The sequence below is a fragment of the Sorex fumeus genome, unplaced genomic scaffold (assembly GCF_029834395.1).
Source record: "Sorex fumeus unplaced genomic scaffold, SorFum_2.1 ptg000051l, whole genome shotgun sequence".
Taxonomy (NCBI): Eukaryota; Metazoa; Chordata; class Mammalia; order Eulipotyphla; family Soricidae; genus Sorex; species Sorex fumeus.
Window position 1 is genome coordinate 11,766,659 of NW_026606108.1, and position 144,179 is coordinate 11,910,837.

Consider the following 144,179-nt stretch of genomic DNA (forward strand, 5'->3'; position numbering starts at 1 on the left):
TGCGTATGTGTGTGTTCATGTGTGTGTTTGGGTATGTGTACACATGTGTGCACATGTGTGTTTCTGCATGTGTATGTGTATGCAAGCAAGTGTGTGCACATGTGTGCCTGTGTGTACATGTGTATGTGTGCACATGCATATTATATGCACACACATGTACACGTGTTTGCATGTCTGAGCATGTGAGGGCACACGTTTGCATGTGAACATCTATGCACACGTGCGTATGTGCATGAAAATGTGTGTGCGCCTGTGTGTGTGCACTTGTGTGCACATGTACGTGTATGTGAGCACACATGTGGGTGTGTGTACACGCCCACATATCTACAAAGCGCCACATTACCCCAGGGGAAATGCAGGCTCCGAGTGAAGCGCTTTCCCAGGGCCAAGGAGCAGCTGATGTACCCACGGAGAGCCACGCTGATGTGGAGCTTGTCAGGTCTGCCCTCCAGCCCCGTGTCCAGTCACTCTCCCTGCTGGACCCACCCATGTCCACGGTGAACCCTGAGGGGTGAGACAGCAGCCCCACATGGGGTTAGGCACCCCAGGGCCGCTATGAGGGTCTGGGTGCTCTCGGGCACAGGCTTCAACCCTCTGAGGGGAGCAGAGCTGCTGGGAGGGATCCACGGAAATGAGATGCCACGTCCAAAGTGCAGGGCCCAGGACCAGACACTTGAGGGTGCCCAAGAAATGTGGCCTGTTCGGGGGGCCAGAGGGGACTTTACTGGAGTCAGTAAAGAGCTCCAGAGAGCCGGTCGGGAACTGGAGACTTAAGGGCTTCGGCAGTGCAGCGGGTTGGGCCATGCTGCCCTCTCTCGTGAAAGGCAATTGACATGCGACACTGTACTAGTTTCAGGGCTGTGGCACACGGACTCCACATCTGCACACGTAGAAAACATAGTAAGCCTCCTTGCTGGGTACCAAAAGGAGAGTTTGTTTTTCTTGGGAATAGGATTTCCAAAACCAACTCTCTCAGCTACATTCAAACATGCATGACATCATAACTAAAGTTCCTGGGAGGAGGAGGAGGAGGACCAAAGAGTCATGGAGAGTCAGAGAGACCAAGGAGGAGGCAGAGATGGGGAGAGAATCATGAGCCCTCTGGTTCTGGTCCTCCTCCTCCTCCTCCTCCTCCTCCTCCTCCTCCTCCTCCTCTTTCTCCTCTTCCACCTCCTCCTCCTCTCTCTCTTTTTCTCTCTCTCTCTCTGCATCTGTCTGTCTTTCTCTCCTCTGTCATTTTTCTTCTTTTTATATGCCAATTTCATTTGGGAATGGTGCCAAACAGCCCTTCAGCTAAAATACAGGACAAGCACCTAGTTAAATGTGAACAACAGAGAATCTATGAATAACTTTTTTTTAAAATGGGGCCACACCCAGTGGAGCTCTGGGCCCACTCCTGACTGGTCCCCAGCAGTGCTCAGGGGACCAAATAGTGCTGCAGGTGGACCCGGGGTTCCCACATGGCAGGCAGGAGTCCTCTGGGGCACCTCACTGACCCCATGAGTAACTTTGCAGTGTAAGCATGTCCCCTTTGGAATCTATGAACAAATATTTAAATTAAGGACTGAATCAGGTAGATACACATAGCTCTCTTGGCAGAATCTGCTTTTGAAATGGGAGGGTTCGGACAAACTTATAAGACAAGGAGGTCACACTATCCACAATGGAAATAAGGGCGATGGGCCAGTGATTGAAGGGGTGGGGAAGGGTGTCACCCCAAGGAGGAAGTGCTCACAAGAGTGGGGGGGCGAGAGACAGACCCCAGGTAAGGCCCAGGCCAGCTCACGGTAGACCCCAGCTCTGTTCTCACCACCAAAGTAGCCCTGGAGGGCTGTGAGCACCACGACAGCAGCGCTGATGGTCCCCGCATCATCAGGAGAACCTCGCACCCCAGCGCTGAACACGGCTCATCAACCTCTCAGCCCCAGACAGACCCGCCTGCCGCGAAGCCACCGGTGGGGAAAGAAGGAGGGACGCGCCAGCACGGAGGCGCTGAGTCAGGAACCACGGGGGGCCCGGGAGAGAGGCAGGCAGCACCTGGGGAGGCCAGGCCCTGCGCACGATCTTCAAGTCCTGAGGAAAGTGTTTGCACTTTGGTCCTTTTTAAGCGCGGGTTTCCTCATTCCCTTTTTTGGGGGGAGGGCGGGGCTGTCCTCTCTAGGCTGGGGGTTCTGGTGCTCTGAGCCACCATGCTCCCTGTGATGCCCAGGGAAGCATGTGGTTCGGGGGAATAGACTCAGGGCCTTGAGCTCAGCAGACGCAGCCCCCCGGGGCCCTATGCCCCCTGCAGGGGAGCAGGAGAAGCAGATGGTGAGTTTGTGGTGAAACCCACGAGCTCTGCTCAAGGTCTGGGGTCGAGCTGGAGGGAACAGGCAGATGCAGGCTCACGGTTTGGGCCAGAACAGCTGGGGGCCAGCCCAAGGCAAGGGGAACAACTCTGAGAGTAGCTGCAGAGGGAGCGGCGTGCTGGATGGGCTCGTGGGGGACAGAGGGACAAGAGCCAAGTCCCCCGGTTTCGTTTTATAATGTCATCAGAATGCTACGTGCTCACTGTACATTCAGAGAATGGTAAATTCTCTATCACAGTAAGAGTCACAGAAAATCAACCCGAGCCCAATGATCTGACCGGGGACGGCCAGTCTCTGGGTGGGGTGGGGACAATGACCCCTGGGACAGGGCTGCCACCCGCACTCTCTGGCTGGACAGTGGCCAGGAGGGTGGTGCCAGGTAACTGGACAAAGGCTAAAACTTTTCCTACTTTTGTGTATATTGTGTTTGCATTTTTATTTCCTAGTTGTCAATCTGATCTATGGCCGGGGGTGGGGAAATGGGAAAAATTTAAAACAAAAATATGAAGAAAATTGAATTTTATTAAAGCAAGTGGAAGGGCTAGAGAGTTAGTCCAGCAGGTAGGGTGCTAGCCTTGCACACGGCTGGCCCGGGGTCGAGCCCCACACCCGTGGTGTTCACCAGAGCACTACCAGGAGTGATCCCTGAGTGTAGAGCCAGGACTAGATGCTGAACATCACCAGGTGTGGCCCCAGAACAAAAATTAAAAGAAGAAAAAATAAAAGGAGCAAGTGGATACTTGGTGCCAGGGCAACACAGTGTGGGTAGGGCCTTTGCCTTGCTCATGGCTAACCTGGGTTTGATCCCTGGCACCCCATAAGGTCCCCCCAGAACCCCACCAGAAGTGGTCCCTGGGAACAGAGCCATGAGTAAGCCCTGAGCACTGATAGGGAGCCCCCACACACACACACACAAAGAGAGAGAAATAAATTAAAAATAATAAATAAATAATAAAAACTGGGAAATGGTGTCTCAGACAGAGGCGTTTCAGCGAGGCACGAGGCCGTTTCTGACCTCACAAGCCCAGGGACAGAGTCAGAGAGCCGGAGGGGTTCCAGGTGGCATCTCTGTTCACCAGAGAGCAGCTGGGGACGAAGTCACAGCTAGTTCCCAGGGGAGCAGGCAACCTTCGGCCTCTTCAGACACACGCTTACTTTCCATTTGGAAAGAGCTCGCTCAGCGCAGAGGGATTCTCCAGAGTCAGTGCTGGTGAAGGGTCAAGAGCACATGCAATAGAGGAAAGGTCGAAAGCACAGAGGTGCTGACCAGAGGCTCACTGCCAGAAACATCTGTAGAGAGCCACATAGGGGGCGCAGGGAAGGAGCTGAGGGGACGAGGGGTCAGCTCAGGAGGGTATGGCACCCAGCCGAGGGGAGGTACCACAGCCCAGCAATCCTGGAAGGACCACACACAGCAGCTGCCTTGCATGCAGCTGACCCCCGGGGTCTCCTGAGCACCACCAGAATGGGGACCCCAAACCCAAACCCACAACTCTTTTTTTTTTTGCTTTTTGGGTCATACCCGGCGATGCTCAGGGGGTTACGCCTGGCTCTGCATTCAGAAATTATTCCTGGCTGTGCTCATATGGGATGCTGGGAACCGAACCTGGGTCGGCCACATGCAAAGCAAATGCCCTACCTGCTGTGCTATTGCTCCAGCCCCTCCCCCACCACAACCCTTTGAGGTGCTGCTACTTCCTGTTCCATCCACAAAAAGTGAGGTTTCTGAGCCAGGAGGTGACCTGACCCTATGACCATGCCTTAGACCCAGAGTCAGTGCTGACCGCTTGGATATCCACCACCCCGCAGGTTAGGCCCACCTTTTCCCTCCATGGAGGGCTTCCAGAAACTCTCAATCAGTGCCCGGGGGTCCGTAAGACATCCCTGGGGTGGATGTCTGGCTCAGAGGGCTTCTGCCTTACAGGCAGAAGGCCAAGGTTCAATTGCTGGAACCATATGGTCGCCTGAGCACCACCCAGAGTGACCCCAAGCAGAGCACCACGCCAGAAGGAGTTCCCGTGGGCCACAGGTGTGGTCCCCAAACAAACGCACAAACAAACAGGAAGTCCCCAGGGCTGAAAACTGGACGCCAGTCCGACAGCTCTCAACTGTTTCCCTCTCCCTGCAGGCTGCACCCCCAAATCCTCAGGGCCTCATGCTTGAGCCACAACCCTGACTCAGGGCCCTGATGCCCACTCCTGGCATCTGCCACCATTCTCAGTCCTGCCTGGTCACCAGGAGAGAATTGTCCCCAAATGTTCCTGGGGCTGTGAGCGCCCATCTCCCCAGCTCTGGGACGCGTTCCCTGGGAAGCCCTGTCCCTCTCTGCCCACGGACCCTTCACCTGGCTCGACCCTCTTCTACCCTGGCAGTTAAACCCAGGTACCCTGCCCCAGCCTCTCCCCAGGGAATGAGTTGCCTGGCGCTCAGTCTAACTGGCTTGACCCCTGAAGGTCCTACAGGACCAGCCCTCCTGGTGGCTGCCGTTGAGACTGGTGAGGTTTAAATGTCTGTTTTGTTTGCTGTTGTTGAGTTGGTTCCTCTGAAGCTCCCAAGTGCTTTCTGGGTGTCGAGACCCATATCAGAGTGCAGAGTATGTTTGAGGCCCTGCTCAGAACTGTAGCAAGCTCAGGAAACACACCAGTCTCCCAGGACAGATGCTCAACTCTGGGACCCCCCCAATCCAGGTGAGCAGCCTCTTCCCTAGCCAGAAGCCCTGGCCCTACTTCCCATCTCCCTGACCAGGACTGAAACAGATGCTTGCGGGGACAGTCTGGGGGAACCAGGCCCAGGGCAGCCCCATGGTCACCCACTGGAGCGGGGCATGCCCCACTGGCTGCTTTCTGCGGTGTGGGCATTTCCAAGGGCTCTGTCCAGGGCAGCCAGGTGGTCCCCATCTCCCTGAGGGCTGTGCAGCCGCAGAGGCAGGTGCACCTCACAGCCTCCTGGGTACATGCCGAGGTGCTCTCAGCACCCTCTCGGCTGAGTGGTAGGTTATTCATTCAGTCTGAGAGGGGGGTTACATAAGGGATTTAACACTGGAAGGAGGTTAAACAGGCAAAAGAAAACTCAGGAAACATTTGCGGTATATAGTAGTATATTGCAGCTGGAGCAATAGCACAGCAGGTAGGGCATTTGCCTTGCACGCGGCCAACCCGGTAGGCCCAGGTTCAATTCCTCCTCCCCTCTCAAAGAGCCCAGCAAGCTACCGAGAGTATCTCGCCCACACGGCAAAGCCTGGAAAGCTACCTGTGACGTATTCGATATGCCAAACACAGTAACAACAATCTCACAATGGAGATGTTACTGGGCCTGCTCGAGCAAATCGATGAGCAATGGGAGGACAGTGTTACAGTAGTATATTATTCTTCTACTATATATATGTACTATATATATATTATTTTTCTACTATGCATATGTACTCTATAAATATACATAGTAGAAGAATAATATCCATGGCCAGGGTAAACAGGAATTAGGAGGACTGGCCAATGGTTAGAACTAATCACAAGTGTGTATGGGCCCAAGGGTAGGTAAGATAGAGAAGAGGCCGCTATGACAATAATACCTGGGAATGATTAGACTGGACAAGATCTGAGGGTTAAAAGTAGGTAAGTGATATTCTTGATAACCTTTCAGTATCAATATTGCAGACCTCAATGCCCAAAAGGAGAGGGAGATGGGGGGGGAGGGAGGAGGGAGGGAGGGACAGAGGGAGAGAGGGAGAAGAAAAGTACCTGCCAAAGGGGCAGGCAGATGGTGGGGGGTGATGGGAGGGAACCTGGAGACACTGGTGCTAGGGTATGTCCACTGGTGGAGGGATGGGTGTTGGAACACTGTATGACTGAAATCCAATCATGAACGACTTTATAATTCTCTAAAAAAAAATTAAAAAAGAAGCATCCCAAGATTAATTTCCGCAAAGACACTCAGCTCTGAGGCTGGAGGAACATGGGAAGTGTCCAGTGTCCAGTCACTGTCTGAACAGGAAGCACAGGCCTGTCGAGGGGCCATGGAACTGCCTAGAAGGGACTGTCCTGTAGGGCTCAGAACCTCGGAGATGCTGCAAGCTGAAGAAATCCCCTTCTCGGGCTAGCATCTCTCACTGACCTCACTGCCAGAGACGCTGGACCAAAGGAGCCTGGGACATGGCGTGCGGACAACCAGAGCGAGATGGAGCAGGCAGGCTGAGGTTCATGCAGTGACCAGTGTCTGAAGGTGGCTGTGGCTCCAACAGCCCCTCAGGAACCTTCGGGGGGGCTCAGTGATGCCACTAACCCACAGCTCCCAAGGGCTCACAGACCCTTAATGACAGGTAGTTAGTTCCAACACGGAACCCCACCACAGCCTGAGATGTCAGGGGTGGGGGATGCCCGAGACCCCAGGATGGGTAAACAACCGTAGCGGTGCTCCTAGGCCCAGGGGCAAGTCAGAATCTGGGCCAGAGTGACAGCACTGTTGCCAGGGTGCTCATGTTGCACACCACCAACCCAAGGTACCGGGTTTGATCCCCAGCATCCCAAATGAATGGTCCCTAGTGTTGCCAGAAGTAATTCCTGAGGGCACAGTCAGGAGTAACCCCTGAGCATTGCCCAGTGGGTCCCCAAACAAAAGCAAAGTCAAGTCAGAATCCTCTCTCTCTCTCTCTCTCCCCCCCTTCTTCCTCTCTCTGCAAGTTCCTGCCAAGCCATATCTCGGCCCAGAGTCCTTGTGATAAACCTCATGCCCTTCCTTTTACTCCCTAATCTGCTACTAGTGCATCTAGCAAGGACTCTGGGGGCCCCCAAAGGAGCCAAGTCCCTGGACTACCCTGAGAGACTGCTCTGAGTCTATGACTGGTGGTGCGTGTGTGTGTGTGTGGGGGGGGGGGGTGCTCCCCCAGCAGGGTGCCTGGGTTCCCAGTCATCACAGATGACCTGTCCCACCCACGTGACAGGTGCAGAGGACAACAGAGGCCCATCACAATAAGCATCCAGGAGCATGACCTTGTGGGGAGCCTGAACCCTTCCAGCCCAGGCTGGCAAGACAAAGGAGCCAGAGGAGTCAACATCGCAGGATGTCAGCAGTCTCTGGGGAAAGGGCCGTCCTGCAGGATGGAGCCAGGAGGCCTTGTCTGCACAGGGAGAACAGCGAGAGCCCCGCTAACCTTGTTCTAAGTGTCCTGCCATCTCTGCTAAAGTCCGCATAACACAGGGCCAGAGAGACAGCACACAGCTTTGCACCCTAACAACCCAGGTTAGATTCCGCGCACCCCATGTGGTCCCGAGTCCTGCCAGGAGTGATCCCTGAGCACAGAGCCAGGAGTAAGCCCTGAACCTCACCAGGTGTGGCCTCAGTACAAAAATGTTCAATACGTAAGTTCTCCATGGTAATGAGAATTATGTTGACAGATCACTAATGAGCCTGGCTGGGCTAAGTGATATATCTAGTTTTTATTTTTTTTAATGTCTCATCACATTTTGTTTGTTTTGTTTTGATTATATTGAGGCACTGTGATTTACAAAGTGATTCGTGACTGAGTTTCAGGCAGACGGTGTTCCAGCACCAATCCCTTCACTGGCGTCCTAGTTTCCCGCCCACTACCCTGCCCGCCTCTGTGGCAGGCATCTTTTTATTTCTCTTTTTGGGGCTAAGTAATTCTGTTCCAGGACTCAGAAGAGCTCCCTAAGGCCGTGGGGAAATAGGTGCTGAGTCAGGGGCTGGGATCCTGATGATCCACCGTGCCCAGCACCATCCTGGCAGCTGGGAGCCTGGCCAGGAAACATTCCACCTCAAAGACAAGTGGGCACGTGGCCTGGCATGCCCCAGGGCCTGACCTGGAGCCACAAGTAAGGGTCTAAGCTCTGGAAAGCCCCCTAGTCGGACTCCGCAGCCCCAAGTGATCACACCACCAGCAACAGCGAAGGGAAAGAGTGAGAAAATGGGAAAAAAACTCAGAGAAATAATTCAGTGGAGAGGGCCCTTGCCTTGCAGGCAGCCCACCCTAGTCTGCTCCGCGGCATCTCATACAGCCCCCAAGCAGAGCCAGAGTAATTCCTGAGTACCACTGGGTGTGACTCAAAAATCACACCACACACACACACACACACACACACACACACACACACACACACTTTTTTTTAAAAGAACCCTTACAGGCAGGAATGAAGACCCCACACTAATAAAAGCGTGAAGGAAACAATGGCATCAGGGGCCTGAGAGAAAGTTGTGCTGTCAGATAATAAAGAAAGGAAGCGAATGCCAGAGCGACCTCGAGGGCAGATGTTGGAGGCACTGCACAGGAAACAGAGGCTGGAACTGATTCTGCCCAGGAGATTCTCCGCTCAGCACTGCCCACCTGCAGGCAGGCAGAAGGCACCAAGGGGGTCCTGCTGTGACCTGTGCAAACTTCTCACAGAAGATTGCACATAACAAATCAATGGGACCCTGACTTCTGCCTTTTCTTGGAAACTGGAAATGCCTGGTACCATTCAGAGGCTCCATTCCTTGCTCCTTTAGACAGTGCACCTGCAGGCCCTACAGCCACCGGCACCTTCCAGCAGGACCTCTGTCCTTTGCTTACACACACTCACACACACACACACTCACACACACTCACACACTCACACACTTACACACATTCACACACACTAACACTCACACTCACACACTCACATAGTACACACACACTCACATACACGCACACTCGCACACACACACTCACATACACATTAACACACACACTCACACTCAGTACATACACAAACACACATACACACATTTGTACTCACTCACATTCACTCACATACACATTAACACATACTACACACACACACATACACACACTCACTCTCATTCACACACTCTCTCACACACACACACACACACACACACACACACACACACTCACTCACTCACACCCTCCCTCTCCCCTGGTCCCGCTCTCCTGTCTGCCCTCCCTCAGCCACTGCGGAGCCCTGGCGCCACCTGGTGGTCATGCGCACACCTCCCCACAGCACAGCTGAGGACCAACCTTGGTTGTTTCATTCACACCTCCCCCTGCATGGGGGAACAGGCATTGCACCCACTTTACAGATGAAAAAACAGAAAAGCTCAAAAATTGCCAGTAACAAAAATGAGCAAGGAATCCAGCTATTTTCCTGGGCTTTTCAGATCCCGGATAAGGTCTTGCCCCGGGAGCGGGAGCTTGGACACCCGAAGGACAGTGGGATTCATGTGGAGAGGAGTGGGCAGGCCAGGGCCCTGGAAACCATGACAAGTGCACCTGCACTAGCCCGTGGCCAAGCAAGCCTAGAGAACCACCCTTGCCCCGCCCCCAACGCCTCTTCCTCTGATTCCCCCTGACCCTGCAGTCCCACAGGGCCCCCACCTGTCTGGGAGCCCCTCCCCTCCCCAGAGCTGCCCAACAGCACATAGTGGGCCGGGCCAAAGCGCCTTCAGGTGACAGGAAACTAGCCAGCATGAGGACATCTCGTTCCCCCAGGTGGCTGAGACCAGCCCTGGAGGAGACATCCTGTCCCTGACCCCCTGGGGATGTCTGTCAATGATAGGTCCCAAGCTCCCTTACTCCTGACAGGTACCTGGAAGAGTCCCGACTTACCTAAACATGACCACGGCTGAGCCACGCCTGTTTCAAATCCTTCAGTGCCCGTGCCCAGGCCCTCAGAACAAAGCCCAACGCTCTTGGCCATGCTGACCTCTCACCCCAAGGCACAGCCTATGAACTATGTTTTAGGTGCTTGCTCTGAACTTTGCATGTGCCCTCCCCTCAACCACTACCTCCAGGAAGCTGGTCTTGACTGCCAATGCTGAGTCAGGGGCCAGCCCTTTCCTGTGTTCTACCATTACTGGTTCTTCACTCTCCTAATAGGGCCTGTGTGCACTGTGTCGCCAGCAGCTAACTCCTAGGAAAAATCAAAGTTGCAGCTGACACAGTGAACGGAGACTGAGAAGGTGCTGTTCTGGCTAGAGCAAATGTCTACTAAACAAGCACCACCCTGGGTTATCCGAGACACGGGTTAGAGTCACACAAAACCCAACACGGTTGCATCCTGCGAGTCCTTTATTCCCCACAGTGTAGCTGCAGCCTCACAAGAGCTCATCAGGTCACTCAGGATTCAGGCATCGACCCTCGGCAGGGAGGTGAGAGGCACTGGCGGCCAGCAGTGCTCCCTGAGTTCGGTGCGGTTCTCAGGCAAGCAGAGAACCAGCGCCTCAGTTCCACAGTGCAATGCAACATGGGGAAGGCACATTCCGGCATCCCTGGGAGAAAACGCGAGCCCTTCTCCACCTGCGTGACAGGCAGCTCACATTCTAGCAGCGTGCGCCTCACCCCCACTGCAGACGTTCTTGTCTTTCCTTCACGAGAGAGATCAGATTCCAAGCACATTTCCCAGTCTCCCTTTGGCCAGCACCAGCATCCAACGGTGCTCAGGTCCCGCTTAATGGCACTCACTAAAGAGATATTCTGGGACCTGACAGGGCAGGGTGCCCTCTTCAACCCTCCCTGAAAGCTGCCATTGGAAGCCTGGGATCTGATGCCGGGCTCAGACAGCACAAGCTGGGGCCCTTCCCAGGGTTCATCGTCAGCCCTGAGGGCGCAGCAGAGGTCCCCAACCCTAACCACACCAGAGGGGCCCGGGGAACTTTCTGAGTTCGGAGGCCACAGCCCCAAGGTGAACTGCACCCGAATCCGAGGTGGGACCTGGTCTCGGACATGACTGCAGCTGGGTCTGGTGTAGGGGGTAAGAACCCACAAGTGCCCCACTTTGCTTTGCTCTTGCTTTCCTCAGTTCCCACTTGTATCAGAGCTCTGAGCGGGAAAGTACATTGTGTTGAGTCGCCTGGTAGCTGGTCTCTAGGCATTGTGTGGCCTCTGGCATCTACCGCCCAGCAGGGTTAAGTCACAGACAGGACACCCATGCACATACCTCCTCGAAGCCCTCTGAACGGCAGCTGACATCTCTAAGCACTGCCTTGGAATGTTCCTGGACATGACTCTAAACCGCCAACCTGTCCCTAAATACACTCAGGCTCGGGCTGACTCCACCATCACTCGCCTGCATGGGACCTTACACTGAGCTGTTTTGCACACTGAGTCTTGGGATTTTGCTCCGCCCCAAGGACCACCTGGAGGAGCCCATCACAGGGACCTCCCTTCTTTCTGCCCCATCTGGGGGGAAGTGGGACTCCCTTGAACATGAACTACTTTGAGGGGTTTGGGCTTCCTGACACTGGAACAGGGTGGCAGGAGTTTTAACTTGAGCAGAGACTTTCTGCCAGTTGGGGCTGGGGCCAGGAAGGACCAGGCAGTGATCCGCAGTGTGTGCCGCAGTGTGTCTGTCCTCAATGTCTGTCTGTCATGTCTGCCCAGTGTCTGTCTGCCCACATTACCCAAGTGTCTGCCTGCAGTGTCTACCCAGTGTGTGCCTGCAGTGTGTCTGTCTCTGTCTAGTGTGTGCCTGCAGTGTGTCCGCCCAGTGACTGCCTGCAGTGTGTCTGCCCAATGTGTGCCTACAGTGTGTCTGCCCAGTGTGTACCTACAGTGTGTCTGCCCAGTGTGTGCCTGCAGTGTGTCTGTCCAGTGTCTGCCTGCAGTGTGTCTGTCTAGTGTGTGCCTGCAGTGTGTCCGCCCAGTGACTGCCTGAAATGTTTCTGTCCAGTGTGTGCCTACAGTGTGTCTGCCCGGTGTGTACCTACAGTGTGTCTGCCCGGCGTGTACCTACAGTGTGTCTGCCCAGTGTGTGCCTGCAGTGTGTCTGCCCAGTGTCTGCCTGCCGATCAATGAGCCTGGGCCTGGCCTAACAGTGCCAACCTACCATCTGCCAGCTGGTGCCAGGGACCACGCTGAGAGCAGTGTCCACTAACCTAAGAGCCCTCACAGTGCCAGCGTCCCATCCCTCTGCACAGCCTAGAATCAGGCCTGTCTGCATGGGCAGCCCAAGCTGCAGCCTATGCCCGAGCCCCCACAGCCCTGACACCACACCCACTGATGCCTTAAGGCCCTGGTGTCCTCCGGAAAACCTCAGAAAGTCCCGTGACTCCCCTTGGGGGAGCAGGACGCCCAGCCGTTACCTCAGCTCCCACCCACCAGGCCTCTGACATCACCTGCTTCCCAGCCCTCCCCCGTATTCCCAGGCCCGTTTGTGCCTGTTGCACAGACAGCAGCAGAAGCCGTGCCTGGAGCATGACCCCCCCCCCCCGGGTGGCACCCCTCCAAGTCCCGCTTCCCTGGAACTGCCTCCGATATGCCTCCACACATTCTAGAACTATGACTGGATCCCACCCACTCTCTGGCCGAGCCAACGGTGTCCTGGGAACTCCCTGCTGTCCCGAGGTCAGGTTTTCCCAGGGGAGGATTCCAGGGATCACTGTCTGATCAAAGAGAGATGGAGGTGACGGAGAGGACCTAGGGCCCCTATACCAACTTCAGTGGGATGGGAACTGTCGGTGGGTCCCTCCGGTGACCACACAGCACACAGTTCACAGGGAACCCCGGTGCCAGCCATGCCTGGGAGCACACAGGTCAGAACAGAATCCTCACCGGCCAGGCCCTTCCCAGGGCCACCACCACCTCACAGACTCCTGGGATACTTGGCTGTGAGGGGAGACTAATTGGGGAGACTCCAGCCCCAGGGTGCCGGGCTCAGGTCCCGGACCAGGAAGCCAGAGGGCACATAGCCCCGCCGCCCATCCACCTCCACCAGGCTCCATTCTGGGTTCCCCTTCTTGTCCTGGGCCTCCACGACGGTCACCAGCTGGCCAGCCTGCAGACTCACTTCATGGCTGCTTCTGGCCACAAAGGGGTACGCCACCACCACCTGAAACACAAAGGGTGGGGGGAACCCCACAGGTCAGGAGGCTGGCATCCTGCTCCTCAGTCACCGCTGGGCAACCTGCCCCACTTCCAGACAAGGACACTGAGGCACGGAGAAGGCAGAGAAGTGACCCCGCCACATGGCAGAGACAGGGGCCATCCTGGCCTCAAACGGGGGCGCCCAAGCTGTGTAGCTGCCGTGGGGCTGCGCAGTGATCAGTAAACCCCCACTTCCTCCCCAGACCAGAAGTGGAGCTTGGAAGAGAGAGGATGTGTGTGGGAGGAACAGGATCCCCTTTCAGAGAAAGGCACTGATTGGCCTGTAGAACATGTCGGTGGGGAGGAAGAACATTTCTTCTGCTTCAGCACCTACCAAATGGCAGGAAGAAAGCATCCCCTGGGGGGGGGAACTGAGGGGACTTGGTGAAATGGGGCCCAGTGGTGCTTTTCTCACACTTCCTGCTGCCCCTCTGGACCAAGCAGGCCAGGAGCACTAGGACGCGTCCATCTGAGCTCCTTGAACAGCCAGGAGGAAATGGGGGGTAGTCTGAGTGGGAGCTGCGGGGTGAGGTCACAAAGACCCCCTCACCTCCCCAGTCTGCCCTAGCTGGGGCCAGAGGCAAACTCACTCCTTGCTCAGGGGGCAGGGGCTGTGCCCTGCTTCTGCTGGGGTTCTTGTGGGTCTAGTCTGGATGGTGGGGCTGTCCGGAAGAGGCAGTCCTAGCACGCTGGCTGAGGGCTGTGCTGGAAGGCCACAGATGGATTCCATAGGCATCACTGTAGCCATACTTGAGGTCCTCTCCCCAGCCCAGTCATCCCTGATTCTTCCCTGGACACTGATCCCAGTGGCTCGCAGCATCCCTCGCCTTGGATCTTCTGTGGCTCCTTGGCCATTGGTGTGGTCCCTTCAAGCGGTGGATCCCAGTGGGCACAGCCTCCATGGACCATCCTGTGACTTCTCTGCCCCACAGATACCCTTGCCAGCCACACACCAGCGCCCCACCCCTGCCCTGCCAACCCTCCACTGCCCGCCCTGTCCTTGACCTTTTTAAGATTCACTTCACAAACCACTGCACACACCTATGCAAATGGCCACAGCTAGGCCACCACCATTCCTATATCTGCACGGTTGTGCCAGCCATCATCACAATCGGACCCAGAACATCTTCATGGTTTCCCATGAGCTAGTTGTCACACCTTTCCACTTCCCCTGGCACCTGCCAGCCACTGTCTCCAGATGCACTTCATTTGCCTGGACAGGAAATCTCAGGGGAGCCCTGACTGTGGCCTGTCCCTTTGTCTGGGCAGAGTCGTGTAGTTCGTGGATATGGCACTGCTTTCTGCTCCTCTGATGATAGATCTCTGCATCGCCTCTTCTGTGGGGCTCTGACGCATTAGTGCTGCTTTGACATTCATGTTTCCCCCCTCCAGGTCACCCCCGGAGCCCCTTGCTTGGCTACATGGATAGGTCCTGTTCTCATAGTCCTGTCCTATTTCCAGCTCCCAGATTCTCTGAGGATTCTGGGAGCTATCTCCTGACCCTTCACAGGTGACCGACTGAACACACATTTGGGTTCTCCCAGTCGGGGGGAGCACCTCCCTCTCCATACCCCAACACACCCCCTTTATCCAGAGAACATCTCACATTTCAGAACTGAGAATCAGCAGCCTTTTTCCAGAAAGCTCTTTCCTGAACCTCCCCACTGCCAGAGCTCAGGCACTTATCACACTTTAATGTTACAAATTCAACATGGCAATTCATTAATGACTGTTTCTCCAGCCCTGATTATAAATGAAAGGAGGGCAGGAATCAAGATTTGCTTGTGGTTTAAGAACGGACGGCTAGATGAGTAGATGGGTGAATGGGTGGGTGGATGGATGGACGGACGGACGGACAGATGGATAGATGGATAGATGGATGGATGGGTGGATGGTTGGATAGATGGATGGACAGATGGGTGGGTGGGTAGGTGGATGGTTGGATGAATAAATGGATGGGTGGGTGGGTGGGTTATGGATGGATGAATAATTGGATGCATGGGTAGATGGATGGTTGGATGGGTGGATAGATAGACGGATAGACTGTTGGATGTATGGATGGATAGACAAAAATGAATAGATAGATGGGTGGGTGAATAAGTAGATGGATGGATGGTTGCATGGGTGGAGGGATGGATAGATGGCTGGATGGGTGAAAGAATGGGGGTGGGTAGATGGGGGTAGATGGATGGAGGGGTGGGTGGATGGGTGGGTGGGTAGATGAATGGATGGATGGAATGACTCCACTTTCCCTACTCTTGGGAACAAAGTGCTCACTCTTTTGTCAATGTGGCAGTGGTGGTGGCTCCTTCCTCTGTCCCCTCCTACAACCTTGACACTGATATAGCCACAACCATGGCTCTGGCTCAGAGGGTGCAGGTCTCACCAGATGGGAGGAAAATCAAAGTCCTGTCCAGAATCCCTGGGGAGATGGGACCCACCCCTCTCCAGACTCACCTGGGTCATGGTGGGGACAGTGGGGATGGGCCCAGAGGTGACAGGGACAGCAGGTGTGGGAGCTGGAGCAGGCTCTGGTGTGAGACATCGGGTGTCATCAGGAAGCCCGCCTCTCTCCTCCTCTCTGGGAACTGCCTGGTATGGCTCCAGCTTCCTGGCAGGCACATAGCCTCGATGGCCTAGAGACAGGTGGGATGTTATCTGACACGAGCCATTTCCGTTACCTCTTTCCATGGAAAAAGAAACCCACAGAGGTGAGTGTCCCAGACGAGCATCTCCATTACCAGGGCCCAAAAGGCCATCGGGGAGCTCAGCAAGTCACCCCACTGTCCATCTTGTCTGTGTACCCCAGGACAAATGTCCACCCCACAGGGGCAGCACACCCACCCACAACTGCTCTGACACATCAAAGGTTCTTCATGAGAGTGGAATCAAAACTGCTCCCAAAGGCTGGTGGCCCTGCTCTATCCATCACCCCTCTCCCTTGGGCAGACCAGAGCATGTTGCTGCCCTTCCCAGGACAGCCTGAGTGTGGGGCGCAGGGACGGTGTGGACGCTAAGCAAAGAAGGGAAGAAAGGGCCCTTCTCCTCCTCCAGGGCCCCAGGCCCTTCTCAGGCTGTATCTGCTCTGTGCTGTCAGTCATGCCCTAGGACCAGCTGCTGCAATCCCGGAGCTGGCCAGGTATCAGGGCTCCATTTGATTTTCTAGCCTCCCTTTGATTTTCTGCTGCCTCCGTTTCAGCGCTGAACCAAACTCTGATGTTCTTCTCTGAGGACCTGCAGTTGGCAGCAGGGACTGAGCTGTAATCTGGGCCCCTGGCCCCCAGCCCCCAGCCCGGGCTTGAATCCCACTTAGCTGCTTTCAACCTGAGTCACAAAGTTCTTTTCTGATTTTATCCCCATGTGTGCTATTATCTTAATTTTTTTTAAATCAAGGCATTTTCTTTTCTGTTTCAGGGGATCCTCCCAATTAATACTCAGGAGATCCCCACCAGCAACTTCTGGCCAGTGCAAGGGCCTGAGGATGTGGTGCTGCAGTGGCTGGGATTACCCAGGGGCCCCTGGAGGTGCTTAGGGGCCTCTAGGACTGGACTCAGTGATGCTCAGGGCACCACGTGGTTCTAGGGATGGTATTTGGGTTGTGTGCATGTTAGGTAAATGCCCTACTCAGTGCACTATCCTTTCAGCACTATCAACTCACTTTTTAAAACATTCTTGTACTATTACAATAACATGAATAAAAAGAATTGTGCGGTATATATATATGTATATGTGTATATATATATATATATATATATATATATATATATATATAAAACACCGTAGCACTGTCCTTCCATTGTTCATCGATTTGCTTGAGCGGGCACCAGTAACGTCTCCATTGTGAGACTTGTTACTGTATTTGGCATATCGAATATGTCATGGGGAGCTTTTCAGGCTTTGCGGTGCGGGCAGAATACTCTCGGTAGCTTGCTGGGCTCTCCAAGAGGAGTGGAAGAATCAAACCCAGGTCGGCCATGTGCAAGGCAAATACCCTACCTGCTATGCTATTGCTCTGGCATGGCCCCCCATATATATATGGAGGGCCTCCCATACTAGGGCACTCGGGGTCAGTTCCTCACAATACTTAACCCAGCTGTGTTGAGTGCTTGGACCCAGTAACGTGTTTTTGCTCAGGTCCAGTCATGCTGATATGCTGATGGCTAACAGGGCTATGGCAGTGCTTAGGGACCCCACCTGGTGCTGGAGATTGAATTCAAGGCGTTACTCCTGCCAGGCTTGAACTCCAACCCTTTGAGCTATCATACAGGCCCAAGATAAGCAAATTCAGATACTAAGCAGGTTGGAAAGACAGTACTGAGGTTAAGACCCCATGCCTGGCACACAGCCATCCCCAGCACCATGTACAGTCCCCTGAGTACAGAGATAGGAGTAAGCCCTGAGCATCACTGGGTGTGTCCTAAAACAAACTCCCCTCAAACACACGTCAAAACAAAAACAAATGAAGATACTTAAATGACAAAACTGTCCTAATGGAGAAAACTGCCTTAGACCCCCTTCCAATAGCCTCACATAGCCCTCCTCTTGTGGATCATGTACCCTACTTTGGAAGATCCAGTGGGCCACTTCCCCGGGAGCGCTTGATGTCACTGGTCTCTGGCCAGCTTGCCTGTTCACCCTGGGCACAGTGATCGAGTACTCGCTAAGGGCCTCAACAGCTCAGGGGGACAGGGAATGCACTGCTCTGACCTGAACTCCCACACATCTGCTCTCAATCTGGACCCAGGCTTCCCAGTGTTCAGAGGAAGGCTGGGGTTCCCTCCATCCAGCTCCGCCTACCTCAGGGCTCTGCGAGGCCCCCGGCGGGGTCCCATCCTCTCCGCACGCCCCGTGTGCAGCAGCAAAGCTGAGGGAGTTCTTTGACCACGCACCACACAGGACCCTGCATTTTCACTCTGTGGTACAGCCAGCCCAGCCCGGCAATATCCCCATCCCAGCATGGGCTACTACTGGTGCTTTTCCCAGATGGAGTAGGGGAGGGGCCAAGCGCACCTACCCCCGGTGTCCACCAGCCAGCGGCTGCTGTTGCCTTTGGTATCCCTGTTTTGAAGGAGGGCCACGACTTGCCCCTGCAGTAGTGTCAGGTCCATGGGTCCCGTCCCGCTGACGTTGCCTGTCAGCTGGTACAGCTTCCCGGGGCCGTACCTGCTCAGAAGAGCCTGCATCAGGCGCTCGGTGCCTGGTGGGAGAGGCTAGGTGGGGACAGACAGACAGACAAACACAGGGTGTGAAGAGTCAGGAGTCTGCCCCAGCCCAAACACGCCCTGGCCCGCCAGAAGTGCAGGGCCCAAAGATACACACACAGGCTCTCAGCACACTAAGGCATTTCTGGAGAAACTTTCGGCGGAACCGCTGAGACCTCTCCCAGGCCTAAACTTCTCTGGAATAACTCAGAGAACTTCAGGGTCAAGCCCCACCTTGTGCCCATGACACGGAGCGAAGTGACGGCACAGGACTGTATGCCAGCCTCTTCGGTGGGCATCACACATGCTCCAGGCTGCCTGCATTGGCATCCCAGCTAGCATAGGGCTGGCACAGGGGAGCCCAATGGCAGGATAGGAGTGGCCCTGAGTTGGTGGCCCACAAGCTGCAAGGTGTATGGAAGAGGGAGCAGGCTAATCTAGGACAGCTCCTGTCCAGGAGAGGGTGTGAACGTCTGTGTGTGTGTGTGTCTGTGTCTATGTGTCTCTCTGTGTGTTACTCTGCATCTGTGTGTGTCTGTCTAGGTCTGTATGTGTGTGTGTCCCAGCATCTGAGTTTCTCCCTATATACGTATGTGTATCTGCATCTCTGTGTGTATCTCTGCATCAATGTGTGTCTCCGGCGCTGTATGAATCTCTGTATTTGTGTGTCTCGCTGCATCTGGGTGTCTCTCTGCATTTGTGTATTTCTGCGTCTGTGTTTCTGTCTGTCTCTGTGTCTGTATGTGTATCTCTGAATCTTTGTGTCTGTGTTTGTGTGTATTTCTGCAGAGTGTATGTTTGTCTACATCTGTGAGTGTGTGTGTCTCTCTGTGTGTGTATGTGTGTGTGAGTAGGTGAGGAGAGTGCAGGAAAGGGAGAATCTCTTGCAACCAATCTGAAACACATACTGAAATGAGGATGTTTCCATTTCTTTCTTTTATTTTGTTTTTTCTACACCTTCTGGTTTCTCAAAGAAGTAGGGCTTGCTTCTCCTACAAGAAAGCTGTTTATGTGTTTTGAAGAAGGAGAAAGGAGGCCCCCTTCTGAGGGCTCCTGCTCCTTATTTCAGCACCCAAGAGACAAGGTCCCCCACAGCCCCGGCCCCCAAGTGTCAGTGAGGGGTGTGTTTGGGGTGTGAGTTGGAGTCTGCCTTTCCCCACCCACAGCAGGAATGATGGGCTTGGAGGGAAGCCCACTGATTCCTTCATTCTCTCTGTCCCAGGCCCCCCACCCCCTTCTGTGGACTGTGCAGTGATCTCCTGGCCCTTCCCTGCAGTCTCACAGCAAATAACAGTTTTCAGTTTCTCAGACCTGTCTGCAGCTACATACAAATCACATTCTCTCTAGGAATAGACCCGCATGGACTAGAAGTCAGGCTGTCCTGGACAGCAGAGAAAAGTTCTTTACCAAAAAGAGCTTTTGGCCAGCAAAGCTTTGTGAACCGTAATGTTGCTGAAATACTGTTTCTTGCAATTGAAAAAAAAAATCCATTGCACAAAGAAAACCTAGATAAATTCTTATTCAGACTGTTCATCTTGCATGCAACTACTGAAAGAAGTCAGTTGAGGAAATAGGGTAAATTCTGATGGAAAAAAAAAAGGAAAAAGTTGCACATTTTCTGATGTCATTTGGCTTTCTAGTAAAGTCTAGGACCAGAGCGAATACAGAGGGTAGGGGTTTGTCTAGCACACAATTGACTCAGTTTCCATCCCAGCACCCCCTATGCGCCCCTGGCACTGCCAGGAATGATCTCTGAGCACAGAGCCAGGAGTAACTCCTGAGCATCACTGGGTGTGGCCCCAAAATCAAACAAACAAACAAACAAACACTGTCCTCCCGTTGTTCATTGATTTGCTCAAGCGGGCCCAGTAACGTCTTCATTTTGAGACTTGTTGTTACTGTGTTTGGCATATTGAATACATCACGGGTAGCTTTCCAGGCTTTGCCGTGCCGGCGAGATACTCTCGGTAGCTTGCCAGGCTCTCCGAGAAGGGCGGAGAAATTGAACCCGGCTCGGCCGGGTCGGCTGCACGCAAGGCAAACGCCCTTACCGCTGTGAAAATCAAATTGACCAAAAAACTGTTTGGGGACCAGAGAGCTAGTATAGAGATTAAAGTGTATGCTTTGTACGCAGCCAGTTCAGGTTTGATCCCCTGCACCTCATAGTTCCCCAAGTATCACCTAGTGCAGCCCCCTGGAGGGCCCTGAGCACTGCCAGTAATCCCCCACACCTCAGGGCCGAGCTTTGAGCCACACACAGGCCCAGCTGGTGAGAATCAACAAGAAAAGGCCCCTCGGCCTCCTGAAGACTATTTGGGAGGTCAGCCCCCATCCAGAAAAAAAAAAAAAGTTTAAGTTTTCTTTCTTTCTTTTTTTTTTTTTTTGCTTTTTGGGTCACACCCGGTGATGCTCAGGAGTTACTCCTGGCTTTGCACTCAGGAATCATTCCTGGCATGCTCCGGGGACCCTATGGGATGCTGGGAATCGAACTTGGGTCAGCCACGGTGCAAGGCAAACGCCCTACCCGCTGTGCTATTGCTCCAGTCCCAAGTTTTCTTATTTTAGAACCAAGATCTTTTCTCTCTTATGGCTCCTGGCCATAAGAACTTGTGAAAACACACACACACACACACACACACACACACACACACACACACACACCATACACCATCCTTGCTCCCAGAAAGAAAAGAGAGCAGAAAAAGCAATTTCATGGGTAGCAGGAAACAGGGGGGCAGGGAGAAGGGCAACGGGGGGGCAGGGGGGAGCTGAGCCCACTGGCAGGGAGCCTCAGGGACAGGAGCACTTACTTGTATGGTGGCAGGTGGCAGCACTTTCTCGAAGTTCTCTTGAAAGGAACGAAGCTGGTTTCCCGCCTGGCCTAGTGTATCCTCCAGCAGCTGCCTGAAGTCCAGGTCAGAGACAAGGTAGTGCGGCAGCTGGGAGGGCACAGACACTGCCAGTCAGGCCTTTCTCAGAAGGCAGGACACACGCTAGCCTGGGGGGTCATCTCAGCTACAGTTTCCTTCTGCCTCCTGCCTCCTTTAAGGAAGCACCTCTCCTCTCTTTTTCTCTCTCTCTGTCTCTTTTCTGTCTCTCTGTGTCTCTGTCTCTGTCTGTCTCTGTCTATCCCTCTCTCTGTCTCTGTCTCTCTTTCTGGTCCCTCTGTCTCTCTGTCTCTCTCTCTGTCTCTCTCTCTCTCTCTCTCTCTCTCTCTCTCTGTCTCTGTCTCTTTGTCACTCTGTCTCTGTCTCTCTCTCTCCCCCACCCTCATCCCTTTGGGGCATTATGGTTTGCAGTGCAGACACTGAGAGGTTATCCTGTTGTGGGAAGGTGGCGAGAGGGAAACTGGGGACATTGGTGGTAGGACCTGTACACTGGCGGAGGGACGGGTGTTGGAATACCATATGATTGAAACCCAACCATGATCAGGGCTTTATGACTCTGTATCTCACGGTGATTCAATTTCAATAAATAAATGAATTACAATAAATTTTTAAAAAGAAGACAAGCAGAGGTGGGAGGGAAGGGACACGGGTGTGGAAAGGAACAGGCAGCAGAGAGCAACTCTTCCAGGATTTTCCCTTGCAGCCACTGGGCGGGGAAAGTTGATCGGGGGGAGCACAGAGCACAGGAGCCAGCACAGAACGGACAAGACTCTCAGCCTGGCGGCGTCCTCCGAGGTCACCCACTTGCTCAGCTCCAGCACAATGCAGGACTCTTTCCTACATCAACCCCAGTCTGGAACGTTCCAAAACTCAGGACCTAAGAGCCAGGAGTAGCCTCCAATACTGTTACGTGTGGCCCCGAGCTCATTAGTAGTGACACCTCTTCGGGGCTCTTCTGAGGGTTGGCTGGCATCATGCGAGCAAGCAGCTCTTCTGGATAGGCACGTGGTAAATACTCAGACTCCAGAAAGAGGAAAAGTAACAGAAACACCCGTTGGAGGGACTTAACCCTTATTGTGTAGATGGGACTTGGGATCAGTCACCAACTTCCAATATATTCCAAGGACTGGCTGCAAGCCAGCTGTTTCCCTGAGTAGAGATGACCCAGGACTCGGGGAATGAGAACTGACGGATGGATGGATCCGGCACCCGGAATGGAGTGAGCTGCTCTTTGGGCACGGGCATTCATACCTGCTTCCACACCTGACCCTTAGGGACCCGTTTGGCAATCACACACACCACCCTCCTTAAGTTAGCATCTTGCCAGTTGGGGCATTTAGAGGAATGCTGGCCGACTTCACGGGGAAACAGGCAAACGTTATCTGACTTGGGTTCCAATTGGGACAATCTATCACAGGACGGACAGGCAGGCATCCCGTTCTTCCACATACTTTACTTCCTCCTTGAAATAATCTGATTGTTCCGCCTGCAGGAGGGAGTTCTACCTTTTGGAGCTCTATTTTTTCCCCTACATCCCAGCACCTACATCGCCTGAATCTGTAACTCCTGCATTTGAAGACCTCCAAATAAAATTTTCTTTCTTTCTTTCTTTCTTTCTTTCTTTCTTTCTTTCTTTCTTCTTTCCTTCCTTCCTTCCTTCTTTTCTTCCCTCCTTTCCTTTCCTTTCCTTTCCTTTCTTCCCTCCCTTCCTTCCTCCCGTCCTTCCTTCCTTCCTTCCGGAAGAGAGGGTAATGGGTCACATCTGTGATGTGCAGTGTTTGCTCCTAGCTCTGAGCTGGGAGGTGACTCCCAGCAGTGCTTGGGGACCTGTGCAATGTTGGAGAGCAAACCTAGGCCTGCCACATGCACTGCACACACTCACCCCGCGGATCGGTCTCTGCCTAAGCGCGATCTCCAATCCCAAAGCTTTGTTTACACTTGCAAGGCAGAACACAGCTTGCTGGGGGATAATTTTCCACAGTAACAGAGCCTTCTTTGCTCTGGGTCCTGGGGCCTGGAGGCCCAGTTCTGGCCTCGCTTTCCTGGTCTGATCCCATTCACGGCAGGAGATGGCATGCTTGGAGGCCCACCTCTCCTCTCTGCCTCCAGGCCTGTGATGCTCTGTCAGGGAGCAGAGGATCCCACTACCGGGGCGGGAGTGGGGCTTTACCTGGGCCGCGCTGCCTTCTGCCTTCTCCAGCACCTGCTTCACCAGGTCCCCCTGGAGTGCCACAAAAGTTCGTAGGATGTGGCCCAGCCACTGCAGGGCCAGCTGGTTAAACTGGGGGAGCTCAGCCACCAGCAGGGAGTTGAGCGCCTGGTACGTGTGCCGAGCTGCGTCCTCCTCATAGGTCACACTCCCCACTTCTAACAGCTTCTCTTCCACCCGCTCGAAGTCCAGCAGTTTGTCCAGGCGCTTCTTGATCAAGTTCTGAGGGCCGGTCAGGGCTTTGGCCAGGCTGCACAGAGGCTTCCACACCAGGCCTTCCAGACGCTGCTTCTGTGGGCAGAGGGCAGCCGGGGAGCAGGGATTGGAGGTGGCAGAGAGCAGGCCCTGGGCACTGCCAGCCTTTCCCCCACCCACTGCTGTCACTTCTAGTCTCTTATCTAACGTTCCTGGTCCCCAGTGTGCTCATGTTGACTCCAGAACCCATGCTTATGGCGAGCATATCAGAGTTTCAGGAGAGGCACGCAGACCTCATTTCAGTGCGAGTGTACACAGAGCGTGGGAAGTGCGGTGGGCACAGCGCTTGGGGCCCCAAACTTGGCCGTGAGCTGTAGAAATACTGGGAGGTCACGCCCTTGGGAGCCTCCAGCCTGATCTGCAGAATGGGGCTATTAATAGTAACTACCCTCACATGGTGAGGATTAAAGGAGGCGATGCGCGGTAAAGGGCTTAGCGCAGCAGTGCCTGGCTGAGAGAAGCTCCATCAACGGGAGCCGGGCTATTTTTATTAGTGCGATCCACTAATAATAATCTGCCCTGCCGATTGGCAGGGCAGCCCTGGCTCTGGAAAGGATCCATCACAGGCTTGGCCACGTGCTGACAATGAAGGCGGGAGGAGGAAGCGCCACTCACAAACTCGGGAAAGGCCTGCAGCTGGAGGTCTCTGGCCAGGCAGCAGTACTCCACCACGGGGCCGCTGGCCATGTCCAGGGCGTAGTCCTGCGGCTGAAAGCGGAGGAAAGCCTGCACCGTGCAAACGAGAGACAGCCAGTCACAGCCTTCAGTGTTGGTCCGGCACCAACTGCCCCTCGAAGAGGTTGCTCTGGCTCTGCACACCCCCGATGGATGCTCTCTGAACTTCACACATCCACGTACCATGCTGTGATCTCCACCACCCGCCCACACACACACACCAAGTCCATATTCTGTGTAGTCAACTAACCATTCCTGTTTAAGCCCGTGAGTGACCAGCTAGCCCAGTATCTCTGCTGTCTGGGATCCCCGTGCTGTCATTTCCAGCTATCCTGCAGTCAGGAGCATCACAGCTGACAGGGTGCGAACCACCAGCAAACACCACTATAGACAGAGGCACAAGCACCAGAGCCAGGAAGTGACGTGTCTGTATGACCCAGAGCACACTCTGGGAAGCAGCACCATAAGACTGTGCATGAGCACCCTGGCTGTGTGTGTGTCTGTGTGCCAGCCTCATAATTTAATATACAGCTCCTGGTGAATTCCATGACATGGTGGGCACTGCCACTCACCTGGCCATTGTGGCAAGAAAGGGAAGAAAAGAGGGTACCTTCAAATACTACCAGAAGGGAGACATGCAATGGCTGCTCTAAGTAGGCCTGTAAGAATCATTTCTATGTGGGCTGAGCAATAGTACAGTGGGCAGGGCACTTGCCTTGCAGGCAGTCAGTCAGTATTCAATCCACAACCAGGAATAATTCTTTGTCTCTGTGTGTGTGTTGTGTGTGTGTGTGTGTGTGTGTGTGTCACACCTGGTGATGCACAGGGATTACTCCTGGCTAATGCACTCAGGAACTACTCCTACCCGCTGTGCTATCACTTCAGTCCAGCCCCAGCAGTAATTCTTAAGGGCAAAGTCAGGAGTAAACCCTGAGCATGACGGGTGTGATGCAAAAACAAAAACAAACAAAAAGAATAGAATGCTATAATAACTACCAAGAGGATTGAGTTCAGTCTGAATGTCACTGCACGCTGAAGGCCCCTGGGGTCCTCTTATAGACGAGTCAGCGAGGACTGAGGAATAAGAGAGGGAGTCCCTTTCTCATTGTGGGATTCCTTGCCAAGAGTTTATCTCTAGCATAATTCTGTGTCCAGGGAAATGCAGTCCTTCATATTTTGGGTTTTTTTGTTTTGTTTTGGGGGTCACACCCAGAAACGCTCATGGGTTACTCCTGGTTCTGCTAAGGAATCACTCCTGGAGGTGCTCAGGGGACCATGTGGGATGCCAGGGATGGAACCCAGGCTGACTGTATGTGAGGCAAATGCCCTCCCCGCTGTACTACGGCTCTGGGCCCAAATAACCATCCTTCCCCCTCACCCCCCTGCAGAGGCAGCTGTGTCTCTCTCGTGCCTCTGTCTGTGCTCTCCAGGCCCCATTGTTCTTTTTCATTCCATGGCTTCGAGTACCCTCCCTTTCCTTTTGGCTGTCTGTGCTGTTCCAATCCCTCCCCGTGGAGGGCAAAGAGGGGGCAGGATGGACCAGGGCCCCTCACAGAGGAGGCGAGATCAAGACCTCCTTCCCTTTCCTGACTTCCAATAACTTCACACCAACTCCCATTCTCCAAGAGCCCGTTATAGTCTGACCCAGCTGGCTTGCACAAATAGATGTAACTGAGAAAAAAAAAAAAGGCGCCTAAAAGGGACAGAGTGGAATGTATGAGTCAGCACCCGTGACGAGAACGAAGGGGCTGCTGGCAAGAAAAGAGCCGTGCTGGCTAGGAATGGAAGCTGGTGTTCCCGTGGGCTGAATCAGTTGGTAGAAATGTATTTTCTTGGGCCTGCATAGCATTTAAATGTTGGCTTTTAATTAGCTACTCACATGGACGCATCATGAGATTTCACCTAAAAGTCTGAAATTTCAGGGCTTTTGTTTCCCTTAAATTCAGAACTGGATCTCCTGTGTGCACTTACTTCCCTACAAGGCAACGAACTCTCTGAGTTAAATAGCAGGATCCACTCGGTCGTTCATGTAGTTATTTAAATTCCAAACATTATGCCTGTGGCTTATGAAAATTGCATCGCCAGGGCATAAGGGCTTGTGGACCTGAGTGTGGCACCCAATGACCTTAGCTGCTGTCCCCTTGTAGGTACCGAGTCTCTGTGCCCTGCTGGACTGGCAGGCACCCTCTGCAGGGCTCTGACCCCAGTGAATTCCGAATCTGCCCACTAGGAAGCCTGGGCTCCCACTAGGACCAGAACAGCCACAGTCAGACATCCTGTGGGCTGAGGATGTTGATCGGGGGCCTTTGGATGACGCTGCCCTTGCCCACATGCTCCTTACCCAGCGAACCCAGGGACCGAAGGAGCCCATGTGCTTCCTACCCCGGGAACCCAACCCCACTTGCCCTCTGTTGGCGCAGGATGCTCACCTCCAGGTTATCCAGGTAAGCAGCCACGTTACTCTTCAGCTCGTTTACACACAGCGACACCCACTGGAACTTCTCTTCTAACTCATCAAATGCCTTGTCTTCCGTCTGAAAGTTTTGCATGTGAGGGCCAAGAATAGCCACACGAGGGCAGTGTCGGTCCCGCACTGGCAGCCCAAGTGCTCCCCCGGGGCCCCTGTCCACAGGCCCCCTCAGCCCCCCCCCCCCCCCACAACGCCAGTTCCCCCAGCTCAAAGCTGGAGGCAGGGAGAGCAATTTGGGTACAGACCACAGAGTCAGGTAGATGCAGGGGCACTGGAGTCTGGATCCGTGTGCTTCCTGGCTGGGGGACCTTGGGCAAGTGTCCAACCCTCCCTGAGTCTGGACTGTAAAGAGCCAAGAAGGAAGCTCAAGTGGCCCGGTACAAGCCTGTCGTGCAGCAAGGTCCTGAGTTGGGTCCTCAGAACCACATGCTTCCCTCAGCACTGCAGGGCTTGGCCTCTAGTTTTTAAAAATGTAAGTAGTGGGAGCCAGAGCAGTCGTACAGTGGGTAGAGCATTTGCCTTGCATGCCACCAACTCAGGTTCATCCCCCAGCACCCCATAGGATCCCCTGAGCTCACCAGGAGTGATCCCTGAGCACAGAGCCAGGAGTAAACTCTGAGCACTGCCAAGTGTGGCCCACTCCCTCCCCACCCCCACCCCCAAATGTGAAAAATAAATATATCTGCTTCAGAACCAGACAGGGGGCACAAGGCGAAGGCCCTCGCCTTGCAAGTGACATATATATCCCTCCCAGGTGCCAATACACAGCTCCATATACGGTCCCGGGAGCACTGTCAGGGGTCACTCAGAGCCAGGAGGAGCTCCTGAGCACAGCCAGGTGAGGCCCAAAACTGCTCCCCAGAAAAAGAATACCTACTTCATTGTGTGGATCAAATCATGTTTGGGAGGGAGGCTAGATTGACAGTTCAGTGGGCGGGGTACTTGCCTTGTATGCAGCTGCCCTGGGTTCAATCCCCGGCATCCCTCCGGGAGTGAGCCCTGAGTCCCTCCGGGAGTGAGCCCTGAGCCCAGCAGGGTGTGGACTCAAAATGCACAATTTTTAAAAATTCAATACTAAAATAAATAATGTTTGGCTTTAAGCAGTTCCACAAACATCCTGAGTTGTTGCCAGTAGCTGTTCGAGGCTGATTGCTAGGCCAGAGATGAGCTCCCTGATCCCCAGCAATGAGAAAGCCCCATCCTGGCACTTAGAAGGGGCCCAGAGAGCAGCTATGCCATGTTGGGGAGTCACAGGACCCCTCGACCTACGTACCTTCATCACCTCCTCCCCTCTGGAGGATGCCTGCTTGCCCCCTGCGCTGTCTCCCCCTGGGGGATGTGGCCAGGACAGAATGCGCACCCCTGCCCCCCTGCTGCTGAGATCCAGGTTTCCCTGGTTCCTGAGACTTGCGAGGGGCTGAAATGCTCTGGCACCCGAAGCTGGCGCTCCCAGACGCTGTCTCAACTTGATCTGAGCTCGCCAACCACAGCCATTACGGGAGGGCAGAAAGGTCTAAAGGACCGAAGCCACCCCTCAAGAGAACACATTAGCTCTGGGCTGGCCAAGGCTGAGGAAAGGAGCAAGGTAGGGGAGAGAGTGAAACAGACGGAGAGAAAGACAGAGGGGCATCTGCCTGGGTGCCGCATGCAGGAGCACTCTGACGGGGCATCTATACAGGCACCACATACAGGAGGAACGCCCCTGAAACGCTGTTTTGCTGATTCAGGACCTCTCTCCCGCACACTCACCCTCGACACCAACCCCGCCTCCTGCTTCAGCAGCTGGCTCAGCCTCGTGGTTTTCTTGGACAGGGTGTGCGTGTTGATGCGGGCCAGCCGCTCCCGCAGCGTCAGCGACTCCGTCTTGGCGTACTTGGAGGCTGCATGGACAGAGGAGTGGTAGGGCAAGGGGCCCCTGCCGACCCCAACACGCCTTCCAGGCGCCTTATACACCTTTCCCACGCAGCGGGTGGGGAAGTGTGCTGAGCCCCCGCCAGCCCTTCTCAGGCCTGTTTCCTCAGCTGAGACAATTTGCCTAAGATCCCTCAGCCAGATGTCTACAGACACGTCACCTGACCCTGTTGTGGATTTGAACAGTGGCTCTGTCCCTTTCCAGCTCTGTGCCTAGAGCAAATGACAGATCTCGTTTCTCTGCTCATGAAATGAGGGAACAGTAGCGGCCTTAGAGATCTAGGGGAGGCACCACAACGGGTGGTGAACACAGAAACAGGTTGGTGGTATTAGCTGCCAATAGCCACAGTATTCATATTATTATTGTGGTTGTTGTTGTTGTTTTGCTGTTGATGTTGCTGTTGTTGTTATTATAGAGTCGCGACTGTGTGATCAAGTTCCTCTCTACTTGGGACGCTCCTTTATCTTCCAGGCCCCTCTGTTCTACAAACCTGACAGGCAGAGTTTCCTACCCTGGGCATCTATATAACTTTTTCTCCATCTCCATTCTCTTCCAATAACAGCACCATTTGGCTTGACCTCACTAGAGGTCAAGGCATGGATGCTGACAGTAGGAGTCACTCCATAGACTGCCCCCCCACCCCCCCCCACACACATGGGCCCTGGCCACAGGGATTTATTCAGTGCAGAGTACTACACCCAAGCTTAAGCCAATTAGATGAGGTGATCCAAATGGGTGGTGTTGGGAGTGGGTGGGGGTGGGAGCTCTGATTCAGCATTACAGCTAAGGGAGATGGATCCTGTTTCATCCCAGAGGTTGTGGTGTGCAATGTGAGTCTTGGACCGGGAATGGTCACAGTGCATCCTAACGAAGTCCAGTAAAAGAGAAGCTGGCGTTGGTGCAGGGGGCACCCCACATGGTCCACCGAGCCCCACTAGAAGTGATCCCTGAGGGCAGAGTCAGGAGTTAGCCCTGAGCACAGTCAGGTGTGGCTCCCCCCCCAAAAAAAAAGAAAGAGAGAGAGAGAGAGAGAGAGAGAGAGAGAGAGAGAGAGAGAGAAACTGACCTGACACCGAGTAAAGAGAAGAGACAGAAGAATTTCAGGGAAGTGGACAGAGAGATATAGCACAGCGGGAGGTCATCTGCCTTACATGCGGCTGAACCCAGTTCAATCCTGACATCCTATATGATCCCTTGAGCACCATCAGGAGTGATCTATAAGCATAGAGCCAAGAATAGGCTCCAAGCACTGCCAGATATAGCCCCCAAACAGACAAATAATAAGAATACGAACCAAGAATGCCAGGAAAATGGAGCCAGAATCCTGAGTCAATCCTTCCTACAACCCACATTGCCGCTGAAGTTGTAGTGTGTGAGCCACTGGGGAAGCAGGTAGGGAGGAGAAGCATGGCACGCAGATGCCCAAGGCCTTACCCACTTCCTTGCGCCTCTTGTACTCATTGATGTTGGTGTTCAGGTCCTGGAGGGCAGAAGAAGCCCTCTGCAGGACAGGGTAGGCACTGGCCTCAGGGAGGGTGCTCTCCAGGATTTTCTGCAGCAGCAGTGGGTACTTGGTAATCCTCTGCAGAGGGATTACCAATAAGAAACTGAGGCCCGAGGGTCCAGCGTGTGGCCTGAGGGAAAAGACTGGCATTAGGTGGGTGGCACCCCCTCTGGCCCCAGAGCCTCTGGGCTCTCCTCCAAGACATAGCACCCTGGCAGGCAAGTCACCCTCTGCTGGTGACCTTGGGTTTCCTCAAGCAGAGACTCTGAGGTCATTAGACCAAGTCCTACTGGTCATCACCCCCCTTGCAGGTCCTAGGCACCCCATCTGTTCCAGATCCGGTGGTGAGTTCCCCGCCTGCATTGTGCTGGGTCTCCAATAACAGATGCCACTGACCACCCCCACCTTCCCCAAACACATTCTTTGGCCTCCAGAGATGCCCTTCCTTCTGCTCCATGCTCCCTGGGCCTCCCGCTGGCCTCCTTCCAGTGCCTGTCTCCTCCTCTCTGTCACTCTCTCACTGACTGATTCAAATATTCCAGAACCAAGACCTCCACTCGCAACTCCTGTCAGAGCCCCAGACTCCCACAGCAGTCTCTAACGGGCGAAGTCCCACAGAGGGACAGCAAAATAGCTCTACTGCCTCAGAGAAGGGAAACCTGAAATCACAGGAAGTTAATGTGATTCAGAATTTAATGTTTGGATACTGTGTAAGAGGGAAAAGGCATAATACCTAGAGTCTGCTGAAACAGGGTTGGAGAGAAAGCTCAGTGGTAGAGCATGTGCTTCACAGATGCAAGGCCCCAAGTTCAACCCCTGATACCACATGGACACACAGCCCCCCAGGGAACCTCTGGACATAGTCTCTCCTTCATTCCTGAGCACTACCAGCCCACATATTGCTGATTGCGCAGCCAAGCTCAGCCAGGAGTGACCCCCAGTTCCTGGGCATGGGTTTTAAAAAATGGGATGAGGAACCAGAGTGATAATACATCAGGTAGGGCCTTTGCCTTGCATGTGGACAACCCGGGTATGATTTCTGGTACCACATGTCCCCTAAGTCCCACTAGAAGTGATTCCTGAGTGCAGAGCTAGGAATAACCCCTGAGCATCACCAGGTGTGACCCTAAAATAAAAACAAACGAAATACCAAACAAACAAAACCCTACAGGGAGCAAACAACAAACATGAACATAATATTCACTACATGGTTATATTTTTTTGCAGGTTTGACAAATTCAATAAAAGACAGTGATAAGTAAAGCAAAACTCAGTAATGAATCGTGTCCAGATCCCTCCCGGATGCATTATTTTAGTCATAGATGGCCTGTTTCTAGCCCCTTCTTGCTGATGTCTGGAATTAGCCAAAACTCTCCTCGAGTCAGGACTAGAGGGAGAGAATAAGGAGAGAATAAGGGGATCTTTCAACATGGATTCCATCCCTAGTACTTAGCATACATTCCTTGAGCACTACCACATGGAGCCCTGGTGGCCCCCAATCCAATACCACTGGGTTGGTCCAAGTGATCCCTGGCACGACGGGGCCCAAGCAGCAACACACCCTTGGGCCCTAGAACTGAACTCCTGTCCCATTTGGCTGAGATTCACCAGGAATGGCACCAAGGCTGCCTGGCACTGCATGGGAGCTGCCGACCAAAACAGAACACAAGAAATGCCCCACGACTAGGAAGAGGCTCCAATAATCTTTCCTTGATCCCAACCAGAAGCCCTTAGACCTGCCCAGGGCAGTTTCAAAACTCAATATTCAAACATGCCTTGTCCCGAGGACCCTCACATTCTGCTCACTTGCCCCTTTCATGCTTCTTGCTCTTCGTCCTTGGGAAAACTGTCCAGCCCAAATGTCCATGAAGCTGAGGACAGGCAGAGCAGGTGGGAGCCTTTCATTGGCTCTGGGGCACGTGAGTCACCTGTCAACGCACACCCACATGGGCCATCTGCTCTGACCAAGGGCTTACAGGGCAGGGGAGGTGGTAGCTGTGGCAGATGTTACCAAACTGTGTCCTCTGGACTTACTTCATGTGGAGCATCACAAGTCAGAAGGAGAGGGTCTGCAAAGAAACAAGTGAAGCCCTCTCCACAGCCATCAGGAGACACCCCAGAAGCACTCGAGAGGGACAAAGGCTGCTTGGTTTCACTCGTATGTGGAAAATAAAGGAACTAAGAAGATGAATGAGCAAAACAAAAATTCTCCCTTTCTGATAGCAACAGAACAGTGATTGCCAGAGGATAAGGTGATGGGGGGGGGGGAGGTGCAGGCAAACCAGGTAAATGGGGTCTCTTGTGAGACAGTAGACAAACCTAGACTGTGGCACTATCAAATATGTTTAGATGTCAAATTCTACTCTTGTACCTCTGGGACCTAACATCTTGAGTCAAGGCGACTTCCATAATAAAACAATTCTAAAGGGTGACAGCAATCTCTTACATTTACTCTATCTGCTGTTACTCAAAGAGATAGTGAAGATCAGGACGGCAGTGGGGAAACGAGTCCTCGTCCTCTCGGTACATGTATCCATGGGGAGGAGGTCACAGTCACGGTCCTGGTCCTCCCGTTGTTCATCGATTTGCTTGAGCAGGCCCAGCAGCATTGTGAGACATGTTACTATGTTTGGCATATCGAATACATCACGGGTAGCTTGCCAGGCTTTGCCGTGAGGGCGAGATACTCTTGGTAGCTTGCCAGGCTCTCCAAGAGGGGCGGAGGAATCGAACTCAGGTCAGCCATGTTGGCTGCGTGCAAGGCAAATGCCCTACCCACTGTGCTATCATATCACTCCAGCCCATGGGGAGGAGATCCTTTTGAAAAGCAGTTTGGCAATCTGGGAAGTGTCTGAACACTTCATTCATCAGTACTACTCTATGTCAACTCCAGTGAGCAAGGCTAAATGTAGAAATTACCCAGCACTCTACTTTATACAGCATCTCCACAGGATCTCTAAATTATACAGCACCTATACAGGGGAAATATATATATATATATACATACATATACATATATATACACACACATATATATACATATATATGAACAAGGCCAATATTGCCTCAGTAGGAGAGTGATTAATGAAACAGTTTATGAGCTGTCCTGGAAAGAAGTTCTGTGCTGTCATTTTAAAATATATGGTAAAATTATCTAGACTGTCAGGAAAAGATAGTCATAACTATGGTTAAATAGAAGAGCAGGTTCTAGAGAAGCCTGTAGAATAAGAACTCCTTAACAAGTCCTCCCTCCCTCTTGCTCATAGGACTCTCCCTCCTTCCCTCCCTCCCTCCCTTCCTCTTTCCCTCCCTCCCTCCCTCCCTCCCTCCATCTCTTCCTTCCTCCCTCCTTTCTTCCTTCCTTCCTTTTTCCCTCTTTCCCATCCATCCATCCATCCATCTATCCATCCATCCATCCATCCATCCATCCACCTATTCCCATAGAAAGCCTATTTCCTATCTGTCTATAACCTGAAGAATATTTGGATGGGAATAATGAAAGGTCTGGGCCTCTGTTTTTGAAGCCACCAAGAGTTAGGAGCCAGTGGCCCCTGTAGCCCAGCCTAGCTTGAAGTAGCATGTCTGAACCAAGGGGAAAAGCCTGAGAAATCCTGACCCCCATGTCAGAGGCAGCAGGGATGGGCACGCACTGCTCATTCCACTCACACAGCAGCCTCAATGGCATCCTGGATCTCCCGATGCAGCTCTGGATCCTTCCGGTAAGACTCCACCAGCAGCAAAGCCTGGTCATAGTTGGCACAGTAAACCTTATAGACTCGCTCCAGATCCTCTTGGAATTCCAGGAATAAGTTACCTGACAGTGAAGAAGCAACAAAAGTTCTCAAAGACCAATCTGTTAAGCCCTTGTTGGGACAGGCAGGCAGGATCAGGAAGAATCACCTGGTCACTTTGGGTTTCTGGAATTTCGCATTTCAGTGGATAAAAAGCCATGAGGATTAGGAGGCAGAATGATGAAGCATACTCAGCCTACCATGCTGTGCGCACTTTATAAATGATAATAATACCGATAGCAATGATACTTCTCATATTTGTACATTGCTTTACAGTTTACAAACACAATACATCTTCTTTTAGAATTCCAGTTAATAAATATAAAGGAATACGGGAGATGGGAAGTTACCATTAGGACATGTGAATAAGAACGATAAAGTGGAGTGAAGGGGATATTGGGGGGGGGGCGGGAAGCGAGAAAGTCATTGTGGCTCAGTGGTAGAGCACATTCTTTCCATGCCTGCCTGAGGTCCTGGTTCAATCAAGAAACCAACAAACCTACAAACTCAAAGAGCCATTCTTATAAAGTAATATCATGGGAGATGAACACCCAAGAATGGTTGTGATAAGAACCAGGAGGTCTGCTCCAAGGCTTGGAAGCCGGCAGCAGACGCTGGGAGAAAGGCAACTCAGACAGAGAAGGGAACACCAAGTAAAGGGTGTTTGGAGGACTCGCTCGGAATGTGAGATGCGTGCTGAAAGTAGACTATAGACAGAACACGATGGCCCACTCACACCTCTATTACAAACCACAACACCCTAAAGGAAAGAGAGAACAAACGGAAATGCCCTGCCACAGAGGTGGGGTGGGGTGGGGGGCATGGGGTGGGGGGTGGGAGGGCTACTGGGTTCATTGGTGGTGGAGAGTGGGCACTGGTGAAGGCATGGGTATTTGATCATTGTATAACTGAAACCCAAGCACAAAAGTTTGTAAGTCTACAACTGTACCTCATGGTATTTCACTAATAAAAAAAAATTAAAAAACAACAACAACAAAAACAAAGAACCATTCTCAATGGATGCTAAAATTAGAAGGTTAAAGTTTGAGAAGAAATGGCACATATGTCCACAAGGTATTTATTAATTACACAGGGGGAAATGGCAACTTTAGAAAAGAAAATCCTTAAAGACAGTGCTGTGCCGTCTACACGTGTGTTAATCAATGTCCACTTATCCTGAGCCTGAGGGCATGAGAACACTTTTCACTGTATACAGTTTTGTTTGTTTTTGCTTTTTGGGTCATACTCTGTAATGCTCAGGGTGTCCTGGCTCTGCACTCAGGAATCACTCCTGGCAGTGTTCGAGTCACCATATGGGAAGCTGGGGATCGAACCCGGGTTGGCCACATGCAAGGCATATACCGTACCCATTGTACTAACACTCCAGCCCTGTATACATTCTATAATAGCTAAAACTTTCCTTTTGTAGCATTAAATTTATAAATGTAGGTTTTTGTATGCAAACTTTTATAAAAAGCACACAAAATAATTTTCACTTTAATCGATGAAAACTTCAGATTGAGGAACCAACCTACAAACCTAAACTCTTCAGAGATGCAGTTATCACTGAAGGCAGATACTTAGGATCCCCCGGGAGCAAGACAGTCAAGAGAAATGTGGGTCTTAGACTGGATCCAAGAGCAGAAAATGGGAAGGATCGCTCAGAGAACTCAAGTAGGGCTGTAGCCATGACCATGTTTGCTGGTGAGGTTTTCCTGATTTCAATCTTTGCACTATGCATATGTAGGGTGTTAAAATTAAGAGAGGCTCCCCCACTCCTCTGTACTTCTGGAAGCCCTGACAGTCACGTCCACACCCCAAAGCTGCCACCCAGTTAAAAAAAAAAAAAGTATTCCATCTGTATCTTTCCCATAAAAATACTGAACTTCCTGGCATCTCAAATGCTACACCACTGATAAACCAGTAGCAGCAAGCAAATTGGGAAAAGCAACCAACCTAGATGAACAAGGCACAAACACAGAAGGCTTAGCCTGTAACAACATCTTAGTCATCTCTCACACAAGAACTGAATGTCTCCATGGTGAGATATAACGATTTATTGGTCCACGATTGGCAACCTGCCTCAAGTGCTGAGGGAGAAGACAGTTGGGATAGAGAAGGGATGACAGGGACAATGATAGTTAGAAATGATCATTCTGGACGAGATCTGTGTGCCAAAAGTAGGTAAAGGAACAAAAAACCCACAATGCTCAAAAGGAGAGAGACAGAGAAAGAAGAAAAGTGCCTGCCATAGAGTCAGGCTGGGGGTGGTAGAGAGAGAGGGTGGTGGGAGGGAAACTGAGGACATTGGTGTGGGAAATGTACACTGGTGGAGGGGTAGGTGTAGGAACATTGTATGACTGAAACTCAATCATGAACAGCTTTGTAAAGGTCTATCTCACAGTGATTCAATACATTAAAAAAAATTAAGGGAGGCAGGATGAGAAGTGCTTGCTAGATCATTTCTGCAAAGTTCCTCTCAGTCTAAGGCTATTTCTAGCAGAAAGAGAATTTTGAAGGGACTGGGAAATAGTTCAAAATACTGGTGTGCATATTTGCATATGGGAGTCCTGGCTTCCATCCGTGGCACCACCTGGTCCCCCACTACTGCCAGACGGTAGCCCCTGAGAACAGCTGGGTGTGACCTCTCCCTCCAAAATAGCATAACCTAAAAAGAACCTGGAAGTCAGAAAAGGACAACTGTGTGACTATACATGCACGAGAATTCTCGGGGAGTCAAAACCAGAGATGAAAACAGCAGGGGTGTCACAGGACAGAGTCTCAATTTGGAGGAGGAAAAAGTTCTCAAAATAGAGAGAGGTTGCAATACAAACACTCCTGGTACCACTGAACTACACACTTAAAAATAGCTACAATATTGGGGCCGGCATGACAGTACAGCAGGTTGGGTGCTTGCCCTGCATGTGGCCGAACCCGGTTCGATCCCTGGTATCCCATTATGGCCCCCAAACCCATCAGGAGCAATCCCTGAGTGCAGAGGCAGGTGTAAGCTCTGAGCACTGCCAAGTGTGACCCTAAAACAAAAAACACCCCTCCAAAAAATAGTTACAATGTTAAGTTTGATCCCTTATGTATATTTTACCACAATGTTTAAAATGATCTTTTTTTTTTCAGACTAAGAATCTGCACACAGTTTTCACGACCACTTTATTTATAACTGCCCAAACTTGGAAGCTTGTTTGGAGGTTCGAGCAGGAGAGTGCAACCACTCACATACCCTCACATAGAGAAATTTTCTCTACTGGGGAAAGGCTCCACTTGGGAGAGCATGCAGCTCCGGGAAGGAGTCACATGGAAAACCAAGGGAGGTCAGGGACAAGTCCCGCAGGCCAGATCAGCTGAGTCCACCCTGGCCGTCAGTGCAGATCCCCCTCACATCCTCTAACTGCCAACATTTGGAAGCAACAAAAATAACAATGCCACATCCAAACAATGGAATGCAGGGAGAAGGGAAGAGAACTCCTTTCACCTTAATAAGGCTGGGGAGGAGCCCCAGACCACAGGAAGTCCGGCTGACTCTACTACCTGCTCAAACTCAGAGTACCATCACCTACTCAAAGCCATAGTAGGGGGCAGAGAGAATGTTAAGACCGGAGTTCAATCTCCAATACTGCAGATCTTTCTCCCCACCCCCCTGCCCACACCACCACCTCACACCACTAAGTAAGGCCCTGGAAGCATTGATGAGTCCAAGCTCAAACATCAGGCCCACAGTACTGGTGTGAGTAGGATTAGGAGTGGCCCTGGGCCTCCTGAGCACTGCTAGTGGTGGCCCCTACTTTAAAAAAAGGGCCCAGAGAGAGTTTAAGAGTTAAGGTGTGGGGCTGGAGTAATAGCACAGTGGGGAGGGGCGTTTGCCTTACACGCAACCGACCCGGGTTCCATCTCCAGCATCCCATACGGTCCCCTGATCACTACCAGGAGTAACTCCTGAGTGCAGAGCCAGGGGTATCCGCTGTGCACTTCTGGGTTTGACTCAAAAAGAAAAAAAAAGAGTTAAGGTGCCTGCCTTGCATTCACGGGGACCCCTGCTCAATCATTAGCAACACATGGTCTTCCTGAGCACAGAGTCCGGAATAGCCCCTGAGCACTGCAGGATGTAGCCCACTATCCAGAAATTCTGATGGCTTCTCACCACAATTGCATAGCCTAGTCCTTCCTGCAAATCCAGCTCTTCTCTTTGGCCTCTTCTTTTATCCATGAAAAGGTCCCCTATACCACCTGCAGCATGAGTGTCGGGGGGCGGTGGGGGGCAGTAGGCTTCCCCACCACAAACCAGCAATTCTCAGGCCAGCTCAGTGCCACCCAGAGTCAGCCCTGCATCCATGGGGATTGCTCCTGTGTCTCCAGACAGCCTTCTCCTTCAGAGGCTGGCTTCTGTCCAGCCCAGTTTCCTAGTGACACCCCCCTCGGGTTTGATTAACTTGCAGCTCACCGAGCTCAGAAATCCATTTACTTATGAGATCACTAATTTATTGCAGAATCTACTTCAGGCATGGACTGAAAACAGACACAGAAGCAAGGCAACAGGGCACAGGCTTCCACGGCCAGCCTCAGTGCTTACCAACCAGGAACAAAGAGTGCCCCTTGGACTATTTTTCAGGGTGAAGGGGTCAAACTCAGGGCCTCCTACCTATGAGACAAACGCTCTCCCACTGAGCCACACCCCCAGCCCTTGCATTTCACTTGGTTTTTATGGAGATTCCTTAGGAAGACTAGTTAACTTTAACTTGGGGTTATTGATCATTGATTTCACCTTCACTGTCTCTCCCCTCCCCATAAGTCTGGAGGTGGGACTGGAAGACCCAACCCTGGAACAAACAACAGGCCCACAATACTGGGATGAGTAGCTGTAGGAGGACCCTGGGTCTCCTGAGCACTGCTAGAGGTGGCCCCTACTTGGGTGGGGGGGGGGGGGAAACTGGGCCAGGCTACCAGCACTTTTCAGGTACTTCTGGTACTTCCCAGGAGCTATCTCAGGTCACCTATCAAAATGCACCTTTGTCACTCTTAGCATTTCGAGAGTTGCAAGAGTTTGGATAGCTGCCAGGCAAAAACTAGATGAAGCTCACATATGTATTAATGGACATGGATGTGTGTCTGAAAGTGTCCATGCATGTATCATATGTGATTTCTTATAAAGCATGATATTGCCGTGCCTGACTCTCCTCTAGGGAGACCTGCCTTTTTTTCCTCTCTGTCCCTCACACATTCCAGATTAATCCCAGCCTCTAGCCTTTGCATTGCCATTTTCACTGCTACTTCTAAAAACATGTTTTTCAGCTCCAATATCCCTTCTGCAGGAAGTCCTCCTCACACCTGAAAAATTACCACCATTTCTCTCATTCCTTCAAATTACATACTACTCCCTAAATTTCCCTTGTTTATCTTCTCTCACTAACTTGTCACCTGCATGGAAACAGAAGCTGGGAATCTCCAACTGAAACTCTAAAGAAAGAGGCCAGAGTTGACTGAGCCAGGCCACTAAGTAAGTCTGGGTCCAGAAGAGCAATGTCTCCGGGCCTCCATCTCTCCACCTGTAAACTATAGATTTTATCTCAGTGTCCAACCTGCTGTTACGTGCTATGGGTCCCCAAACACACTCACTGAGCTACACTGTCCTAGTGAGGCAGTGCCCTGCGCTCTTTGAACTCCATTCAGCAATGGCCACAGGTTGAAGACAAGTCCAAAAAAAAAAATTTTTTTTTTTTGGTGCCAGAAATTGAACTCAGGGCCTCACCTATGTAGAGCAAACACCCTGCCACTACTGAGCCACATGCCAGCCCCAAGCCCAGCAGTCCCAGACTGAGGACTGACCAGCCTCTGGCTTACCAATTAAATGCACTTGCTCTTCCTCGGTGGCAGTGGTCTCCTCCTGCAGACGATGAAGAAGCCTGCTATTCACCTTGATGATCTCATCTACGTTGGAGAACAGGACATCCAGATCATGTTGCGGCAGCTGGAGGAACAGAGAAGCCACCATGGTTACCAGGAACTCAACCAGTGACTTTATTGACTGGCGTGGGGAGCGGTCCACTGGGGCTCCTACCACTATGAGGAAGGCTGCTCCAGAGGAATGCTTGCAAGAATTTCCCCCCTTTGTTTAAACACCATGGTTTACAAGGTTAATCATAATGATTTGTTACAGGCATTCAATACTCCAACACCAATCCCACCACCGCCATCATCTTTCCTCCACCACAGTCTCCATTTTCCCAACCACTCCTCCAGCGTGCCGCCATAGCAGGCCCACAATAATTTATTTTATATTGCTTGTTATCGCAAAATGGCTAATGAAATAATTTTTGAAAAATACTTTAGTAAAGGAAACTCTGTGTGGCATAGAGGAGCATAGGACCTTGTCCTGTGATGTACCATCCCTTTCCACCCCACTGGAGATCAAGCCGGGCCTTGAGTCTGCACCTGCTTGTTCCTGCAGCCTCTCAGAGACCTCTGGACCACGACTGGGGAGATCAACCATGTAGGAAACAGTAAACATCTCTGTTAATGCTATTTTTTTCAAAGGGGAGAGTGAAGGAGTCTGAATTTCTTTTCTTGTTTTCAGGAGAGAAGAGGATCCAACTCTTCACATTGTCAGTTGATTCCTAACTTTTGGTTTCTTAATTTGACAGAAAGGTAAAATTAAAGGATAAATTCATTTCAAAGAATTACACTGGAGTTTAATCATTTTGAGATTCCGAGTTCAGCTTTAGCCCTGTGACTAAGTGGAGTGACGGGTCTTTATTCCTGTGGACCTGTCTAAGGAATTATGGGATACTGAATGTTTAGCACTGGGGAACCAGAGAATAATAGTGTCTGATTCTTAGGCAGACCTTTGCTTGTGGGGGTGGATTTTTCTGCCTACTTTTCAGTGGTGGTGGTGGGGGTGGAGGGGGGTTACACTCATCAGTTCTCAGGAATCTCTCTTGGCTGTACTTGAGACTACATGGGATATCAGTTATTAAACCCAAGTCAGCTGTGCAAAGAAGCACCCATTTTTGTTATGCTCTTTCTAAATTTATGGATGTGACATGTAAGCCCCTGAAAAAGTGATCTTCCAGTGTATTTATGTATTTCAATAAAGGTGATTACTTGCTAAAAAAAAAAAGAAAAAATTGAAAATTGAATCTCACCATGGGGATGTTAAGTCTCTGTCTGAGAGTTTGTCTGAGAGTTTGTTGCAAGTTAAGCATTCTGTGTTAATATTTCTGTTAGTCTAGATAAGTTGGCTTTGATATTATATTCCCATCCAGTCTAATATGCTCCTACTGGGATGTCAGTATTACAGAGTTCGGAGATGAATGCAGAAAATCCAGAATATTTAACTGGGCAGTCCGGCCGGAGCCATGGTGGCAGCTGTTGGGGTGTGAGTGTGGTTACAGGGGCTTTGGTAGGGCAGAAACCTATCTCGATCCCCTCCATAGATCTCCCTGGAGGTCTCAGCCAGGACTGGGTATCTGAGTAATTTTTGCAGCTGGTTGATCTTTTGCAACTTATGTATGAGTCTCTGGAACAGGGCTGGTAGATGAGCTTAAAAGAGGAAGTTGTGCGATGTGAGTGTGACTGCCGAGACTTCTGGAAGTCCGAGGAATTGGGGGGATGTTTTCAAGAATTTTGAAATTTTACCAACCACATGTCTTTATTAGTCTATAGGAGAGGAGGAGCAAGCATGCACCAGACACAGCAGAAAGCTAAACTAGCTGCTGGCAATCGTTTTCTTCTCTCAGTTTCCCCATCTGTCATATTAGGGTGTGAAGTTGAACTTTTTTCCAGCTTTGACATACATGCCACCAACAAGAATTACCTTCAGATGTATTCTGATCTCTGGCTCCACTAACGAGGCTATCCCACTGTTAAAAAGGATAGAAGCCAGCTGTTTGTGAGCACTGGCACACTCTAGCAAGAGACATACACTACCACCACCCCTGGATGCAGGACTAGTGGGAACAGCCTCATGGAGAGCAAAGGAGTATTCTTTCATTTTTGTTTTTTAAAAAAGAAGACTATCTATTTAATGCCTACAGGTTTTTTGTTTTTTGTTTTTTTCTTTTTGGGTCATACCCGGCGATGCACAGGGGTTCCTCCTGGCTCTGTGCTCAGGAATTACCCCTGGCGGTGCTCAAGGGACCATATGGGATGCTGGGAATCGAACCCAGGTCGGCCGTGCAAGGCAAACACCCTACCCGCTGTGCTATTGCTCCAGTCCCTCATGCCTACAGGCATTTAAAAAAATCTAACCTTTGAAGGGTAAAATAGGATTTCTACCTCTATCTTATCTTCTTTACTTCACTTCCTGTACTCCATTCAAGAAATGTGACTTGGAAGTCCACTGTTAGTCAGGCACTGAATATACTGAACTTACCAGTGTCCTTAGAGAGCTCACAAGCTAGGGGATACCTGGTATTTTATAGACTGAGCCTGGTTATTTCTGAAATCAGGTCAGGTAGGGGTGGGAGGGAGGTGTAAAAAAAATGAACACTAAGATAGAATCCTATCAAAGTGATAATAACTTCTCCCTGCCATCCCCCTTGAAATGAGACCATTAGAATATAGGTCAGTTTTAGCCTATATAACCCGCTACACACGATAAAGGGCACTTTACCCATCCTCCACTCACTCTCTGCCCCTAAGCGAATGAATGAATGCACGAGGCTCCAAAAAGCACTTGAAAGTGCTACTTGAAGATGCACAGTCAGAAAGTGAATCCAAGGACTCCTGGGGCCAGTCAGAGGTCACTCACAACCTGGCATCCCCGTCTCTCAAGTCCACCCAGGACAGAGGTCAGGTCCAGAAGCGAGGACCCACATCTGCTCCGGTCACATAGGCGATGGTAGCTCCGTTCAGGTACCTGTTGCAGGCGGCCCCTAATGTCAGAGGCGCACAGCTGGAGCATGCGCAGATAGGAGACCTCTGTGTCGATGAGCTCGCGAACCGCCAGTCTCTGATGCAGCATCCACTTCTCCTCTTGGACCTGACCTTCCTTGTCCGGGCTCCCGGGCCTGGAGGAGGGTGTCTGCTCCCCCTCCTCAGTCATGGCGGCCAGTTCTGGAGAGTCAAACACATCCAACTTATTTCCAGGAACTCCGTGGGGACATGCGGTGTCTTATCCAAAGACGCCCACTCAGCAGCCGGTCCCCAAACGCCATCCTTCGCTGCAGAGTCCAGATGAACTGCGTCAGCATCGGTGAGCAGTCGCTGGGCAACATGAAAAGGGAAAACACGGCTCAGTACAGGGGACACTTTCATTGATTTTCCAAGATCCAGATCACGTGCTTGCTTAGCATTTCTGACCCGGCTCTTGCCCTAGATTTCTCTGTTTTCTCTCAAGCCCTCTCTCTCAAAGGGCATCTCACCTCAGCGACCCAGTTCAGATCATCCATCACCCCGGGTGATTTCCACCTCCTGTGGGGGTCATCCTTCCAAACCCAAACCCCTCTCCTACTCATTGCCACTGGAACAAACTCTCAATGGAAACTTCCAGAAGGAAAGCCTGGATGATGGCCTCTGAGCTGAGACCGACACCTCCCTTGTGGCTCTCTCGCCTCATCACAGACACTCTGGGGAAGAGAGTCCCAAGCTTCTGCTGACCTCATGGTCACTTCCTGTCCTTGCACCCTGCTGGTTTCCGGAAGGACCTCTCTCCATTGCGCATTGTTGCATTGTCTCTCTATGGCCTCTCTTGTGCTTCCCAAAACTTCCATATGAAAAAAAAATTTTTACTTTTTCCTGCCTTGTGGGGCTAGCAAGAGAGTAAAGGAAGTCAGCAGGTCCCCTGCCCCCACCATGCCGTCTCCCAGCAGACAGGATGGAGCCCAAATGGGCAGCTGAACTGCTGTATGGGGGAGGGCACTGAGGGTGGGCAGCTGAGCTGCTGTATGGGGGAGGACACTGTGTGTGGGCAGCCCAGTTGCTGTCTGGAAAAGGACACCCAGCGGGGAGGCAGTGAGCTCTGAGTTTGGTGAAGGAGCTCTAGTACCAGGCAAGAACAGGAAAGACCTTCATGGACAGCAGTCCCAGGTGAAAGGGCATCAGAAAAAATAGTTCCCTCACCCCAGAGATGGTACAAAATTACACTGTGGCATGGGCCCTGTGTAAGAACAAAATGTGTTCCTGAAAGTTCTCACTTGGGTTGCAGTTTAAATTTATACCACCCAAGAGGTCTGACAACAAAAAGAGTCATTCTGGACTAATGCTACTCTGAGTGCCCAGAGGACAAACCAGATGTCTGCAGTAGTGAATTCATCCTGAATCTAGGCCATATGGGATTCAACAGATAATACTATGCTGGACATGACTTTAAAATCCAGAACCCCCTGTGTTCCACTGTGTGAGCTTCCTTAGGGACAGGGAGCAGCGCTGGATTCAGGACATCAGTGAGCCAAACTATCAGACTGAGGCTACCAAATACACAGGAAAAGAAAAAGCATTACTTAATGGGGGTGGGATATATAAATATATATTATTATATATAAATATATTATATATTATAGTTAATGTACCAAGTAGAACCTAGAGAAATTAATATTTTAGTCTTTGAAATTAAAATTAGAAAAGATAAGGTAAATAGACATTGAGGAAAAGGGTATAGTAAAGGGATAAAGAAATCTGAAAAAGTTCAGAGAGACAGAGAGAGAGAGAGAGAGAGAGAGAGAGAGAGAGAGAGTGAGACTGAAAAAACATGAGAGAGAATTAAAGGGATTTAATCTGAGATTAACATTAAAAAACTCCAAGCATCAAGCCTGAGTCCTAAAAGGCAAGAATAAGGAGAATGAAGAGAGGCAATATTCAAAGATATGTAGCTAACAGTTATTCAGAAATTAAAAAAGACAAGAATAGAGTCACAAATGAATCTTGGAATGGAACAGCTCGTCCAGAGATGGTCCAGACCTCACACCAGGCCAATTCCCCTGGGTACCTCGATGGGGGAGGGGGAGGCGGGCTGGAGCAATAGTACAGCAGGTAGGGCATTTGCCTTCCATGCAACCGACCTGGGTTTGATTTCTCCGCCCCTCTCGGAGAGCCCAGCAAGCTACCAAGAGTATCCCTCCCGCACAGCAGAGCCTGGCAAGCTCCCCATGGCGTATTCAATATGCCAAAAACAGTAACAAGTCTCACAATGGAGAAGTTACTGGTTCCTGCTCGAGCAAACTAGTGAACACTGCGAGATCAGTGCTACAGGACAGTGCTACGGTGCTACCTCAGACGGGAGCAGGCATTGTCCCTCCCCTGCCCCATATGAATCCCAGCAGCCACAAACCTCAAGAACCCAATGAAAAAAAACAGGTATGCTGGACCAGTGACTGCAAACTCCAGGCCTCAAGGGACCGGGGACAGGCCATTCCTTCCCATCTCCCCGCCCCTATTGGGTCCTTGCTGTCATGCCCATGAACTGCCTCCAAGTGCCGTTTAATTGCATGAACGGCCATGATCCAGCAACTCACAAATGAATCTCAGAACAGAGCAGCTCATTGCAGAGATATCTCCGAACCCTAATGATTTGAAATTTTAGAATTCCAGAAGTGCACAGCCATGCAATATCTCATGCTATTTATAACAAGCAGTACAAAATAGATTTTCTAACATCTGCCTATAGGGCAGGCTTAAGTGGTGGTGGGAAAATTCGAAATAATGGTGGTGGAAAGGTGTAATGGTAGTAGGATTGGTGTTGAAATATTGAATGTAATCAATGATTGTGAACAACTTTATGAAAAATTTTTAAAAATTAAAAGGCCAGTACTGAAATACTGTGCTGAATAATAATAATAATAATAATAATAATAATAATAAAATAAGAAATACAAATGGCCAAAAGACACATGAAAAACTTCTCTACATCACTAATCATCAGAAAGATGCAAATCAAAACAACAATGAGGTATCATCTCACACCACAGAGACTGGAACACATCAAAAAGAAAAAGAACAACCAGAGCTGATGCAGATGTGGGGAGAAAAGGACTCATTCACTGTTGGTGAGAATGCCGACTGATTCAGCCTTTTTTGAAAACAATATTAGCACTCCTCAAAAACCTAGAAACTGAGCTTTCATATGACCAGCAATACCAGTTCTGGGAATAAACCCCGGGGATCCAAAAACACAATGCAAAAAATCCATCAGCACTTCTCTGTTCATTTCAGCATTATTCACAATAGCCAGAATCTAGAAACAACCTAAGTGCCCAAAAACAGATGACTAGATAAAGAAACTATGATACACCTACACAATGGAATACTATGCAGCTTCCAGGAAAAACGAAGTCATAAAATTCGCTTATAAATGGATGGGCATGGAGAGTATCATATTGAATGAAATGAGTCAGAGAGGAGAGGGACAGGCATAGAAAAACTGCATTCATTTGTGATATATATAAAAAACACAGCATGAGACTAATAATACCCAAGGACAATAGAAATAAGGAACAGGAGGACTGGGTCCATGGTTGAAAGCTTGCCACAAGTGGTAGGTGGGGAGGGCAGTTAGGATAGAGAAGGGACCACTATGACAATGATAATTGGAAATGATCACTCTGGACAAGAGCTGAGTGTGTAAAGCAGGTAAATCTTACATGATAACCTTTCAGTACCTGTATTGCAAATCTTAATGCCCAAAAGGAAAGAGAATGAGAGAGAGAGAGAGAGAGAGAGAGAGAGAGAGAGAGAAAGATAGAGAGAGAGAGAGAGAGAGTGAGAAGTAACTGCCATAGAGGCAGGCTGGGGGAGGGGATGTCAGGAGGGAAACTGGGGACATTGGTGGCAGGATATATACTCTGGCAAAATGACAGGTGTTGTTAACATTGTATGACTGAAACCCGATCATGAATAACTTTGTAACTGTGTATTTCATGGTGATTCAATTTTTTTTAAAGTTTAATTAAAATTTTTTTACAAAGACATGAACATCTAGATTCAAGAGGAGATCCAAGTTGTAGAAGCTTTTAAAAAGCACATCATAACACCCTGAGAAGAAACTTGAAGACCAAGAAAATTTACCTTGCTTGTTCTTGCTCTCAGGAAATTATGGGAGAAGGTGCTCCTGCAAAATAAAGAAATGGGACATACGTCTTTATGCAGGAAGATAAAGACATGGGACATAGCACATGATACCTTGTATGTTCCTCTGAGTTGTGTCAGGCGTCATTTCTGAGTGTAGAGCCAGGAGTAAGATCTATTATGTGGCTATCACGTCCATGCGATTTTGGATTTCTGAAAAGAGCCAGATAATTATGAGATTGGTTTTCGTGCATCTGGTGTTATGGCTGTGCCGGAGAGCCACTTGTGGGGGCAATTCATGACCTCGGTAGGGCGTGAAGGATGAGCCGGTACCACCCCAGTTCCCATGAGACTGCAGTTGCCCCGTCACGGCCAGCTCATACCTGGCTTTCCAATAAGCGTTGAGGTAGCCATCACCTTGTATGCAGTCCAGATGCATTTCTGCCAAAAGCCGCTGGGTTTTGAGATTTGTTTCTGAGTCTCTGGGATCATGGCCATTAATCAGCTAGATCAGGAGCCAGAGAGGCAGTTTGTAGGCGGTGACTCAGGGTCTCGTTGGGATGGGGAAGAAAGGGCCGATTCCACCCCCATCTGGTGAGGCCCTGCCTGTCTCATCACTGCAGGCCCAAACCTGACTGTCCAGTTGGCTCTGGAGAATGACAGCCACCTGACCGCCAGGGGGAACAGGCCAAGGCACAAAACCTATTCCTACCTGGAGTTTCCCAGCGCCAGTAATCTACTGCAGGAACAGGGTGCATTTCTGCCAAAAGCCTTTGGGTTCCAATATTTGTTTCTGAGTCTCTGTGATCATGGCCATTAAGCAGTTCGATCAGGAACCAGAGAGGCCATGCCTCCAATTATATAGCTGAGCCCGGGGGTGGTTTGTGGGTGTGTCTCCCACATACCTAACTTTTGGCCATTTACTTTCTTGGTAAACTTTGCCCCAAGTTTTTGGGTTCTGGCCAAAGGCACAGCAGCAATTCTGGGGCATCTGAAAGTCTGACAGTGCCATCAGGCTGCTGATGCACTCACCTCACAGGTACAGACTGACCTGCTGGTGGCACCATACCCCCGAACTCCAATGATTCTTATATTGTTCCTCTTGAACTCATCCCATAGTTCTCTGGTAAGATGTTCTTTTCTTTTCAAACTATTTAGCATCTTCTGCTGTTTCCTAGTGGTTTCCTTCTCATCTTGGAGCTCCTCAATCTCTTGCTTAGCTTATGTTATTCTGATATTCAGAGCTTCTTTTGACTTTTTATTTATTTATTTTTATTGAATTACGGTGAGATGCACAATTAAAAGATTGTTCATGACACCACCAATGTCCCCATTGTTGACTTTTTTATATCACCTACTCTGCTCTTCATTTCTGTCATTTCTGACTACAGTTTTTTAAAATATAGATTCTCATACTTTCAGGGCTGGAGCGATAGCACAGCGGGTAGGGCGTTCGCCTTACAAACAGCCAACATGGCCGACCCGAGTTCGATTCCTCCGCCCCTCTCGGAGAGCCCGGCAAGCTACCGAGAGTATTGGATATGCCAGACACAGTAACAACAAAGTCTCCAATGGAGACGTTACTGGGCCCGCTCGAGCAAATCGACGATCAACGGGAGGGCCTTTACCTTTACCTTTATCTTGTGTTTTGCTGACTTCCTGTGCTACCATTTCTTTAAACTCCTTGAACATCCTCATCATAGTGTCACTAAAGACATGTATGAGGATTTACTAGTGTTATTTAAGTCTTCAGTGATATTGTTCTTGCTCATTAAGCTTGGTGGGCTTCCCCGTGTTTTCCCCATTGATTATCTAGTGATCTTGCTGTTCTGGGTTGTCCCTGTAGTTACCTCCCTGGAAAATACTGAGGGGTAAGCTGGAGATTGCTCTCTGTCTTCTCTGCCTGTCCTCACAGAATGACAGGGAAGAATAACTGTGGGCAGCATGTAATTTGTTGAATATTAATAGTTAATATTGATAACCCTTCTCAATATCTTAATTTAATAAAAGATTACAGTTTTATTTTTCTTTTTGTGTCGCACCTGAAAATGCTCAGGGGTTACTCCTGGTTCTTCACTCAGGGATTACCTCTGGCAGTGCTCTGGGGACCATATGGAATGTCAGGGATTGAATCTGGGTTGGTTGCATGCAAGGCAAGCACACTGTATAGCACTGTAGTAGTACTGTCCTCCCGTTGTTCTGGAGAAATCTCTGCAGTGGACTGCTTGATTCTGAAATTCTTTTGTGTCTCCCTGGCCATTAAGGAGCTTAAATAGCAGTTGGAGGCAGTTCGAGGGCATGACCTCCAGAGTCCCATAGGGCCTGGGAGATGAAAAGGACTGGTACATCCTCTACTCCTTGAGACCTGGGGTTTTCTGTGACTAATCTTGTGTACCTGAGCTTTTCACTGGGTTCAGAAAGTTGACAGTTGCAGGGATTCATAGTGGGCAAGTGAAAGGATGACGCCTACTCCCTTCCAAGGAACCCCTGTGAAATTGGCCTGGCTTAAAGTCCAGAGGCATCTCTGCAGCGAGCTGCTCGATTCTGAGATTCTTCTGTGTGTCCCAGATTACAATATTTTTATGAAGAAGATTATAAAAAGTCTAAGGTACTTGCCCTGCATCTGGCTGATCCTAGTTTGATCGCCTGTACCACATGGTCCAGGAGCACAGAGCTAGAAAAACCCCTGAACACCTCCAGGCATGGTCAACAACCCCCCAACACACATACATACACATACACAATCATAAAAAGTTATTGAAATACATTTAATAATTAATTACAAGTAGAGAAACACTATAGTCATGAATCTGAAGACTCAGTTTTATAAGGATAAACTTTTTCCCCCAAATGACTATTTCAATAAAATACCCATTTTTTTTAACCAGAACACAATAAATGATTCTACCCTATCAGTGATCTTGAAAACTAAAACAAAAAAGTCAGTGACCTTGAAGCCAGTGCCACAAAAGAAATGTCAACAGAAAATAGTTATAAAAAAATGGAAGAAAATGGAAGATACTTAAAGGAAAATCTCAAGAGGAATAACCTCCAAATGATAGGAATACAGGAAGAAATGGAAAATGAGGGAGAGGAAGAAAGACTAGTGAAAGATAGAGAGGCATCCCAAATCACTGAGGGAGTCCTGTGCACAGATTCAAAAGGCCCAAAGACTACCAAACAAAATACCTTAAATAGAACAGCACCAAGACACATTGTAATGGAAAGAGGAATAATCAAAAGGACAGACTGCTTAAAGCAGTAAGTGAGAAAGGAAACCTCAATACAAGAGAAACAACATAAAACTCACAGCAAAACACTCAGATGCAGCCACATAAGAGAGAGGGGTTGGAATGATACATTCAAAGCACTGGAAGAGAAAAATCTCCAACCTAGGGCCCTCCACCCTGCAAAGCTGTCCTTTGAAAGTTCTATTCTTTATAGACACAAATTAATTTTCCTTGAGAGAACATGTTTGAGATGTCCTACTTTACATTCTGTAACATGGAATCACATTTCTAAAGAACAACTTCTGGAGTTTTTTTCTCATGTAATAAAAAGTCTCAAGACAAAAAAAAAAGATTCTATTATACAAAAAGAAGAGTGAAAAGTCAGGGCCAGGAACGTGACTCAATAGCACACAGCTTGCCTGTGTGAGGGTCCGATTTTGTTCTTGGCACTGCATTGTCCTTGAGTATCTAGGTGAGTATCAGTGTGAGGCCCTGATATCCCCCAGCCAGCATCACTGGGTATGAACCAGGTAGTCCCTATAATAATAACCACAACAAAAGAAGAGCAAAGTCTAAGGACAGTTATGCCCAAATATGAATACCAAGGTGGAGGACCTGTTCTATCCAATATCTAGATCCATTTGAAGGCCATAATAACTAAGCAGTGTGGTACTGACACAGAGACAGATGATCAGGTTAGTGGAACAGATTAGGGAGGCCAGAGACAGACCATAAAATAAATATAGAAACTTGATCTATGACAGTATCAGTATAAGCCACTGAGAAAAGAATAGCATAGGAGTGGTGAGGCTTCCCATGCAAAAAAGAATGAAAAAATTGCTTCTCCATTTATAAATACACATCTATATACAGAGATAAAGCATGACTCTCCCACTTGAGCTGCACCCCTTGGCCCACCATTTGTTATCTATATTATGCATTTGCTATTTATATTGTACCTGAATTTGCTTGAGCGGGTCCAGTATTGTCTCCATTACTGTGAGACTTGTTACTGTGTTTGGCATATTGAATATGTCACGGGTCCCACTCGAGTAAATTGATGAACAATGGGAGGATAGTGCTATTGATGAACAATGGGAGGATAGTACCTGAACTGATTAACATTTCTTAGGTAAAAAGGTAAAGGTAAAGGCCCTCCCGTTGATCGTCGATTTGCTCGAGCGGGTCCAGTAACGTCTCCATCGGAGACTTGGTTGTTACTGTGTCTGGCATATCGAATACTCTCGGTAGCTTGCCGGGCTCTCTTGTAAGGTGAACACCCTACCGCTGTGCTATCGCTCCAGCCCTGCGATAGCACAGCGGGTAGGGCGTTCGCCTTACAAGCGGCCAACATGGCCGACCCGAGTTCGATTCCTCCGCCCCTCTCGGAGAGCCCGGCAAGCTACCGAGAGTATTCGATATGCCAGACACAGTAACAACCAAGTCTCCGATGGAGACGTTACTGGGCCCGCTCGAGCAAAACATTTCTTAAATCAATAAAATAAAATTAGTAAAACAGGAGAGCAGAGAGACAGAGCACAATGGTTTGAGTACTTGCAATATATGCTCTGCATGCGGAAAGCACATAGCCTGGAGTAGTGCTGAACACCACCAGGAGAAAGAAAGAGAGTGAGAATGAGAGAAGGAAAGAAGAGAGCGAGGAAGGGAGGGAGGGAGGGAGGGAGGGAGGGAGGGAGGGAAGGAGGGGGAGGGAGGGAGGAAAGGAAGAAAAAAAAGGAAGGAAGGAAGGAAGGAAGGAAGGAAGGAAGGAAGGAAGGAAGGAAGGAAGGAAGGGAGAGAGAAAGAAAAAAGAAAGGAAGAAAGAAAGAAAGAAAGAAAGAAAGAAAGAAAGAAAGAAAGAGAGAGAGAGAAAGAAGAAAGGAAGGAAGGAAGGAAGGAAGGAAGGAAGGAAGGAAGGAAGGAAGGAAAAAAAGAAAAGACATTATCTCCAACTAAACCCATGAGGACACAGTATGAGGCCACAAGTTCAACCCCAGCACCACTGTGTACCTCTGAGTGTGACCTTGGCAGTCACTGGGATCCCTGGTGATATCTGATCACTGCAATCAAGAGTGCCACCTCTAGCAAGCACAACAGTCAAGAATGACCTGCAGTCATCATAGTGACAAAAGGGACTGACTAAAACCAAAAATGAACTCTGGCTGGTAGAAGTGTGACCAGTGACTTACATGCAAAACTAAACTGCATGTCTGTGTATACTCATGTGGGGGGATTGTTGTCATATTTAGTCTAAGGTACTTGTGCCAGGAATCAAACCTCACACATGTGAAGCATGCATACCACATGTGGGCCACCCCTCCCCCCAGGACATGTAAAAAAACTCATACACAAAGAAATGTTTGCCCAATCAACTAATTAGGCAAGTGTGAATAACTAATGCCACAATGAGATATTATTTCATGCCCATCAGATTGGTAGACTGTAGGGGGCCTAGAGATAGTGTAGTCAGTAGGGCACTTACTGGGCACATAGCTGACTTGGGTTCAATCTATAACATCCCATATAGTGCCCTGAGCCCCACGTGGATCATCCTTGAGTGCACAGCTAAGAGTAGGCCAGGAGCACCAGCACCACTGGGTGTGGCCCAAAAAACATAAATGGGAGAGATAGAGAGACAGAGACAGAGACAGAGACAGAAAGCTCAGTGCTAAACTGTCTGCCAACAGGCATAAGTCTGTGCCTTGGAGCCTGGACACCACCCTGCACATCACGTGCACTCCCAACAGCATTGACATTTGTGATCCTGGCACCACACCTAGGTGTGTCACCTCTGACCCACTACAACCACAACTTGTGGTGAGAGCATTACATCTTGAGTGGATGACCCTAGGGAGCACTGGGGTCCAATGTATGTGCTCCTGGTCACTGCCACAACAGCACAGGGAAGGGAGAAAGGGGAAAGAAAAATAAATTTAAAACGGAAGCAAATATGGCAAAAAAAATGTTCAAATTACCCAAAACTGGGAGGTGAGGACATGGGTATTTGTTGTTCTTGTTCTTTTCCTAATATTTAAAGTGGCATGTGTTCCATTCAACCTTCTACGGGGTATTTATGGCTCTGCTCATTTTCCTAGCCAGACACTAAGCTCTAAGAGACCAAATGAGCACCCATTCATCGCCTGTCCTCTGTGCCCCAGAGCACTGATGACTAACAAGTATTTGAGTACATGAATGTCCTCTGGGCTGTATTAGTAGGAACAGAAGTTTCTGTCCTGGGCATGAGGCATTGACCAGGGAATAGGAAAAAGAGTAAACTCAGTGTTTGGAGAGGGCAAGGTAGCAAGCTTGTGGAGAGGCAAAAGATCCAAAAAGATCCCAGAAGGTACCTGTCTACTACCCAGTTCCTGACCTATCTGCTATCCAAACCCCAAGCCCAGGTGTGGTCACTCACCAGGCCCGACCTCAATGGAGACCCTGCTGGACACAGCTGTTCTAGCTGCCCCAAGGATTTCAGGAGAACCATGCAATTTTCAAAACTTCTGCTAAATAAATAAAAATGTATAAGTACAAAAGCAAAACATAATTAACACTTTTGCTATAACTGCTAAAATGTCTAGTTTTAATTTGCACCTGGGTTAATTGCAATTTGGACCTTCAACCAGAAATAGGAAAACCTCACTACCGTAATTCTGAGTTTATAGACCATGTAATGGAAAGCAACATACTTCCAGGTCTTAAGGTAAAGGAATACATGGATACATGTAAATGAATCTTGAAAATGTTACATTAAATGAAAGATGTCTCAAAGGATCACCTATAGTCTGATTCCATTTTAGGACATGTTAATGCTAGAGAAACAGGAAGATGAGTGGTTTCCAAGGATAAAGAAACTACACTAAATGTACTGTAATGATGCTTTCACAACTCAGTGAATACATTAAAAACCATTGCTTAGGACACCTTAAAGGAGTGAGTTACACAATATTATATTAGAAAAATAAAAGTATTAGCTAATACCAAGTACTGGCAAGGACCTAGAGAAACTGAATCTCTACTACATTACTGACGGGAATGCAAAATGATACATCCACTCTGGAAAACAGTTTGTCCGTTTCTTTAAAAATCAAATATATACATGAGGCTACAGAGACAAAACAGAGGCTAAGGCCTTGCACACAGCCACCTCTGGTCCAATCTCCAGCACCACATATGGTTCCCAGAGCACTGACCCCTGCACATAGTCAGGTGTAAACCCTGAGCACCCCTGATAGTGATCCAAATAACAAAAGAAAAAAAATTTAAACATGGACCTTCTCCTTGCTGCTCACTGTCCCAGGGTAGGCTAGCCTCCTGATTGCATCACTGGGCCTATTCCAGAAAGGGAAGCATAGCCCCTCCCTCCAGGTGGGCCCCAACAGCCTCCACACCTTAGCTGTGCCATATTAAGGGTCCGCATCTCAGCTCCTGAATCGCACGTCTCGTACACAGACCTACTCAACAGATTACACACTGCTCACAGTTCATTCTGGGGGTTGTTCATAGGACAGGTAGAGAAAAAAGAGAGCAAGCCCCAGCCTCATTCCTCAGCAGCTACCAGAGGAATAACTACAAAGATACCCTCTAGCACAGCAGGAACACTAGAATGGGGGAAACACATAGAAAACTATCAAGCTCAGTGAGCAAAAACAGTATCACCATAAGAATAAACATCAACCAGCTCAGTAAATCCTCAGTGTCTTTGATGACACCATGATAAGGATGTTCAATGAGCTCAGAGAAACAATAGCATGGGATGGGGCTGGAGCAATAGCACAGCGGGTAGGGCATTTGCCTTGCACGCGGCTGACCCAGGTTCGATTCCCAGCATCCCATATGGTCCCCTGAGCACTGCCAGGAGTAATTCCTGAGTGCATGAGACAGGAGTAACCCCTGAGCATGACCAGCTGTGACTCAAAAAGGAAAAAAAAAAAGGAAAAGCAAAAAAAAGAAAAGAAAAGAAAAGAAACAATAGCATGGGTAGTCAGCAAAGCACAAGAAAGCAGAAGAGTTTAAATGAAAAAACTACTACAATCAAAAATGACAAAAAGGTTTTTTTAAAGCGTGGTAGGTGATAGTAAAAATTTCATTAGAAGCTCTGAATAGCAGAATAACAGCATCTGAACAAAAGGTCAAGAATCTCCAAGATGAGGAGGAAACTACTAGGAAAGAGGTGGAAAATAGTCTGAGAAGAAATGAATGACATGTCAGAGAACTGGAGGAACAGTAGAAGAATCATCGGAGTCCCTGAAGAACAGGAAGGCAAATGGGATAAAGAAACAAGAGTTAAAGAAACCATCAAGAAGGATTTTCTAGAGTTGAGGCACCAAGATCCAAAGGGCATGAAGGGTCTCAGTAAAAATAGGCTCAACTAAGGAAATTCCAAGACACAGTATACTCAAAATAACAAAATCCAAAGATAAATAGAACATTTAGAACAGCAAGATTTAAAAAGTAATTTACATACAAAGAAAATCCCATGCTGGGCTCTCCGAGAGGGGCCGAGGAATCGATCCCAGCTCAGCTGGGCTGGCTGCACACAAGGCAGATGCCCTACCACTGTGTATATATAACAATGTGTATCATGGTCTTGAGAGAGCATCTCAGCAATTTTCTGTAAATCCCTATTCATTCCTAATGTATTCAGAGTTGAATCTTAGTCTCTCCCATTGTTATGATTTTCACTTCTATTATGATGGTTTGGGTTCATTTTATTTGGGGGAGGCGGGGTTGGTTTGGGGCCATATGGAGCAGTGTTCGGGGTTATTCCCAGTATGGCTCCGAGATCCCTACAGTGGCAGGAAATCAAACCCAGGCCTCCCACCTATAAAACATGCCCACTAGCCCTGTGAGTATCTCCCCCACCCTGCAGTAGTCTTGAGTAAAGTGGGAAAGTCTTCAGAGTGGGAAAGACTTAGCAGAACATTTGTTAAGATTTGGCTGAGTAGACCCAGGAAGCGGCCTCGTCAGAAGTGGACTCAAAGGGAAAAGGAAAAAAAGGTACACAGCCATCAGAATAAGGGCCAGAGGGTCCTCCCCAGTGACCTCTCCAGAGGCAGCTTAGCCTGGTGTCGGGCTCCTGAACTCTCCTGAGAACTGCAGAAATTCCTCTTTCTCCTCTGGAATGTGCTCACCCTTCCAGCCACACTGGGGCAGTGATCTACAGTCTGACAAGTTTACTCAGCCCCTCTCAATGCCTTCCCATCCCCATCTCTTTAGGTAACAAAAAAAAAAAATGTTTTTTGCATATATGTAACAGCAATCAGCACCAAGGCACCTACTCAGAGAAAGAAAACATGATCGGGGCCGGAGCGATAATACAACAGGTAGGGCGTTTGCCTTCCATGTGGCTGATCTGGGTTTGATCCCCGGCATCCCCTATGGTCCCCCCAAGCACCACCAAGAGTAATTCCTGAGTGCAAAGCCAGGAGTAACCCCTGAGCATCGCTGGATGTGACTCAAAAAAAGAAAAAAAAAAAGAAAACACAACCACACAAGAACCTGTACTCAAATGTCCACAGAAGCTATGTTTATAAGAGTCCCAAACTGAAAACAAGGAGTCATTTTATTTTAATCATGTTTTAACAACAAAAATTTGGGGGTTTTGGTTGTTTCTTTTGTTTTGGTGCCACATTGGGCAGTGTCCAGAGCTTACTCCTGCCTCTGTGCTCAGGGATCACTTCTGTGATGCTGGGAGAACATATGTGGTCTTGGGATCGAACCCACCAGGTTGATTGCATGTAAGAAAAAAGCCTTACCTGCTGTACTATCTCTTTGGCCCAAAATATTGTTTTAATTAATGAATTTAAATAGTGAATGATTTTGTTGTTGCTGCTGTTTTGGCTTTTTGGGAGTTACACCTGGAAATGACCAGGGGTTCCTCCTGGCTCTGCACTCAGAAATTACTCCTGGCCATGCTCGGGAACCATATGGGATGCTGGGGAACAAGCCTGAGTTGGCTGCATGCAAGCCCTGCCTGCTTCTTATCACTCCAGCCCCAATAATAAATGGCTTTTAAAAACAAAACAAAACGATGGTACATCTAATAGCACTATTCAGAAATAAAAACAAGTGAACTATTAACATACTACAACAATTCATAGGGCTTATGAATTATTGAGGGTATCGTATTGCCTAAAAACACTTTAAAGATCACTTACTGAGTAATTGCATTTATGAACATAAAAAATTACAGAGACTTTTATAAATGTCAAAAAAAATTATAGACACACCCCCCCAAAAAAAAGTTTTAAAGGGGCTGGAGCAAATAGTACAGCAGATAAGTCACTTGCCTTGCATGTGGCAGAGGGGGTTCAATCCCCAGCACCACATGTGATGCCTGAGCCCCACCAGAAGTGATCCCTGAGTGCAGAGTCAGGAGAGAGTCCTGAGCACTTCCAGGTGTGGCCCAAAAACAAACAAACAAAATTATAGAGACAGAGAACAGATTATCAGACTGTGGTTATAGGTAGTGTGGAGGGCAGATACTAAGTATAAAGGCAGGGCTACAGGGAGAATTTGGCATGATAGAACAGTCCTGTATTTAAGTGACCTAGGGCTGGAGCGATAGCACAGCGGTAGGGTGTTCACCTTACAAGCGGCCAACATGGCCGACCCGAATTCGATTCCTCCGCCCCTCTCGGAGAGCCCGGCAAGCTACCGAGAGTATTCGATATGCCAGACACAGTAACAACCAAGTCTCTGATGGAGACGTTACTGGACCCGCTCGAGCAAATCGACGATCAACGGGAGGGCCTTTACCTTTACCTTTTAGTGGTTACACACCTATGAATAAATTACACAGAACAGTCATAAGTATATACTGACATCAACTTTCTGTTTTCATTTGGGGGCCATACCTGGCAGTGGTCAGGGTTCACTCCTGGCTCTGCACTCAGGAATCACTTCTGGTGGGCTCAGGGTGCCAGAAATTGAACCCTGGTCAGCCACATGCAAAGCAAGCTCCCTACCCATTATATAATCACTCTGACCCCTGACTTTGTGCTTTTAATATAATCCTATATTTAAATAAGACATGGACTTTGAGAGATGCTGCGGAAGATTACCTTCTCTCTGTACTCTGTTCATTTATATTGGTCATTATTTATTTAAAAATTAAAAAAGAAGTTTAAACAAAATGTTACATAGTTTCTATATTTCTGTTATCTTTGCATAGGTTCTCTGCTATCTTTACAACACCCTCACATAAAGCTAACTTAGAAACTGGGGGAGTAGGAGGGGCCTTGTTTCGTTTCCTGGCCTGGCCTGATAAGGAGACCTTTCCAGAACACTCTCAAGTTACCTCATCGAGACCACACACAGTCCTGGTCACACTGAGGTCCTTGAGAGGCAACTGCAAACAAAACTCAAGGCTAGAACAGAACCAGAGCTTAGAATTATTGGCCAGTAAGCGTCCTGTCCTGCCTGCTACTGACTCTGCAGTAGACCCAAGCTCAGGTCATTCTCTTTCTTCTGCCTCTATCCATGCCTGCCCACGTGGTGTATGATATGTAACAAAAGTTTGGAAAAATTACTTCCTGCCAAAGATTTTTCTGAACTCTGAGGATACAAAGAACAAGAGGAAAAATGGTCCTTCAATAAGGATAGGGCATTTAAAAATATCTGATCATGGGCATGGCCATGGCTCCAGAGGCAAAAAGGACTTAATCCAGAGCCCGGCAGCTTGCGGCAGAAAAGTGAATGGACTATGCGTTAAACTGTGGCAATGCCTCCCCGGGAAGGAAAGGGTGTTGCTCCCTTCCACCTTCCCCCCACCCTCCCCCGGCAGCAAGGTGACTGCCACCTCAGAGCTTATTGGATAGCCAGGTATGAGCCAGCAGTGACAGGGCAACTGCAGTCTCATGGGAAGGGGAGCAGTACCGGCTCCCTTCACGCCCTACCGAGGTCACGAGTTGCCCTCCATGAGCGACTCTCCGGCAGGAACATAACACCAGACGCACAGAAACCAATCTTGTAATTATCTGGCTCTTTGCAGAAATCCCTCCAGACTTACCTAGTAAAATATCAGAAATCCAAAATTGCATGGCCACTATCGCGGTTGTGTGACATCATATGGTTCTCATTACCAGCTATAGAAAACAAATTATTTCACAATGCATTTTCAGCAATTCTGATTGTTGGGGGGAAATTCTAAACAATAACAATAATGCTGCAACTTTTGTCGAAATAATGAATGTAATCCCAGTAGAGAGAGAGAGAGTTAAGTAGAAATCATCTGCCTCACAGGCATTGGGAGGGGTGGGAAGGGGGTATATTGGGGTTCTTGGTGGTGAAAAATAAGTACTGGTGAAGGGAAAGATGTTTGATCATTGTATGACCGAGACTTAAACCTGAAAGCTTTGTAACTTTTCCCACAGTGATTCAATTAATAAATATAAGAGAAAAAATAAAATATCTGGTCATGGGGGTACGGTGCCACCCAGCAGGTCAACCTGTATCTCCGGGGCAAGTGCATCAGCAGCCTAATGGTGACTTCGGGCTTCCTGATAACTGCTGCTGTGCCTCTGGCTGAACCCCAACAACTTGGGACCAAGTTTTTCGAGAAATTAAATGGCCAAAAGTTGGGTATGTGGGAGCCACAGCCACAAACCATCTAGTTCAGCTATACAAGCTCATTTATTGGCCTTGCTTTGGAGATCCATAAATAAAACTTGAAAGAGATCAAAATCAGGCCATTAAAGCTCATTAATGGCCATGATTCAGACTCACAAATGAATATCGGAAGAGAGCAGCATGCAGTAGAGATGTCTCCCCACCCCACACCAGGTTGATTTCACTGGGACACCATGGAGAGAGGCAAGTTTGTCCCTCTTCCTATCCCAAATGAACCCTGGCAGCCGCAAACCTCCAGAACCCAATCACCACCATGTTCACAGCTGACCTTCACAGGCTCATCCCAAACCCCCCCCCCCCCCATGCATGAGAATGAATCCACTAAAAAACCCAGGTAAGTAGCTAGTGACGGAAAACTCCAAGCTTCACAGAGTTGGGGATAGGCTACCTCCCCCCATCTCCCTACCCTTGCAGTTCCCTGGCAGTCACACCCAAGTGTTGGGGAACAGTTTTCCCATAAGGTGCCCAGACACATTGTGCATCGGGTCCAGGCAGATGTGAGGTGAAGGATGATGGGCGCTCAGAGAAACACTCTCCAGGAGCAGCTGATGGCTGTTCACTTTATTGCCAAGTACACACATCTGTTATAGAGAGTCCTGGCTTACAAGAAGGTCCAGTCACATAAAGTTCAGCATTGTTGGCCTATCACCTTTTCTTCTAGACTTTGCCTAAGTCCAATCCCAATCAAGGCTAGATGTTCTGATTAGGATGACTCGCTAAGCATACATGACAGTTTCTACGTCTTGGGTGCATGTGACTTATAGGTCGAGTGAGGCTCAAGGCCGAACACCTGGTACTGACACTCTGTTCTTGCCAACTTTGCCCAGATACTCCCTCTTGCAAGGCTTCACTTCTGGACCACTTTGCAAGGTCAGATCTTATCTGCTCCAGTGCCCTTTGCCATGCTCCACACCCAAGAACTGCCTCAGGGTGCCATTTAAGCACATTAATGGCCATGACATAGACACTCATAAATGAATCTCGGAAGATAGCAGCACACCACAGAGATGCCTCCGGATTCCAAAAATTTAAAAAATTGGGGATGTTATGCATTCATGCCATACAACATCTCATACTATTCATAAAAAGCAATACAAAATAAATTATTTAGCATCTGTCTATGGGTCAGGCTTGGGTGGTGATGGGAAAGTTAGAAATAATGGTGGTATGAGATATCATCTCACACCACAGAGGTTGGCCCACAACCAAAAGAACAAAAGCAACCCGTGCTGGCGCGGATGTGGTGAGAAGGGACCCTCCTTTACTGCTGGAATGTCAACTGGTTCAGCCCTTTTGAAAAACAGTATGGACGATTCTCAAAAAATTAGAAATTGAGTTCCCATTTGACCCAGCAATACCACTCCGGGAATATATCCCAGAGGGGCAAAAAAGTATAGTCGAAGTGACATCTTCACTTGTTTGTTCATTGCAGCACTCTTTACAATATCCAGAATATGGAAAATACCTGAGTGCCCAAGAACAGATGACTGGTTAAAGAAACTTTGGTACATCTACACAATGGAGTACTATGTAGCTCTTAGAAAAGATGAAGTCATGAAATTTACATACAAGTGGTACTATATGGAAAGTATCATGCTAAGCGAAATGAGTCAGAAAGAGAGGGATAGACATAGAAAGATTGCATTCATCTGGGGAACATAAAGTAACAAAATAGGAGACTAACACCCAAGAATAGCTGAGATAAGTACCAGGAGGTTTACTCCATGGCTTGGAGGCCAGCCACACATGCTAGGGGAAAAGGCAGCTCAGATAGAGAAGAGAGCACCAAATAAAGAGTATTGGGAGGATCCTCCCGGGATGGGAGAAGCATGCTGAAAGTAGACTATAGACAGAACATGATTGCCACTCAATGCCTCTTTTGCAAACCACAACACCCAAAAGGAGAGAGAGAACAAAAGGGAATGCCCTGCCACAGAGGCAGGGTGGGAATGGGGGGATGGGGGTGGAAGGGATACTGGGATCTGTGGTGGTGAGAAATGGGCACTGGTGGAGGGATGGGCATTTGATCATTGTATAATTGAAACCCAAGCACAAAAATTTGTAAGTCTACAACTGTACCTCTTGGTTTTCACTAATAAAAATTAAAAAAAAAAAAGAAATAATGATGGTGCAAAGGTGTAATGGTGGTGGGATTGGTGTTGAAATGTTGAATGTAAACAATTATTGTGAACAACTTTATGAAAATAAAATTTAAAAATGAAAAACGAAAAACCAAACCAACGAACACACAATAATCTGGTCATACGCATCAAGTGTTTTTGTTTAGGTGTTTGAGGGGTTATGGAGAATTTGTTATGTTAAAAATTGAACTGAGACGCATGGTCTGCCCCTGAGCCACAAGCCTTAGCAGCTCTAAGTGTTCACCCACTAAAGATAAGAAGAGTTATTCTGATGTTTTTATCCCTGTCAGATGGAAGTAACTAAAAGAAATGGTAGAGTCTAATTTCAACCAATCAGAATATTTGAATGAAAAAGAGATCTAAGCAGATGCCTCTCTGTGGATGTTTTGGTGTGTGGAGCAGGGTGCTGGGGGGCAGTGCAGGGTGGGTGCTTCCCTTTGTTCTTACTGCATGATGGAGCCCTCACACCTGGTTTCAGAGTTTGCAATGCTCACCAGGGGCCACATACATGGCTGCAGTGCTCAGGAAAGATCACACACATTTTAGTTCCGGTTTTTTGCATAGATTTTGTACCCTGGCTCTGTGCTGGCCTTGACTGAACCCCCAAGACCGTTCATTTGTCATGGCACCAGGAACCTCAATGGCAGTGCACACCATTATCAGATCACATATCAGATCACATACCAGTAATGTGGGGCAGTGTTGAGGACCAAACTCATGTCCTCAGGCCTTCAAGTCCTGACTGTGCTATCCCCAGGCATTGAAACCAGCATCACTGGGCCAAAGAGAAGGTAGAAGGGTCAAGGCACCCACTGGCATGCAGCAGATTCTGGTTCTGTACCCCTGAGCACTCCTGGTAACAACTCCACAGAGTAGCCCTAAGTACTTGTGGGTATGGCACAAAAACACCATACGCACCCCCCTAAAAGAGAAAGAAACCAGCATCTTAAAGTTCTTTCAGAAGGTCAAGCAGAGAAACATCTATCAGCTTCATAGCCTTAGTTGTGGAAGAAAGTAAATATAAACATTTAAGGATGGAAAAATAAGGAAGGAGGCTTGTCTAATCTGACACCCCAGGAGTATTCATGAAAGGACATGGAAAGTAATGTTCGGGAATCATGTTAGCCAGAGACCCTCTGAAGAATAAAGGGAAGAAACACCTATTAAACTAGCTATGGAGGAAGATGGGCTACTGAGCCTGGATTAGAAAGACATGAGCAATAGTCAAAAGACAGTTCCTCAAAATGGGAGACTAACACCCAGGAATGACTGAGATTAGTACCAGGAATTTTGCTCCATGACTTGGAGGACAGCCACACGTGCTAGGGGAAAAGGAAGCTCAGATAGAGAAGAGAGCGCCAAAGAAAGGGTGTTGTGAAGATCCTCCCAGGATGGGAGAAGCATGCTGAAAGTGGACTATAGACCAAACATTATTGCCACTCACTGCCTCTCCTGCAAACCACAGAACCCAAAAGAAGAGAGAGAGAACAAGGGGAAAGACCTGCCACAGAGGCAGGGTGGGATTGGGGGGGATGGGGGTGGGAGGGATGCTGGGACCCGTGGTCGTGGAGGATGGGCACTGGTGGAGGGATGGGTACTTGATCATTGTATAACTGAAACCCAAGCACAAAAATTTGTAAGTCTGTAACTGTACCTCATGGTGTTTCACTAATAAAAAAAATTAAGAAAAAAAAGACAAGTCCTATAAAAAGAGCTTCCAGACCTGCCTCATGAGCGGAGGAAAGAAGGCAGCTGGAATAGAGAAGGGATCACTAAGAAAATGATGGTTGGAGGAATCGGTTGGGATGGGAGATGTGTGCTGAAAGTAGATAAAGGACCAAATATGATAACCTCTCAGTATCTGTATTGCACACCATAATGTCTCAAAGTAGAGAGAGTATATGGGGAATATTGTCTGCCATAGAGGCAGTGGGAAAGTGGGAAAGGGGGGTGACTGTAACTCAAACATGAAAACTTGTAACTATATCTCATGGTGATTCAATAATAAAATAAATAAACAGCTTTAAAGCTTCCAGAGCTTTAAAGTCCAGACAAAGTGGATGAGAAAATCAGAAGGCTACTGCTCCTACTTTCACTATCTGGCTATACGTGTGTGTGTGTGTGTGTGTGTGTGTGTGTGTGTGTGTGTGTGTGTGTTTGGGTGTCACATCTGGCAGGGCGCAGGGCTTACTCCTGACTGTGCTCAGGGATCATTCCTGTGGGTACTCCAGAGACAGAACGTGGTGTGAGAAGTTGGCCATCTGCAAGACAAGAATCTCAGTCCTGTACTATCTCTCTGGTCTGATGTCTGATACATTTTGTGATTCATGTTCAGGGCCAGAGAGAGCAGGCAGCTGATTCAGGTTTGATCCCTGGTACCCCACCTAATCCTCAAGCCTTCCAGGAGTAATCCCTGAGCACAGAGTCAGGAGCCCTAAGTACCTCTAGTGTAAAGGTAAAGGTAAAGGCCCTCCCGCTGATCATTGATTTGCTCGAGCGGGCCCAGTAACATCTCCATTGGAGACTTTGTTGTTACTGTGTTTGGCATATCAAATACGTCACGGAGAGCTTGCCAGGCTCTGCCGTGCGGGCGAGATACTCTTGGTAGCTTGCCGGGCTCTCCGAGAGGGGCAGAGGAATCAAACTCGGGTCGGCCATGTTGGCTGCGTGCAAGGCAAACGCCCTACCACTGTGCTATCACTCCAGTCCTTAGCACAGCGGTAAGGCGTTTGCCTTGCACGCAGCCAACCTCTAGTGTAGCAAAAAAAAATTTTTTTAATTAAAAAAAATCCAGAGCAATAATATAGTGGGTAGGTACTTGTCTTTCATGTGGAAGACCCAGGTTCAATCACCCAGAGCTCCACCAGGAGTGACCCCTGAGCACAGAGCCTGGGGTAAGCCCTGAGCACTGTTAATTGTGGCCCCCAAACCAAAAATAATAATAGTAAGATTTGTATTTAGGAAAAAAAGAAAGAGATAGGTACACTATTTATGGTTTTGCTTTCTTCTCCTTGGAAGCAAACATCTGGAGCCTAAAATCAAAAAGTCTAATTTTAAATTCTGATTCTGCAATCAATCAGCCAGCTTTCCTATACAACTGAAATAATCTTCCTTTTGGAGTTTAATAAGATCTTATAAGATAATTCATGTAAAGTGTCTAAAAGTACCTCAAAACAGAAGCTGCAGTTTTGTTACTATTAGTGTTAAACTGGAAAGAGTAGTGTGTACGGGGACTGGAGCAATAGCACAGCGGGTAGGGGGCTTGCCTTGCATGCGGCCGACCCAGGTTCAATTCCCAGCATCCCATAGGGTCTCCTGAGCACCGCCAGGAGAAATTCCTGAGTGCAGAGCCAGGAGTAACCCCTGTGCAACACCGGGTGTGGCCCAAAAAGAAAAAAAAAAAGGAGTAGTGTAACCATGGATCAGAGGTGGCACCTCCTTTGCAAGCAGCCATGATGGAGATGATGCAAATAATAAGAGCTGCATTCCCCAGCCTGAGCAGACCGGCCAATTAGTTTAAAGAGGCACTGAGAGATAAACTTGTGCCCCAGTGACATTACTCAACCCAGCAGTGACAGACACTTTGGATTTGGAGCTTTAGAGCAAACACATTCTCCATCCCCTAGCCAGCTTTGGCTAAAGTCCTTGAGTTGGATGTCTGCCACATGATTAAAATAGATGGTGTGTCAGTTTTTGGAAAAGGGAACAGAAAGGGTTTCACTTTGAGCCTCAGAGAGGCTCACAGCAACAACAACAACAAAACAGGTTCTACCAGAATAATCTCATGACTGAGGTGAGTACACTAGCTCAGGTGATCAAAGAAATGCCCAAGGTCTGGGTAGTAGGAGCAGCAAGGGCCTGAAACTCTCTCAATCCTCCTTACAAACAAGCTCCAAGCTGTGGTGATACCTCACAGGGGAAGTGGAGGGGGGAAGTGAGATTCTAGGGCAGGGATCAGGGCCAAAGTGGGGAAAAAGCAACTAAATCCAAAGAGCACAGCCTCTAGACTCTGCCCTAATTCTGAAGCTCCTGGGCTGCATTGGCTGGAGAGCAGAGTCTGCAGGCTGGAGGCTGAGATTCAAACCCTGCTCCTGAACGCTCTCCAAGTGCCACCAGTGATATTCTCATTCCCCAGCTCGAGGCCAGGAACAGCCTCTGAGCCTTCTTGGTTTGGGTGCAGAAGCAAACAAACAAACAAAAGAACATGTAGACTTTAATCTCTGTGGATGGAATCTAAGACGCCTTGGGTCTAAATGTTTCCTACCTTCTCCCAGTACCCAACAGGATGCCAGCTAGGCACACAGTGGCAGAGCAGAGGGGTCTTCCAGAAACATGAAACTGACTTACATCTCTGTTCAAAACTTAGATAATTTTTTGCCCTGATTCCCAAATCCTCCTTCCAAACTACTTTCTCCTGTTAAAAGGAAAACAAGAACCAAGGGTCCAGGAGGTGGTTTACAGAACTGGAGCCCAGCTTTGCCTGAGGGTGCCCCAGGTTCTATCACTAGGATGAAAAGGGTCCCAGCTCTGCTAGGAGTGACTCCCACCAGAAATACCAGATGTACCAGTTCCCCCTCAACACCCCCAACCCCCCCACACACGCACCCCCCAAAAATCCCAAAACAGTCCTCACCAAGACTACAGCACTATTCTGACAATTTTCTATTATTTCACTATTACAACTTCCTAGGTGGCTGGACCTAAGAAGACACTATCTGGATCACATAGATGTGTATTTAACACCTTGTGGTGGGGTTGGGGAAAACCCCCAAACTGTGCCCAAGAGATTCAAAGTGTCCTTCCCAGTATTTCCCAGCCACCAGACCAGTGGTTGTTGGCAGGAGTTGAATGATGCATGCATCTCAGCCTCTTTATCACCTCAGTGCTGCTCAGGGGGCCTCCAGGGCTGCACCCAGGATGCTCAGGGGTCCACATGGTGCTGACGATCAGACTGGGCTCAGCCACTGCATGAAACTTCATTCATGGACTACCTCTCCTCTTTTTAAAAAGTTAAACTTTTTGTGATGTGGTTGTACCATTTTACAATTCCACCAACAATACTGAATATTTATTTATGTTTAGATATTTTATTTATTTATTTATGTTTTGGGCTAGAGCGATAGCATGCAGGTAAGGCGTTTGCCTTGCACGTAGCCAACCCGGCCAACCCGGGTTGGATTCCTCCGCCCCTCTCTGAGAGCCAGGCAAGCTGCCAAGAGTATCTTGCCTGCACGGCGGAGTCTGACAAGGTTCCCGTGGTGTACTCAATTGCCAAACACAGTAACAACAAGTCTCACAATGAAGACATTACTGGGCCCACTCGAGTAAACCAATGAACAATGGGAGGACAGTGCTACAGGACAGTGCTATTTATATTTTATTTACATTATTTTATTTATATATATTTATATTTTATTTTATTTATTTATTTATAGATAATTTATTAAGACTGTAAAGTTTCTTTACCTTTTGTAATACTTGGTCTCATCTTCTGAACATTAGCTATCTAATAGGTGTGAAGCAATAGGTACTGTGATTTTAGTGTGTATTTGATTATTGAGCATGAGCATCTCTTCCAGGGCTTCTTGGCCACCCATGAACAGCCATTTTGTTTCTGATTTTTTGTTGAATTAGAACAAAAGAGGCTGTCAGAGCTGGAGTGACAGCACAGCAGCAGGGCATTTGCCTTGCACGCGGCCAACCCGTGTTCGATTCCCAGCCCATACGATCCCCCCAAGCACCGCCAGGAGTAATTCCTGAGTGCAGAGCCAGGAGTAACTCCTTTGCATCACCGAGTGTGACCCCAAAATAAAAAAAGTAAGAGGCTGTCGTGCATTACAAACTAGGTAACTGACACAGAAATTAATAAAGAGCAAGCCAAGAAGGCCCAGGGCCATAGCTTAGTGGTAGAGCACTGGCCTTGTATGCATGAGACTGCACAGGCTCTGAGTTGGATGTCAGTGCCCGTCCACGTGACTAGCCCCTCCTAGTGACAGTGCTATTTATGATCCCTGGTGTCACCACAACAAAAGTTTACAATCTCTGGTATGCCATAGCATGGATGTGTGAGCATAGTAATGAAAGTGTGCGACCTTTGGCAAGTACTGCGACTAAGTATGTGAGCACCATGTGCAGGGTAATGCAGCCCCTGTCAAAGCAACAACAAAGAAAGGAGAGTGGAGGGTGGTAAAACTAACCAAAGCCAACTTTTCTTTTAAGAAACAAATTTATTGTCTTCTATAACCATTCCCCAAATAGGCAACCAGTGGTACTTAAGAATCCCCAGGGCTGGGGCTAGAGCTATAGCACAGCGGGTAGGGCATTTGCCTTGCATGCGGCCAACCCGGGTTCAAAACCCAGCATCCGATATGGTCCCCTGAGTACCGCCAGGAGTAATTCCTGGGTGCAGAGTCAGGAGTAACCCCTGTGCATCGCCAGTTATGACCCAAAAAGAAAAAAAAAAAGAATCCCCAGGGCATGGGGGTCAGAGAGATAATAAAGAAGATAGGGCACTTCCCCTGCACAAGGTTGACCTGGTCCAATTCCAGGCATCCCATATAGCCCCCAGAGCACTGCAAGGAGTAATTCCTGAGTGAAAAGCCAAGAGTAACCCCTGAGTGTTACCAGCATGTGCCACACACACCCCTTACCCCACTGCCTCCCTGCAAAAAAAAAAAAATATCCCAGGATCATTAATTAGGCATGTAAATTCTTGCTTCCATCCTAGAAGATGCTGAATCAGTAGGTCAGAGATAGAGCAATTTTACACACACAGTCTATAGATTATATGTTGGGAAATTCTACTGTTAATCTTGTCCTCTGCTTAAAAAAAAGTTGAAGAATGAAAATGATAGATCTGGAGGGGAAAACAAATGAAAACAAAGGCTTTAAGAAGCCTTTGCCTTAAAGAATGAACACATTTGTTCTTTGTCTTACAGAGCAAAGAAAGTTTAGAAGATTAAAGTCAAATGTGAAAACACTTTCCAGCAGAGAACAAAATTAGGTCAAAGGGCCAGGACAGGAAGGAACTTGCTTAAGTTTCTGTGATTGCAGAAAAAGGACTGCAATCACAGGAACTTAGTGTACTGTGCTCAGGGAGCCAGAGGTATAGAGGGTAAGGAATTCGCCTTGCATGGAGCTGACCCAGGTTTGATCCCAGCATCCCATATGATCTCTCCGAGCATGGCCAGGAGGATCCTTGAGCACAGAGAAAGAAGTGAGCCCTGAGCACCACTACCACTAGGTGTGGCCCAAAACCAAAACAAAAAAGATAAAGGACTTCTCTAGGTTAAGGAAATGACTAGGGATAAGGTGGATCAAGGGACATGCATGCTAAAAACATTCTAGAATCATAGGAGTATGCACAATGTCTTTCTCTTTTTAAAATAAAAATCTCCTTTGAACATATATCTCACTTGCTCTTCTCTATTAATTTGCTTGAGAACACACTTCTCCCTCTCTCCCCTCAGCTTTTCCTAAATAGTTTCAATAAGAACTCTTTTGCTTTACCAAAATAAAAATAAAAATCCATTTTATAGGGATTGGGATGTGGCTCAGTAGTAGAGCAAGTGCTTTGCTCGAGCCAACCCTGGGTTGTATCCTTAATACCACATGCCCCCCCCAATCCCACCCCAAGAACCACCAGTGATTTGCCAGGTATCTCATGGGTAAAACACCCCCTTAAAAAAAAAAAGCTGCTTCCTTCTATAAATACATGGAGAGGAATGCAACTCCAGACAGGTAAAGTGTGTCTTAACCCTAATTATGTAGCAACTACTTGCCCTAAGTCCTATTTTTCTGACTATTTACAAGGTCTAAAATGGCAATGAAAATACACACTGTGTTTTGTAAGAGCAGCTCTTTTTATAGCTAAATGGGCCTGCCAAGACCCTGTCCTCATAGTTCTGGATCCATAGATTTGAAAGTCCTTAAGTTTGTCAATAAACAAGCTATAGACTTTGAACAAACTCGACAAATTCCATTTTGTTTCACTTGCACAGCCCAAAGACACCCCCCTCCACTGGTTGAATAAAAAGCTTTTTATTTGATCTCGAGAAGAATCAACCAAAGCTCTGTTTAGCACAGTAAAACTGCTGATCCGAGGGGGGATGTGAGCCAGCTGCCAGCCACGCTGTGCCCTGGCAGAACTCATCATTGGACAAGACTGGGTATTGCCTGCACATCTTTTATATCCTCCTCTTTTAAAAACAAACTATATGTTTTGGCAGAATGTGCCAAGAAGGCTCATATGGGAGCTCTACTCTTACTTCTCTGAGAAATCTCCATATTATTTGCCATAGAGGCAGAACCAGATGACATCCCTATCAACAGTGGGCAGGGTTCCCTTCTCACTACATCCCCAATACTGCCCAGTCTTTTCAATATATGCCATTCTCACTGGTATGACAGCATAACTCATTGTCATTTTGGTTTGCCTTTCCTTTATTATTATTTTAACCTTTTTATTGAATCACTATGAGATAGACCCTTACAAAGTTGTTCATGATTGGATTTCAGTCATACAGTATTCCAACAGGATTCCATCCCTCCACCAGTGTACATTTCCCAGCACCAGTGTCCCCAGGTTCCCTCCCATCATCCCAAACCACCCCCTGCTTGCCTCTATGGCAGGCACTTCTCTCTCTCTCTCTCTCTCTCTCTCTCTCTCTCTCTCTCTCTCTCTCTCTCCTTTTGGGCATTGTGGTTCGCAATATTGTTACTGGAAGGTTGTCAAGAATATCCTACTTTTAAGGTTGTCAAGAATTACCTACTTTTAACACTTAGTTCTTGTCCAACATAATTTTTTTAAATTTTATTTTATTGCTTTTGGGGTCATACTTGGCAATGCTCAGGGGTTATTCCTGGCTCTGCACTCAGGAATTACTCCTGATGGTGTTTGGGGGGACCATGTGGGATTTTGGGGATAGAACCTGGGTCAGCCGCATGCAAGGCAAACACCCAACCAGCTTACTATAGCTCTGGCCTGCATTTTTCTTTATAATTTTAAATATATGTATATGTTTATGTATACACCTATGTTCACTGAAGCACTTACTTTGTATAATAGCTATGACACAGAAACAACCACAATACCCTATGACAGACAAATGGATAAAAAAGTGTCCTAGAGTAGATACATAACGATATACTCTGTAGCCACAAGATAAAAAGGGAATTATGAAGTTCACTGCCAGTGGGATGGAACTGAGGGCATCATACTGAGCCAGAAGCACAAGTACCAGATGATCTCATGTATCTATGCCTTACAGAGAAGCACAGACAACATCAATTGATTAAAAAATAATAATAATAAATAAACAAATAAATAAATAAAAACCCTGGATACTGGATTACAGAACTAAGATGAGCAGCTTAAGGAAGTAGGTGTGGGGAGATGGATGCATGGACTGAGGTAACACAAGTGCATTCGAGGAAGGTCCTGGCATGAATGGTGGCTGCAAGATTTGACAACTGTGTGTAACAAAACCATAAATGCCAACACAACTGCAAACTTATAACCTAAACTATATAATTTTTTAAATGAGTGGTGGAGGGGTGCGGGCTCTTAGGTGGTGATGCAACTTTGTATATCAGAACCAAAAACATTTGTAGTATTGCAATTATGTTACTAAACTATAACTTTAAATTAATTAAATAAGAACCAAAACAAACTCTAGGGCAAGGGAGATAGTTCAATGAGCTGGGGCCATGTTTTGTAAGCCTGAGCTGCTCCCAAGAGCACCACCAGATCTGAGCAGAGCCAGGAGTAGTTCCTGAGCTCTGCTGGGTATGACCCCCAAACCAAAAACGTAACAATATTTTAAAACAAAATTAGAACTATGGAGCATGGGAGATATTTCAGGGGTCAGGACATACACTTTTCAAGCAGAAGGTCTCAAGTTTGATCCCAGGTACACTTATGTTCTGCCAGAACTCCCAGATGTAGCCCTTTCGGCCTGCAGCACAGCTGGGACTGTGTTGTGTTACAACATTAAGTCCTAATATTGAATTGATAGCACTGGGGGAAGAGGCCTCCAAATCCTGACCCAGGTGCAGTCTTTAGCATTCTATATTTTAGGAATTACTTCTGGTGGAGCTCTGGCTGGAGCGATAGCAAAGTGGGTAGGGCGTTTGCCTTGCACGCAGCCAACATGGCCGACCCGAGTTCGATTCCTCCGCCCCTCTCGGAGAGCCCGGCAAGCTACCGAGAGTATTTGATATGCCAGACACAGTAACAACAAAGTCTCCAACGGAGACGTTACTGGGCCTGCTCGAGCAAATAGATGATCAAAGGGAGGGCCTTTACCTTTACCTTACTTCTGGTGGAGCTCAGGGGACCATATGGGATGCTGAGGATTGAACCCAGGTAACGGAGTGCAAAGCAAATGCCCTCCCCGCTGTGCTGTTGCTCTGACCTCTACACATATTGTATTTCCACAGCAACCCGATTTCTTCCAGGTTCTTTCCTCTAGTTTCTTTCAGTAGCAGCCCAGTTCCGTCCTAAGTGGCATCAGCATTATTGCTCACCCGCATATTTATTGAGCCCAGGGTCTTTCAGCATTTTGGGGCCACATCTGAGGTACTAGGGATGTGGGGAGTGTTGCCCCCTTGAGCTCAGGGAACCCGGTAATAAGGGGTTCCAGCATCTAAAGCGTGAGCCCCAGCCCTCTGAGTATCTCCAGAGCCAAGGTTCATTCATTTTTTTTTTCTTTTGGGTCACACCCAGCGATGCTCAGGGGTTCCTCCTGGCTCTGCACTCAGGAATTATTCCTGGCAGTGCTCGGGGGATGCTATGGGATGCTATGGGATGCTGGGAATTGAACCTGGGTTGGCTGCATGCAAGGCAAACGCCCTACCCGCTATGCTATCGCTCCAGCCCCAAGGTTCATTCATTCTAAGGTCCTGAAGGATGAAGTGGAGGGTCTTATCTCCATTTTTATCAATAAAATTAGGTCTTGGAGAGGTGAAACTGTATGTTCAACATCAATTCAGTCCGCTGAGCCCAGGTAGACTGGAAATAATCCTTCACTTGGAGGACCAGCACCTCCCTTGATTGATGGATTGATAGGGTTTGGGGCCCATACCGGTAATGTTGGGGTCACTCCTGTGGCGCTCAGGGGACCAAGAGAAGTCAGGGGTCCCCAGGACGTCCCACATGCATGGGATTCCTTCCTACCTCTCGGGTTCCTATTCCCCGGTTCCACTGCCCAGCTTCTTCCCTTTACAGGAGCAAATAAACTGCCAGTCCCAGCGGGGAGTCCTTCAGCATTTCTTACAATAGGAACGCTTCCGCTGGAATCTGGAAGCAAGTATAAGGTCAGAGACTTTCTAAGGGGTCAGTGACTCCAGGAAGATGAAGAACCAGCATAGGGCAGGCGGTCTGCTTGTCTGTGGCCTCTGAGTTTCCAGCGCTCACAGCGTTGCAGCTGCCAGACATTCCGGCTTCAGGTCCAAGACTGGCAGCACGCTCCCCGCTCCCTTGGCCCTGGCCAAGGCAGCTAGCTCACCTCTCCCATCTGCGTCGCTTCCCGGGGGCCCTAAGGGTCCCGTGCGGAACTGTGGCCAAACGTCTTCATCTCACTGTGTGTTGTTCCATTGTTTTAGAAGGTGAATTCCCCTGTGCTAAGGGGGATGCACCCTTTACCATGGTTTCTAAAAGAAAAGTCGCCCCACGTCGCAGGCTGAAGCAGGCAGGGTTATAAACACGGAACTGAGCTGAGTATCCCCTAAGCTCGCTTACCTCTCGGGGGGGGGGGGGCTCGGCTCCCCACCTGCCAACGGGAGAGCGAGTGGCTGCTTGCCTTCCCACCAGGCTCCAGATAACAAAGCTATACGGCGACCTGCAGCTCGGGGTGCGACCTGAGGGGCAGCTGCCAGCCCGGCCCACCCGGCGCGCGCCCGCCAACGCCCGGGCCGAACTCACCTGAGCGCGCCAGGTGCGGCGCCCACGCCAGCTCGGCCGGGCCGGGGTGCTGGGGCGCGGGTTCCCGGCCGGGCTCAGCCCACGCTGCCTGCGTGCGTGCGCGCGCCCCGCCTTTGTCGATTGTCTGCCTGGGAGGACGGGTGGTGGCTTTCCACTCCCCAGCCGGCCCGGGTCAGGGTGGGGCACAGAGCCCGCCTGGGCCACCCGGCCGCTGTAGGCGCCGCGCCCCGCCCGCCGCGGTCATTGCCCGCCCTGGCTGGACACTGGAAAACAGGGACCCGCACTGTGGCCACCTGGTGGGAATGTTGACCCCCTACATTCCCGGGATGTGTTTGAGTCATCACATTTGAGGGCGCTAACTCCTGGGGGCTGGACGCTGTTCTAGCGCAGAACCAGAAGCCAGGCGAGATCCCGCCCACTTGGGGATCCGTGAACATAAAATAATGCAAAGTTTTCGGTCACCTTGTTAGCGGAGTCAAGAGTGGGCTAGATCTCTTAGCATCTCTATTGCAAACCCATAACGCCCAAAAGTAGAGAGAGAGTAAAAAGGAATGTACCTGCCACAGAGACAGTGGGTGGGATGGGGTGGGGGTGGAGATTGGTGGTGGAAAATGTGCACTGGAAGAGGGATGGGTGTTCCATCATTGTATGACTGAAACATAATCATGAAAGTTTTTTACTGTATTTCTCGGTGATTCAATTAAAAAAAAAAAGAGTGGGCTAGATCACCTTTGCCAAATCCTCCCTTTTGTTATCATTTATAAGAGTTTATTACAAGAGCCAAAAGTTACTACTAAACTTTGGTTATTGTTTTGTTTGTTTTGGGGTCACACTTGGTAAGGCTCAAGGGTTATTTCTGTCTCTGACCTCAGTGATTACTGCTCAGGGGACCATATAGAATGCGGAGGATGGAACCCAGTTTCACTACATGCAAGGCAAACGTATCTCAGTCCCACTACTAAACATTTTATTTGCAATTTTGTTATTTATCTTATTCACAACTTTTCTCAGAGCTAGGTATAGTGAGTTATTATTATTATTATCGTTATCATTATTTTAGAGAGAAAAAACATACTAGAGAAATAAGAATAACTTGCTCTTAGTCACATAGCTCTAATTTAGAGGACCAGTTTCAAATTCAGATTATCTAAGGCATTTGGTTCCTTCGTAAAATTAAAGCCCAGGATGGGAGAGACACCACCTGTTAAAGCACATGCTTTGAGCTGGTTGACCCAGTTTGATCTCCGGTACACCTTTGACACATCTAAACACATGTGTACCCCCACCCTATCCTGGAGGGGGGAAAATCTCAGGGAGAGATCTCCAGGCAGAACTGCTGCTTGGAAGGTACCCTTCCCCAAAATATGAACCAGAAAAGTGTTTGTCCTGCCTTGCATGTGAGCAATGGAAAGAAAAGAGGGGCCAGTAGTTTAGTCTGTGGGCACAGAATAGGGATGTGGCTCGGTGGCAAAGCACACATTTGGGGTCATCTGCTTGACTTCATGTTAACTCTTTGTTAACTATTCTGTTTTCACTACAAGTGTCAACACCCCCTGGGTAACTGCTATATTATAGGGATCTCCACCTCCCTGGGTATGTATTTATTTAGTAATTTAAGGAAAATGAGGTAAGTTGAATAGTGTTTTGTTTTGAAACTGATGTTTTTTTATGTTATTTCAACTCTCAGGACTATCTGGCAGTGAAATTCCTAACTCACTGACCTCTCATCCTGTTGGCAAATATTTGGATGAAGAACTATTTCATTTTAGCTTCAAAAGAGACATTCTTTTTCAGTCTTCTGGAAAGGTACTTTGTTTTTGACTTGGAACCTCTAACAGAAGGTTGCAAGTATTTGCCTTTTTAGATTGATTGCTAGAACATTGTCCCCCACCCCACCTCCCAAAAAATGGACATCTTCTCCCAGTGACACCTACTCAAAGACAAAAAGAATTTTCCCACAACAGAGTATCCAGCTTTAACATTTACTTTGTTTTCATTTTCCGATTTGGGCCATACCCAGGGGTGCTTAGGGTTTACTCCTGACCCTGCACACTCAGGAATCTCTCCTGGGAATTTTAGACACATATGAGGTGCCAGGGATCAAACTGTGGTCAGAGGCATGCAAGTCAAGCACCCTACCCACTCACTATACTCTCTTTGACCCCACTATTTACTTACTTAAAACAAACAAACACACACACACACACATTTATTACTTGGGTCACACTTTTTTCCACTCTAGAGAAGTCTGTGCTCTCTCTCTCTCTTTCTTTTTCTTTTTCATTTTTTTTTTTGGCTTTTTGGGTCACACCCGGCAATGCATAGGGGTTACTCCTGGCTTTGCACTCAGGAATTACTCCTGGTGGTGCTCGGGGGGCCATATGGGATGCTAGGGCCGGGTCGGCCACATGCAAGGCAAATGCCCTTCCCGCTGTACTATCGCTCCAGCCCCTCTGTGCTCTCTCTTAAATAACTTTCTTCTCTCTTAAATAACCTCCTTCTCACACTTCTCTAAGTAAATTTCTCTCAATGAAGCTATTTTTCTTTGTTTAATATATGTGCTTTACTTGGTTCAAAATTCAAGTATATCAGCTTGTAGCTAATTGGTCTTTGGTTCCTCTCTATGCCTGGCATAGTTGCTTACACATAGTCATGGTGATATGAATGGGTAAATCTGAATCAAAAACTTGAAAGATTGATTTAAGATAGGGCAGTGAATTTTAACGGCAATAGCCTCTTTTCCCTACTAACTCTTCTTTTGCCTGTGATGCATAGACTTAGCACAAGGCTGAATATACTGACCAGTTACACATCTGGACATGACCTCATCCGGAGATCAGTGCTGAAAGTAGCAGCATCAGGCCCTTCGGTTGCTTAGAGGAAGTAATGAAATTTGACTCTAAGCCAGAGAGAGAGCTCAACAGACTGAGTATACAGAAAGCATGCTTTGCATGCAAAGGGTTTGATCCCTCACTCTCTATGGTCCCTGGAGCACTGCAGGGAGCAACCCTGAGCATAGTCAGGAGCTGTGTCCAAGCAACACCAGATGTGGCCCCCAAACAAGATAAACTAACATAAATAAATAAAACTGACTGGTGAACCAGAGCAGAAAAATAATTTATTGAGGGCAGGAAACATGGATGGCGGTGAAGACATTTGCCTCGTATGCAGCCAATCCCAGGTCCAGCTCTGGCACCTCGTTTGGTTCCCCTGAGCACCACCAGAAGTGAGCCCTGAGTAGAGCCAGACATGCCCGTGAGCACTGTAGGGTAGGGCGCAAACACCTTCCCTCCAAAATAAAAAATAATAATGAAAATAAATCAATAAGCAATGTGAAGGGGAGGTGCTTAAAAATGATTTATTGAAAGAGTGTTAGGAGGGGCTGGAGCAATAGCACAGCGGGTAGTGCGTGTGCCTTGCATGCGGCCAACCCAGGTTCGATTCCCAGCATCCCATATGGTCCCCTGAGCACTGCCAAGGGTGATTCCTGAGGGCAGAGCCAGGAGTAATCCCTGTGCATCACCGGGTGTGATCCAAAAAGAAAAAAAAAAAAAAAAAAGAGTGTTGGGAATGGGACTAGAGTCTGACTGGGGTTCAATCAGAATGATCACTGAGCACAGAGCCAGGAATAATCCATGAGCAAAGCTGGGTTGCCCCCCCCCAAAAAAAAAGTATCAGGGAGCTCAAAGAATAAGTGAGCTACCTGGAAGAGCAGCAACCACCCACTCACTAGAAGGCTGGGTGGCCAATTCCACAGAGGAAATGTGTCACAGGGCTGCTATTGATAATGCCCTCACCTCCCGGACTGAACCAGCTACCATCACCAGATACTGGGGTAACTACTATCAGAATTAATTTGACGCAGTGTCTGCTTCTTTTGACTCCTGTCTACTATCTACAGCCCGGGAGATTTTGGCCAATCTGGATCCCAAATACTCAGTAGTGAGGGGAAATTGACTCCAGATCTTTTGGGTCTCTGAGACCTGTTCTCACTTAGTGCAGGACATTTGGAAAATGGTAAGTGTCCACTTAGAAGTCACATGCTAATAATTTGTAGTTCCAAGACAAAAAAAGAACCAAATAATGTAATAGGCAAAAGGCCTACCAATACAGCTGAGCTGCACTCTCTAAACTGGAAGAGGTGGTTTCATACTTATTGCTCAACATTGAGGGGGCCAACTAATCAGAAATCTTTATAACACCAATACTTTCCTCCTAAACCTTCCCCTTTCTTTCTGATTGGAATAATTTAAAATTGCAGAGTAAAGGAATGAAAAGTTGAGAAGAGTAATATTGTGGAAAACGTATATACTATGAGAAAAATAAGGCCAGTGCCATGCATCTAATAAATTCACTTTATTTTTCTGATAAATGAAAAAAAATAACTGCCTACTTGTATAGTCTCTCTTATTCTCTAAGAATCTGTACAATTTTGTAAAATCTACCATTCTGACTTTCTAATAAAGTTTGTAATCAAATTAACTACCACTCACAAAATTTTTCATGATTATTGCTACTCTTGATGTGATTATTTTCTCTATACCTATGCCATATATGTTATTTGCACTTGGCGTGTAAGGAAAGAAGGTTGGGTGAGACAACTCAAAGGTGACAAATTTATAGCCAAGTTTATGTCTACACTATGTTGTCATGCTTGTGATTTCTGTATTTATTTATATTTATTTATCTTTGGTTTGGGCTGGAGCGATAGCACAGCAGGTAGAGCATTTGCCTTGCATGCAGCCAACATGGCCGACCCAAGTTCGATTCCTCTGCCCCTCTCGAGAGCCCAGCAAGCTACTGAGAGTATCTCGCCCGCATGGCAAAGCCTGGCAAGTTACCCGTGATGTATCCGATATGCCAAACACAGTAACAAGTCTCACAATGTTACTGGGCCCACTCGAGCAAATCGATGAACAAAGGGAGAACAGTGACAGTGACAGATCTTTGGTTTGGGGGCCAGAGTTACTTCTTCCTCTACACAGGAATTACTCCTAGTGGTGCTTGGGAGAGCATATGGAATACCAGGGGTCAAACCTGGTCAGCTGGTGCAAGCCAAATGACATTCCTGTTGTATTATCTCTCCAGTCCCAATTTTATTTATTTTTGTTTTTGGCAATACTCAGGGCTTTCTCCTGGCAGTGCTCAGGGGCCCATATAGGGGGCCAGAGATCAAACCCAGGTTGACTGTGTGCAAGACAAGCGGCCTACCCACTGGAGTATTTCTCTAGCCATAATGATTGTTATCTTTAAAGAGTTCCATCACCCATATAATAAATATTCTTCCAAGTTTTCAAATGATTTCCAGGGAGAACACATCCAGCTATGTTCAGGGGCTATTCCTGGCTCTGTGCTCAGGAATCACCTCTGGACCCCTGGTGGTGCTCAAGAAACCACATTCCCATAGGGGTATGGTGCCTCCGGCAGGTCAATCTGTACTTGTGAGGTGAGTGCATCAGCAGCTTGATGGCTCCTTCAGACTTCCAGATATCCCAAAATTGCTGCTGTGCCTTTGGCCAGACCCCAAAAACTTGGGGCAAAGTTTACCAAGAAAGTAAACGGCCAAAAGTTAAGTATATGGGAGACACACCCACAAACTACCCCGGGCTCAACTATATAATTGGAGGCATGGCCTCTCTGGTTCCTGATCGAACTGCTTAGCGGCCATGATCCCAGAGACTCAGAAACAAATCTCGAAACCCAACGGCTTTTGGCAAAAATGTGTCTGGTCCCTGCAGTAGGTTACCGGCGCTGGGCCACCCCAGGTGGGAATAGGTTTTGTGCCTTGGCCTGTTCCCCCTGGTGACCCGGTGGCCGCCATCCTCCAGAGGCCACTGGACAGTCAGGTTTGAGTCCGCAGTGACAAGACACGTGGGGACTCACGGGATGGGGGGGAGGGGAAGCCGGCCCTTTCCTCCCCACCCCAATGAGACCCCAAGTCGCTGCCCACAAACAGCCTTTCTTGCTCTTGATCAAGCTGCTTAATGGCCATGATCCCAGAGACTCAGAAACAAATCTCAGAACCCAGTGGCTTTTGGCAGAAATGCATACGGACCCGCAGTAGGTTACTGTCGCCGGGGCACCCCAGCGGGGAAAGGGTGCTGTCTCTCCGCCTGCTCCACCTAGGCGGCTCAGTGGCTGCCATCCTCCAGAGACCACTGGATAGTCAGGTTACTGGATTTTGTATTTTTTTAAAAAAAAACTACCCAGGAGTGGGAAAACTGGATCATTTGGAACTTCTAGTCCTGATTTTTTGGGGGAGTCCTCCCGATCTATGCTAAGAGGACCAAAGGGGCTGCTCCCCAAGATGTCCAGCCAACCAGGCCTGATGAATCGTGCTTGGGCTGGCGATTCAGCACTACTTGGGCCCAGTATTCTGGGGACTACCAGGGCCACCCAGTGGTGCTCAGGAAGCCAAATAGCTCTGGGGATTGAACTCAGGGTCTTGTGCTTACACAGCATGCAGCCCAACCCCGAGCTATCTCCATGTTTTCAGAACCTTCTGAGGAATCTCTGTGCTTCTGCCACTCTAAAGTGAGTGCTGTGTACTTTTATCAAACAACCTGCTAATGCAGTGACCTCATTAGAATAATACTTCTACAGGGGCCCTCCAGGCAATGCTGGTCTAAGCTTGTGGTGTAGGAGGCCACCTGGACTCCACGTGCCAATGCTCAGGGACCGCCAAGACCATGCCAGCAGTGCTAACTAAGCAGGGGTTCTGTGGTGCTAAGGGTTCAACTTGAGGACTCGCATGTACAGGGTCACACTCTCCAGCTCTAACGTGTAAGAAATTTCTATCAGGAGTGTTGGTTATTGAGCCCATATTCTGTGTCAGATGGATAGTCTATTAGTCAGCCCTAAAAGATAACTACTTATCACTTACTTTTTATAAATGAGAAACCTGAGACTTCAAGAGATTTAGAATCTCACCAGGGGCCTTTCTGCTCGGAAGTAACAGAGCTGGAATTGCAACCTCAGCAAAAGAACTCTCAAGCCTAGATTTTTTCCGTCTGTCATAACAGCCCTGAGCCAAATTCATCATTTGCACTGATGGTATCTATTCTGTTGTACTGAGAGTTTCTCTTGTTTCCTTCCCTTCCTTTCTTCCATCTGGACTCCTGGCTCTTCTCGGCTCTTATAACCTCCTGTTTTTTTCCTTCCCTTCCAGGCTTTCCAACCCCCTCTCCCCACAGGCAAGGCCACAATCTCCCAGACAGACCCGACTAATCTTACTGCTTCTTACTACTTCTCATTTCTCATTTATACTCGGGCCCCTATCTGAGATTTAGGAGGTTCCCTGTAAGTTTTCTTGGAACTCTATCCCTTCCTTAATAAATGCCTAATGTCTTGGTATTGATTTTTAATTTGTTAACATGATTGTATTGATTTTTATTTGGGGGGATCTGGGGGGAGATGGGCGTTGAGCCACATGTAGCAGTACTCAGGGGAAGCTCCTGGCTCTGCGCTCAGGGATAGTTCCTGACAGTGCTCAAGAGACTTTATGTGGTTCTGGGGATCAATCCAGGGTCGACAGCATGCAAGGTAAGCCCTTAACCCCTGAACTATCTCTTCTGTCCCTATTTATTATTTTGGTTTGGGGACCACACCTGGAAGTGCTCAGAGGCTTTTCCTGGATCCTTGCCAGAGGGAGATCAGGGGTTAGAAGTCTCTCCTTGGTACCACCTGCTTTTGGGGACCAGGTGATACCAAGAATTAAACTTGGGGGCTCCTGCAAAGGAGCAATTGAACTAATGCTCCTGTTCATTTAACCATCTCACCATCCAGCCATCATAGTCTTTTAGCCAGTTTTAGTGAAGGTGTTTTGCATTTACCATGCTCTTAACGGAGGCGTGTAATATTTATTCTTATTTTTAAGATGTTCACACAATGACAAGGCCACTGAGCAGTGCACTTCTCAGAATGTATCCCCATTGCTAAGTGATACATGACCGTATTTACACCCTTACCCCCACCATTGCAGTTCCTTAATTGAACAGCTACAAGTATTCCCGGACAGTGAACACATTTTACAGGAAGAAATGTGTTCCTGTAGAAGCTGTTTCCTTTGCTTATTATACATTTTTCTCTTACTGTTTCCAGGAAAGCTTTGTGTTGACAGAGGGAACTTACAACTGGAAATCAGTGAACAAAACCAATGGGAATAAGCAGAAATTAGAAACTCCATCTTGTTACTTCTTACAACTTCTCATATTCCCCTTCTTTTTGCCTTTGGAAAGAGTAGTTTTCCTCCACTGAGTATTTAATGTCAAACCAGGAGTCAGTTATGGACAAGTGGAAGAGAACAATTACCGAGTCCTTGGAAGGCTCTCTGGAGACTCCAGGTCACACAGGTTCCCAGAAGCAGAACATGGTCATTTCAGAGCTTTTGACAGAAGCAAAGCACCATCACCAACCACAGAGTTGCTTCATAACCCTTATGTCCCACCATCCCTTTCTGCTTTATCCTCAGCCTGAGAAGAAGGTGTTTCATTGGAACAATATTCCTGTCATCTTCTTGGTTGATAACACCAGAATAAACCTGTTTGGGGAGAGAGAGATTGTACAGAAGTTAAGGGACTTGTCTTGCATGCCACCGCTTAATCCCCAGCACTTTGTATGGTCCTTCTGGAATAGTAGGGGTCACTCCTGATTAGAGAGCCTGGAATAGCCATCTTTGTCACATACTGAAAGGATAGCAAACGTGAAAATGTATGCCCTGGTTCCTCCACTTACTATCTCTTTAACTTTGTTTTGGGTTTTTTGTTTGGTTGCTGGTTTTGTCCTTGGGGCCATACCTAGTGACATTTAGGGGTCACTCCAGGTTATTTATTGAAGGTCAGGTAGTCTGCCATCTATTAAGTGGGTGTCTGACTTTGCAGTTCCACCTGGAAATGCTCAGAGAACCATGGGGTACAAGTAATTAAACTCAGACCACCTGCATGCAAAGTATAGACTCGGCTTATTGAGCGATTTTTCTGTCCCTATCCCTGTGATTTCAGACAAGTACTCTTTGGAAAATGTAGTTACGTAATCTATTTGAAGTGAATATAAAAATATTTGTGTGTCTGGTGCCGAGAAATGTGCTCTGGTGGAGGAATGGGTGTTGGAACACTGTATGACTGAAACCTAATCATGAACAGCTTTGTAAGGGTCTATCTCACAGTGATTCAATTAAAAAAATGTTTTAAATGTTTGTATGTGGCGGGGGGGAGATAGCTAGAGCAATATTACAGAGGGTAAAGCACTTGCCTTGTATGTGACTGAACCCAACATTCCAAATGGTCCTCCAAACACCACCAGGAGTGATCCATGCATGCAGAGCCAGTAAGCCCTGAATACTGCCAGATATGCCCCCCCACGCCCCCAAGAAAAACAAAAAAAAAGTCTGTAAAGAGGCTCAGGGGATGACTCAGTGGCAAAAATATCTGCTTATGAACTCATGAGGCCTTGCGTTCAATCCCTGATGCTACCCACATGTGCCATGCATGGAAATATCAGTAGTATTTGGTATCTCTGGAACCACAACAAAATATGATTCGGAGCACTGCAAGCCACAACTAATGTGTGCAACCCTTGACAAGCACCACAACTAGAGATGTGTGAGCACTATGATCAAGAGTACAATGCCTGGTAGAAAGCACATGTGTGAACACTACAGCAGCCTCTGCTAAATGTGTGTGAGCTAAGAGTGAGAATCCCAGAGAGCATGTGTTTAAACACTGCAACAAAAACAAAAAGTATGCAACTATGTTGAGTACCACAGCAGACAACAGTGAAAAGGAAGATAATTTTTTTTTTTTGCTTTTTGGGTCACACCTAGCTATACACAGGAGTTACTTCTGGCTTTGCACTCAGAATTACTCCTGGCGGTACTCAGGGGACCATATGGGATGCTGGGACTCGATCCCGGGTCAGTCGCATGCAAGGCAAACTCTCTACCCGCTGTGCTATCACTCCAGCCCCAAGGAAGATAATTTTTTTAAAAAAATCTTTACGCCTGTCATATACTGGTGAATAACAAATAATCTAAGAAGAGATTCAAAGAGGTTACACAACAGGTAAGATGCTTGTCTTACATGTGGCTAACCTGGTTTTGATGCCTAGCATCCGGTTTGGTTCCTTGAACACCACTAGAAGTAATCTCCAAGCACAGGGCCAAGAGTAAGCCCTGAAGACTGTCATGTGTGGCCCTCAAAACAAAATAATAATGGTCTATGAGAAAATAGGGCAAACTTTGGAATGCTGGGAAATGGGGTAATAATAATACCCATCACATAGAATTGTTGCAAAGATTCACTGAGTTTATACTTATCTGCAACCTCATACTTATTTTACATTGTAAAGCCAAGACAACAACATAAATCTGGTATGGTGACTGGGGCTTCATCTGAGAGCCTGGGAGTCTGAGAGTCTGACACGATTCTTTTTCTTTGCCTGTGCCTTTATTCTTTTGTCTATGCCTGTCATTCACTGAGTCATCAAAGGTACATTAGAAACGAGGATATAACACAGACTCGATTATACCAGGGTTGTTCTCTGCGCTCATAGCTCAGACACCAGTCCACAGTGCTCACATTATAGTGTGGTGGCACTTTCTGAGCTTTCTTTGTGTGGATACAAAAAGGCCCCCTCTTTTGGTCTGGCCTACATGATTTGATGCTTTTCATCTATCAAGGTTATTAAGTACAAAATGTGTGCTCTCCTGACACTCGCCTAGTCTTTCAAGTATTATTGTTAAATTTCCTGACTCCCGAGGATTTGACATTTGACCTTGAGTTCCAACAAGATAATTCGGCTCTCCTACAGAAGTTGGCGTAAATACCCACAAATGGTGCGGCCACCAGATGGCAGTATTGTATAATTACTGGGAACCATGACGTACCAGGAATTCCGGGCATACCTATGTAAGGGCATATAGTCTGCCATCAATTAAGTGGGTGTCTGACTTTGTATTTCCACCTAATATTCAAATAAGTGAGGAGTCTCTTCCTAAGGGTGATTTTAAAAAGCTATTATTTGGGGGATTTTTGGTCACACCAGGCATTACTTGGGGCTTGCTCACAGCTCTGTGCTCAGAGATCATTCCAGGCAGTGTCCGGGAGTGTGGAGGATCAAACCAAGGTCAGCGATGTGCAAGGCAAGAACTTTTACCCCTTTACTATCTCCCCAGTTCACCCTTAGGATATTCTATAGTTCTAAGATTGAAAAATGGAAAGGGTTAAAAAAATCTAAGTTTAAATACAAAAAGGACAATGAGGTCATTTACTGCATCTGGGAAGTTAGTTAATATCCCAGATCTCAATTGCTCTGTCCAAAAAATTAAAGCAACAATTTCATTTTCATCATAAAATATTTCTCATGACATAGATAATATTGGTAAGAACAATTCTGTATAACATATTATATACATATAGGAAGAATCATTGCCTTAGCACAGGAAAAGTCATAAGAGACATCTGAAATCAATCAAGATTTACCTAAAAACTCTGCATCTGGGGCCAGAGAGACAGTACAGCAGGTAGGGTGCTCACTTAGCCCATGGCTGAATGGGATCGACCCTCAGCATCCCATATGGCCCACCAAGCACTGCCAGGAGTAGTTCCGGAGTGCAGAGCCAGGAGTAGGCCCAGACTAGTGTCAGGTGTGGCTCCCAAACCAATAAATAAATAATAAAAACTCAGCATCTTCAAGCTGATTAGAAAAAAAGGCTATGAGGCCTTTCGAATAACTCAAAACGTATTATGTCTGTTTTCTGGGCTCATTTAAAAGCCTGTGCTCATCATCTTGTCAAAAGAGAACCATCAATATCCTTAGGTCAGTTGTGAGAGTGGATAATTGTTACATTTCTCTTTAGATAATAACTGTGGAGTTCACATTTCAGCTAACAGCCTTCACTAGGAAGGTTAGGAAAAGTCACCTCTAGCTTAATTTGTCTAATAATACCAGCAGCGGGTATTTTTATATGAGGTTTATGGCTTAAACAAAGTGCCTTTTCATATTCTATTTCAACTAGGGTGGAAGCAATGGCAGCCAGTGATACAGTGTGGGATAAGAAAATAGCCGGCTGAAAAGATCAATAGAATTTGAAGTTCTTAGCCACAAAAGAAAATATGAAAAATACATGGTCCCTGGGCACTGCTGAGAGTGATCCCCTAATCGCTTCTCCAGGAACAGCCTCCCAAGCACCACTGGGTGTGACCGAAAAAAATATATATATAAATATATTTTTAAAAACACATGTAAGTATATATACATATATATGTAAGTAAAGTAAAGTAAAGGCCCTCCCGTTGATCGTCGATTTGCTCGAGCGGGCCCAGTAACGTCTCCATTGGAGACTTTGTTGTTACTGTGTCTGGCATATCGAATACTCTCGGTAGCTTGCCGGGCTCTCCGAGAGGGGCGGAGGAATCGAACTCGGGTCGGCCATGTTGGCCGCTTGTAAGGCGAACGCCCTACCCGCTGTGCTCTATCATTTTTTTGTTGGTTTGTTTTTGAGACACACCTGGAGATATTCAGGGGTTAATCCTGGCTCTGTAGTCAGAAATTACTTCTGGTGGTGTTCGGGGGACCATATGGGATGCTGGGATCAAACCCAGGTTGGCCATGTGCAAGGAAAACACCCTCCCCGCTGTACTATCACTCCAGTTCGGGGTCTCTATCATTTGCCTAGCCTAGAGAATGCAGATAAGAAACAAACTTAGAAATTCAGATCATGTTCAAATTTGGACAGGCCTCGAGGATGGTTAAGATTTAAGTGGGTCATGGTAGAGCACCTACTTTATATGAGTGAGGCCCTGGAATCGATCCCTAGCATGGGAAAAAAAATGGAGGTCAGTTGACCTTAAAATCTGAAAGAGGCAGAGGGCTGGAGCTATAGCACAGTGGGTAGGGTGTTTGCCTTGCTCGTGGCCGACCCAGGTTCGATTCCCAGCATCCTATATGGTCCCCTGAGCACCGCCAGGAGTAACTCCTGAGTGCAGAGCCAGGAGTAACCCCTGTGCATCGCCAGGTGTGACGTAAAAAGAAAAAAAAATCTGAAAGAGGCAGAGACAGAAGAAATGGATACTTTCCAGTGGAAGAAAGCAGTTTTTTCTAGGAAGGCTGACTGGTGGAAACTGGCAAATGGAGGTAAATGACTGATATCACAAAGCCGGAGCTCAGGAATGAGCAAAAGAGCTAGAATTACTGGACTTGAGATTCACACATGGAGAACACTGCCATCATGGGAGTCTGGAGTGGAGGGACAGAATAGGGATTAGGGATCTTGCCTTGCATGTAGCCAACCCCAGATTGATCACAGCACCATACATCATCCCCTAATCACTACTGGATGTGCCCCCAAACAAAAGCAAGCTAAAGTGCTAAAGTATGAACTTCTAGAACAGGGCAGGGATTGTATGGGGAGATTTGAGAGGCTTGGAGATGTCATAAGTTTCCAGTCCTTCCGACATTCTTTGCTCTACCCATCTCTTCCATCTGATCTTTCTGGTTCATATACTTTTATCATGAACTAATAGTATTTCTGTTTTTTTTTTTAAAGGTGTGAGCGTTTAGGCACAGCTGGTTTAGAGTCCAGACCTGGATTGCAGAATTTCTACTCTGAAACATGAACTGAGTCCTGATGGGCTGGGCTAACCTGTTGGAGGAGAATGATTTAAATCAGCTGTAGGTCTACTGAGCTAATGACTGCTAATATGCTCCATCTCTAGATTGAAACTATGCCTGAGGGGGTTGGCGGGGCCTTGCCAACTGTGAGGGAGAACAGGTCTACATCATTGAATCAGGGTGCAGATCATGGGGCGTTCACAGAAGTTAGTTTTGTTGGGTAAGTGACCATATCACCAACCAAGGAGCAGCTTTCTCAGGAGCAAGAGACCTTTCCTACCTCCACTACTGTTCATGAAAGATGAGAGCAAGCACATCACAAAGTACTTTTTCATTCCCCTGCCCTTGTAATGTCTGGGTTGCAGAGCAACCCTTAGTGGGGCACGGGCAATCACACCAACTGTGATGCTGGGGATTAAGTTTGTGGCTTCACACAGGTAAGGAGAGACTCAAACACGGAGCCACATTCTGGTCCCCTACAGAATACTTTATAAACTCTAAGGGGCTACACAATTAGACTTTTTCCCCCTTTGTGCATTAGCGCCCCACCATCCAGAGATCTGTTTCTTTGGGAAGCACACCCAGTGATGCTCTACTTGGGGTCCCATATGGGATGCCAAAGATGAAACCGGGTGGGCTTTGTGCAAGGCAAGCGCCCTACCTGCTGTACTATCTCTCTGATCCCCAGAGATCTCCTTAAGCTCAGTGCTGCCCCTGACTGTCCCTCTGCAGGACATCTCTCCAGAGGCTTGGTCAGCATGGAATAGGGCTTCCTGGCATTAGCACAGAGAACTGAGAGTTAACAGGATGTGTTCTTAGCATAGCTCTCCTCAGGAATGGCAACTCAAGCAGCTTCCAAATTTAGCCTCCCAAAGAAGAGTAGATTACACTAGTGAGTAATAATGAGTCACCAGGAGCACCGTTTTCGTGTCCTTGCTAATGAACAATACAAAGGGAGAGAACAGAGGCTGCAGGGAAAAAGGCACACAGAAATCACATAACCTCCAAAAGATTCACAAAAATTCTCCTGAATAAAAACAGCCAATGCCATGCATGACAGGGTACTTCCCAGAATGAATGGCTGATTAATCGGGTGATTAAAATAGAAAACAAAAAAATAAAACGTGATCGTTTAAAATATTGCCAGGTAAGACAGATGGACCAGAAGAAGAAATGAGGGTGTGGTGAGGAACACTGGGGAAACAGCATTGCATCATTTCCCACCCACCCCCCATTTCTAGCCTTGGTAGACTTTCTCAGAGAATGTGAAACATAAGTGGTGTGAATTTCTGTCCTGTCAGGACTTATCTTTGGCAGTTAATGAATGTTCGCTGAAACTAATGAACTAAAACTTCTGGCATTGTTTTAAAGTAACCCTGAGTAACAGGGCTGGAGCTATTGGAAAATATGAATATAAGAGGATGTGAAACAGCTTGATCTTCACTGTTGAGTCCTATTTCTTGCTAAGAATTAGATTAGGTTGAAAGTGACAATCATTTTGTGCTATCCTTTTAGAACATAAATAAGGATTTTTGTTGTTGTTGTTGTAATGTTGTAATGATGACTGAAAGTCATTTACAGAGGTCCCTAAATGAAGCCATCTATCCGGAAGAGCAATATTGTAGTTTCAGTGTAAGGCCCAAGGATGCAATGTGGTTCGGGTTTTGCAGTGCCAGGGACATTAAGGCTACCCTGCTGATGCTCGGGACCTTTAGAGTGGCATCCTGCAATGCTGGGGGACCATGAGGTACCAAGGATCAACTGAGGTCAGGGGCATGCTAGGCATGGGTCCTAACCTCTACTAGCTTCAGGTTCCTTATACATTTTTACATTTTTAAAAGAAGATATTTCCCAGTATCTTCTAATTTGGCATTTCCTTTACCAAATTCTCTTCTAATTTATTTTTTGTTTTTGTTTGGGCCCACACCTGGAGGTGTTCAGAGCTTACTCTTGACTGTGCTCAGGCATCACTCCTGGCAGGCTCAGGGGACCTTATATGGTGCTGGAACTCAAACTCGGATTGTACAATTGCTCCAGTCCATTCTCTTCTAATTTCTACCTAATGTGATTTCACTGTTAGAATATTTTGTTTTCTTGATTATTAAGCCTCTTTTTGGAATGAGAGTTAGGTCAACTCATCAGTGCTCTGGAGTGAATCCTGGCTGTGCTGGGGGACATATATGTTGGCCTGAAAAGAACCAGGGTCAACTGCATGCAAGGCAAATGCACTATCTCTTCAATCCCATCTCTCTCTTTTTTAATTTTTTTAATTTTATTGAATCACCGTGAGATAGTTACAACTTTCATGTTTGGGTTACAATCACACAATGATCAAACACCCATCCCTCCACCAGTGCACATTCCCCACCACCAATATTTCCAGTATACTCCCCCACCCCTTTCTCACCCTGGTTCCATCCCTTAAGTCTAAAGGAGCTCAGTGATGATCAACCTATCAGAATTTTACATATAAACTGGTTTTTGACTGGAAAAGAGCTTGTCAATTCCTACTTCAAAATATGGTGTCATCTTTAATAAATACTACAAGCATTTTATTTTATTTTATTTTGGGTCTCCCTAGGAAACCACTCTCAGAGATACTCAGCCAACCAGACCAGATGGCTGAAAGCTAGGGCCAAAGGACGCAGTGCTGCCCAGGGTCTGTGGTGCTGGGAACCACCTGGGCCACCCCCACAGTGCTCAGGACTACATCTAGGAATGCTCAGTCCCTGGGAAACTGTGTGGTGTTGGGAATTTAACCCCTACATTATCTCCCAGTACAACAATATTTTTAAAACAAGAAACTAAGTTTTCTGTTTTGTTTCGGGGCTACACCCAGCAGTACTCAGGGGCTATTCTTGGCTCTGTGCTCAGGAGTGACCCCCTGGCTGTGCTCAGGGGACCACATATGTTGCAGGAATCAGGGTCGTGACCACCACAACCATATGCAAAGGCAAGCCCCTCCTGTACTATCCCTTCAGCCCCAAAGTAGAAAGTCAGAATTTGACTCCTCTGTTAAAAGATTAGACTATTGAAGCCTAGAGAAAATTTTAGGTAGAGACTCATATAAAATTCACTTTTCCTGACTACGTAGGTCAGGATACATTTCTTGATACCATTTAATTAGCCCTTAAATATCCAAATATAAAATATAGTTTGCTTTCTTCTCTGCCACCCCAAAGTACAATCCAAAGTGCTTAAGAGTAAACTTCCAGTGCTTTCCTGTTAAATAACAAAAATCCAACAAAGTAAATTTTCTTTGGGGCCAGACTCCATTCAGCAGATAGAAAGGCTCTTTAAGAAGTGCACATAACAGAAGATTTTTTTAAAAAGTTTATTTATTCTTTACTTATTTATGATTTCTTTTTAGTATAAAGGATCAAAGCCAGCACTTCACACATACAAAGCAGGCACTACCACTGAGATACAGGCCTGTCCCTGAAACACAGAATTCTGCTCATAGAAAGATGGTGGAGTAAGATTATTAGCAAATAGAGAGCTTACTTCAAGCAAAGACTCACCACACATGATCCTAGAGTAAACCCTGAACATAGCTAGGTGTGACCCAAAAACAAAAACCAAAACTAAAGATTAGCTTAATGTACATTTTCCCTGAGGGTAAAGGTAAAAGTAAAGGTAAAGGCCCTCCCGTTGATCGGGCCCAGTAACGTCTCCATTGGAGACTTTGTTGTTACTGTGTCTGGCATATCGAATACTCTCGGTAGCTTGCCGGGCTCTCCGAGAGGGGCGGAGGAATCGAACTCGGGTCAGCCATGTTGGCCGCTTGTAAGGCGAACGCCCTACCGCTGTGCTATCCCTGAGGGTAGCCTGCCTTATCCAACTGCATATGTTAGAAATTGCGGGGTAGAGGATGAGAAGGGCCGAGGGGGAGTGTGACCGTGGGGGACTTTGTTGACCAGAATTAACTGTGTTGATTTCTTTCTCCCAGGTAGCCCTTAGCTTTAACTCTGAAAAAAATCATTTATTTTTTGCTTTCTCCATATATTGGTGACTTCTTTTTAAATATAGCACTATGGCCACTTGTTGCAGAACGTAACAAATAAAGGTCAGAGAGGTAGCTCGAAGAACAAAGAGTATCTTCTTTGCGTGTGGGAGACCCTAGTTTGTTCCCAACACCACATAGTCCCTGAGCACCAAACCAGGCGTGGGCCCCTAAGCACCACTAGCCCCCAAACCAAAATCAATCAATCAATCAATAAATCAGAAAATAAAATTAAGTATATGCATTTATACATTTTACTGATATATACGCCTAGATATACACCTATACACATACATAATGAAGAATAAAATACAGGAATTTTTGTTTGGTTTTTGGGGAACCACACCAGGACATGCTCAGAGGTTAATCCTGTCTCTGCACTCAGGAATTACTCCTGGCAGGACATGGGGAACCATAGGGGATGCCAGAGATCCAACCCAAGTCAGCTGCTTGCAAGGCAAACACATTTACCCACTGTACTACTTCTCCAGCTTCAAGACAGAATGTTTTTATAGAAAATGTTAACATTTGATGTTTTTTTTCTAGGACATTGTGTTTTAATCTCACTGTTCTAAAATTTCAAACCAATATTTACTACTTTTAAAAGGCAAATAACATTAAACATGGGGACCTGGAAGAGAACTAGAGCCTAGCTAGTTTTCATTCTTCCCTTTAGTTTTTGGACCACAGTTGATGACATTCATGGCTTACTCCAGGCTCTATGCTCAGGAATCACTTCTGGTAAAGTTTGGGGACCATATAGGATGCCAGGATCAAACTGGGTTCAGCCGTGTACAAGGCAAATGCCCTTGACCTGTCTCTCCAGCCCATAGCCTTGCTACTTAAACAGTGATTCACCACTGATGGTGACTATGGGGGTGTGGTGGAGGTGTTAAGAAAATCTTTAAAATTAATTTAAAAATAAATGGATGGGTAGCTGGGAGATAATTCAGACAGCAGGGTACTCACCTTGATGTGGCCAAACTGAATTTGATCCCCAGCATCCCATAGGGTGCCCCAAGCATCATTAGGAGTAATTCCTGACTGCAGAGCCAGGAGTAACCTCTGAGTATCACCAGATGTGACCCAAAAAATATAAATAAATAAATAAATTTATAATTATTAGTAAGTGTTTGATTTGTATCTTTATACCCAGGGTCATGTAAACTTTTATCAGACAAGAAGGGATCAACACTAGAACAATAGTACAACAGGTAGGGTACTTGCCTTGCACATGGCCGACCCAGATTTGATTCTCAGTACCCCATATAATCCCCCCAAGCTCACCAGGAGTGATTCCTGAGTACAGAGCTAGGGGTAAGCCATGAACCCCCCTGGGGTGATCCCCAATTTTTTAAGGGGGGGGTTGTCACAAGAGTCCAGAGAGATAGTACAGTGAGCAGGGTGTTCGCTTCACATGTGTCTGACCAGGCTTCATTCCTCAGCATGCCATACATACCCTGAGACCTGCCAAGAGTGATCCCAGAGTGCAGAGCCAGGAGTAAGCTCTGAGCACTCAGGGCCCCCAAACACACAGACACACAGACACACAAACACACACACACACACACAGACACACACACACACACACACACTAAAAAGGTGGGGGAGGGTAACAAGCAGAACGAGCCTTGACTTCAGGCCCCTGCCTGCAAGCACAAGGCTGTGACTTCCCCACCTGTACTGACCAGCATGTCCCTATGGAGTTTTGCTGTTTGCGCCTGGAAGTTCTGCTGTGATGATCAGCAGGTGATCCCTGCTGCCTGGAGTGATTTTTGACCACACCACGGACAGACACGGGTGACGCTATGCGCAAGGCTGTCTAACAGTCAACCCCTCTTGCAACAGGGTGTTCACATATTCTAAGGCTTTCTGTTTTTCTATTTGCACAAGTTAGAAATGGGCAAGCCACCCTTAGGTTCCTATTTTCCTCATATTACATCATTTCTTTCCTGTGCTTTTTTGCATCCTTTCTTTTCTCAAAACACTTGCTACCTTTGAATAGGTAAAGATTGAGGCTTAAATCTTGTTTTTTTTTTTTGGGGGGGGGTTGTTAAGGAAGGGTCAGAGATATCCTAGAGCAGATAAGGTGCTTTCCCTGCATGGCGGCTGACACAGATTCACTCCCTGGCTCTCCAGAGCGATCCCTGAGCATAACCAGATGTGAACTAAAAAATATTTTATTTTTCGACTCATTTTGACCCCTCCATAAATATACAAGTGATCAGTGGAGCATGTTGTCCCAATATGTATTATACTCCCTTTTTATTGATATATTTGGGGTTTGGGTCCTATCTTTGCCCCTAAAAGCTGAATTGACCTGAGTGAGGTAAGTCATTTTGTCCAACTGGGACATATGTGAAAGCACTCTGTACTATTAAGTACAATTTTACAACATTAAAAAAGTGATTCTATATGCCAAATACAGTAAAGACAGCAGGTCTCATTCCCCTGACCCTGAAAGAGCCTCCAATCTTTGGGGAAAGACGAGTAAGAAGAGGCTGCTAAAATCTCAAGGCTGGGAGGAATAGAGACACTACTGGTGCCCACTCGAGTAATTAGACGATCAACAGGATGACGGTGATACAGTGAAAAAAGTGATTATTGAATTAAATGACCTCTAAATTACCTTTAAGTTCTAAAAGAAATTTTGTGGGGGTGGGGAGCGGTGAGGGAAATGGGGCACACCTGGCTAGGGGGATCATGTAATACCAGGGATAGAATTGGGGCTTCCTGCATGCCAAGCATGTGCTCTAATCCTTTGGGTCATTTCCAAGTCCAAGACCTAAAATTTTTATTCTTATTTTTCATAAATAGTATTCATTTGATCAGGAGTCAGGAGTTGCATTCCACACATTTTGAGAGACTCCTTCCATTCCACCAAAGTTGCAGCTGATTCAGTGAGTACAGAATGATTTGTAACTTTAAAATAGCAGCATGAAAACTATGTATTTCTTCAATTGTTTAGGCTAAAGTTTACCACAAATGATACAATAAGAAGGCTGAGTCATAGTAACAGTTAAAAACTTCATTGTCTACATTTAAAAAATACAACTTTTGCCCTTCTTAAATCTGACAAAGTAACAATCTTCGAATTTAAAAATACTGCACCACTCGCCTAACCTTTTCATGTGTTTTGTTGGATACTATCAGTTCTAGAATCTAAGAGCTATAAGAACTTCCAAGAGCTATTTAAGACCAGCTTTCCTAGAGTGTGTGTTTTTATTTTGATTTTGGGGACACATCTGGGGGTGCGTAGGAGACCATATGTAGCGCTGAGATAGAACTCCTATAGACTAAGTACAAGGCCAGTACCTTAACTTTCTCTCCAAGCCTCAGTGTGTGTTCTTATTTCATTTTTTAAAATTTTGTCTTGGGTCATCCCCAGTGGTCTTTAGGGCTTACTCCTGGACCTACACTCAGGGATCACTACTGAGTGGAGAAAATTACCCAGGGCCAGAGCAATAGTACAGTGAGCAAGGCACTTGCTTTGCATGCGGCTGACCTGGGTTCAATTCCCACATCCCATATTGTCCCTGGAGCATTGACAGGATGTTCCAGTGGAGAGCCAGAGTAACCCCTGAGCATCACCAGGTATGGCCCTACACCAAAATAACAATGTTATACTATTCCTATTTTTATATTTCTATAGAAAATTTGGTTAAACTTTTGCTTGTCCTTATACAAACCATTGTGAATTTCTAATCTACTTTCCTTCTCACACACCTCTATGCTCTCCTAGGATGAGATAATTTTCTATCCTCACACACCAAAAAAATACCTTTAAATGTGTATCCCACCTCTTAAGATGAACTAATTAAACTAATCAAATTGGGTAACTAAAACTGTGGGAGAAAATTGCTGGAGACTATCTCTGGAGACCTCAAGAAGCCTAAGCTTGCCTTCTTTTTTTAACTTTCGACCAGAATCTAAGCAGAAAATTTTAAGTAGGACAATCAGGTTTTCAGAGTCTGCAAAGGAAAATGGCTTATAATACTGATTTGGGATTTGGGTAGCCTAGGCTTTGGTGATAATGCCTTGAAATTTCATGCTAAACCTTAGAGGGAGTATCTGTCCTTCTGTTTTTGAATATAAGACATTTTGTCTCATGCCTGCAAATCTCATTCGGAATATAGTAAAAAAAAAGATAAATGACATAGGGGTTTGTTCAGGGATTAACCCATTACTTAATCAGCTTATTTCTTTTTTGAGTAGGGTGGGGGTTGGACTGCATTCTACAGAGGGGGTGTACCGAGACTCTCCCCAATGCTAGACGGGAGGTGGCAGTGGAACCTAGCCAAGAAGAACTCCAACCTTGGTCCATAGCACACAAGACAAGCACCTTAACCCCTGTCCAATGTGTCCAGATCTCAATCTACTTTCAAAGCTGCTGTTTCTACATTTCCCCCATTTTAATAAAATGATTTTATTTGGGTTAGGCTTTTTTTCTCCTTAAATTTTTATGATTGACGTTTGATTACTTCATTTTGAAATTTCCAGTTCTTTTAAAAATGAACCATGGAGCTTTGCTTTAGAATACCATCAAGCCCAGTTTCCTCAGGTCAAATATGTTGTTTTTCTCCCTTTGGTACAGGGTGAAGATCCAAGAAATCACATACTGAAGTCTGTTTCTACGACAGAGCTGCATCCACAGACCTCTCAGATCAAACTTTGGAAACCAAAAGTGTGGTCAAGATTTGAATTCTTGGATGGAATTTTGTTAAAAAAAAAAAGCATTTTAATCAGTTTCTAGTAAAAAACGTTTGCAATATCATGATTCAGTAATAGTTATTTCAACCTTTGATCAGTACTAAGGTTTTTTACATGACCAAGATATGATTATTTGGGGACAGAGTAGTAGTATATTGGGTAAAGCGTGTCCTCACCTTGCATACAACCAACTCTAGTCTAACGACAGGCATCCCATATGGCCCCTAGAGCACCACCAGGAGAGACTCCTCAAAGCAGAGCCAGGAGCGCTGCCAAGTGTGTTCCCCTGCCCCTCCGCTCCCTTTCCAAAAATAGATGAGATTTTTCAGGATTTGATTTTTACAGGGGCAGACACAACTTTGATTAAGTAGTTGTTTTTATGATGGGGCGGGGCACACACCAGGTCATCTTCAGGAATCACTCCTGGTCGAGTGGTGTACAAGACCTTATCCTGTGCTACCTCTCTGGCCTCGGCACTCGGTTGTTTTTTGTTTTATCCTCCCAATCAAGCCCGCGGCTCTCTCCTGGCTGGGCATTGAGGATGCAGTGCTGCTCGCCCCACAGTGCTCCGGGGCTCAAGTGCGGTCATCCATCAACCTTATCCGCAGGCAAGGGATTCGCCAGCAGCCCTGTACTCTCCCGAGTCCCTATGAACGTAGTTTTTTTCTTTTTTGTTGTTGCTGTCTGTGTCAGTGGACACTGGGCTTTTCCTCTTGGGGCCAAACCCCCACGGCAGGGAGCAGGGGAAACTGCTGCTTCCTCCCTCTCCCTCAGGCCCTAACACCCGGAGGGCAGCACTGGGACACTTAAAAAGCTAGGGAGGGGGCTGGAGCGATAGCACAGCGGGTGGGGCGTCTGCCTTGCACGCGGCCAACCCGGGTTCGATTCCCAGCATCCCAGAGGGTCCCCTGAGCACCGCCAGGAGTAACTCCTGAGTGCAGAGCCACCAGGAGGAACCCCTGTGCATCGCCGTGTGTGACCACCCCCCTCCCCCAAAAAGCTAGGGAGCTCCATTCTTAGAGACGACAGACGCAGCCGGCTCAGGGCTGTCTTCCCTCTCGTCTCCACCGAGAGGCGACAACAGCTCGTTCCCAGGCAGAACGGGGGTAGGGGCCGGCACAGTCCGGTCTGGGGCAAGCGGCGCAATCGAAGGTCAAAACCACCGCTCCGAACAACAAAGGCTTCCAAGTCCCACCGAGGCCAGAGGCTCCCACCGCCCGCCCGCAGGGCACGAAGAGGCCGCCGCTCCCTCACGCGCTGACACCTTGGGCCACTCAGCCCCGGAGAGAGCCCCGGGGGGGGGGGGGGGATGACACCTAGGGAGCCAACAGCGAACAGCCGGCGACCGGAAGTGGAGCTCAGCCTGGGGCGGGGAAGCGGGGCGGGGCGGGGGACGCTTTGGAAGAGAGCGAGAGAGAGTGAGGCGAGAGAGTGAGGCGAGGCCACAGTGCGCCTGCGCAGTCGGCTGGGCTCCCGGCACGCACGCGCGGCGGGGCGGGGCCGCGGTGACGCCGAGAGCGTGGGCCGCGAGTCTCCCGGATCCGGTTCCGCCCTCGCGCTCACTGGCGACTCTCCGGGCCGAGCGCCCCTCGCCGATCCCTTTTTTCCCAGAGTGCTCTGCGCCGTGAAGAAGCGGCTCCCGGGGACTGGGGGCATTTTGTGTTGGCTGCAGCCGGAGGAACAAGATGGCGGCGTCGGCGGAGTGACAGGGGTCCCCTCCGGGCGGGAGCCGGTGGCAGCGGGATTGCCGCCCTCAAACTCACCGCGCCTTCCCCCCACCCCACACACACACGCACGCACGCGCGCACACACACACATACACACACCCGTTTTCCGGCCGCGACGTCGCCGCGAAAGCCACCAGGCCAGCGGCGGCCGCCCGGAACCCAGCGGCCCCGGCCTGGGAACCGCCGGCACCTCAAGCTGCGGCCTCGCCTGAGGAGACCTGACTGAACGCCGGCCATCGGGTTCTCGTCGGCCAGTCCCGGGCCGCGCACCGCCGAGGAAGGGCCGGCCGTCTCCGTCCGCCGCCGCCGCGCTCCGCGGACCAGCCCCGGACGCCTCCGTCGGCCCTCAGAGGTGTCGGGGCTTGGCCCCAGCCTCCATCTTCGTCGCTCAGGATGGCGAGCAGCAGCGGCTCCAAAGCCGAATTCATTGTCGGGGGGAAATACAAACTGGTACGGAAGATCGGGTCCGGCTCCTTCGGGGACATCTACCTGGCCATCAACATCACCAATGGCGAGGTAAGCGCCCCCCCTCCCCAGGGCTGGGGTAGCCCCCCCGGGCCTTCCCCCCGCGCCCCCCCCACCCGCGCTCACGAGCCCAGGGCGGGGGGAGCTCGACTTCCCGGCTTAGAAACCTCCCCCGCTCGCCTCCCTAAAAGGAAATCTTCTTCCCTCCGAGGGTCGGGCGAAAGTTTCCCTGCTTGGGTTTTTTTTTTTTTTGGGTAAATCATAACTTGGAAAAAGAAAAAAAAAACATCGTTTGGTGGAGGGGTGTGGGGTGGGGGGCGGGTTGTGCAAAAACGGTCAAGCCCTTTTATTTCCGCAACTCCCTCCGGTGAAAACGGAAACATCCTCATTTCCGTGTTGGCCCGGGTTTTTTTTTTTTTTAAATCCCAGACGGAGCTTTCAGCCCCGCGCCCCCCCCCCCCCATCCCCCCGGGAATATTGATGATGGCTTTCTGCCCTCCCCCCCCCCCCTCGCGCGAGGAACGTTCCCCGGCCGGCGTCGAGTTCCTCCGTGATCTCTCTCGGTCTCTGTCTCTCCCTCTCTGAGTCTCTCTCTCTCCCTCCTCTCCCTCCGTCCTTCCTCCCTGTCTCGGTCTCGGCGGTTTCTCTCGCCGGCTCGGTCGCTGCCCTCCCCGACGGGGCCGTGGCGGCGGCGGGACGGCCCCGCTCCCCAGTAACAAAGGGGCCGCGCGCGCCCCGGGGCCCCCCTCCCCGCGGGGGTCGCCGGTGACCGCCGCCCGCTCTCCCCCCCCGGCAGGAAGTGGCCGTGAAGCTGGAGTCGCAGAAGGCCCGGCACCCGCAGCTGCTGTACGAGAGCAAGCTCTACAAGATCCTCCAAGGCGGGGTCGGCATCCCGCACATACGGTAAGCGGCCCCGCCGGCGCGGCCGCAGTCACGCGGGCGCCGTCTGGCTGCCGGGCCCGGGCGGGCGGGCGGAGCGCGCGGGGGGCCCCCTGCCGGCCCGCGCCCTCCGCGCCCGCGCGCGCCCGCCCGCCCGGCGCACCCCCGGCCTCGGCCCGTGCCGGGGCTCGCGGAGCCGGCGGGGGGAAATGGCTGCTCTTTTGTTGTGTTTTGTTCCAACATGTCTTCCTCCTCCGCTTAGAAAATGGCGGAGCGACGTGACTCAACCGCGGGGGCCTGCCCTCTCGCTCGCTCTCCCCTGCCCGGGGCCCCCCCTCGAGCGCGGCCTCCCGGTCACCCCGCGCGCCCGGCCGCGGGACGGCCCGGGCGGGCGGACGGACCGTCGGACGGAGGCGGCCCCGCGGCCGGCCCTGGGGTCCCGGGCGGCCCCTCCAGCCGCGAGACGGGGCGTGGACGTTTGGAAGGGGTCCTCGTGTAGGAGTTCTCTGAAGGGTGTGCGTGACGCTTGACCGTCATGCCGGCCACATTTCCGTCCACTAGTTCTTTTCGCGGCCGCCAGCAGCGGACGAAGGCGGCCTCAAGAGCCCCAACTACGGGCACGGAAATCGGTTGTCTTTTTCAAGGAGGAACCGCAGTTGGGCAGCTAACCTGTTGAGCTGCTGGGTCAGGAGCTGATCACATCAGAGAAATTGTGGCCCTTTTGAAGAGGGCTTATTGGCAAATGCGACTGGTAATTTTAGGAACAGGAAGAGAGATGACCAGATAAATTCGTTGGGTCTGGCTGGAGCCTAGTTTAACTTGGTGATGAATCGGTTTCTTAGAACCAAGACTCAAGTAGTTTAAAACAACCGTTTTTCACCAGCTGCTCAAAAATAACATGAGAAGAGGTATTTAGCGTCTTTTTCTACTTTAGTTTCTAATCCTCAGAGCTTAATTCTGGAGTACATAGATCAATTCTGATGTTTTAAAAAACAATCTTTAGGAAATTGTCGATCTGATTGATATACATATGTGTATATATATATTTTTTTGCTTTTTGGGTCACACCTGGCGATGCACAGGGGTTACTCCTGGTTTTGTGCTCAGGAATCACCCCTGGCGGTGCTCAGGGGACCATACGGGATGCTGGGAATCGAACCCAGGTTCCCCGCGTGCAAGGCAAACGCCCTACCCGCTGTGCTATTATTGCTCCAGCCCCTCGGTCTGATATATTTTTAATAGAAAATGGAACCGTAGAATTCTCTATTAGTTGTAAGCAAATGAAGAAAATTTCAAGTTTATCCTAATGAGACAGGTAGATTTTCCCATCTCTCTTTAAAAACAACCAACTCATCCAAGCTGTTGACATATAAATTTGTTACTGCATAAGAATAAAAGTCTTGGTTATAAAACATCTAGTTTTTTTTTAATCAAGATAAAAAATGTCAATTGCATAAGCCTAAAAAAGTTAAAATTTCCCTTTTCCTTTTGCCTCCATCTCTCCACTCTGGTTTCTTCTTTTTTTTTTTCCTGTGAAGTGTTTCTTAGAATTTCAGGTAAATGTATTGGGTCTGACTTCTCTCAGCATGTTTGTGAGATTCAGCTCTGTTGGGAGATTTTGTAGGTTTCACGAATTTATAGATTGAATTTTAGCTATTTGAAGCCATTTTCAGAAAGCATATGTATATGGCATTTTCAGTACTAAACCTAAATCAAATCTGCCCTTTTTGTCTGGTAGCATTTAAGGAGAACACTGATACAGATTGATCAGGGCAATGGGGGAGTATAATGAATAGCACTAAAATAAACTTAACTTTTGGGCAAAATAGGTGAGTGCAGAGAATTTGGTAGTTCTGAACTGGAAGTGGACCTAGAGATTAACCTTGCTTTCAGGTTAGAGGCTTCCTGGGAGAGGAGTTGGATTTTCAGGATCTTGCTCTTTGAAAGCTTGGTGAACTGGTTGTGGAGGGTGGGGAGGGCAGCCAGTAATAGAGGGTAGCTTCTGGGAGTAGTCTCTAAGGTAGAACGTAGTTACAGGATGAGGGTGGGGGAAGAGTAAATTTGTTTTAGGAGTGATAATAGATAGCACACAGTTCATAGGGAAAAAGTGGCCCACTGGTTTTAGAGCCAAGTGTGAGCAGTTATTTTCTCACTTAATCCAAATCAGCAGATCACATGTAAGCTTTCTTTGAATGGTCACAATTTCTTTCCCCTTAGTTTGTTTTCCACCATTTGTTTTTACATCATCTATATGTAGTATACACCCAGTATTCAGTTGGCAAATAAAGATTTTGATTAAATAAGCTTGATTAAGTAAGCAGTTTATTTCTTTTCCTTTGTTTTAGATGTGTTTGTACTATTTTAAATCTAGATTTTGCTGGATTTGTGCTTCCTCCACATCCTCCCAAGGCCTAGTAGGTATTTTGGGGAATACCATCAAGAAAGGAATGAAAATTACTTGGCTTACAAAGCAAACCTACCTAATCAGACTCTTACTATAAGGGAGCTGTTACTGAGTAAAAGTAGCATATCCAGCATAGAGTAACAATGAACGGGTGGCCTTCAGTCTCTTGATTTTTAAAATATGAAAATCCTTGGACCTTTTGAATTGACCTCTGAGTGAGAACTCATTTATAGCATTTGTTACAATTCTCCTTTTATCTGTGCTATTCTGAATTAACTAACGTGTTCTCCTAAGAAGCCATTTTTTAAAGTGACAAAATAAAGATCAAGATCTGCCTATATGATATTGACCCAGTGATCTTGGGTTAATCCCTTTAAACTCCTCAAACCTATCTAGCAGTTTTCTTATCTGTGAAATAAGGATTTTTACTAAGTGTTTTTTGTGATTTATTGGTATGGGGGGAAAAGTGCTGAACATAAAAGTGACTTAGATTAGAGATTTCTGCTTTTCCACTGAAAAAGTTTTGCATGCTGAGCTTTGGGATAGTTTTGTTTGAAGAAGATTCCAGTCTTAAAAGTCACTGTCTACTTTAATCTTAAAACTTTTAGCCCAGAAATTTTTACTTGCGTTCGGATGATAGCTAAAAAGCTCTTTTTTTTGTCACAATTAAAACTTTTAGCCCAGAAATTTTTACTTGCGTTCGGATGATAGCTAAAAAGCTCTTTTTTTGTCACAATTTGATATAACTAGATATTACTTTAGTAGTGAGACATCATAAAGGACTTTAAGAAAATGCCTTCTTTATCAGTTAAGCCATTAATTATTTAGAAGGAAATAAATTAATGAAGCTGATAATAGGGCATGGGAGAATTGTCAGCATGGTTTTTACCACTCCCCTTCCTCAACCAATTGAATGTCAGGTGTTCTAGAAGATGAAACAGGGTGCTAGTAGCTGGCCCTTAGTCTAAGCTTTTTTGGCACTGAGCATATATTAGACCTGTTAACAAGTTTAATACTGTAAGGAGAAAACAAAGATGACAGATACTTGCTTTTAATGTTTGTATCAGAAAGATGCATTGACATTGCAAATCATTGTGTGCACCAAAATGAGGATTTTTGTGTAGGGTAACTGAATTCAGAATGTTTATTTGGTTTATATTGGCTTATGGATTTCTAGTTATGGAATAATATGGTGGTTAACATTTCGAGCTGGATGAAACCTGGATATATAGCAAGTGTCTCTTCAAGACAGAAGACTGACTTGGAATCTCCTAACTCTTAGTTCTGTGAACCATTTTCACCTTCAGCCTTCATGTTGAGGTTGCATCATGCCTGCATACATACCTTACAACTTTTCGTTTGATGCTTGGCCATAGTTTGCTTCCTTCCCTTTATGATCTTTGGCTGTTTACAAAGAAATTGAAAGATGGTTCTGGTTCTTAGTACCCATTTGACATTCCTAGAAACTTCTGGAACTAACTCATTTTCATCATAGTTTGGAATAAATGCATGTGAATCATTATTTCAGTAATTTTAGAGCTAGGTTTAAGTTGAACCTAAAGAATCATTTAGTAAGAATTTCATTTGTCAGTGCTTAGTACAAAACTTTAATGGGAATAAGTCTATAGGGGCTGGAAAGAAGGTTGGCACTTGATTTGCAGATAGCTGACATGGGTTCAATTCCCGGCATCCTGTAGTTCCCTGAGCGCCACCAGGAGTGATCCCTGAGTTCAGAGCCAGGAGTAACTGCTCAGCGTGGCCCAAAAACAAAAAAAAAGTCTATAAACAGAAAACTAGATTTTTGCTTAATAGCACACAGCTAATGTGTTAATCTGCATAGGTGTTGCTGCCTTTATTAACTACATGAGTTTGTTCATACCTAGCTCCACGTTGAACTCAAATGGGGCTTGTTTTAAAAATAGTGACACCTGAGTTCTAAACTCCTCTTGGTGATTTTGATATGCAACAAATTTCAAAAACCAGTGTGCCCTGCTTTTCGTTGCTTCCCTTCTCACAACCTCCATCTTTTTTCTGTTTGTTTTGTTTGGGGGCCACACCTGGTAGTGCTCAGGGGTCACTCCTGGTTCTGCACTCAGGAATTATTCCTGGCAGTGCTGAGGGACCATATGGGAAGCCGGGAATCGAACCCGGGTTGGCCACGTGCAGGGCAAACCCCCTGCCCACTGTACTACCATAACTCAGTAGTACTGCAACTTGCTGAGGCTGTTTTTCAGCTTATTTACTACCTCCTGTGAATTGGGAAGATAAGTTGGAGAATTCTATACCTGGAAATAAAGGTTCAGTAAAGGGTACAAATACTTGGATTTCTGAAAAGTATCAAGAACAGTATGTGAAACCATTTTATTATCTCTTACATTTTTAAAGAAAGCAGTCTGCAGATTCCGTGAGGAATATCCTGTTTATTGATGGAAGTATCTCTTACATTTTTTTTTATCATGGTGCTGGCTGGTACATAAAAGAAAGCTGAAAGATTCTTATTTGAGAAAACGACCCCTTTTAGTACAGGCAGGGCAGTGTTGGTCCAAACCAGGCAGTGTTCAGGGTATACTCCTGGTTCTGTGCTCAGGGATCACTCCTAGCATGATTTATGGTACCATATGGAGTGCTGGGGGTGTTGAACCCAGGTTTGCTGCATACAGAGCAAGTACTCTGCCTCTGCTGTACTATTTCTAGTCCTGAAGCTACTTTTCTGTTTGTTTTATTTGGGAGCTATTGCTTCGCAGTGCCTACCGGTTACGCCTAGTTCTGCACTCAGGAATCGCTGGGGATCAAATTTGGGTCAGCTGCCTGCAAGACCTTAGTATAGTATATCGCTAGCCCCCAAAACTGCTTTTAAAAATGTTCTTTCACAATCATTTTTGAGTTTTGGACCACAGCTGCCAATGCTCAAGCACTATTTAGGGATTGCTTCTAGCTGTGCTAGAGGACCATGTGCCAGGGATCAGTACCTTCAGTATGCAGAGCCATGTTTTCACCCCATTGAATGCTCCTCCTGGCTCTGTTAGAAATTACTCTTGGTGTGGTTTAGGAGACTATATCTTGGTGCCAAAGATTAAACCTGGGTTCATTGTGTGCAAGCCAAGTGCCCTGCCCTCTGTACTGTCTGCCCAGCCCACAAATTGTTCTCCATTTATATTTTTCAAAAAGATAAGACTAGAGCTCTGATATGACCCAGCAGTTCCTTTCCTTGGTATTTATTCCCCAAACACGAAACTCTCATTTGAAAAGGTACATGTACACCTCCTCCCATTGCTGTGCTTGGTGCAATAGCAGGGTATGGAAACAACTAAAATGACTGGTGACAAGAGTGGATAAAGAAATTGTGGCATATAGACACATTGGAATACTATGCAGCCACAAGGAAGGATGAAATCATGCAGTTTGCTGCAGCTTGGATGGAACGACAAGATTAAGATGGTGACAGTGACTAAAGAACTCATACTTAGGATGTTTAATACACCATATGTTTAATTGCTGCCTTCATTAAGTGTACAGTGGAGAGGCTTACAGATAACCTTCTGAAAGGATTCTCAGTTTAGTTTATTTTGGAAGCGCTTGTTTGTGCTTACTATAGTTCGAAACTACAATACCAGATCTATTCTTGGGGTGCCTTGTTTGGAAAGGGGAAGTATGAGGTATGACATAAAGTTTGGTTAGAAGGCAGTAATGTGAAAGTTTACTAAGTTTTATGTGCCAATTTTCCAGCTCTTGTATTACAACAATATATTACTCTTGGTAACAAATGATATTTTTTAAATCAGAATGGAATATATACTTAAATTTTTTTTCCTCCTTTGGTTGATGGTTGGTAATGGGGGAGTGGGGGGAGAATAGTCACATACTTGGTTGTCCTGCTTGCACACATTGTTGTGGAATTCCACGGGGATCATAAATGGCAGTTCCTGGGATTAAACTCAAACTCAAGGTGTCCTATCTGTAAGTCAGGCAGTCACTACCATTAAGCTATCCATATCCCCTGAACTTTATACCCTAATGTAGCTATTCTTTTGTTCCTTTTTCACTCCTTTACTCTGCTGTTCATTCTATTCAGATAAGGTTGTTGTGGGTTTCTCATCTTACAGAAATTATTCTTATTGCCAAGTTTCACATTTCACCTAGTGTTGGCATTTTTGAGCTTCCGTAATACTAGTTTCCCTTATCAAAGGAATAAGAATGTTTGAGGATGTCTTGGTGAATTTATTATTATTATTATTTTAACATATAACCCCCCCCAACTTTATCAGGGGATCCCTCTTGGCCAGCCAGTCTGGCAGTTATATGCAAGGATCTAAGGACGCAGTGCTCAGGATGTCCATGGTCTCACCAGCTGATGTTTAGAAGACCATGTGTTTCCGGAATTAAAACCAGGTTGACCACATGTAAAGCAATCACCACAACTCCTTTTTTCTCTCTTGCCCCTAGATGAGTTTAATATACTTTACACCTTTGTAATTTTTATCTTCTCTGGAAAAGACAAGTGGTAAATTAGGTCTTTCGATGGATCTTTTTTAGCATCTGCCCCGAACTTCCATTTAGATGTGTATTTCCTTGCTATCAAAGGGATAGTAGACTGACTTTGACTCATAGTATCTTGAATCATCCAGACAGATTTCCTTGATTGATTAGGTGATACTCCATTTAAAGTTACCTGTGAATCCTGCTGAGCCAGAATTTCTCTCACACTTAACACCCCCACATAATAATTACCATTGAGCTTGTTAAAAATGCAGGTTTACTGCCTTATTCCCAGATTTCAGTTTGGCCAGTTCTGCAGCAACTGGCCCAGTGTGCATTCTTAACAATACCCCTCCCAAATAATTTCTGCTGAGGACCACAGGACCACACTTGGAAAGATTTTGTACTAAGGTTTTGATAGATTGTCAAGTTCTTTGGGGTCTGGGGGAGAAAGAGGTGATAGCCACTATTTTGCTGAGAAGACAATTGTAGAAAACGATGTTGTTTTGGTGTTCCTGTTTTGTAAAAGACTAATGTACTTGCTTTGTATATGAGAGATCCGAATTTGAGTTCCAACTGTCAGTGCACCCCTGTGCACCACGTAAGAGCAGCCCCTAAGCTAGGATGCGGACTATCTAAAGCTGGGGGAAAGAATGTTTGGGGCCACGCAGTGACCAGGAGCGCAGGGCCTCATGGGATGGGGGTGGAGCCGGTCCTTTCCCCCCACGAGACGGAGAGTTGCAGCACATGAACTAGCTCTCTGGCTGCTGATGGAGCTGCTTATCGGCCATGATCCCAGAGACTGAAAAAGCTCAGAACACAGCGGCTTTTGGTAGAAATCCCTCCAGATTTAATTATTAAAACTTCAGAATTCCAGAATCATATGCAATTCATAATCAGCAGTAGAAAACATTGTCTAATGTTGCCTTTTCGGCAGATCTGCATGTTGGGGTAAAATCTCCCCAAATAATGGTGGGTTTGATGTTGAAATATTGAATGTAATCAAAGTAGAGAGAGAGTAACGTGGAATCATCTGCCATACAGGTGGGGGAGGGTTTGGGGTGGGAGGGTACTGGGGTTTTTGGCGGTGGAAAATGTGTACTGGTGAAGGGTTAGGTGTTTCATCATTGTATGACTGGGACTTAAACCCGAAAACTTTGTAACTGCTCTCACAGTGTTTCAATTTAAAGTAAAATAAATTAAAAAGAGAATGTTGGGACCAGAGAGATAGGGCAGTGGGTAGGATGCTTGCCTTGCACAAAATGGACCTGTGTTGATCCCTGCAGCCCAGGTGGTCCCCTGAACACCACAGAGTGTCACCTAACAACAAAAGTTTAATCTGAACACATTCTACTCCTTTGAACTGTCTCTCCATCCTTGGGAATTTTATTTATTTTTATAAAACTTTTTTATTGACCCAAACTTAGATGGGTGGGGGGAGATGGGGGCAGACCTCAAACGTTCTAGAAAGAACAGGACCTTGAAAGAGCAAGCAATCAATGTAATAGAGGTCTGAGCTTGAAATACTGCATAAAATCTGAGATTGGGGAAATGAAAAAGCAAGATAAGATGTGTAAACCTGAAATAGTAATGAAGAATGTTATGTGATACTCCTATAAAAATAAGTCCTCCAGTTACTAGACTGTTAAAAAAAAGTTACCCAGTAAATTGGAAGTTGGGTTAAGGGATAGAAAACTGGAAAATTGTAAAGTATTTATAATAAAAAGAAGATTGGATCCGCAGTTAGAAATACTAGTTCTAGTTCCAGACTTTGCTGTTCTTATAGATCAAACTTCTTTGACCCAGAAATTAGAATGAGGGTTAAATCATTCTAATTTGATGAAAAAAAATTTAGGACTGAATCCCTTAGTGTGAATTTAGAATTAGTCAAGACAAGTGGAGAATTCATATAATAGGCTGTTTAAGTTAAAGGCAGTCAGCTTTAAGAAGGAACCAGTGTATATATTTAGGAGTTAATACAAAAATGCCAGGGCAGTGGTACAGCGGGTCAGTAGTTTGCTGAGCTAACCCTGCGTCCCATATAGTCCCCCAGCTCATGAGTGCAGAGCCAAGAGTAGTCTCTGAGCACCTCCAGCTGTAAAGTGGGGTGAGTGCACAAAATGAGATTTAAAGGTTTTAAAGTCTGGATAGAATAGAGCAGTATGTAGTCTGAGAGCACTCATTGAGGGAAGTAAGTATATAAAATTAAGGATAAACATAGACCAGATTTTTGGAGTTCCTTATATACATAAATTGTTTCGGGCCTGTTGTGGGAGAATAACAACAGTTTTCATTGCAGAGAAATGGCACCATGAAACTGCAGTACCTACCGGAACTAAGTGAATTTTTAGGAAGCTAATAAAATAATACAGGCATCTTCCAAAATTTACCTCAGTTGCTTTTTTGCTGTTGTTGTTTTGGTTTTTTTTGGATCACATCTGGTGATGCACAGGGGTCACTCCTGGCTCATGCAACTCAGGAATTAGTCCTGGTGGTGCTCGGGGGACCATATGGGATGCTGGGAATCTAACCGGTTTATAAGTACAGTGTTTCTTCCTCTCTATTTTGTGTTTGTTTCATTGTTGCTTTTGTTTTTTTAACATATACATGCAGTTGTACAACCATCCTCATAATGGTTTGTTTGGGTCTTATGCCATACCTTGGGAAGAATGTATATGTAGTGCTGAAATTCAAACCTGGGCTTTAAATCCAGGCTTTATGCATGCAAAGCATGCAGGCTAGTCCTTTGAGCTAGCTCCTCGGCCCCTTAATTCAATATTAATAGTCTCATCATCCCGCTGTCTCCTTCACCCCCTCCCCCCAAAAAAAGCTTAACCCATTAGCAGTCAGCATGTACCTTGGTAGAACTAGATAACCACTAAAGCTACTTTACTGATTTGTTTCTGTATTTTTTTCCTAATGAGCTAATTGCTGTTTATTAGGAAAGATTTGATATTCTATGATCCTTGAATTATGTTATAACTTTTAAAAATCAGTCTATGTTCTCCGCCCTTTGGCATTAAAATACATATTTAAATATTTCTTTACATAAGACAAATGTGCTTTATCAGTGTCAGCTTCAAAGATTGCTCCTCACTTTTCCACCTAATACTACTAAGGTGGAAAAAAAAGACCAATTCCAGGACTGGAGAGAGAGAGAGTACAGCATGTGGGGCACTTGCTTGCAAAGCATGTACTCTAGCTTGTTAAGTACTGGACTTTCCTCTCCAATACTACTCAAGATTCTGCAGCAAAGCAACACTAATAGGTTTTGGTTAGAAAAATACTGTTATGAGACATTGGTTTGGAAGCTTAGTATTTCACACTCTGCAGTTTCTAAGCTAGAGACCCAGGAAAACCAATGGGGTGTGTGTGTGGTGGTGGTGGTGGTGGGGTTACTGTTTTTGTTGTCAGCCAGCAGTATAGTGGAGCGATAACACAGCAGGTAGGGCATTCGCCTTACAAGCGGCCAACATGGCCAACCCGAGTTCGATTCCTCCGCCCCTCTCGGAGAGCCCGGCAAGCTACCGAGAGTATTCGATATGCCAAACACAGTAACAACAGTAAGGATCCAAAGAACCATTGAAACCAGAGGTTTAGTCCAGTCTGAGTTCAAAGGTCTGAAAGTTAGGAACATAACTGTCTTTAGTAGAAACATTCCTTAGAGTAAATCTCCCACTCACCCCCCCCTTTTTTTTTGTTGTGTTGTATTTTGAGGGCCAAACCCAATAGTGCCCAGGGCTTATTCCTGCCTCTACACTTGGGAATCACTCCTGGCAGCCCTCTTGCGCTCATATGGTTGAGTTTTCAAGTATTTCATGGTAAATTAGTTTTCTTATAGTTAGATTTCTTCATAATAACACTTTCATCAGCACCACACTGTGACCAGCTGAGTTAACTGATCACTCTTGTTATTTTATCATTTTAAATGTCCTGAGGTGGCTTGTATAGACCAAAGGGCAGGGGGAGGAACTATTTGGAGCAGTAAACAGCACAAACTAAAAAGAAAATTTGAGCTAGGTTTTAGGAACTTAGCAGAACTGTGCTAAAAACCAGGTTCTTGAAAAGGAGAACCAAAAAAAGTAGATGATGATGTTGGCAGGTGTTTAGGTCTTGAGTGCTATAAAATTGAGTATATTACTGTATTTTACACTGATTCTGTGAAGATTCTGACAAAGGTAGGAAGGCAGATGGCATAGAAAGACATTTGCCCATTAGACTTTAAAATCTTTAAAAATATATGCCTTATTTTAACTAGAAAAGAATAGTTGTTTTCTGGTTGACTATACTTTCAGTGCAGGGAGTGATTTTGTTTTCTTTGTGTTTTATTCGTTTGCCAAATAAAGAGTTCCCCAGCCTGTTTAAAATTAAAATCTGACTTTTATTTTGGCAGTGTTAGCAAGTATTTCCTGTGTTTAAGGCATTGTACTGGGTACTGGGAGCGCTGCCCCTATTGTATTATTCAAGATTTTGTTTATGTATTTATTTAAGGTTTTTTGGACCACACCTGAGAATGCTCAGGGCTTACTCCCAGTAGCTGGGAGTAAGCTTGGCTCCTGGCTCTGAGCGTGCAAGGCAAGCTCCCAATCCATTGGACTTTCCTCTCCGGTACTACTCAAGATTCTGTAGCAAAGCAACAATAATAGGTTTTGGGTAGAAAAATACTGTTATGAGACATTGGTTTGGAAGCTTAGTATTTCACACTCTGCAGTTTGTAAGCTAGAGGCCCAGGAAAAACAATGGGGTGGGGGGGTGTTACTGTTTTTGTTGTCAGCCAACAATATAGTTTTATCAAAATTAGGATTCAAGAACCATTGGAACCAGAGGTTTAGTCCAGTCTGAGGTCAAAGGTCTGAGAGTTAGGAACATAACTGTCTGTAGTAGAAACATCCCTTAGAGTAAATCTCCCACCACCACCCCCCTTTTTTGTTGTTGTTTTGTTGTGTTGTGGGGGCCAAACCCGAAAGTACTCAGGGCTTATTCCTGGCTCTACACTTGGGGATCACTCCTGGCAGTGCATGGGGAACTATATGGGGTTCCAGGATTCAAATCCAGGTTGGCTGCACACAAGACAATTACCCTATCTGTAGTACTATCACTCTGGCTCCCCATCCTTTTTTTTTTTTTTTTTTTGCTCTTTGGTTCACACGGATCAATGCTCAGGGGTTGCTCCTTGCTCTGCATTCAGGAATTACTCCAGGTGGTACTTGGGGTACCGTATGAAATGCCAGGGACCAAACCTGAGTCGGCCACATGCAAGGCTCTACACGCTTTCCTATCACGCTGGCCCTTTTTTTAACTTTCTTTTGTCCATTCTTCCTTTCCTCTTCCTGCTCCCTTGCCCTGTGAGTGAAAGTGACCTTTATTTGGCCTGACTTTTATCTACTGGTCTTATTGAGTCAAACTTACTTTATAACTTCAATTAAACTAGAAGTAATATTTTACTACCCTTTTCTGTATTTCTTTGTCTGGTCAAGTTGACACATAAATTTAACTGTCATACCTGTCATATGTTAAAATAATAACTTATGGTGGCCTGCGTTAAACAAACACATACTTGATTAATGTCATCATAGGTTTGGAACGTAATAAAGGTTTTTTGAATACCATTATTCTGGGGATTGGGGGTCATTTCCCTGTGATTCTTGGCCAGTCATGTCATGCAGGAGCCTGAGGGATGTAGTGCTATTTTGGAGTTCAGGGCTATGTTTGGCGACCATGTGGACCATGTGTTGGAATCCAAAGTGAAGTGCCACGTGCAAGGATGATCCCTGGATTTCACAATAATTATACCAATTTTCTTGAAATCCTTAGGTTATATAAAATTTTCATTTTAGTCATGCACTTTCTTTTGTTGTTGGTCTTATAGTTGGACCAAACCACTGGACCAGACCTTTTATTTGATCTTGTGTATTCGAGCCACTCCTACCTGGGGACCATGTGGTGCCAGGTTCCAAATCCAGGGCTTCACACGCTCAAGGCAAATGCTAACTACCAAGCCACAAGCTCAGTCATGCTATTTTTCTTTTCTCTCCCTCTTCTCCCACTCCCCCACCCCTGCCCCCAGTGTAGTAAGGGGAGGGAGCCACACCTGGTGGCACTCAGGGATCACTCCTCCTGGGACTTGGAGAGACCATATGGGGTACCAGATACCAAATCATGATTGCCTTGTTCAAGGCAAGTGCTTTACCTGCTGTGCTGTTGCTACGGCACTATTTATTTTCTAAAATGTTTCTATTTACATGGGGATTGATCCAAAAAGAACGCCCCCTAGCTCAGCTTCAGCTCTGCTATAGAATAACATTTGTAATTGGTCCCATGTCATTTTCATTCTTTCCCACTATTCCCCCATTTCCAAATTGCATTCTTCATGTTGCACACTATTTCCATAAAGGCCTAGGTTCCTCAGTTGTTACATAATGTAAAATTTTCAGTCTGTAATACAGTGCCCAAACTACAAGCACTCTTGGACCCTTTGTATAACTTACAAAAATACTTTGTTCTAGACCTTCCCTGAGAAGTCCTTTCCTATCAGAATCTCTCTTCTTTAGGATTTGATCACTTCATTTTCACAAGAATTTGGACCGATTTATTAGTCTTGTTTTTATTCTGTTAGCATTTTATTGTTACTCCCAATGACTTATTAATATGAATATGGGTTCTAGTTTGTCTGGAGAAAGGAGATGAAAGATTGATAGACTATGCCCCCCCCCCTTTTTTAAGCATCTTTGAACATTAAGGTACCTTTTTATGGTCTAAGTAAGAATTGGTAGTTTTATAAAGTGCACTATTCAGCGAACTCCCTTCATAAGGTTTATATTTAAGACTAAAGATGTTGAAGGAAAATTAACCCTTGCTCTTCGATTACTTAAGAGAGCCTGGCAGTAGTAATTCAGTGACTTGGAATACTGGCCTTGCAAAGCGTAAGGCCACAGATTTGATCCCCAGTATTGCTGCATTTGTTGAGCACAGTACTGGAAGCTCTGTTATCTGTGATGCACAAGTGATTTTTTGTCATTGTCCCTACAGCCAGGTGTGCGAGCACTGTGGCTAGGAGTACTAGCCCTGGAGAGCCCCCTATAAGCAGAATATGCATAAATACCACAACAATGTCTGAGCATCACAGGTGTTTGTGATACCTGGTCCTTGGAACAAAGAAGGAAAGGGTGATTTTAGAAAAAGGAATGCTTGATTCTTAATGTTTTGAAATTATTAGGAAGAATGGATCAAATCAAGCAGTTCTTTTTTTAATCTTGTAAAATACCTGGGTTTTTAAATAAATGTACACCTTACTTTGCCATAGTGTTGTCATTGTAACAATATCTTCTATAATTAAAAAAATGTTAATAGATAATACCTAAATTTCTGCTGGAAGGTACCTAGAAAGTAACCGGGAGAGAAGTGACAGTGTTATGTTTCATATCTGCAAGTAACCATTTCATAAAATTAGATTAATGTTTGCTCTATACCCAGGGTTAGTAAAGAATACTGAGAAACAACCAACCTTTCTGCCTTTCGGGGTTGCTTGTGAACTTAAGCTATAGTAAATGACTGGGATTTTTGAAATGAAAAGATAATATGTGATATTGTATTTATGGTAAAAATAAAAAGATTTCACTGGCATCTGTGTGTATTAGAAGGTTTGGGTTGAAAATAGGACGGGACCAGAGCTAGTACAGGTAAGGCTGTACTTAACGCTGTGCTCAGCCCCAGGCACCCTATATGGTCCCTGGAGCTTGCCAGGGTTAGAGTCCTTAAGCCCTGAGCATAGCTGGGTTCGTCCAAAAACTTAAAAACAACAACAAAATTGGTGCCAGAGTGATTTCTGAGCACAGAGCCAGAAGTAATCCTAGAGCAAAGCCAGATGTACCCCAGCCCTCCCCCCGCACCACCCAATTAGAGTTGGGGGCCAGAGATAGTTCAGAGAACTGGAGCACAGGTTTGGGAGGCCCAGGTTTGATCTCCAGCAGCACCACTGAGCTCTGTTGGATGTGACCCAAAAACCAAAAAGGAAATTAGAAACTTACAGAAAAGATGTGTAAAGGTAGAACTTGCATTAGTAGCGTTTGGATAAGCAGCTGTGTGTTCCTGGCTCCTAATTTTACTGTAATTTTTGAGTGAATTCAGTTGGTAAGCTTAGTTCAGTGGAGTATATGAGGTGTTGTTAGCTTTAGAGAAACACTGTGGGTATACCTTCAGACAAAAGAAAAATATGAAATAAAGAAATATCTGTAAATGTGCTTGTTTTCTTTAGTTTTGGGGTCATACCAGCTGTGCCCATGGCTCAACTGGCAGTGCTCGGGGTGCCATATGTGGTGCTGGGGAGACAACCCCAGTAGACTGCATGCAAGGCAAGCAAGTTCCTTACAAGCTTCTTTGTAGGTTTTTAGATTCCCCCCCCCCCCCCCCCTCCTATTTTGCTGCTCTTCAGGAGGGATTTGCTGGTGTGCCAGAGAGCAAGTTTGTGATCTCATACTTACAGGACAGGTGGTGCACAACTGAACCATCCCTGGGCTCCTAGTTTTGGGGTCATTTCTCAGAGTGTTTTAGGGCCATGCAGTGCTGGGAATCAAACCCAGGACTTCTCACAGGTGCAAATTATATGCTCTACCACTTGAGCCACATACATGGCTCTTAAAACTTATTTTTTAATATATCTTACTCTCCAGTTTCCAGTTAGAATATTAATCATAGGCTTTTCAGATAAGTTTTCAAAAATATTTTATGAAATGCGTGGTTGCAGAAGGATGTGAAGTATGAATTTGCGTCTTCAATAATTCAGGTTCATATTTCTGCTTAAAATGGTTGACTGTAGGGACTGGAGCAATAGCACAGCGGGTATGCCATTTGCCTTGCATGCAGCCGACCTGGGTTCGACCCCCGGCATCCCATGTGGTCCCCCAGCACTGCCAGGAGAAATTCCTGAGTGCAGAGGCAGGAGTGACTCCTGAGCATCGCTGGGTGTGACGCAAAAACAAAGAAAAAAAAATCAGGGTTTGGGGCTGGAGAGATAGCACAGCGGGTAGGGCGTTTGCCTTGCACGCAGCAATATGGCCGACCCGAGTTCGATTCCTCCACCCCTTTCCGAGAGCCCAGCAAGCTACCGAGAGTATCTCGCCCGCACGGCAGAACCTGGCAGGCTACCTGTGATGTATTCAATATGCCAAACACAGTAACAACAAGTCTCACAAAGGAGATGTTACTGGGCCCGCTTGAGCAAATCTATGAACAACGGGAGGACTGTGACCATGACAGGGTTTGGGGCTGGAGAGATAGCACAGCAGGTAGGGCGTTTGCCTTGCGCACAGCCAATCTGAGTTCTATTCCCAGCATCCCATATGGTCCCCTGAGCACCACCAGGAGTAACTCCTGAGTGCCGAGCCTGGAGTAACTCCTGTGTATCGCTGGGTGTGACCGAAAAAGAAAGAAAAATCAGGGTTTGTTGGTGGGGGTGGAGATTGACTGTAAATGTTGTTTATTATGGTTTTGTTACTGAGCCATGCTACAAATCTGTAGAGATGGTACAATTTTAAGAACTGGCTTATGCTTGCTTTCTTATTTGTCTTATTTGGCTTCCCCCTCTCCCTCCATAACTCTTTTTGACTTGAGTATCATTACAGAGAATCTTCTTTTTCTTTGAGACATAGATAATACTTACATTTAAAATATGCCATGCATTTATCTGGGGAATATAAAGTAACAAAATAGGAGACTAACATCCAAGAATAGTCGATAAGTACCCGGAGATTCACTCCATGGCTTTGAAGACTGGCTGCACATGCTAGGGGAAAAGGCAGCTCAGATAGCAAAGGGAACACCAAGTGAAGGGTGTTAGGATGATCCTCCCAGGATGGGGAGATACATGCTGAAAGTAGACTATAGACCGAACATGATTGCCACTCAGTGCCTCTTTTGCAAACCTCAGCACCCAAAAGGAGAGAGGGAACAAAAGGGAATAGCCTGCCACAGAGCTGGGATGGGGTGGGGGGGGGTGGGGGGGTGGGAGGGATACTGGGATCATTGGTAGTGGAGAACAGGCACTGGTGGAGGGATGGATACTCGATCATTGTATAACTGAAACCCAAGCACAAAAACTTGTAAGTCCACAACTGTACCTCATGGTGTTTCACTAATAAAAATGTTTTAAAAATAAAATATGCTATGACTTTTAATATTGAGAATTCAAAGTAGAAGTTTGTGAGGTTTGCCCAGATTTTCCTCTGTAGTTAACATAAAACTAAAGACAAAAAGGGAAACAAAATAATATGCCCCTTTTCTTTTTAATGTAGGAGTACTGCTGTTTATTTAGCCGCTGATTAAGCTGATTGAAGCAGGCATGAACTCCACATTACCTTTTCTTTTTTAATTTTAATTTTTTATTTTCATAAAATTACTTACACTAATTGTTTACATTTTAATATTTCAACACCAATCCCACCACCATTACTTTGAATCTTCCCACCACCACCCCAGCCTGCCCCTGAGGCAGATACTAAATAATTTATTTTGTATTGCTCGCCATGAATACTATGAGGTGTCGCACAGTCACAAAAGTGGCCATGCACTCCTGGAATTCTGTAAAACTGTAGCTCTGTCGTCTCCATTGTGAGACTTTTTACTGTTTTTGGCATATCAAATACGCCACGGGGAGTTTGCCAGGCTCTCCGAGAGGGACAGAGGAATCGAACCCCAGTCGGTCGCGTGCAGGGCAAACACCCCACCTGCTGTGCTATCACTCCAGCCTGGGATTCTAAAATTTTTAAGTATTTGGGGTCCAGGGCCATGTCTGAGGCTTGCTGTTCTCTACTAAGATTCATTTGTGAGTTTCTGAATCATGGCCATTGATGTGTTTAAATGGTGCCCAGAGGCAGTTCTTGGGCCTGACTGCCAGGCAACCACAAGGGCAGGGAAATGGGGGAAGGTTGCCCATTCCTGATGAGTCCTTGAAGCCTGGAGTTTTCAGGTCCCACTGGTCCCACATACCTGGGTTTTCAGGGGTTTCATTCTCATGTGAACGGGTCTCGGGAGGAGACTGTGAAGTTTGGCTACGAGCATGGTGGCAATTGGGTTCTGGAGGCTTTCGGATGCAGAGGTTCATTTGGGGCAGAACACCTGCCCCTCCCTCCGAGGTGCCCCCATGAAATCAGCCTGGTGCGATGTGAAGAGACAACTCTGCAACATCTGCTCGCCTCAGAGATTCACTTTGTGAGTCTCTCAATCATGGCTGTTGATGAGTTTAAATGGCCTGCTTTTTATCTCTTTCGAGATTTATTTATGGATCTCTGAAGCAAGGCCAATAAATGAGCTTGTATAGCTGAGCTGGAGGTGTTTTGTGGGCATGACTCCCACATACCTAATTTTTGGCCATTTAATTTCTCAGGGAATTTGGTCCCAAGTTGTTGGGGTCCAGCCAGAGGCACAGAAATTTGGGGTCAGGAGGCCTGTAGGCACCATCGGGCTGCTGATGCCACACCAGTAAACAGCTTGACCTGCTGGACTGTACTCCCTCATATGCCCTTAATATTTGTTAGGTAGTCCTCTCACTTTTACTCAGCTCACAAAGAAAACCCACCACTGTGAGCTTATTTCCAGTAAATATCTAATAAAGTAAAGGATGCTTAATTACCATATGGAAAATAATGAAAGAGAGTGGGGGAAATATTAGCTTTTTTTGTCTTAGTCCAAGTTTTTTTTTTGTTTTAGGTACAGTGAGAACAGACCAACTCTGCTGCTATCACATTGGCATATTAATGCATCTGTATTAGATTAGTTTGTGGGCAAGATCTGTAGATAAATTTGTAGAATTTTCTGTACCGTATATGAAAATGAGTATGTAAAAAATGTGTTTGATTATTTATGCCTCATGATTACAAGGGAAAGTTCTCAAGTATAGTTGAAGCAAAAGATAGAAAGAAACTTGAATTTTTAAAGTTCTTTTGCTCTCAGTACGAGATTCTAGAGGATATTGATTTTTGTATGAATGGGACCTATCTGAATAGATTTGAAATTAAAGGGAACTAACTTGAGGCTTACTCTTTCTGTACTCAGTGCCATGTCAGAACTGTCGTTTTGGTAGCACTCATTAGGGATAATAATGATATGGTTTTCAAAAATCACCAAACATACCTATATAGTTAGCTTTGCACTTTGTAGAAAAATTACTGTATCACTGTCATCCAGTTGTTCGTCAATTTACTTGAGCGGGCTCCAGTAACGTCTCTATTCCTCCCAGCCCTGAGATTTTAGCAGCCTCTTCTTACTCGTCTTTTGCCAACGATTGGAGGCTCTTTCAGGGTCAGGGGAATGAGACCTGTTGTCATTACTGGTTTTGGCATATCAAATATGCCACGGGGAGCTTGCCAGGCTCTGCCCATGCAGGCGGGATATTCTCAGTAGCTTGCCGGGCTTTCCGAGAGACATATATATTTCTCTGATTTGTTGCCTGCTCTCTGAACCCCATCAAATATGGTGCGGCAATTATGGAAGATGGGTAGAAAGTGTCATATAATGTGTAGAAAAATAGAAGTATTAAAATAATAGATTCCTGGAGCCAGAGATAGAGAAGTTGGCATCCTGTGAAGCCTGTTTGCACCCCCAGCACTGTTAGGTGTAATTTAAAAAAAAATTTTTAAATAAAAGTAAATTAAATCATGGTTTCTTTCATTGATAATATACTAAGGTAATAGTAGATTACCTTAGTTGCGACTTAATTTTCTTTTGCCATTGGCTTATATGCGCAGAAACAGCTTCAAACAAAGAAAATTTAAGAAGTAACACTGAAAGCCCTAAAATGGCACTAGACTGATAGCAATGGTCTTTACTTTTTTGTTGAGCAGTATAATTAGTGATTTCCTTAAGCAGAAGAAAACTTTCTGACTAGGGACATGGTAGAGGGAAATGGACACTGGTGAAGGCATTTTTGGAATAATATATACCTGAAAACCCAACCATTTTGTAATTTACGGTGATTCAGTTTTTTAAAAAAAAGAAAAAAGAAATTTAAAACTCAACCATAGGGTGAAAATGATCTTATTCTTACTATTCTGGAATTTTTTAATGTGATAAGTGATAATCAGCTTTTTCATCATGACCTCCTTTCTCTTTCCTTCACTTCCCCATTTGTTAGGTGGTATGGTCAGGAAAAAGACTACAATGTGCTAGTCATGGATCTTCTTGGACCCAGCCTCGAAGACCTCTTCAATTTCTGTTCAAGAAGATTCACAATGAAAACTGTACTTATGTTAGCTGACCAGGTATGTAAAAATTTTGAGAATTCTAAAAGTTCACTAACTAAATTAAATGTTTATAAACCATACCAGTTATATTCATATATTACTATTAACTTCGTAGTTCACTTATTTTGGTAAACTTGTACATGTTTTCCTGAAAGTATAGGACAAAATCTTTTTTTTTTTTTTTTTAGCCACCAATGGGATTAATAGTTTTTAAAGTGCTCCATTAAATGGAAGCTGGTTTCTTAATATTTTGTTTGAAGGTAGACTTCAGTGTACTATGTTGTAAAGTATAGAATAATATGAAGTGAAAGTTTATTTTATTAAGCATATTGAATGTTAGTTGATACCTCTATAAAGCTATACTTAGGCACTGAGATTGTTTAAGGAAGAATTTTTTGCCACAAGTAGATGTTTGAAGTAATAAATTCTTGGCCATTGATAGAATTCATCAAAGCGGGTAAGATTTTGGAGATGGGAAATAGATTCATGCATTAATTGGAGTTTAAATTGTTTTAAAACTAGAGGGTAAGATGTGATTTTTTTTTTTTGCCATAAGGGAATAAAGTTTAAATAAAATTATGATTGGAGGGGAGTTGTGAAGAAACCCTTTAAAAGAACACAAATAAACTAAAAGATAATGTCAAAAGAATTTACGAATTACAATTTTGGTCAAAGTTATCTTTTAAGAGAGCCAGAAAGATATTTACAGGGATTTAAGGCATTTGTCTTGCACACAACTCTTCCCAGTTGAATCACCAGCACCAGATAACTCCCTCGTATTACCACGTGATTCTTGAGCACTGTCGGGTGTGTCCCAAAATCACCAAAAGGAGAACACTACCTTTGAGGGCAAGAAAATGTTGGAAATAATGCAGTGCGTTTATGACAAATGATGTGCATGAGCATGTCATTTCTTAAATAAAAAGTGGATACAATGAGGACTGGAGAGAGAGAGCGCAGCTTGCCTTGCATGCAGCTGGCAGAGGTCCATCCCTTTGTTGCATATAGTCTTCTGAGCACCACCAGGAGTGAACCCTAAGCATTACCAGTTGTGGTTCAAAAACAAAAAATGTGAATGCCGTAATAAGGTAAAATGAAGTGATAAACATAACTAGTATTTGAGGTAGGACTTTGGAAAACATGAAGGAATTAGAAGGTGCTGTTGATTTTTCCTGTATCAGCCCCTACTTTTCTAATTCCCTATATATAATAAATTGAGTGACTTGAGCAAATATTAGTTATGGTGTTGTTTGTTTTATGTATACTCATGTTTAGAGGTCAAAAATCTTTTAAAATGTTTTTACTAATATGAGTGAGCCCTAATGAAAAGAGTATTCGGTAGGCTAAGTAGCAGGAATTCATGCACAGTATTTAGGACCTCAGGTACAAAGAATAAGTACTAGTCCCTTCCCTTTAAAAGCGTCTATTTAGTACAGAAAAATGGAAAAAGCAAAATATTCAAGGTTCTCTGATAGAAGTCTGCTTTAGGTACAGTAATAGAGAAAGATTATAATTCAGGGAAGAAGGTTACAGAAAGCATTTGCTGTTTAAGGAGATAGCTAAGGTTGGCTGTGTCAATGATAGGCAACACTTGAAGTAATCTGTACTTTGTGCCATTAATCATCTTTGTCCTACCTTTTCCTAGTTACGTATTAGTCACATTTTAATGATGGGTGTTCCTTTACTAGGGCAAGTATGTAACTTTAAATGAGCTGGGTGGTTTATTTTACTGATTTTAGTGTATAAGCTAGTGGTTGAGCTTAGCACTGTAGCACTGTCCTCCTGTTGTTCATCAATTTACTCTAGCGGGTCTAGTAACATCTCCATTGTGAGACATCACGGGTAGCTTGCCAGGCTTTGCCTTGTGGGCAAGATGCTCTCGGTAGCTTGCCGGGCTCTCCCAGAGGTGCAGAAGAATTGAACTCTAGTCGGCCGACCTGCCGCAGCATGCAAGGCATGTGCCATACCCGCTCTGCCATCACTCCAGCCCACTGGTTGAGCTTAAAGATGCTATTTGGACATTAGATACATCTATTATTTTTGAGATTATTAAGATACAGAGTTACAGATTTGCCTTTGATAAAGTAGTAGATTTAGAATTTATATGTCTGGTAGAATCTTGATGTATATTACTGAGTGCATGAGCCAGGAATAACCCCTGAGCAATGCCGGGTGTGACCCAAAAAGGAAAAATAAAATAAAATTCAACTCTTACGTAGCTTACTGAAAAGAAACTTGATCATTTAAAGGAGAGATGAACAAAAAAAAAAAAGTCTTTAATTACATAACATAAAATACATTACATGTTTACATAGCAAACATTAAGAATTTGTTTGTTGTGTGCAGAGATTGCTTAAAACTTGACATAAAACATACAAACCAAAAGAGGGGCCCGGAAAGGTAGGCATGTAAAAGGATTAAGGCGCTTATCTTGCACTCAATGTGTGAAGCTGTTTCAGTCCTTGGCAAAACCATGGTCCCTTGAGTGCCACCACAAGTGATCCCTCAGAACTTCTGAGTGTGGTCCACATATCTCCCTAAATATAATCATGGACAAAGATTTCTAGTCAAGTGGCTTTTTTTTTTGGTTGGTTGGTTGGTTGGTTGGTTGGTTGGTTGGTTGTTTTTGGGGGCTTCACACCCAGCGATGCTCAGGGGATACTCCTGGCTCTTCACTCAGGAATTACTCCTGGTGGTGTTTGGGGATCATATGGGATGCTGGGGATCAAACCCCGGTCAGCCGCGTGCAAGGCAAATGCCCTACCCTCTGTGCTATCACTCCAGCCCCTCAAGTGTTAAGAAAAGTATAGGAAAGTTCAGTACTTGTCAAATTGGGAAAATTTTCAAGGAAATAAAATAACCTTGCTTTGGGAAAACAATTGTGCTTGTGCTAGGAAACCATAATTATTATCACCTGTTTTGATTGGCAGTCTGATAGCACCTATCAAAATGACAATACAAATATCCTTAACAAGCATGCACAGTTTATAACTAGAGTTGAAAAATACTGGGAACTGATAATGTAATAAATTTGTTAAAATGGTCTGTTTATTATTGTGGGATAAAGTGAAGAGGGAAACCATGGAAGAATATAGGAAGCATACAAAGGAGACACGTAATAGCCCCCGTTTATCAAAGTTACATGTTTGTGTTGCCATTTTCATGCCTTTCAGGATTCTGGCTGTGTGTTTAAAGACGCAAACAAGAGTAAAGCTAATCAAATGCTGCTTCTTTTGATTTATCAGTCAGTTGGTCAGCACCCCAATTGGTCAACACCCTCTGCTCCCAAGTATAGATGCGTATGATAAGGTTCTATGTGTAGTGGTTTGGGTTCCTAAGATCTTAGGAATAGAAGGAAATAAACCCAGGTTGATATAACTTAGTCGCCTCATGGTAACATAGGCTCAAAAGTGCAATGTGAATTAAAATAACATCAATTTATTTTTGAAGGATTACTTTTGTAATTTAAAAATTAAAACTCCAGTTCTTCCCATAAGGCTATCGATGCAGTTGTGTTTATAATTAATTTCGGAAGAACCAGTCAGAGGACACTGTAGAACCTTATACTTCTATATGAGTCAGTCTGGAGATGATTGGAGAACCTGGTCACATGGTCTTTGTGAAGCCTAAGCAAATTATTAAAGATACCTAATGTTGATGAGGAAAAAAAAAGATTGAAACTGTGTTTTATTTTTTCAAATTAAGTAACTTAATTTAATTATTTCTTTTTTTTTCCAGATGATCAGTAGAATTGAATATGTGCATACAAAGAATTTTATACACAGAGACATTAAACCAGATAACTTCCTAATGGGTATTGGGCGTCACTGTAATAAGGTTAGTCAAATGTTCTTTGCATGAAAGGAGAGTAAAATAATCTCCCAAGAATTGCTTTGGCATATCTTCAATCTTTAAAAAGTTACAGAAATTTAATTTGCTGTTGGTAATTGCTTCAAAGAGATTGTGCTAGAAAATCAGCTAATTCTTATTAACTTAGTAACGTAAAATAAATTATCTTCAACTTACCTAACCAAGGTTATTATTGATATTTATGGAACTGTGAAATTCCCAAGGGTTTTATATTGAAATTTAATCAATGTTACTTAACAATTAAAAAATTGTGTCAGTTTTTCAGTCACTTGTTGAATAGTGAGGGGGGGGAAATCCATATGCTTTTCTTTCTAAATACTAAAAATCTGATTGTAACTTAGGTCTTCGAAGTGTGGGTTTTCATAATTTATATATGTGCTTGTGCCAGGGTGGGACCACTGACCCATTTGTCACCATGACATTAACATGTGCTGATTATAGCATGTTGATCATGAGAATTCTTAAGTCCTTGAATTTGTGTAAAAGTAGATGATAGTTTCTTATTTGGGTGATAAGTTGGGTGGGTTTTCCAACCATTTTCCCCTTTCAAAGGAAAAGTGAAACAAAACTAGTTTTTATTGTGGTCTCTGAATTTATGGGGTGATTATGTTAGTTAGTGACGCATGATTGCAATTAGAAATTAATTGTGTTGCTATTTTTTTCTGCATTGATTAGTTTAATGCGTGAATTGCTTTATTTATCAATATAATGTTGAGCTCGGGCAGACAGGCAGCATTGGCAATGCACAAAGCATGTTATAATCTGATGATCTGATAGAAATTCTCAACTTCAGGACAACTTGGGGGCTTTTTTTCCTATGGTTGTTGTTTTGTTTTTGTTTTCCTTTTAGTTATTTATTTTTTTCCTTTTTCTTATGTTGTTACTGTTTTGTTTTTGGAAGAATTCCCAGTTATCAAATTGTTAGGGAATGTTTGGTGTTTTCAGGTCTAGCTATAAATGTTTACCTTTGTTTGCCTGTATGAATGCCAACTTGGAGCCATGACCATTAGAACTGGTGTTACTTGTAAATGTGTGAGACATGTTTGGTCTGATCAAGTTTTAGAAAGTTTTTTGTTGAAAGCTGAGCTTTAAATAATAAAGTGTTTATTTTTATAAGTTGCCTTTTCCAAATGCTAGCTTCTCTTTGAAGCATCCAGGTTTTTAGTTTTTGCAAACCTGGTGATTTAAATAGAAAGTAATAGCCATTTTTAATTTGGGGGGCATTTTGTCAGTTTAAATCCAATCTTCTGGCCATTTCCCAGCTCTCTCTTTACCATTTTCTTCCCCCTTAAGAATCATTCTTCATGTGATCCATGTTCTGCATGTTGACATTGCAGTACATGTTTTGTTTTGTTTTTTCTTTTTTGCCTTAAAGCTAAGTAATGGCCTATGTAGTACCTCTTTGCTCCCCTCCCCCCTTTTAAAAGTACCTTGTTAATCATATAGTTGTGTGGAAGTCCAAAAATTTCCTGGTGATGAAAGTTTTTTAGGCTCTTGTGCCCTTCCTATAGAGATCTTAAAAAGAATATTGTGGAGCTGCTTGCTGTTACAGTTATAAGCCCTTTAGCAGAAGATGCACAGGGTTTTACTAAACTCAGATCCAGATTCCAAATGTTCTTGAAGATTTTAGATTAGTTGTTTTGTTTATGTAGTTGGTTTTTAGTGTTCTCTGTATTGTAGTTTGAAAAAAATGCCAGTTGTAGGAAACTGAATTCTTTCGTTAACTTGTTCCAATAGTTTTTGTTCATGGGAGGAAAAAAAAGAATATTTTGGGGGGATCTTGAGGTTGATTTTTAAAGTAAAATTCTTATTTGGAAAATTGTTCTGAATTTGATATTTAGGAGTGTCCACTCCAAATTTAGTGAATTTGCTCATCCCAGTAATCACAGCCCTGCATGCTTATAGAAATAAAATTTAAGGTGACTAAATGCCTTCTACCTCTTCCTTACTGAAGATTTTTTTTTCCCCCTGTGTAATCCTTTTTTTGGGGGAAGGGCAGATTATTGTACCAAAGATTGCAGATCTAAATTCCCCATTTTTGATTAAAATTAAAGAGCCAAATGTCACCATTGCTATCCCTGTTTCAGGCAGTGACACAAAATAGTGGCATTAAAAACCTTAAGTATTTTTCAGAATTCAAATGTTCTTGAGTATATGATTATTTGGAAATCTGAGAAGCTACAGTGCTTGGTGGAAGAAGGATGGCATTTGGCTACCCTGTTCTTTCTCTAATGCCTCGGTGTTGCCTGTCTGCGCCGGCCATTGTTGCAATGTAAGCAATACTGTTTGATGCACTGCCACCCTCTATTGTCTGTTTAGTGTTTAGAATCTCCAGTGGGGAAGAGGAAAAGAAGCATGACTGTTAGTACTTCTCAGGACCCATCTTTCTCAGGATTAAACCAGGTCTGAAACTGTCTCCTATTCCAACCTCAATCCCAAATTCATGTGCTTTTCTTTTTTATTGTTTCATTTTGATTATTTTTGTTTTGTTTTAATTCTGGAGAATATAGATCTTGCTCAGGCACCTCTTACGTTGGCATTATTCAGACATACTTGGCAAACATAACATTACTAAGATGTTTCTCTGTGGCTTTTGCTTAAAGCTTGTAAAGTTTAGAGGGAAAAAATCCTAAATGAAATAGGACTATGTTTACCTCTCTAACATCTTGATGACAAAATGATACATTGGTCTAGTGTTGAATTTCTTTACTTAAACAAGTTAAACTAAATTTTTTAAAACATGCAGTACAAATTCATTTGTATCAGAGATGTATGATGAACAGATTCTGCTTTTTTATTTTTGCTCCCTCTTCCTAATAAGCTTCATGTAAGTGTAGATCAGGTTTCAAACCCAATATTTCTTGGGCTGGGGAGATTCAGCTCAAAAGGCTAAAGCTGGAGGCCTCTATTTGATCCTGACATCAAGCCAGGATTATGTCTAAAACAGCACAGTTGTGGACCAAAAACAAACCAAACTCCTTTCTCCTTTCTGACCCGCCCCCCATCAAATCTAAAATTAATTTACTTGAAATTCTTGTTGCTACAACCAGATGGTAAAAATAAAAAACACTTACAGAGCCATTTCTATTCCCTGGAACTAGAAGACATTGTGTTCCACCATTATACAGAAAGAAACATTATACCACTTAACCAGATAATTCCCATTAGTGTTGCAGAAGATGATTTAAACTAATACATAACCCAGTGACTTGGCATCTCGCAGGGTGAGCATATTTTGTTCTCAAATAATTTTCTGAAGATAATTTATAATGTTAAGCACAACTCATCACATTTTCTTTTACTTTCAGGCCATTACTTTTTTACTGTGTGAATTTTCAAACTAACATGGGAAGATAAGGCCAAGAGAGAGAGAGAAAGAGAGAGAGAGTTCAGGAGGTCAAGCACGCATCTTGCATACAGCTGTGTTGGCTTCCACCCTGGTTCAAAACCCAGTACCACATAGTTTCTTAAGCACATAATGAGAAATACTCCTGAGAACCTCTGAGTGTGGCCCAGCCCATCTATCCGCCACCACCACCTCCTCCCTCTCCCTCCCTCTTCCCCCCCCCACCCCCCCGCAAGAAAATTTTTTTGTTTTTGTTTGGGGCCTCTAGCTGGCGATGATCAGGACATCTGCCTCTGTTCAGGGATCTTTCCTGGTAGGGCTCCGGGAATCCTATGGTGCTGAACATTGAATCCAGGTCAGTGGCATGCACAGCTAGCACCTTATCAGCTGTACTAGCTCTCTGACCCAAACAACTAATTTTTTAAATCAGAAATTTTTTAAGTACATAAAGTTTGAACAGAGGACTTTTTAGCACCCAATTCAGTATTATTCCAAGAAGGAAATATAGGTGTGCCTGATTCTGTTCTACACATACTCAGCATTATTCCAGAATGAACCACATGTGGTTTTATAAATTCAAATTCACTTTCACTCACTGAATTTGACAATGAAATATCAATTGTAGTGACCAGATCTTGGTTGTTGAGAGGAGATGGTGTATAAGCATATAAGGAAATTCTAGTGCCCATTAAATTGTTTATATTCTCTAAACATAATAATAGGTTTACTAGTCTGCGAGGTAAAGTGGTCTTGTGAATATTTTTTTAGGAAAAAAAGAATGTGAGCCATTGGGGGGGTGCTATAGTTACTGTAAACTAAAATTGACCATTTGATTTTGATATCAGAAGAAAATACACTTATACTGAGGGGAGTTAGCCCAGTGGAACAAACATTTACTTACATATGCTTTTGAAGAATAGGCTGCATTCCTTAAAACAAGGACAAGTATTAAGTAGAATGTATTATGTAACTAAAGTTACCCCTGAAAAGGCAGCTTAACCCACCAAAGATTAGTTTCTTTTTCTCACTATATGAATTGAATGCAACTGCATGGTTGTATCCTTGGTATTATGTGACTTCATAAAAACACTTTATTTTATGTTAATATTCATTTTTTAAATTCAAAGCAGACAGGACTGCTAAAGAAGCTTAATAGGATGCCAGAAAATAGTGAACTGATTAGGCTTTTGTAAATCTAATTTCAAGTTGTTTTCCTTTTAGTTGTTTGCTTTTAAAGTGAGAACCTTTGTTTAGCAGTGGCCTTACTTTTCCTGATTTATTGTTTATACAAGAAGAGAAATTTAATTGTTATTCACTATGTAATGTTGTTATGATATTTAAAAAGTTGCTATTTAAGAATATAGAATTTGTATATTTTTCTTTTAAAGTTATGAGAGGAAAACATTCTAGTGAACACTTTTTTTTTAATAAAGCCTGCTTTAGTGATAAAATATTTGGTTATTGGGGCTGGAAAAAGAGTACAGCAGAGGTCACATGCTTGCCTTCATTTGGCTGACCTGGGTTCAATCCTCAGCACTGTCCTATAGGCCCCCAAGCCCACTAAGAGTGATTACTGATTACCTGAGCAATGTTGGATGTGGCTCTACACCCTTTCTTTCAAAAAATTTTTGTTTCGTTTTATATTTTTGCGTAACTACTAGACCCAGAAAGATTACAGCAGGGAAGGTGCTTGCCTTGCACATGGCTGATCCAGATTTGCTCTCTCACACGCTGTATGGTCCCCCGAGCCTGCCAGGAGTGATCCCTGAGCAGAGCTCGTGTGTGCAGACCCATCCCAATGCAGAAGAATTGTCTTCATCACTTTCCATTCCAAATCCACAATTGGTAGAATAGGAAAAGAGTTTTGTTAGAATTATCCATTATCTAACTGCATTTTTCTAGGAATTTAATCATCATTCTTTCATAGTTAGACCAAATGAAAATAACTCATTAATTTGAAACTCAAACCTCATTGTCTTTTTTCCATCTAGCGATGACTAAGGCTAGAGTAACAATGCCTAGCTCCCATAGGTGTTTGCTGTTGTCCTAAAAAGACATTTGGCAAGGTTCTCTCATCTAAATGAATAGCTTATCTTCTTTATCTCTTGTCACAAATCCTTAACAAGGCAGTTGGATTTCCTGATTGCAGATAAAAAGTGATTTACTTAATTTAGAAACCCAGTAATTATGAATATTTGAGAAGAGGGACTGATCGAAATAATTGTTTCATATTTAGATCTTGGGGCCAGAGAGCTGAGATGGCTCCAGCAGCTGAGGGCATTTTGTATACAGAATCTCCATCTGAATGCGATACCAGAAATGGCCCTCAAGCACCACTGTGCATAACCTAAAACTAAATAAGGTTTTATGTTGGAGAGTAGACCTGGGTTGCTTTTGGGGAAAGGGGACCTTCCAGATACTACTTGTAGCAATATGTGGCAAATTGGGCCAGAAAGAGGGCCTGAGCAAGTGTGTGGGGTCATAAGGTGCTAAGAACCTTAACTGGTCAGAAACCCGTGCTGTCACCCCACCCTGCATTACTTCTTAAAATTGTTACAAATGAGTATTTCATTTCCTGTGTGCCATATAAACAAAACTTCTGAACATTATTTTGTTTTAAAATACTAGTTTGGTTTTTAACTTAGCTCTTATAAATTACTACTTTAAATCACCTTGATTTTACATATTAAGTACTTTTAAAGATTTCAGGTCAATTTGATATATTTTCCAGAAATCTAACCTGATCACAGGCATAAGCTTTGTTGTAAAGTAATAGAACACGATGCATATTTGTTTTTAAAATGCTTCATTTTTCATTAATAAAAAGTTTGGCTTTGTTAATATCAAGCTTTGAAGTTGTCTTATTTTGATAATGAACATTCTGTTGGCATACTAAAATGTGGTCTTTTATAAAATGATAGAGTTCCAGGTAGTTTGTGTCTAGTTTTTGAAACCTCATGCTGTTTATCAGTAATAGGATGTCCGGTTTCAAGACTGAGCACTCTTGTCAACTCTCTAGTACAAAACGTATATAATTCGTCACACCTTTTTTTTTTTTTTTTTAAAGACAGGCTCTTTATAATCTGGGTCTGTGAAATTATTCAGCTGACAAGGATCAACACTTAACTTTTGTGTGATTTATTGTTTTAATTTGGTTTCTATATGAGGATTAGTAAACTGAAGTGTTTGAAATCATTATGACACCTTATTTTTATGTATTTGAACTAGTAGATAGAATAGATGCTGTTTAATGAATAAAAAAGCAGCCTGAATTAAGGAAGGTTTGAAGCCTAATGTCTTTTTGTTTTCTTTTCAAGTTATTCCTTATTGATTTTGGTTTGGCCAAAAAGTACAGAGACAACAGGACAAGACAACACATACCGTACAGAGAAGATAAAAATCTCACTGGCACTGCCCGGTATGCTAGCATCAATGCACATCTTGGTATTGAACAAAGGTAAGTGAAACTGAGCATATTTATCAAATCTTTGGTAATACCATTAGTGGGGCTTGAAATATTTTCGTTTATAAGATATTCGTTGATGTTTCCCTGCTGAAAAATGCTTCCCTTTTTGGGGGGTGGGGCGGGTTGGGTTACTCTTGGTGGTGCTGGGGAAACACATGGGATGCTGGGAATCGAACCTGGGTCCGCCGCATGTGACCGCTTGCAAGGCAAATGCCCTACCAGCTGTGCTATCGCTCCAGCCCCTGAAAATGCTTCTTAATCTTGTGACCTGCTGCTTTTCTTGATGAAGAGTCACCAATTAAACAAATTTGTCTTTGATGCATATCTCTTGGGGAGAAAAAGACTGATGGAAAGTTAGAAGCCCAAGTGCAGCCCTTGGCTGGGGGGGGGGGGGGGGGGGAACGCGGTCACACCCAGCAATGCACAGGGCTTACTCCTGGTTCGTGCACTCAGGAATCACTCCTGGCAGTGCTTGGGGGACCATATGGGATGCTGGGAATTGAACTGCCTCATGCAAGGCAAATGCCCTACCTGCTGTGCTATCACTCCAGCCCCTCAAGTGCAGCTTTATCTTGATATTTGTTTCATACCTAGCATGCGTTCTGGATCTTTTGACCATCTCCCTAACAATCTCCAAAAGTTTATTGTATAAATTGAGTATTGGGGAAAGAATATATTATTTTTATAGGAAAAATACTGAGTCCTAATTTTAAAAAAATAGGTTAACAGACTGTCTCGCAGTCATTTTTTTTACTTCTACATTAATTGGTAGGCACTTACTGAAGCAAAAGTTGTCTTTTTTTTTTTTTTACCTGAGTTCAAGTTTCCGTGTTTTGTTCTTTTTTCAGTGTGTTTTTGGTTTTTTGTTTTGTTTTATTTTTGTTTTTAATCAAACCCAGGACTGCCCAGGTTTGAACTTGAGGCATCATACATGTAAGAAATATGCTCTACTACTAAACTGTATGCCTGTTACACCATTTTTTTTTCTCCTGAAAAGAGATAACTGAGTGAACTGAAATATATGCTGCTTTTTTGTTTTGTTTTGTGGGGTTATTTTGTTGTTGTTGTTGTTGTTTTCCCCCATTTTGTTTGGGAGGAGGTTTTGTTTTTGTTTTGGGGGCATACCTGAAGATACCCAGGGATAACTCCTGGATCTGCACGCAGGAAATATTTCTGGCTGTGCTTTAGACAATATGGAATGATAAGGATCAAACTGGGTTCACCATGTGCAAGGCAACCACGCTGCCCACTATGCTATCTCTCCAGCCCCAAGGAGCCCATGCTTTCTATCAGGAGACCTGAGTTTAGTTCCCTCCCTGCATGATCCCCCAAATACTTTGAAGAGCATCTCTGGAGCACTGCTGGGCATAATTCGAGGACCAAAATAGATAAATAAACATAGAAATAAGTGCTTTCAAGGTAGCGAAGCTCATGAGAATAATAAGCTTAGAGAAGGTTAATAAGTATCTAAATACCCTCGGTTGACTTAGAAATTTGCTTCTTGTATTGCCAGTTTCTTAAATACCTATCTGAGTTCATAGCTGTGTGTATATCTACATTTACATGGGTGTTTAGCTTTAAGGTGGTGTTATTTCCTTGGCTAGATAGAGGGTTGCCAGGGGAGGGAGCGGTAAGGTGCTTGTCTTACACGCGGCTGACCCAGGTTTGATTCCCAGCATCCCAAAAGGTCCTCCAAGTTCACCAGGAGTGATTCCTGAGTGCAAAGTCAGGAGTAACCCCTGAACATTGTTAGATGTCTCACACAAAAAAAATTTTTTTCCAGTCTGGAGAAATAGTACAAGCTGGTATGGTGATTGCCTTGGCTGTGGCTGGCCCAGGTTCAATCCCTAGCACTGCATATGGTCCTCTGAGCACAGAGCCAGGACTCAAGCCCTCAGCTTTTTCAGATGTGGTCTCAAAAACAACAAATTTTTATATCCTCAAAGTGGATTAATTTTGGTTTTTGAGGCACCTTAGTGATACTCAGAGGTTACTCCCAGCTACTCAAGTTGCTTCTAACAGTGCTCTGGGGACCATGTGATGTTGGGAATATGCTTTTGCTTATCTGTTGAACTAATTCTCAAAGCTGGATTTTCTCATGACTATCTCTAAAATATGTGATTGTTCTGCTATTTGGTCTTTCCAGTTTCCATTAACTTCGTTTGGAAAATTGTATTGTTAATTTTTTTGCTCTTGTTTAAAAATTGTAGATTTTTATTACTTTGAATTCTTTGAGGTTTTTTTTTTTTACGTAATCCATAATCAACTTTCTTGCTTTAATAAACTGTGAGTCCCTTCTTGCACAAGACACCAAATTGTTCTCTACTTGTTTGGAAAATTTCTTGTGCACTTAACCTGGCTTTCATATTTTATGTAATTATTCCAACTCATAATTAATGTTTTTATTTTCTAGTCGCCGAGATGATATGGAATCTTTAGGATATGTTTTGATGTATTTTAATAGAACCAGTCTTCCGTGGCAAGGACTCAAGGTAAACTAGACTCACCTTTTTTCTTTCTTTTTTTTGGTGTTTTTGTTGTTGTTGTTTTGCTTAAAAAGTGCTGTAATCCACACAAAAGCAAACATACAAATAATAAAAATACTTCTTAGAGATCCTTAGGGGCTTGGGGCTCCTATGGACCCTAGAATCATACCTAGTGATATTCAGCCTGGCTCTAAGGACAAATGGTTCAGTACTATGTTGCTTGGGTACAGCCATGCTGGGAACCATGACGGCCCACTGTACTTGGTGGGGGAAGGGATAGTGAGAGGGATCTCTGTGATCAAACTTGTGCCTTCTTAATATCTGGCATGTGCTTAGCACTTTAGGTTATTTCTTCAGCCCAGAGAAAAGTGACCTTTTAAACAGTGCTATATTTGATTTTATATACAAATTTTTGTAAACTTTATATTATGAATTCTTGTATCTTTCATTGGGAAAATAAAAGCTGCTCATTTCAGTAGAAATAAATAGAATATCAGTTATACCTGAGGAACACTCTCCTTGGGATAGTAAACAAGTGCCCATTAATGGAAGCAGTAGTTTTGTGTGGGTGGAAGTTGACATGAGCTACAAAAGGTGGCTACTTACTCATTTTGAAGTGGTGCCATTTTGGTGGACATGTGTCCTTTTAATGTATAGTAATATTGGATATTTTTTTAATTATCCATGTTTCTCCTAATTAGAGGTTTCACATTAGTTTTTTTTTTTTTTTCCCCTTTATTTTATTTTATTTTTTTTAAAGTTGTAGATTTACAATTTTTTGTGCTTTGGTTTCAATTATACAATGATCAGATACCCATCCCTCCACCAGTGCCCATTTTCCACCACCATGGATAATATCCCTCCCACCCCCATCCCCCCCACATTAGTTTTTGTGTTTGTATTTTAATAATAAGTCTCTATGTCCCAAGATTTAATGATGGCTTTGATACTTCATTGGGCCTTTAGAGGAAAATGTTTCCTTGTAGTTGTTATTATCTGTGCTTGATGAGTCATTCAGTGCATGGATTGCTTTATCCAACATGAATGTCTTCACAGCTAAACAAGTGTTTTTGAGTCGGCACCATTTAATAATGGCATTAAATGATGCTCATGTTTTTGGGTAATGTTCTGTCTACACCTTTGTCTTTGTTAAATAGGGGTAAGAAATTTTCAAATTTGACCACCTTTTTTACTCAGATTATCTATCTTTATATTCTGTTACACTCTTCCTATTGTCCTAATTAAGTAATAATGTTGCCACAAGAAACAAAAGTTGGCATTTAGGGAGAAAAAAATAGATGAATTGCACATTGATTGTTGTTGTTGTTGTTAAGATTTCTCTTGAATCTTAATTTATATTTAGATCTCATGCTCTACTATGGGTCTTAGTAGTGTTGGAAACTTTGTTTCCACAGGCTGCAACAAAGAAACAAAAATATGAAAAGATTAGTGAAAAGAAGATGTCCACTCCTGTTGAAGTTTTATGTAAGGTAAGCTGCTGTGATTAATGATCCAAAAATCTGGGAAACTTAAACACCCAGATCAGTAGCTCACTACTCATCATTTCAAATTTGTTGTCTTTTGCTTTTGAATATCTTTAAGAATGGAATCAACATTACAATAATTTTTAAATGGGTGGATTCTATGTGCTGTTAAAAAAAAAATTAAAGGGGAAAGGACTGGGGGAGGGGTGTGACTCAGTAGTAGAGCATTTGCCTTCCACCTATTAGTTTCTGTTTTTAATTATTTGTACCTGCTCAAGCACTGCTAGGTATGGCCTCAAAATCTGGGATGTGGGGGGGGGGAGGCGGGCCCCCATTAGGGGAGAGTTGGCCACTGAAGGCCATTGTCCTCCCCTTGCTCATCACTTGCTCAAGCGGGCCCAGTAACATCTCCATTGTGAGACTTGTTGTTACTGTGTCTGGCGTATCCAATACGTCTCGGGTAGCTTGCCAGGCTTTGCCGTGCAGGCGAGATTCTCTAGGTAGCTAGCCAGGCTCTCCAAGATGGGTGAAGGAATCAAATCCAGCTTGGCCGGGCCAGCCACGCACAAGGCACACACAAGGCAAACGCCCTACCTATGTGCTATTTAGAGGACCAATAAAGATGATAAGTAAAATATTCTCCTTATCTCTAAACTGCTTTAAGAAAAGAAATCTCGGGAGCAATTGACACATTGAGATAAAAGGAAATAGGCACAGGAAGACAGATTGAACAATAAAAGTTTTTGGTGGAACTAGGTGCTCTACCATTAAGCCCACATACCTGGCCCTTGGTTTAGAATAGATTTATGAACTGTTGTGTCTTAAATAGGAAGACAACTGCATGGCCCTTTTTGAAACAACTGAATACATAATTTGCATGCAGGAGACATGAGCTCCGTTCCCTGGCACCATCTGGTCCCATGGAAACCCCAGGGTGTGCCCCCAAAACCACCCTTCATTGCCCAGAAAAGAATATATCTTAAATAGTTTCATGACAGAAGGGAGAAATACACATAAAATCAACCGTACTTTGTAGAGGGGGTGAATGGTGATATTATCTGACTTCTTTTCCATAGATTTGCTTTCTAAACTATTGAGTTTGGATTTCTGGATGGTTTTGTTGGTAGCACATTGTATTGCACGAGCGCACACACATACACACACACACAAACACACACACACACACACCTCCTAACATGCCAGAAGTTGTTCACATCTTTTCTAAGACACTAAACATGAAAAAAAAATGTGTCTACAGATACATTTAAAAGTTTTGTTTATCGCAGATTAAAGTCTGTAATCTTATAAATGTTAGGTTTCAAGGAACAAGTACATATAAACATGTAATCTGATAAGATTGACTTATTGTGTGACTGTTGAAGTTGATTAAGAAGTTCAGAATAACTGATGCTTACAGTATTATAATGGGGAGAAAAGCAGAATATGTAAGCAGTATGGTAACACTTGAGTATAGTGATCTGGTCATAGGATGAAACATTGGCTTGATCTCACAACAATATTTTGTTCTCTCTTGGTGATTGTATATTTCTTATTATATATACATGCATCTATTGTTAAAAATGTAGTGGGTCAGAGAAATAGTATATGCGTTAAGACTTTTGCCTTCCATGTGGCAGCCTGTTTTAACCCCTGACACACTTAGGGTGGCCCAATTCTCATAACTCTCAGTCCCATAAAGAAGGGAAAAATAGAAAAAGTAATAAATTAGGAGAGAGAAGGTGACTGGCTCATTGTCCTATTCTTGCAACAAGTATTATTGACCTCCAGTTTGTTGTTTTTGTTCATTACTGCCATCGAATTCTTAAGTAATTGCATATTGACAAACTAATATATTGATAGGTGAGGTATCTAAATTTCTTAGGAACATAATACTGGATTATAAGGGTACGAATTTCCACTTACAAATGTTATTGTACCTTGTAAGGATGGGCAGGACAGTGAAGTTTTGTTAAACTTTTGGGGGTGCCATGCCATAACTACTTTCTCTGATCACTATCTAAAAATACTTTCTTTGGTTATATTTTAAACATTTGTTTTTACTACAGTTTTTGTTTCTGTTCTTAAATTTTCAGGGATTTCCCGCAGAATTTGCCATGTACTTAAACTATTGTCGTGGGCTGCGCTTTGAGGAGGCCCCGGATTACATGTATCTGAGGCAGCTATTTCGCATACTTTTCAGGTTAGTTTTTAAGACTAAAACTCAGTGGGGGAGATTAGTATGTTACCGATCCAAGGTAGATGTGTTGGGCAGAATAAAGTTTACTATGAATTCATTAGGAATGGAGAGGCAGTTAAATATTTATTCCACTACACACATCAGTTCACATTAGTTGTGACTGTTGGAACTCTGTTTCGGTACCTATATGATAGCAAAATGAAGAGTAATTATGTAATACAATATTTCAGGATTCTATTGTAAATAATGATGGCTCAAAACCAAATAAGATTTGGAAAGTAACTGTATTAATTATAACAAATGCTTTAAAAGGCACCTGCATAGAATTTTCCCTCACGAAACTTCTGAACCCCATACTTTTTTTACAAGGGGCTGTTATGACTAACCCCTAGGTAATTAACAGATTGGCTCTGTTTTGAATTGTTTAATGTGCCTTTTTTTTTTTTTAACTCAAATGCTTTCAGAAACTTTGAGAGCAGTGGATTTTTGAAAGAAGGGTTTTTTTTCCCCTATTCCATGTAGCAGACCGAAGTGGTGATATCATTTTTCTTTAGTAATGAAATAAAAAATGGAATTAATAGGAGTTAAAATGTTTTTAGGGAAGACAGTTTAAAACTGTTATGTTTAAGAGAAAATAATCATTTATTAAAGTATTTAGCTGAACTCTGTTATTCAAGCATTTACGTATACTTCTATTTCCTAGGACCCTGAACCACCAATATGACTACACTTTTGATTGGACAATGTTAAAGCAGAAAGCAGCACAGCAGGCAGCCTCTTCAAGTGGGCAGGGTCAGCAGGCCCAAACCCCCACAGGCAAGCAAACTGACAAAACCAAGAGTAACATGAAAGGTTAGTAGCCAAGAACCAAGTGACGTTGAAGGGAAAAAAATTGAACACAAAATTGGGTTTCATTTCTAACAGTGTTAGATCGAGGAGGTGATTTTTTAAAACACATAAGATTTGGCTTTATGTTTTTAAAAAAAAGACGTCCTTGGAAAATTTGACTACTAACTTTAAACCCAAATGTCCTTGTTCATATATATGTATATGTATTTGTATATACATATATGTATGTATATATATTTTACATCATTTCTCTTGGGATTTTGGGTCATTTTTAACAACTGCATCTTTTTACCCATTCATTAACCCTCTTCCAAAATAAACATTTGGTGTTGGGAATGTGGTATAATCAATCAATCCAAAATCCTAGACCTAACACTTGTTGATTTTTTTTTTTTAAATAATGGATCTGGTTAGCCATGGTATTTTGACTTTCTTTCAAACTAACAATGTTGAGATTTTTTTCTTGCATGTTAATGCTTTAGCATTAAAATGAAAAATTGTGAACATTCTCTGGTTTCAAGAGGTGAGTTTGGCATTGCCCCAGAGTGTGTATCTTCTCAGTTGCAAAGCATTCCATTTATTCTTATAAATAATCAGATAACTGAGAAGCTTGACATGTGTTTCCTGTTGTTATGTTTATTAAACTACATGCATTCTTATTTTCAAAATTATTCTTTATGTTTTAAGCACTTTAATGTGGAAATACTCAGGGACTTAGGTCCCAGTGTGCAATTGAATACTGCTGTTAGGCCTTGTAAATTGCAACAGTGGGGCAAATGCCATTGGTTGCTAGGCTATATTCTTCCTATCTCTGGCACTCTCTGTGCTGTTAAGGAGTAGAACTGTTCGGGCACAGTGCTATTTCTTGATCACTGTTGCCGTACAGTTGGACTCCTATCTTCCATGATTTTTTCTCTTTTCCCCTATCTGGGACTTACCTCCTCTTACCTGCTTACTTTCTAGTGCTGGTGAGCAGGTAAAGACTTGGTTTTGATTTCTGTATAATTTCTGAATGACTGCTGTAGTGTGAATTTGGTCTTTTTTGGTCTGTATTTTTATTGTATCTAAACCTTTTTATAACTTAAAAGAGATAATTTTGGGAATTAATCCAAATATTTTCATGAAGTCTGACTGATGTTCTCCTCATCCCAGCAGCTCATCAGTTAGGAATGAAGTTCTCCCTTATTTGGAGCAGACTAAAACAGTTCATAAGAGTAAAAGTTACATTGATGAGTTTTCCGAATGGTTGCCCAGTGTTCTATTTCTGCTTCTTAATTGGGGCTTGCTTGCCCTTTTTAGTAAAATTTGTTCTATTTTAATAATTGTGCCAGGTTTTTAGTGAAATAAATACGTATTACCACAGACAGATGTTTCTACAATTTAGCTAAGACCCAGTGGAGTTTTAACTGAGGGCCCAAATATCTATGTTTGTTTTTTTCTCCCATGATGAAATCAATTTTGTCTTAAAAGCTAGCTGGGATAACAGGATCATCACAAGTTACAGTTTCTAGGACTAAAATTAGATTGAAATCTCATCTGATGTAGAACATTTCAGTTCCAAGTATTCAACTGCCTTCAGGAAGAATTACCTTATTTTTAACTAGTTCCATTGTTAGTTTTCTATTTGTCTTGAATGCATAAACTAGCAGAATTTTTGTCCAGGTCTTTAAAGATGAGATGTTGGATCCAGTGAGTTAATATGTTTTCTTAGGAAAAGAAAATTGTAATTAAATTTACTTTCTACTGTAGCTGTTTTTTTAAAAAGCAGTTTAAAGTCTTACCAAAAAAATTCATAGTATTTTTAGGTTGTGGTTTATGCAAGTTACTACATAATCGAGATATATAAAATTTTGAAACATTGGACCTCTAATAAAAGGCCATCACACATTGCTATTTTTAGAAATGCATATCCAGGCAGTATGTATATTAACTCCAAGAAGAATATCGCTCACTGCTAAAATCTGTCATTCGACTGTAAAACAAATAAGAATCTTTTTTATTTTTTGGTATGGTGCTAGGGGTACCCAGGGTCTTGTATATGTGAAGTATGTACTGTACCATGGGGCTTTTTCTCTGACCCCCAAATATTTTTACTAACCTTTACTTCTTGAAAACACTTGTGTTATTTTGGATATAGAACTTAGTACCCAAAACAAATCTTACCCCAGATCACCCATACATAAACTTAGAAAATTGCAGCAGGTTTGAAGATGTGAAATAAATATTTTCCAAAACTTTTATCCTAATTTTCTTACCTGGGCTAGTCAATTAAGAACAAACTGCTCAAGGTTACTTAAACTACTGATTCCACTATAATAGGTGTTTCCCTTCATGGAAGCTAGTATTGCTCAGTGATTGTAAGAAGTTCTCTCGGTGATGATGAAAATACCGTAGTCCGTTTCTTGAAGTGCAGGTGAGACAGAATGAGGGAGAATGACATAATGAAAATTTTTCATGAGTTACTCTTCACACTAAATTCTTTTAAATTTTCAAAATTAGATCTGTATTTTAAAATATGGAAGTATCTGACAAGTGGTGACATTTCTTAAATTTACATGTACAGTCTCCCACCTCTCCCATGGAAAGCTATTTTAAAAATTTTAAGCTGCTTAGTCAAATATTGTATATATTTCTAGTTGTTTTTATAAAGAAAAGATCTTCCCCCAAATATGCTATTTCAGAACCCATTGAAATGTTATGAAACAGGTCCTAATATTCCCTATGATCTGCTAATTTTTAAGGCCATAGAATTATAATTACCATTTTTATAAAGATTAAAAATACTCCCATCAATCCTACTTCAAATCCACTTCACTCTTTTCTTCATCTACACGTGGTTATCTGGAAATTGCTTTCAAGACATTTACAAAGAACCACTAAAAGGAAATCAGAGTCCAGATAGGGAGAATTTCAAATTTCATGAAGCCAAAAGTGACTTTCGCATAAATATTATGTTCATCATTTGAACCTTTTTTTTTCCCCCACTACTCTTGCTACTGATACTCAACATAGTTTTTTTGGTTTGTTTTTTTTTTTTGTTTGTTTGTTTGTTTTTGTTTTTTTGGGGGTTTTTTTCTGTTTTTTTTGGGGGGGTGTGCTATCTATGAATATCAAATTTTGGCATTTAGAAGATCAGAAAAACTTACCTGCCATGTCATGGTCTTCCTTGATTTGCCTTCCAGTGTTTGCTGGGTTTCACCTATCTTTTATGTTTAGCTTAACTTTTTCTGACTTCACCAATTGCTGCTAGGAACGTGGCTGGTCACTCAGCAACGTAACCCACATCACAGGGGAAGACCTTGAAATAACTGGAGAGACTGTGCTCAGAAGTTACTCAATCCAAAGAACTGCCAGGGAGCTGCATCTACTTGCTGTGAAAAAAGTCAGCTTCCCCATTCCCCCCACCCCCACCCGCTTCACTTTTGGACAATAAAACTGGAGAGAACAGATAAAACCCAACAAGAAATGAAGATAAGGGTGTAAGAGTTGCTTTGTGGTGACCTGAAGCCCATGTCTCCAAGACTTGCTGTACCACTCAAAACTTTTCAACCTCTGAGACTGTCCGGATGATCTGAAGACAGAATAGTCAGAAGACAGAAGATGACATTGTTGATGTGACTCGGTGATGGAGAATGCAGACCATGTGCCAGTTGGGGAAAGAGTCAGATGTAACAGGTATTTGAAAATTCAACAACTTCAGAAATCTATAGCAGAATGAATTCTGTTAATAGAATTCAAATCAATGAATCTGATCTCCCAAGTTTGTTTTTTCAGTAGTTTGGAAGGTTTACCTGTGCTACTTCATTTAGGTTTCTTTCATCTAATTCATAGTAATAAAAGTAAAGTATTTTTTTAATCTTTCCCAACTTTTACTTTTGTCAATATTAATACTGATTTAAATACAAAATATTTCCCATTTTTTAGTTTCTGTGGAAAAGGAGTTAATGTAGAGTCTGTTGGTTGGTTTGACTTTGAAACCAGAACCATAATGCTCAAGAGCTGGCTACTCTTCCCTCTCTGCTCAGGGATCATTCTTTGTGGTACTTAGGGGACATTGTACTAGGGATGAAACTACATGCAAAGAAAACTGGCAACTGAATTTATCTCCCTGGCTCCAGTGTATGGATTTTTTTCTTCCTTTTTTTTTGTCTGTTTCATTTTGGGGTCACACTCAGCAATGTTCAGTGGTTTACTCCTGGCTCTGCAGTCAGGAATCACTCCTAGCAGTGCTCAGGGAACCATATGAGACGGCCAGTGATCGGACCCCAGCCAGCAACTGCGAAGCAAGTTCCTTACCTGCTATACTATCTTTCTGTCTGGGTTTTCCTTTTGAATGCCAATTTGAGTTTTTTTAAGTCCCTCTTTGGGAAAATAACAACGGCAGCAACAACAAAAAAATATATATAAATGGCATTTCACAGAGAATAATAAGTATTCCTGAATCTTACACTATTAATGAAATATCAGTTTCATTTTGTCTTTGTTTTCGACATACCTGGCTGTGCTCAGGGTTTACTCCTGACTGCCCTCAGGATTTACTCCTGGTGGTGCTCGGGGGATTGATGCTGGGGATTAAACCGGGTCAGCCATGTGCAAGGCGAGCATGTACTGTGCTACATGCTTGATCTTACTGTCTGTACTCTCTCCAGCCCCTGAGTCTTCAGTTTCAAAGGCTCATCATAAAACCTAACTATTAAATAGCCTTTCAAATGAATTTGTGATTCTAAAAATCAGAACTCAATAACTTCACAAATATAAGCATAGTTTGATAGATGGGATCTCCTAGTTACATAAAAATAAGCTTTTCTTTTGTAAATTTGAAAAATGTAGCAGAAATTAAATTAATAAATTCCTGAAGAAGCCCACCTCCAGCCTGGTTTTAACTTTTTTTTTTCCTTCCCTCTTGTTTTAGGGGAAAACACAAGTCATCCCTTAATTTATCTGCTCTTGCAGTGAAGATGGGTGTTGGACTTCTTGATGCCAGGAGACATCAACTAAATTCAAGATTTAAAAACAAGGACTAATACATATTTAAGAAAAGGATACTTAATACTTGAAGATTGAAGATTGAATACCTGCTGAACTCTCCTATTAAGATTTTGCCTATACAACCTACAGTAACTTCTTAGAACAATTCATTGGAGAAATGCTGATTCCTGGGTGGAGTATCCTACCATTGACCAATCTGAAGAGTTAAATCTGGATTTGACCGCCCTAGTCTACCAGGATTATCGTTAGGCTAAACTTTAACCTACCTCTAAACAAATAGAATCATTAACTGACCCAAAAAAATCCAAAAGTAGCAGATTCAAAGATAAACAGATGCCATTCTTACCTAGATAAAATTCATAATCCATATTACACATTCAAGGATCTTCTAATATTTGGCAATGTAATTTACATTTCCTTTTTAGTTTATTTGTGGTGGTGGCTTTCCATTTTAAAACTGTTTAAATATTCAGTGCAGTTAATTATAAACTCCATGATTAAACTATTAAAAAAACTCTAAATAATTTTAGTAACCATGAAAACTTTTAAATCACATTTAAGAACAATTGCAGAACTGGAAATGCTTAGTGTAGTATGGGTCAATTCTGTGTAGCTGTTATATCAGTTTAGTCTACTTTCAAACATTGGGTTATGATAGTTTTTTATTTTGTTTTGTTTTGGGGGCATACCAGGTAATAATCAGGGGCTACTCCCAGCTTGATGGTTGCAGGTCAGTTGCCTGGGCGAATTATAAGACTCTGCCCTGCCAGAGATCAAATACAGAGTTCTCAAATGCAAATCAGCTCACAGTGCAGCTCTTATTTTTATTTTGTTTTGGGCCTCACCCAACTGTGCTCAGGAATCACTTTTGGCATGCTCGGGGTACCATAGGTGGTGTCAGGAATCAAAACTGGATCAACTGCTTTCAGGGCAGGCACCTCACCTGCCATACTTTTTCTGATTTCCTGGGTTTTAATTTTTGATTCAGAGTTAACTTAAAAGTATTCATATGTTCGCCTTGGCAATCCAATTGAATTTTAAGTGTCAGATGTAGGTAATAGTTGTCTATGGTGAAGTTCATTTCCAGAAAGCTTGATTATCACTGTTAACTTTTGCTTTCTGAACCTTAGTTCTTAGTTAGTCTGGGTCTTTTCAAGACCTTCTCAGCATGTAGAGACACAGTGGAGAGACAGAGAGCACTTCACAACTCTTTTGAGGGCTTACTTCATGCAATAAATGGGCTAAATGAATGGAGGTGGCTTACTACACTTAAATGGAAAAAAAAAAAACTAGCCGCGAGAGGCATTTACCAGGAAGCAGAAAATGAGTGGTTATATCATCCACACACCTGTCAGGAGATGGTCAAAAAATGTTTGAAAAATACAAGGAAAGGAGCAGTCTATGATTGACAGCTTGGTTTGTGTTAAAGAAATAACAGTAGGCCTGATGGAGTAGAATGAGATTGACTTTCAGTGTTAAAGGATGGTCCAGTGAGCATCCTTAAAATGGTGCCGGAGGGGCCAGAGCTGTACAGCAGATAGGGCATTTATTTGCCTTGCATGCCATGAACTCAGGCTCAATACCCAGCATCCCATATGGTCCCCTGAGCACGGCAGGCATAATTCCTGAGTGCAGAGCCAGGAGTAATCCTACTTGTACCAAAAATAATGCAGAATATTTCCTGATTGTGGCATGATTAAAAAAAACTTGGTCATAGTTTAAGCAATCGTTTTTAATTGATTTGACATATTTAAACACATCATTGTTCTAAGTACAAGAAATATAAAAGTGAACAAAACAGACTTATTGAATCGTTGATGATTCCCTTAGCACAGGTCACCATTCTAAACTAGTTATTGTCAGGACCAGAGAGTTATCGGCTCTACGAACTTCTCTATTTGAGGTGCAAAAGCTTTTTTCCTTATACATGAAATCCTAGTAT

The 144,179-nt window shown here is 45.3% G+C and overlaps 2 protein-coding genes and 1 non-coding gene across 6 annotated transcripts in view; 2 read left to right on the forward strand and 1 right to left on the reverse strand.

The window, feature by feature from the left end:
- Positions 1-12,955: 12,955 nt before the first annotated feature.
- Positions 12,956-74,153, reverse strand: ARHGEF37 (Rho guanine nucleotide exchange factor 37). Its single transcript, XM_056124592.1, has 14 exons — positions 74,044-74,153; positions 47,120-47,162; positions 42,978-43,324; positions 39,962-40,088; positions 33,984-34,131; positions 30,248-30,447; positions 28,651-28,781; positions 26,861-26,965; positions 24,372-24,482; positions 23,463-23,792; positions 21,215-21,343; positions 18,218-18,413; positions 15,661-15,839; positions 12,956-13,168 (listed from the first exon to the last, which is right to left on the reverse strand). The coding sequence occupies exons 3-14, from the start codon at positions 43,161-43,163 to the stop codon at positions 12,959-12,961; spliced, it is 2,052 nt and encodes a 683-aa protein (XP_055980567.1). The 5' UTR covers positions 43,164-43,324; positions 47,120-47,162; positions 74,044-74,153; the 3' UTR covers positions 12,956-12,958.
- On the forward strand, positions 40,420-40,623 carry LOC130033151 (small nucleolar RNA SNORA73 family). Its single transcript, XR_008793900.1, has one exon. It is a non-coding gene; the product is annotated as a small nucleolar RNA SNORA73 family (small nucleolar RNA).
- Positions 74,154-97,973: 23,820 nt separating the features above from the next.
- CSNK1A1 (casein kinase 1 alpha 1) overlaps positions 97,974-144,179 on the forward strand; it is a 48,769-nt gene continuing 2,563 nt past the window's right edge. Inside the window, exons 1-10 of one of the 4 annotated variants that reach the window (XM_056124312.1) lie at positions 97,974-98,607; positions 99,353-99,459; positions 119,442-119,568; positions 123,289-123,387; positions 125,740-125,823; positions 130,084-130,223; positions 132,646-132,724; positions 134,134-134,208; positions 136,296-136,402; positions 137,103-137,251. In XM_056124312.1, coding sequence (XP_055980287.1) covers positions 98,485-98,607; positions 99,353-99,459; positions 119,442-119,568; positions 123,289-123,387; positions 125,740-125,823; positions 130,084-130,223; positions 132,646-132,724; positions 134,134-134,208; positions 136,296-136,402; positions 137,103-137,251 — 1,090 coding nt within the window. In that variant the 5' untranslated portion in view covers positions 97,974-98,484. Of the gene's footprint in view, positions 98,608-99,352; positions 99,460-119,441; positions 119,569-123,288; positions 123,388-125,739; positions 125,824-130,083; positions 130,224-132,645; positions 132,725-134,133; positions 134,209-136,295; positions 136,403-137,102; positions 137,257-144,179 lie in introns of those variants that run through there. The other 3 variants (XM_056124315.1, XM_056124314.1, XM_056124316.1) reach the window with 3 other exon arrangements.

Coding starts and splice junctions, on each gene's coding strand:
- ARHGEF37 (XM_056124592.1), bottom strand. CDS start 43,163: ATGACTGAGGAGGGGGAGCAGACACCCTCCTCCAGGCCCGGGAGCCCG. Junction 23,793..24,371: donor TGCAGGCCTTTCCCGAGTTT/GTGAGTGGCGCT, acceptor CTCTGCCCACAG/AAGCAGCGTCTGGAAGGCCT. Junction 15,840..18,217: donor CTGGCTGGTGGACACCGGGG/GTAGGTGCGCTT, acceptor ACCTGTCTCTAG/GCCATCGAGGCTATGTGCCT.